The 133,429-nt window shown below is 39.1% G+C and overlaps 2 protein-coding genes across 5 annotated transcripts in view; both read right to left on the bottom strand.

The window, feature by feature from the left end:
• Nucleotides 1-18,233: 18,233 nt before the first annotated feature.
• On the bottom strand, nucleotides 18,234-103,788 carry TPH2 (tryptophan hydroxylase 2). 3 transcript variants are annotated; one of them, XM_027680769.1, is made up of 12 exons: nucleotides 103,652-103,770; nucleotides 100,610-100,762; nucleotides 98,086-98,269; nucleotides 97,881-97,981; nucleotides 94,968-95,035; nucleotides 89,278-89,474; nucleotides 86,876-87,011; nucleotides 81,769-81,895; nucleotides 61,967-62,062; nucleotides 53,838-53,971; nucleotides 53,620-53,749; nucleotides 18,234-18,285 (listed from the first exon to the last, which is right to left on the bottom strand). In XM_027680769.1, exons 1-12 carry the CDS (start codon nucleotides 103,754-103,756, stop codon nucleotides 18,280-18,282), a joined length of 1,437 nt encoding a protein of 478 aa, XP_027536570.1. In that variant the 5' UTR covers nucleotides 103,757-103,770; the 3' UTR covers nucleotides 18,234-18,279. The 3 variants fall into 3 exon arrangements, with proteins under 3 accessions (XP_027536570.1, XP_027536569.1, XP_027536571.1); XM_027680768.1 differs by lacking the exon at nucleotides 18,234-18,285 and having other exon boundaries at nucleotides 52,877-53,749; nucleotides 103,652-103,788; XM_027680770.1 differs by lacking the exons at nucleotides 18,234-18,285; nucleotides 53,620-53,749; nucleotides 53,838-53,971; nucleotides 61,967-62,062 and adding an exon at nucleotides 71,464-72,027.
• A 10,200-nt stretch (nucleotides 103,789-113,988) lies between these two features.
• The window catches only part of TBC1D15 (TBC1 domain family member 15), a 37,030-nt gene continuing 17,589 nt past the window's right edge, over nucleotides 113,989-133,429 (bottom strand). For both annotated transcript variants that reach the window (XM_027679719.1, XM_027679718.1), the window contains exons 6-17: nucleotides 131,736-131,835; nucleotides 130,560-130,757; nucleotides 128,902-129,030; nucleotides 126,994-127,097; nucleotides 126,609-126,703; nucleotides 125,080-125,196; nucleotides 122,245-122,345; nucleotides 121,437-121,536; nucleotides 121,060-121,157; nucleotides 116,762-116,878; nucleotides 116,066-116,152; nucleotides 113,989-115,391 (exon numbers count right to left, since the gene is read on the bottom strand). In XM_027679719.1, the coding sequence (XP_027535520.1) occupies nucleotides 115,185-115,391; nucleotides 116,066-116,152; nucleotides 116,762-116,878; nucleotides 121,060-121,157; nucleotides 121,437-121,536; nucleotides 122,245-122,345; nucleotides 125,080-125,196; nucleotides 126,609-126,703; nucleotides 126,994-127,097; nucleotides 128,902-129,030; nucleotides 130,560-130,757; nucleotides 131,736-131,835 (1,453 nt within the window). In that variant the 3' untranslated portion in view covers nucleotides 113,989-115,184. The remainder of the gene's footprint in view (nucleotides 115,392-116,065; nucleotides 116,153-116,761; nucleotides 116,879-121,059; nucleotides 121,158-121,436; nucleotides 121,537-122,244; nucleotides 122,346-125,079; nucleotides 125,197-126,608; nucleotides 126,704-126,993; nucleotides 127,098-128,901; nucleotides 129,031-130,559; nucleotides 130,758-131,735; nucleotides 131,836-133,429) is intronic.

Below are 133,429 nucleotides of genomic sequence, written 5' to 3'. Positions count from 1 at the left end.
CTCTCCTTGCGTATGAACATGTGGCTTTCCATACCTCCAAAGAGAGGAGGGTTGGCCCTCTGTTTCACATACCTTGGCTGGAGGCTCTATCCACTTTTGTCCTTCTGGTTTTAAGAAAAACAAACATTGAAAGAACTGTGAGATGTAAGACACATGCCATTTGGACTTCCCTCTCCTGCACAGTTCCTCACTAGCTAGCTCCACATTCTGACCTGTTTCTTATGACGTCTTCTGTAGATTCTGAGAATTTATCCTTTTTATAGTAGCCTGAGCATCTATCCAGACCATTTGTATACATAGACATTTGCAAAGTGGGAGTACTTTTACGTATTAGTTTATGGAAATTTCAAGACATATGATACCTTTATCCTTACCTGTTTTCTACTTATCACTAAGTGGTTGCACATACATTATTTTCAATTGCTTAGCAATTACATGAATTAAAAGCTGGTGAACAGTGTTCATCCCTGTTTACCAGCAAAGTTTTCATTAGTCCTCCTCTCACCCAGACAACAATGTTGCTCAGTTTAAAAATATGAAGAGGGAAAAAAACTCATGCTCAGATATCTCAAACATTTATTTTCAGTCTTAAATGTAAATTATAGCTAAACACAATCATTTTCAAATGTGCAAAAAAAGCACAGGGTTTACTCTGTAAGTATGAGGTCTTGACAGTACTCTTTCAGTGATGATATAAACATTGTTCATGTGATACGATAATATATAAAAAATACTTTCCTAGAAGCAAGGTATACCTTTCACCGAAGTATTATGTGTTACTGCTTAAAGTACAGTTTCTAGCCTAAAAAGAAACTATTTACAACTTCTACCATAAAGGCTCCATCTTCACATCTCACATGTTGACAACTGTCAGCTCAAATCTGATGAAGTTCCAAAGAAAAGTTATGTTGTGCTATTGGGCAACCCTGCAAAGTGGATCTTGAAGCAGAAAACTGGCTCCATGCGTCTGATGTCATGCATCATCAGCAACAAGGATGCTGCAACCTGAACTCAAGTAGTTTCCCTTCTGACAAAGCACAAACCAGAGATTTATATGGCTCATGCTTCCATGGTAATGGTGGCTCATCAGTGGTAACAGAAGGAAAAAGCAGCAAGCAGATATAGTAGTCAGGAGTCATCATTTATGACTGAATACATAAGGGGAGGTCAATTATCCCCTTTGTTCAAAGTGGCCTTTCACAGTTGAGGCAAAGCGTTTCAAGACTCACTACAGCATTCAAATACCTCTAAGCCTGCTTATTCAAGTAAGGGTTTCTGCTAGAAAGCCCAGAGCTGCACCGTGGGAGGCAGGACTCTGGAGAATAGGGATGGAGGAAAGGGGCAGGCTAGGGCTACATGCCAGCCAGCAGCTGACAGCCATGGCTGGATGCGTCCAGGTCCTTCCTCCCCCAGTGCTGACTTACAGAGGCTTTCCCAGCTGCAGGTGGCTGCTCCTCTTCTGAGGTCTCAGCAAGTCACTTAGGACTGCTGACATTTTGAATCCAGACCTGCCTCAGGATCTGTGATGTGTTGGCCCTGGCAGAATTGAGTGCCCTGAAAGACACATACTGGTAGCTGCTGAAAATTTTTTAGGATGCTATCATCTCATTTGTTGTGCAAAAAGGCCTACCTCTAAGAGGAGAGAAAACTCCACAGATTTTGGTTTCCTTTGCTGTCACATCTTTTCGGTCAACAAACTGATTTAAATCAAGCATGGATCTGAGCTAAACAAAAGCCCCAACAGTCTGATTCTCATAAATGTTTAATGGCACTTTGTACCACTCTGTCAGCTTAAAAGGGCCTTGTAGACTTAGTAAACTATTTTTGCATTCCCTGTAATGATTCTGATATTACTCCTAAGATATAAAGTAGCATTCATATAAATAAGAGTCAAGACCTGAAATGCAGTCTTTCAAAATTTCTACAGAGAGAAAGAAAAGTACTTAACAACAATCTCATACAAGAAGATAATTCCACAGCTATGCAATTACTTTACTATTTACTATGAAAAAATGCCACCATAGTTGTGGCAGTAATTAGCAAGTCAAAGGAAAATATATTAGCATGAGAAGTCACTAGTATATGCACCTAGTGCAAAGGTTGGCTTGAGTTTGGCTTCATCTTTATTCAGTTTAAAGATTATTGGATTTTTGCCTACATTCATCTGCAAGTAAGAAGCAGTAAACGATGGTGAAAGCTATAAACTTACTCAATCTTTTTGAATAAAAATACTGCATATGATAGGAGAAATCCCTAGTTACAATCCTATTTTGTGCTTCCAACTTTTGAGGCCATGTCCTCTGCACTGGGGGCACAGGGATTTTTTTTTTTTTTGCTAGGAAACTGCAGGAAAAGCTCTCATTATCGTCAGTAAGTCAACAGTATTTTTTGACTCGTAGGAGTCTCACAAAACATTGTCTGTGGCAGACTGACTCTGGCTGGACAACAGGTGCCCACTAAAGCTGCTCTGTCCCTCCCCTACTCAGCTGGACAGGAGAGAGAAAATACAAACAAAGGTTCACAAGTCAACATAAGGACAGGGAGACATCACTCACCACTTACCATCACGGGCAAAACAGTCTTGACTTGGGGAAATTAATTAAATTTATTACCAATCAAATCAGAGCAAGATAATGAGACAATAGAAACAAATCTTAAAGCACCTTCCTCCAACCCCTCCCTTCTTCATAGGCTTAATTTTGTTTCCAATTTTCCCTACCTCCTCCACTCCAGTGGTGGAGTCTCAACCACTCCTTCCTCCTCAGGGGGAGGAGGTCCCCTCACACTCTTCCCCTGCTCCAGTGTGGAGTCGCTCGATGGAAGGACAATCCTGCACAGACTTCAACCAGAGTCCTCTCCACAGGCTGCAACTCTTGACAAATTGCTCCTGTGTGGATCTCTCTCACAGGGTGAAGTCCCTCAGTAACAAACTGCTCCAGCATGAGTCCCTTGCAGGGTCACAACTCCTGCCAGCAAACCTGCTCCAGTGGGCACCTTTCTCCACAGAGCCATGGGTCCTGACACGACCCTGTTCCAGCATGGGCTTATCCCAGTGTTCCAGCCTCCTTCAGGCTTCAGTCTGTTCGAGTGTGGGGACCTCCATGGGCTGCAGAGGGAGAGCCTGCCTCATCACGGTCGTCACCCTGGGAACCTCTGCTCCAGCACTTGGAGCACCTTCTACCCTTCCTTCTCCACTGACCATGATGTCTTCATGGTTGTTGCTCTCACATTTTCTTACTCTCCTCTCTGACTGCTGTTGCACAGGCTTTGTTTCACCGCTCTGAAATCTGTTATCCCAAAGGCATTACCACCATCACTGATGGGCTCAGCCTTGGCCAGCAGTGGATGGGTCTTGGAGTCAGCTGGATTTGGCTCTGTCGTACATGGGGGTAGCTTCTGGCAGCTTCTCACAGAAGCCAACCCTGCAGACCCCCGCAACCAAAACCGTGCCATGCAAACCAAATACAGTGTCAGTCAAGAAATATGTGCTAGAAACTGTGCTGTCAAAAACCCCTTTGCACTATAGGTTTGATTCATGTTCCTTCAGGGATATTGCATGAGATGGGATGTACAAGGAGAGGGACAAAAGAGGAGTGAAAATTTGGGACATATCCCCTTCAGGTCTCCTTTACATTCCCAAAACACAGTAAAAAGGACTTCAGGGAGTATTTACAAGAGCTGCCAATGCTGTTCTCCCTCCATGGTCTCTGCAGACCTAGCAGAGAGGGGAGTAACCCCCATTCTGCCCCACAGACCAGTGCCTGCTCTGACCTGCCCCCTGATGGAGCCCATTTTGCCCACAGACCTTAAGCAGGAGCTGGGGACCATCAGCTTTAGCAGGCTGACGATGACTGACACAATTCCCCCATAAGGTGAAAAAATTCCATGGAATGGAATGAGGAGACCAGAGAATCAGAATGGAGATCCAAATTCCAGTCATGTTCCCAGCCCAAATTAACCATAGCAGCCAATGCACAGATGTAATAATTGAAGAATGGGCTGCATAAATATAAAGATGTGTGATTTTTATATTTGCCATTTTAAAAATCAGTGATAGTTACACAGTGAGGAAAATGCTGCATTTTATGAGTCATCAGCCCCCTTTATGAGTTACATTTTGGACTATATATCACTGTATTGCAAGAAAAAGTATTTCAATATGATTAATTACCTGATGCATGTAAAACATTTTGAATCTGGGGAGCTATTATTATTGTTATTTATTATAAGAGAGATGCAAATCCTCTCTAACTGCTGACTAAAGCCTTATGATTTTTATGGTCCCAACTTTGTCAGAAAGATTTTTATCTTCCTAGAAGCAATGTGGTCCCAAAGATGTTGAGTCTTAAATCAACAGCTGTTACACCTCAAGCAAGTTATGAATTTTCCTTGATTTACAGCAGTTGGGATTTTTTTATTTTTTCTTTTTAGGGATGCGGCAGGGAGAAGTGTGTCCTTTTCCGAAGATGTAACATAAGAACAAGAGTTACTCAGAGGAAAACCACATCCACCCCAGTGAGGCTATTAAATTCATGTTCAGGTACTCAGTAAATAACCTGGTTTTCATCACACAGAGGAGGTAGTGATTCCCACTGAACATGCCAGCAGCTGCTCTGGGAACACGTGCCCTTAACAACGTTTTCTTGTCTAGGTCTAGGTCTAGGCTGCAGGATTCTCTGACAGTTGGATAAATGGGTTTTTTTTGGTTTTGTCTGTTCATAGCTACCTGTTTGTTTGTTTTAAATTCTGGTCCATCATACAGAGAGAGCCGTGCAAATACCAAGGGAGCTTGATTTAAACAACAGAGTCCCTGAAGGGGAAAGGAAGCTCCCTCCCAGCTTCCCCAGAGCTCTGATAATTGTTCCACATGGTAAGAATCCCTAAGGGTAGTTGTCAGTAGCATTTTTATACTCTCTTAACCTGAATCAGACAGCAACACATGTGAAAGCCAAGGACAGACAGAATACCTTGGGCTTGAGTACAAATCGATTCTTCTTTCAGATTCCCCTTCAGGGTGTCATCATGGATGATGTTTACTGGAAACTGAGGCCACTTGTGCAAACAAAAGCTATTGTCTCCAGCAGTGCTATTAAAAAAGCACCTGGAAAAAGCAGAGGATAAAATCTCTTATATTCATCCATTAAGATCACTTAGAGAGGAGTTCTGTGAAACCCTGACTCTCCTGTAGCTGATGGGAGTGTTGCACATTTTCCACATGCATGCATACAGCCTACCCCTGCAACTATGCCCTTTGATCAGGAAAGTTTGAAAACACTGGTTTTTTGCACACCTGCAGCATGGCATTTGCAATACTACAGGCTGGGGCAGAGTGGCTGGAAAGCAGCCCAGCAGAAAAGAACCTGGGCAGTTGAACATGAGCCATCAGGGTGCCCAGGTGGCCAAGAAGGCCAATGGCATCCTGGATTGTATCAGCAATAATGTGGTCAGCAGGACCAGGGCAGTGACAGTGCCCCTTTGTACTCAGCATTGGTGAGGCCACACCTCAAGCCCTGTGTTCGGTTTTGGGCCCCTCACTAAAAGAAGGACATTGAGTTACAGAAACATGTCCAGAAAAGAGCAATAGAGCTGGTGAAGGGGCTGGAGCACAAGTTATATGAGAGGTGGCTGAGGGAGCTGGGGTTGTTTAGCCTGGAGAAAAGGAGGCTCAGGAAAGACCTTATCGCTCTCTTTAACTGTCTGACAGAAGGCTGTAGTGAAGTGGGCATCAGTTTCTGCTCCCAGATAACAGGTAACAGGACAAGTGGAAATAGCCTCAAGTTGCACCAGGTGAGGTTAGGTTGGATATTAGGAAAAATTTCGTGACAGAAAGGGTCGTCAAGCACTGGAACGGGCTCCCCAGGGGAGTGGTTGAATCACCAGCCCTGGGAGGTACTTAAAAGATGTGTAGATGTGGCATTTGAGGATTTGGCAGTTGATGGTGGGACTTGAGGATCTTAAAGGCCTTTTCCAATCTAAATGATGCTATGATTATTTTCAAGGGAAGATATACATAACACATGATACACGAAATTTATTTGAAGTTGTGAGTTGCATATATTCTTTTCTACCAAGCCTGGTTTTTCTGCATAACAAACATTTCTGTTCAGCAGTTCCCTTTAAAGACATAAGTGGAGAACTTCTCCAGGTTATTGCTGAACAGGTTTGCTCTCTGAGAGAGTCACACGTCCCACGAATGCCAGCCAATTCCACTATCTTATCAGTGAAATATGTGTTTTATCGTTTAGGACATCCAGTGTTGGGAGTATGTGTACAGCTTTCCCTTCTTCTGCCTTCCTTCACAACACAAATCCACCAAGAGGTCCAGTTCCCACAAATGGAATCTTCTATACACCCATAGTAACCTCCTATCCCAACCCAAAGCTCGATGAACCATAATAAGTCATCTGTCCACAACCGAGTGCAAGTTACAGTTACCTATTTACGTATTGGCAGGTTATTGCAACAACTGTTTTGGGCCAAACCCTGCCAATCTCTTCATATAGATGACTAACTCAGCAGCACAGCAAACAGTTATAGGGTAAGGCAGGAGAGGTTTTGTTGCTGTTTTTAAATTTTTTAAAAAATTGCTGTTTTTTAAATAAAATTCTATGACTATGTGAAGCAACCAGCCATCCCTCATGGGAGAAAAGAAAGTGGCATTGAGAGATACAGGAGTCACATGTGGATCCTACTTGCTTCTCCCACCCCACAGTACAAATTCCTCACCCACAGGAATCTCCTCTACTGGTTTTTTAATTTGGCCCATAAATAAGACTTCAAAGCATTCATGCAATAAATGTGAACTTCAAAATTGTTTCGCCCTACTTATTTTGCCTGCATACTGTAGCACTGGTATTTCAGGACAGATGTATTTTTAAAAAAAAAAAATTGTATTTTTCTTAATTTTTGTATTTTAATTAAATCCTGCAGTAAATAATTATATATGCACTCCAGGGCTGCCAAATATTTCATGAAAAATCAACCTAAAATAAAGACTTCTATTAAAAATGTTGTCATTTTTCTTAACTGCAGTTTGCCTCTATAGCCATACCGAAAGACATGAATATTTCTCTCCGACAAGTATTTGGCTGAGAGGCTTATATTTTGCTGTAAGTGCTTCCCACTAAACATTGTGACAAAGTTACGTGGATGTTGCATGGCAATTTGATGTTTAAACTGAAATTTAAAAACTGCTTGTACATGCACATCTTTATGATTCACTAGACTGTGCCATGAAAGCCCCTGTATCTCAGTCAGTATTCTGTTGAATCCACAGTTACCTTAAATTTGTAGACATTGCTATCCTTGCGTAAGAATCACTATTTCTGGGCTTTATAGAGATTAACCAGACTTTATTTCCCACTACTGAAAATGCTTCTGTGACATGCTATGCATTGGCAACGGAATAAGATTTTGACAGGTGCAAGAAATTGCCATGTCCCCTCAGATTTCATTGGATTTTTACAAGTAGATGAGCCCCAGAAAACTGCTGGGTACTACTGCACGGGAGGAGTTATTGTGAGCACAATGAAAAAGTGTTAACCAGCAATCTGCATATACTCAGCTGTGAGATCTCCAAGGGAATGGAGCGTCTCCAACAAATCTCCAGGAAGAGAGTGTACAGTTCCCATCCTGCAAACCCAGCTGTGCAGGATGGGGGAAGAAGCAGGGAAGATCTGAGCCACTGCGTCATTTCCTCTCCACCCCATTGCCCCATTCAAGTTTATGGTAGTTAAAGGCATGGGAATGAGTCTGGTAGAATCAAACCTGCCCTCAGAAGCTAAGCTCATTTAACACCATCAGATATTCTGTATTTAACAATGCAGTCATGTGGTGACTGGAGGTTTGCTGTGCCAGATAAGCATGCACAGCTAATTTATCTATGAAAATAGCCAGCCTCACTGAATCCAGCCTTGTCAGAGGTGAACTGAATGAGTCTGTGTACCATCAATGCACATCACTCCTCTTTGCTTGGTGCATACTTTGTACCCCTCAGTATTGACATTCAGGTAGAAGAATACAAGCACGTATTCTTCCATGATAACACCTTCTAAAATTATCTTTAAATTATAAAAATACCTGTGCTGAACATAAACAGCACCTGCACACGACCTGTCATGTGGTCAAAATTTTTATTGGTATCTGCTGTGCTGAAGAGAAATCTTACACCTGAGGAACCAGCTCTTTCCTCAAAAAGTTTGTGGACTCTGAGCTGAGACTTTGGCCCATACCAGGATAACCCTTGCATGTAATTCTTCCTAACTGGTTGCTTCCCATTTAGCCTGGGCTTGCAATTCAATTTCTTGCATTCACAGTCATGAGTCCCAGTAGCCTGCTTAGATCACACCTGCATGAGTAATCCCTCTTACCCTGGTTCCCGCTGACCCCCAGCATCAGCACCAATATCTGCTTTGAGCACCCAGGAACAGAAGAAGGAAAGAAGAGAAGGAAAGAAAGAGTCCTTGTTCTTCCCCTTTTTTTCCTGGACCTTAGCAAGGGTCGGGAGCACAAGGTGTACAAGAGGTGGCTGACAGCTGGGTTTATGGAATCTTAAGAATAGATTAATCTTCTTGCTGTTTTCAGACAGCTAATAGAAGTGTACAGATGGGGCAGAAACAGACTTCTCCCAAAAGACAGGATGAGAGACAGGGACACAAGTTACAACGTAGGAAACTTCAGTTAGAAAGTAGGAGACAAAAATTGCCCCTCAGGGCAGTCAAACATTCAACTAGTCTGATCAGAGAAAATATAGCATCTTCATCAACAGAGATACTCAAAATTTGACTGGACAAGATCCTGAGCAGTGTGATTTCAATGGACTTGTTTCAAGCCAGAGCTTGGACCAGATGACCTCTAGAAGTCCCTTCCTCACTCTGCCCTTCTTCAATTCCAGAATTAGACATGATTTAGCTGCAGCAAACAGGAGTTTCTTACTGACTTTATCTTATTTCAATACAGAAGTAAATGTAACCACTTATTGCACTCTGACCTCAACGGGCACTGAGGTAAGGGGTGATGCTGCATATGTTGGGTAGCTTTAATGATTTATACAAATTTCAAGGCTCAGAGCTGAGCTCTCACTTGGGTTTAATGTCTGATGAGGATGTGCCTCAGCAAGCATACCAAGTTCATGCTCATAAAGGTTTGCATGCATTTGTTCTATATCTATCTATCTATCTATCTATCTGTCAAAAGACTTATGTGATAATTTAATGCTTTATGGCAAGTGTCTGATAGTAAATGAGGCGATCAAAACTCACCAAATATTCTGCTTGGTAGTAAAAGGGCAGAGTTACCAGGGTCTTGTGTGTCATTATCTCCTCCACTAATCCTTTGGGGGTTCTTTTTATCATTTCTCTCTCCATAGCAAAAACACTGTCCTCTTCCTACTATTGATTCTGTTAGATACCATTGCACCATCACAGCACTTGACTATAACAAAATTACAAAAACAACCTTGTTCCCCTGAATGTCATCATGCTAGTGCAGCCTCCTTCTGCAAGAAGGATGACCTTACTTACTATTCTTGTGACCCTAGGGTTAGCAAAGCATGCAGAGACAAGTCATTGTTTCCTTTCAGTGACATACTGCTGAAACAAAACACCAAGCATTTGCTTATCATAGGAAATGTCATAGGAAATGCACCTATCCATGATGAAATAAATATCAATTTACTCAATAAATTATAGAGATTAATGGAAAACCTCAAAAAGAAGTAAGTGGTCCTGGTGAGAAAACAAAAATCTGGAAATCACATTGCTTTATCTGATTCAAATCAATCAGCAACAATTTAAAAACATATGCAAATATCACTTAAATAAATTCATTCTTCTCCACTAAAATCTGTCGGTCACAAGAACAATAAATATCACTGGAGGGTGACATTTTGAATGCTGAGTGCATTTTGTACTAATTGTAGTATTTTATTATGTCATCAAGTGAAGGAAAACTATGTGTTCTCAATAGCTGTGTACACAACAAATGCCTGAGAGAGGGTTGCCATGAGTATTATCTGCCAAGCAAATATCAGTGCCTCAATTATTGTTTCCTTTCAGCAAATATCAAATCAACCCACAAAGAGTGACAGTGGAAGAGCACTGCCACCTTTATAGTTCTGTAATTCTGCCAGGGAATGATTTAGCCAAATACCCATATGGTGTGAATCAACACCATTCCATTGACTTCTGCAGAATTAAACTACTTTAGACCATCCAAAAACATAGCCCATGGAAATCTCCAGCAGGTTTTCCTGTCACACACGAGTGCAGTGGTGTCCACTGTACTCTCAGCATTCCAGCCTCTCTCAGACTTAGCCTAGGTCTTCCTTCATCTGATGCTTTCCAGGCAGTGCCACCACTGATAGGAAACCTCAGCATCCATGTGGAAAAAACCAATATTCTGTTTATAGCCTAACTGCTTGAAGAAGATTGGTATCAGAAACCTAAAAAAAAAACCAAAACCAAACCAAACCAAACTAAAAAAAAACCCAAAACCCCCAAACCCAAAACCAAAACAAACAAGAAATCAAAAACCAAACCAAACAAACAAAAACCCCAACAAACACCCCCAGGAATCAAAAGGTGAATAAAATGATACTGCTATTTGGGAATTTTTAACTACAGATATCATCTCCTAGCTTCTAAACCACACCTACTTATTTTTTGGACAGGACACAGTCTTGCTACTATGTTTCAATTGGTTAAGCTATTAAGACAAAAAAATCATGCTGCTTCCACATTTTCTGCAAGAAATCAGCATTCACTCTTCATTCTTCAGGATGTTTTTCCGGACAGTGTCACAGTTTTTTTCTTCAGAAGTTCTCTTCTCCGAGTAGTTGGGAGCATTTCAGATTTCAGGCACTTGATATTACCTATTTTTTGAGATTCTCTTCCGGAAGTTGATTGCTGTCCATTTATTGGACAAATGGACCAAGAAAGGAATGGCATCCAAGGAAAAAAACTCCATGTCTAAAGTTTTGCAGAGCTAAAAATGCATCATCCACACAGACATACAACTTAATCCTCAGTTTTAAGGACTGCAGTAGCTGGTAGTACCAATGTGGCTTTAAACTGTATCCATTTTCAGAATCTCTTTGACTTTCTTCTGCATGCAATATCTCCTTTCACAAAGTCTTCAGTTTTGATCAAGTTGCATTTATGAAAAGAGAAATGACTCCTGAAACCAGGAACCACTTCTTGAAGTAAATTCCTCTGTCTTTTGTGTACACAGGCTACTGTGGAATATATCAGCCTTAGTAGGATTGATTCCTACTGAAATTCATAGGGGGATATGTAAAGCACTGAGAGGGCTTTATGAATTACTGGTAAATACATTGCCCACAAGATGGCTTTGTGATAGTCTGAGTAAAGAGTTCTTTAACGTGTTAAAAAACCATTGTTGTCTATTTCAGTGGTTTTCTGCCATGTTATAATTAATGACTTTTTGTGCTGATGCATTTTTTCTGTATTCATTAAAATGATATAATCAAGTCATTCAGGTGAAATATTTAATACAGTTTTTTGAAAGGGAATATAGTCTTTAATTTTCATGCTACTGAATAATTACAGAAAAAATCAAATAAGAACTTGTTTACATGAAAAATTAGAACATCTATTTCATTTTAAATTCATGTCCATCCTTAAGCCCAAATAACCCTCAAAAAGGGCTAATTTAGGGATTGAGTAGAACAGTGAGGTTACACAGGTTATGCCTGTGTAACTTGGTTTATATTCAGGACCTAAAATATATTATATTCAGGCCTCCATTTGCATTTTAATGAAATGCTATGACAAGTAGGGGATTTTCTAGGCATATGCTCCCACCCATGTGCAGGGCTGTCCCATCAGCAGTTTGTCAGTCCTACTCTTAACACGTTGTATGTATGTACATGTGTGTGAGTACATACACAACATCTCCTACTGCCTCATCAAACACCTGATGTGCACTTCATGTATCTCTCCGTTGCTAGATATAGGGCTCCATGCTGTGGCAACTAATGAATTTTTTCCTGGTCAAAGGATTGTGGGCTCTGCTTATACAGCAGCAGGTTTTGCACTACACTAATGCCCTACACAGCTTGATGAAAGATTCAGTCACGGTATTTCAAGGTATTTCAAAATTTCATTGAAATCCCTTTGCACATCCTTCCTCCCTTTAATGTATTTAAATTTCTGTCCTGAATGATTCAAGAGCAACCTCTGAATTCAATCATATCCTTTCAATTGTTTCCCAGTATATTTCCAGCCCTGCCTGAATTCAAGTTCAAATAATGGGCCAACAAGAATGTTGTGAAATTCAGCAAGGACAAATGCAATGTGGTTCTCCTGGGAGGAATAAACCCTTTCAACAAGGCAGTCTGGTGAGCAGTTCTGCAGAGGAGGTGTGCCAGTGGGTCAGCCCAGGCCCACTGTGAGCCTTGGCAGCAATGAAGACCAACAGTGCCCTGGGCTGTGTCGGCAGGAGCACAGCCAGCAGACCAAGGAAAGCAATTATTCCCTGTACTCAGCAGCTGTTAGACCACATCTAGAGCACTGCATTCAGTTTGGGCCTCCACAATATGGGAAAGGCATTGACAAACTGGAGCGAGTCCAGTGGAGGGATTCCACAATGATCAGGAACAGAGCATATGCCCTGTGAGGACAGGCTGTGAGGGACCAGGCGGAAATGTCTCTGAGGGGACCACAGAAAAGCCCCCAGCACCTACAGGGAGCTTGTCAAGGAAATGGAGACAGGCTTCTCCCAGCAGAGTGTGTCTGGAGGCTGAGAGACAAAGAACATTAAGTGAAACTATAGAGGTTCAAACTGGACAGAAGAAATGTTTCCCATGAGGACAACCAAGCAGAGGACCCAGGTTGCCCAGAGGAGATGTGCAGCCTCTGTTCCTGGAGGTTTTGAAGCACACGCTCCAAGTACAACCCAGAGCAATCTGTTCTGAACTTTTGAGCATGAGGCTGGGCTAGAAGCCTCCTGAGGCCTCTTCCAGCCCAAATTACCCTGTAATCCTCTATGGTTGGAGAGGAACTAGACTATGCAATATATTCCCTTTGTGACTAGGTCAATTTGAAATGTCACTGATGTCTTTTTACTCCTCACGACATGTATTGTTTCAACTCTTGCAGGTATGTCATAAAGCTTACCTAAGCGAGTCTTTAAAATAAGCTGAAAAAAATTCTTCCTTTTTCTTTTCATTCTGAAAGATATGAAACACGAGCCCAAGATGAAATAATGCTTTGCTAAAAACAGAATAATTTGCAGCTGCATTCAATCAGGTAGTTGAGGAGGAAATAAAGCCCTATTAGGTTATGTTAAGTATAAAGGGCCAAACCAAATCTGGGCTTCACTCTTTAGGGTTTTGATTAAATAACTTGATACCTGAATGGAATATGAAAATACTTTTTATTTTTTCTACCACATAGCTAATGCACTACTGGCCTGGAAAGGGATTAGAAATTGAATGACACAAGGAGAATTGTGCCAGAGCAAGAGTTTGGCTAGGGGGGAACCTCAGAGCATCTCATAAATGCTTTAGCTTAGTCATCTGTCTATGACTAAGTGTCTCTGCCAAACATATAGAGCAGAGAGAACATTGAATTAAGCATGAATGTCTTATCTGTCTGACTTGGATATTTAGACTGAAATTTTCAGATACAGAACTTAGCACAACAGAGTCATTGCTTGTTGATTGGGTTTCTGAATAATTATCTCCAGACAAAAATTTAATTATAAGTTATTGGCAATATTAGCATTCTATGATACTACTACTAATTCTTATCAGCTGATCTTTACCCGTCTTTTACCAGAATCTAGCAAGAACTCTGAGTCTCCACACCATTGAGAAGGCATGGAAACAGAGCTATGTAATCATAGTATAAAACCATTGCTATATTTTCTCAGCAAAACAATCAGTCAGTGTAAGCTATTGGAAGCAGAGATCCTTTCCTGTTAGCTACCATTAGCATTCCTACTACTTTGCAAAATATTAAAACAAATATAAAAGTATCTTAGCCTGAAGTGAGAAAAAACCAATATGTAACAAAAAGCAATCTTCTCAGGTTCTTGACACGTCAAAAATAGTTAACTGCTCAGCAGTCCCAGCCCTAAGTTCTAATGGGATAAATCTAAAACCTCTTTATCAATTAATTAACTTATCCCTGCATCTCAAATTAAGAAATCAAATAAAGATAAACATGTAATTTTCTTTCCTTCCATGCTTCAATTCCCAAAAGTAATGCGTTTTTTTTAAACAGCCTCAAATGATGCAAATTATGCAAAAGGTACAGTACATAAATACAGACAGAAATAAACCTCTGAAATGATGTTCTCTATATGTCTAAAAGAAGAAAAAAGGAAGAAAAAAGTGCAGAGGTGGACAAGAGCAGGTGAATAAGACTCTATCCCTGAAAACTAAGACTGCAAAATTCCCACTGAAGTTATTTCTGCACAGGGAAGGACACAAGTACAGAGGGCACCCTCCAGCGCCTGGTTAATAAAATGTCAAACAGGGCTTCTCCTGCCATTAATTTCTAACAGAAAGATAAAAAGCCACTTATTATCCTCCTCTTCAAAATCCTTATCAACTTGGGACCTCCTCACCCAGAAGGGACTTGAGTCCATATCTGCTGCAACAGTTCAAACCAACAGTTTTTCAAGAATGTTGACAAAAAAGTAGTGAAACTGAGACACTTTTGCTTAAATACGAGGAGAAAAAGTGCTGCTATCAGTGGGCGTTCTGCTGCTCTTCCCACTCAGGTGTGTCTTGGAGCCAATGGGAAGAACAGCAGGGCATGGCAGTCACAGGGATCTCTGTGATGGTGCAGCTCTGCCTGGGCTGTAGCTCTGTGCTTGGGACCTTCAGAAGAGAGACAATGCCGTTAATTTGGTCCTGACCTTGGGACTTTCTCTTTTACATAAATGTGTCTTGTTAATTCCGAATTTCAAGGAAAGAGCTGACAGTCCCCTTCTTTAATCAAATGGGTGCCAGGGACTATCCAAGAGAGAAAAATTTTTGCTGAGGATGGTGGTGCCTTTCTATCACCTTGAATTCAGCACCAGAGCTCCAAACTGATGTTGAAAAAGCAGCTTTGAATGGGTTCCTCTTGGGTAATTCTGAACTGGTTCTTGTGAGCAATTCTGCTTGGTTTTCCACTTCATTGTACTGCTCTTCCTTTACCACTGAGGCACAGTGTATGGGAGAGTTAAGTATTTCACTTTAGGAGCTGGTAACCAGATAGTCAAAAAGTTTGCAGCTTGGCACCTGACTCTTTACCAGTCATGTCCACTACTGGCAAATAATTTATATGCTCCTAGTGAATTCTATACCTAAAATTTGGCACTGGGGAGTTAAAATGCTGTGATTTCATTTTTTTTTTTTCTGAGAAGCCAGGACGGAAGACTGTGGAAAGGAAAGGTACTTGTGAGGGGAAAGCATTTGCTTATTAATAGGTAATCAAACAGAATGGGTTTAAATGTGAAAATCCAGCTGAAGTAAATAAATTCTTAATCTATCTAATTTTGACAAGATGCTGGTAGGTTTTGTAGATTTTTTTCTCTTCATGGAGCCAATTTGGCTTTTCTTCTGCACAACAGAAGCCTCATCAATCAGTGGTTGTTCTTGAGATATGCCCCTATCTCAGGGAGATTCCCTGTTGCTATTTAAGTCATGTTCTTTTCTAACACACAGATGACAAATCTGCAAATGAAACTCTTCTATTTCTCAGTATAAGATAAAGATATAAATAATTAATGTCAGCAGTCACTATATGAAACAGAAATTATTTCAGATTCCTTTAGGAATTCTCTAAGCCTAAGCCTATCAGCCCAGCAAGGTATTTGGATGTCCTAGCTTAAAGCACATGAGCTACCCTAGGATTTCATGTGATTTAGGTAACTTGAGTTCACTTACTGAATCAGGTTGGCACGAAACACTAATCCTTTTCTTGCCTCCCTCTGACATGTATTACTGTGAATGGTAGGTACTCGTTTAATAACTGGGCTCAGAATTGCAATAGTAGTTGTGATTTTCAGAGAAAGCATTAAAAATTATGCTCAGGAACAGTTTTAACTATTGCTGCATTCAAAAAGGTGACATCCAATTATAGGACATATATAGTGTAAAATTCTACGTGTATTACATGTTTGGAAAAGAGATCATATTCTGTAGGTATTCAAATATGAGTCACATTAAAAGCCCTGCTACCCAGTGTGAACTGACTCCCTCAAGTTATCCATAGAGATAGCTTCAATTCATGGCTGAGGTAACTCCTAAGGCCCCACTGTTTTGACAGTTGGCGTAGACCACAGCCCTGCTACCATTTTTCTTTGCCTTTTTTTTTTTGGTAGCAATTATGCCCTAAGACCTCACTCAACTGATACCTACAGAGAGAAGCTGTGATGATGGACACAGGCTGAGTGCTTCTGCAGGCACAGCATGCCTAGGGAACTATGCTGACATCTAAAAGGTGAATGAAGCTGCCACCTGGGAGAGTGCTGCCTCCTCACTGGGCCTGGGTGTCAGACCTCATCCCAACCCTTCTCTTGGGATATTGAGTTTTTTCGCCAGCCCTGATGCCCACTTTCCCTATAGCCCCATGCCATGTCTTCATGTAGCCAGAAGGAAATACCTTCACCACATAACCTAAACACCAAGGCTGGCTGGCAGGTGCCAGCTCTGTGCTGCACTGTATGGCCAGGTCTATGTGGTGTCCTCTTATCCAGCTGGAAACACAACTTATGTAAGGAGAATACATGGCTGAGGTTCAGGGATCTCCCTGTCATGTGGGGAATGACCACCAATCTGCCCACATGATAGAAACACATCCTGGTTTGTGATGACAAGGGGCTAGATTATCCCCTCAGAATACCCTATCCAACCTTATCCAGCTGAAAGATTCCTGCCAGTGATGCATATCCTGATGTATTTTTATGCTGTAGTCAGCTGCTTTCAAGCCACTGTTTACCACATACTTAGTGTATCTTTGTCGACTTGATTCTGCATTTAAAATGCGCATTTTTACCCTAAAATCCTTGTTTAGCCATATGGAGATCATGCACATGCTCAGGTCCTTGCATGAACGAGATCAGGTTACTAAGAGAATGGCATGACCAAGCTCTACAGAAATATATGTCCAAGCCACCCTTTCCAGCCTTCTTTCTCCACCCACTTTTCACAGAAAGGAGGCCGCATATTTGCACCGTAAGTGGATGGGCAGCTCTTCTCTTTTTATCAATGGACCCAGCATATAAACAGAACTCAGCAGAGACCACAAGCTTCACACCATTCCCTTAACAAGTTCAGCCACTTAATGGGAGAGCCACTTAAAGGATCAAGTAAGTGAAGCGAATTTATTAAAGCACAGAAATTTCAATTAATGTTGGTTGGCATCACACAAATTGCTCCCTTTCTGAAATATATGCTAAAAAGTGTCTTCAAAGGAATTATTTGAGTTTCATTAATACATTTCTATGATTATAGCTCCCAGAATTATCTCTCAACCTTCTTTATTTTCATTCACAACAAAAAGAAAACAAACAAACAAACAAAAAGTTATAGAGTTTTTATTTTCCGCAGAGGAATAGAGTTTATATCTCAGAGGTTTTTTTGACAGAATAAGAATCAGGGTAAGCCTAGTAAACAGTACAAAAGAGATATAGTTTTTGTTCATAGAAGGACTGGAACTTCCACTTGCTAAAAAGTGACAATTATATACCACATGAATAAATTGACTCTGGATACACCATGTCATATACATATCCTGGTGAGATAGAAGTAAGTGTTTAATTCTTCATGCACATGAGAATCTTAAAACATTCACTTTTAGCAAAAGAAAATAATCTTGCTTCCAAAGCAGATGAGTTGTGGTAGCCTAAAGTAATCTACAAAGCAGAACATGCCTCGCTATTCAGTCTTTTGTTATTCAATGCATGTGCAGTTTACAATATAGAATCTTAGAATATCTCATATGTACTAAGCACATAAATATTTATTATAGTTTTATAATTGTGCTTTTACTGTGTGGTTCACTGACACGGGGCTTAGAAGCTTTCTCTGTTTTCCATTTTTGCATTTAATAAAATGTACACCAAAGTACAATTCTCAGATCAAATAGTGCCGAATGAACTGAGATGTACAGATACTTACATCTGGCTCTCCCTGCACTACATAAAATTGCCAAAGTGTATTTATAAGACAGAAAAAGAGCATCTTAGAGGACCTACTATGATGTCTTCTAACAACACGGCAGATTTGTTTCAAGTTGAAACCTTCCTTGCTGGCTACTTCTTCTAGAACTGTAAATATAAGCAAACATGTTTAGTAATGACAAATGTTGCCTTCCAAATTCCAATCATATCTGGTTTTAGTTATAGCAATTTCTACCAAAAAAAAAGCCCTCAAACCATTGCAGCTATATAGACACTTATCATTTTTAAGACTTGGAGTAAAGACAGTCACTTGAATTGTGAGAATGTCCATTCCAAGTATATCTTCTGTAGTGATCGTCACTGACTTGTCGTTGAGATCTAATGGCTTTCTACAGTTTCTTTACTGCTGAAAAATAATTTTATTTTTCAGTATTTGACCTGTTACTTTTATAAGATTTTCTTTTAAATTAATGGAATATATTGAGAAAAAGAAGTCTTAGGGACAAAATACACACACTGCATCCAGAAAGCCCTTAAAAACTGAGATATACAAAATCCAGAATCATAGCAAAGGACAGCAACAAAAATTCTCAACTTACTTTGAAAAATTTGTTGACCGTGGTATCTCTTTCCAAGAAATACATCCTCTTGAGAGGGGACTTATGTCAGCAAAGGAACCATTTTCTTTTGGCAAGGTAGTCATATTCTTGACAGCAATGTATCAATGAACTTAACTTCCTCAACCTTCTTTTAACATGTTTTCTACATAGATTAATATTCAGGCACTGGGAAAGCAAAAACCACACATGCAAGCAAAATAAAACAAGGAATTAATTCACTGCTTCCCATGGGCAAGCAGGTAGGTATTCAGCCATCTCCAGGGAGCAGGACCCCATCACACATAATGGTTACTTGGCAAGACAAATGCCATCACTTCAAATGTCCCTTCCTTCCTCCTTCTTCCCCCTATTTTATATACTGAATATGATGTCATATGGTATGGAACATCCCTTTGGTCATTTGAGGTCACGTGTCCTGGCTGTGCCTCCTAGCTTCCCACACACCCCCAACTTCCTTGCCAGCGTGGCAGTACAGAAAAGGCCTTGGCTCTGTGCAAGCCTGCTCAGCAATAACAAACATCTCGGTATTATCATCACAATGTTCAGCACAAATCCAAAACACAGCCCCATACTAGCCACTGTGAAGAAAATTAACTCTGCCCCAGACAAAAACAGCACAGCATGATATACAAAGTGCTACCCCCTCTCCTCTGCATACTGGTGGAGAATAGTGAGTGGGCCAAATAACATGTCGAAGTCAGAACACCATCAAAAAGGCAGGTAGAAGTTTTTCTCTTTCTTAAAAAATTTGTAAACCCAGACAACAACTGTGAATCTCCAGGAGATTATTCATTAAATTAGACTACAGCCATTAGCACAGCTTAAATAGACTTCAAGCAAGTTCAGGGCAAACAATGAATAAAGGGTTGAATACAGATACAGTTCAGCTGCCATCAGATATGAAGAAAGGGAGTCAGCTATGATGCTTCAAACCTGCAGTGTCTCAGCTCTGAGTGGGGAGTGAGACAGCTGGATCTCCTCTTCTCTTGCTGTAGCTGACAATATTTATAATAGTTTGCTATGTTAATTTCCCGCAGGTCCACATGGATTTTATCAGCTTATATATTTTTCCCAAAAACAGTTTTTACTTTATCTGCTTTACTAACATTGTGATTTGCAGCAAGTGGCTTTGTTTCGATCTAGGGATTTCCTGTCTTAACTTTTCATGCTTTCTCAAATATAGATTCAGTTCTACAACTGAATAAACATACAAATAATGCAGCTTGTGGTCTGGTGATTGTATTTTTAAAGAAAACAAGGAATCATTGAAATCATCTTTTACCTTTAGAACTAGTTATTCTTTCAGCTCTGCTCAACCTAAAAAAGAAAACTCTTTTATTTAACACAAATAAAGCATATACAAACAGCATGATCTGTCCATGCTATGTTTTTCACTGACAAGTGTGTACAGAGGGTATTTTTATCCCTTCTTTCTTTCCTTAGTGTTCTTTAGCAATCTTGTTCAAGACTAGCACCAACTTTAGTAATATTCACTATATTAGCAAGTAAATGAGGGTCCCACTCAGCAGTAGAAAATTGATGTCAGTACCATCTGACATGTTTATAGCAGCATTTAATTATTTAATCAATTTAATAACAGAATATTTAAACCAGCATTAAAAAAAATCACTAGGCATAACCATTTCAGCCTATAAATCAGACATTTTGCTCTCTATTTTCATTCTTCAATTACATTCTGTGAACTAATCAGCAACATTTGATGGGAATATAGGATGTAGACAGACTATAACAGGTGGAGCAATCAGCTCTTCACAAGAAATTAATTTGTACAGCCACTATTACTTTCTCATACACACACATTCAGATTTGCACACACAGCCAAGCAAATAGCCCTGAGTATTGCTAATTGTGATTACAGCCAAATGTCATAAAACACATTTCATTATATTCAGGGGAATGATAGCTGTGCTCATTCATTATCTTTTTATTTTCTTTTAAATTATCTTTGTAATCTTCAGATATGCTTTTGCTTCATTTTCTTCTTGATTTTTGAACAAAAAAATTGTTTTGTATCCCAGTATTCATACTGGGTTTATTTGAACTTCATTAAAACTACACTGTTAATTTCTGAATTGAATAAAAAGTATGTCAAAATGTCTAACGATGTTTCTCATGAGACACAATGAACACTTCAGTGCAAAAAGTAATAATAAAATGTTTATAAGAATATTCCATCAAGACTAAATTTCTCCCACCATGTACCCTCATTTCAACCAGCTAAAATCCTTACTTTATTAAAGCAAGCAAATCTGGCCGTGGGAAACTCTCTTAGTCATTAAGATTACCTCTCTGGGTGGTGTGCCATCTTTCTGAAGCCCCCAGGTGCTTCTTTGCACTCACAGCACGTCTGCTGCTTGGCCTCTCCAGTAGGAGTTGGAGCTGGTGACTTGTCCATGGGCTGGACTTTCTCCAGCAAACATCAAAGTCTGGCAGGCATTGGCCTGTAAATGGTGCTTGGGAGGGTTCAGCAGCTCATAAGAAAGCCTCTTCCAAGGCAAACTGTAATTGAACCTCTTTTTCAGAGAGCTGTTAAAATCAGCATACAAAAGATAGCACTGCATACAAGGTATCCTGTGCTGTGTTTGCTGGTCCCAGGGACCCACACTTCTTAACGAGCTGAACTGGGAGTTGAAGGATGATCCGGGTTATTTAAATTTTGGGGATGGCTTCAGGAGCAGAGTGGTTAGTCAAAGCACCTTGTATGGACTAGTTCTTCAGAAGTTCAGCACAAGAAACTGCCAAACAGCCATTTGGAATGGAATTAGACAGGAATGCTTAAACCTCTATCCTGAATAAAAACTAGATTTCTCCTTTGTGCAGCATCATTATGCTGGGGCAGCATTGCAGCAGAACCCTTGAGATTCTCATAGGAAAGAATAGATACAAGATGCATATTTGCAGCCCAGACAAAAGGACTGGCAGCCACATGTGGTTTCTAACTCCCACTGTCTCTTATGCCCCTGATATCCCTTCTCAGCTCACCCACACTGCACATCTCCACTCACACAGGAACTCTCTAACAGGTAGGACTTTCAGACTCCTGGAGAGACAAAATCCTCTCCATTCTATGTTTGAATAGTGTCTGGTCCCCTGCATCACCCAAAAACATCTTGTCTTCAATTTACCATCACTGTACTGAAGTATATCACTGAAAGAGGGAAGCATTTACCTTTTAGTCATCTGACTGGAGAATAAAAAGCCTCATCAGTAATCGCAGTTGTATTTTGTATTTCATTGTATTTTGAACTGAAAGACATCCACTTGCCCAGAGACTCTGGGGCTGCTTTACTGGGGTTTATCTTTCGTTCTTTTGACCTGCCATTAAGAAAAAGAAAATGGGGAAATACTCTATTATTCTCTGGGTAGAAGGAAAAGAGGAATAAAACAGAAGGTGATAGAGAAAAAAAAAGGCTCCTTCCCATCGGTATGTGTCTATCTGAGTTCCCAGTAGAGGAAAGACATGTCACCAAGAAAGTTGTGTCTAGGGGTGCATTCTCTGAAATCTGTGCTTGTGGGTAGTAATAGCTCACATTTAGCAACAAACTTGTTATTGCCGTAGCTCAGCAAGATGCTCTGTCTTCCTCTTGCACAAGCCTCCCATTTTGGCTGACATTACTGACATTTCCGAAGCAATCAGAGCTACAGACAGAGCCTGGCTGGCAGTCAGCTTCAAGAACCACCTTTGTGCTGATTACTGTTGCCCAGAGGGCATTTCTAGCAGGGGTTTTCTCAACATCAAACGTTGCTCTCCCATTATTTGGTGGTCAATAGTTCATTGTTCTCCAAAGCGTAAAGTGAAGCCCATATATCTGCTGTCAGGGGGGAAAAAAATTATGGAATTCTGTTGTAATATCATCCAGATCATATCCATCCTCCTGGCTATGTTATAATACACGCAGGTTATTTGTTAAAAAGTAATCAGTTTTTATAACCACATTTACAACAAGTGTTGGAACACCTACAGCAGAGAATTCAGGCTGCCTGTTTTCATTTTATGAGTGTACAAATGCAAAGAAATACATTTGGAACTTGAATTTACAGCAGCTGAAATAAAGGCCTTTTGTTTTCACTTTCAACCAAGCTCAATAGGGGGTGGAGCACAGTCAAGCTAACTTACTAACTTTTGTATATAATAACTTTACAGAAGTAAAATAAATTTTGTACTTAATTAATAGCAAACAGAATGGCTGCAAGTGATAAATCATCCAGAGCCAGGAATGCAGAGTGAAATCTGATGTGGAGTCTCTGCTTCACACCATTAAGTTTTTGTCACAGCTTTGGGGGTTAGAGGCAGAGCATCAGTCTTAGCCTTAAAATAGGAAATATGTCTCATCCTTCACATTTTTTCAGTTTAGCTTTTATATTTAACTGTAGATTACCCTTCTTATGCAGAGAGCTTATTACGGTTTTCATTTTCTCTTGTTTTCATACCAATATTTTCCCACCAATCTGCAATTTAGAGGCTGTTCAATGACACTAATGTTAATAGCATATATTACACTTCTGTTCCACAACAGTGCATGTTTTTTAAAATCATGAAGTGCCCATTTTGCAGATCCTCTGACAGTCTCATACTTTTATCCCTGCCTCCACTCTGCAGTTATACAGAACCTTGACTTACCCAAAAGCAAACTCAAGAGATCAGAAATATCTAAATTAATTCTATCCAAGGTTTTCTCTCACGATCTCACCACAGTCTTGTCAATGCAAACAAAGAGCTTTCAAAGAGCTAAACAAAAGTGGAAGAGCAGATGTTGAAAAGAGGAATTGTTCCCCATTTATCACTGAGGAACTGTCCAGTGTCAGGATGTCATTGGAGATCACAGCAGGACCGTGAAGGGGATAAAATACAGGCAGCACATCTGCCTTCATAGCTTAACATTCAAGCAAGTTTTAGGTGGGGAGGGCTGCAGTGTTCTCAAGAATAAGGAGATTAAGGTCTTCCCTACTCAACCCAAGTTGAGTATTTTTCCTAAACAAGCCTGTGAAAACACAGAGCTGGCAATCCCACTGTACTTTATACCCCAGAGTGACTGCTTTTGTCAGGCACTCACAAAGCTTTCTGAGAATTTGTAGAAGTCATTTCAGAAAAGATTCTCGTTTCATGGGATTTTTTTAAAATAGCTGTATGGGGCCAATACAAAGGGTCTATCCAGTGCTTGCTACAGACAACATCGAGGACAAATGTTGATCTGTCATGCTAGCAGTAATGGGAGAGCTTTAGTTGTTCTTACTGCTGAGCAGCAAGATCAGGTCTGCTCACACTGAGAAAGTATTCAGAACTTGTTCCAAGGAAAATGGATGTTCATTTTTATTGCTCTTTTTCAGCAGTAGTGGTCACAACTGTTGATTAGGCTTTTTGTTCCTTCACAGAAACTCGAGTTCCCACATAGTTGTGTGTAAAAGGGAGTGGTGGAGAGATCATAGGGGCTGTTGTGGGAAGGAATGCATCAATTTTTCACAGAACTGTTTTTCATTACAAACTTAAAATTCTAAACATTGAAATATTTTGTATCCAAAGCACTAAAATAAAAGGTCCGTTCTTCTTCCCATGCCTTCCATAAAGTCTCTTTTGTCTTATCTTTTCAATATAGGCTACATATACCCCTCCCCTTCCCTCCTGATCAGAATAAGTGCGTCCACAAGAGACATATTTATCCCTTGACAGAGGAGATGGGATACAGTTTTCCTACTGCTGCATCTAGGAAACCTAGATGGCCTTATGTCATTTGTGCATGTCACTACTAACATAGGGGACTTTGGCTAATAGATTCTACTTGTTCTCTCGGACATACGATTTTTTTTCCCTCCTGTGGGGAAAACTAGTGGACTATATCAGTGGTTCAGACTGTGATGTATAACACCGTGGGGAAAGGGATGCAGTGTGCATGGATGGACCAAATATTCTCCAGAGACTTGATCTTACCTCTCATGAATGAAAATAGAAGACCTCAGCTGTGTTAGCACTGACCAGGTCAAACAGGAGAAATGTTATTTGCTTGTTTACTGGTTCAATGGCAGGTTTTTCAAGGTATTGCTTAAAGTATGAACAGCTGCCTACATACATTCACAGCTGGCTTGTCCTCATTTCTCAGTTTTCCTACCTACATGCAGCTGCGAAGAAACAAAATACAGATATTGCTGTAACTTTGCACTAATCTTCCCCATTTCATCCAGGCTGTTTCTCCCGTTTATTTTTTTTTAATTAGTTTTGAGCTTGATGAGGCCCATTAGAGGCAATAATTAAGACAGTCTTATTTTAAGATTATGGCAGACACAGGTAACTGGCAGAATTTTAGTTCTTTTAAAATTAAAGTCAATTCCTTGTACTACTACAGTTGAAAAAATATTTACTACCCCAAATTTTTTCAACCCTCCATCTTTTTTTCTTGTATAACCAGCAAAGACAGAAAAGTGATACACTCTGGTCCACCCACTGCAGCAAGATATAAACACTTGATTGTGTCCTACCGACAGGGCTATTTTAGACTTTAATTATATGAGTTGTCCTTGCTCATTAGCACTGTACTACTGCAGTGCAACAAAAATAAGTGATTCATTGCTGACACATGGCACTTCATGAGCAGTCATTAATTAGCAAAGTAGCACTTGGATATAAATTGGTGAGGAGCATCAGTAAATGGAACTTTAATCAGGATCTCCCTTAACCCTCCTCTTTTTATGTGCCTCCATGGCATCCAGAGACTGAGCTCCAGTGGAAGCACAGCACATCCCCACAGCAGCATCCCCCTGCCAGCATCACCAGTGGCATCACCACCACTCCAGCTGCAGCTGTGTTGACATACACCAGCCAGGGCCAAAAACCTGCTGCAGTGGGGAAGGTGTTTTCTTCTTTAAATCAAGAAAAAAGGAAATTTGTCCCTTGTCAGACACCCTTCAAAAGCCCTTTTCATCATTGAAGTTTGCAGGCTGGGGGAGGTGGGGGGTGGAAGTGAAGTGGGTCTGCCTGCTGCATGCAGTCCTTTGCTCCTCCCAAATCCAAATGAACGCTGGCAAATGTTCATTCAGTACTTGATGTATTTGCAATTTTGACATAAAGGGCATTGAGTACAGTGGACAAGAACAAGCAGAAGGCTTCATCCTCAGGAAGGATATTGAGGTCCTGGAGCAGGTCCAGAGGAGGGCAACTAGGCTGGTGAAGGGACTCAAGCACAAGTCCTATGAGGAGAGGCTGGGGGAGCTGGGGCTGTTCAGCCTGGAGAAGAGGAGGCTCAAGGGAGACCTCATCACTTTCTACAACTACCTGAAAGAAGGTTGTAGCCAGGTGGGGGTTGGTCTCTTTCCCCAGACAACTATCAGCAAGACAAGAGGGCATGGTCTCAAGTTGTGCCAGGGGAGGTTTAGGTTAGATATTAGAAAGAATTTCTTTACAGAGAGGGTGATCAGACATTGGCATGGGCTGCCCAGGGAAGTAGTGGATTCTCCGTCCCTGGAGATTTTTAAAAAGAGACTGGATGTGGCACGTAGTGCCATGGTCTAGTAACCCCAGTGGTAGTGGATCAAGGGTTGGACTTGATGATCTCAGAGGTCCCTTCCAACCCAGCTGATTCTATGATTCTATGATAATCTACTACTCCAGGTTCTTTACAAGGTATGTGTAGCAGGCTGCTCTGCCTAAGTGGGAGTGAAACAGCTCAAACTTTACCCTATTTGCATCAATGGATGGAGAAGGGAGGTCATACTGCTTTTGTTGTTGAAGAGTGCTGAGACCAGCCTAACTCAACAATCCCCAAGTCAAACACTCCAAGAATGTGAAAAAGAATGTTTCCTGACAGAAACTGTCACTGGTGAGGATGTGGAAGAAAAAGTTCCTGATAAAGGAACCAACAAGAGATAGTACTGATAACTTATCTAAAGCTGCTGAGCTGAAGGCTGCTGAGCTGACACAGCTAGGCTAGAAACATATGACTGACAGTCAATCACTTTATACTACAAAAAGCACAGTCCCACTTTTTAATGGCAGGGATTTCTAGCATCCCTGTAAGGACACACCTCAAGGTTACACCTGGAGGCTGAGTGAAAGATATTTGGCCACAGTCATTAGTACAGAGTAACATCAATCTCTACTTACTAATTATTTTGCTAGCTTTGAAATTATTGATTTAAGAAATAGTTCACTGTTAAAATCATGAAGTAATTGTACTTGTAATTGTAAATATCTATACTGTGTAGTAACTGATTGAGATTAAAGTCTTTTAGTCTAATCATTATTATCATCAATTTAAATACTTTATTGGTTTGCCATCCTTAATCCTGCAAGACAAAGTCACACAAAGGCTCAATTACACCTATATAATCCATTAGACATAAACCGTTAACCACGTCTAGGACTAGGATTAGATCCAGCTGCACCTAGACTCCTCTCTGAGAAGGAGTTCAGAAAGCAAGGGGGGTCCTTTCTGCACCTCATGACTCAACAGAAGGGTCTCCCTGGTAATCTTTGTCTGAAGCTTCTAAGCCCACAACAGTATGCAACAGTGCTTTAAAAAGAATAAATAAATAAAGGTGAAAGTATAAAAGCAAGAGCATGAGAAGAGGGATTTCCTCACCATGACATGTAATTTTTGCTAATACAAATGGACTTAGGTTCAATAAATTGCACTACGGTGAGAATCAATGGAATTAATGATTTGTCAATTCTGCAACAAGGTTAGGATAAATCTCTATTCTACTTTTCAGTCCCAAGAAATGGAAAATCAAACTTTTACAACAACAGATCTTTGTGGTCCCCTCAGAGTTAGTAAATGAGGCATTTATCCACATGACATTACAACTCTGGAGAATGTCATTTACTCAAAAGCACTACCCTTTAAAGGGTTTCAGACCACTTTGTAAGTTTGTGCAGTGATTCTGTGTATTGCTCTAGTGTAAGCACCCTTTGTAGGAATTGTATTTAGAAGAGAGATGTAAAACTTGTGCTGGTTTCAGCTTAGGCTGATTATGTATTCAGGATATACTTGTGGATACCTAAGGCTGCCAGCTAGTAAACCAGAAGAGTTTAAAAATCAAATTCTCTTTTGAAAGTTACTGTTATTTTTCTCAGCTGGAACATCAATTTAACATTTTAGGGGAACTGCTTCCTTTTTAAAGTGATGATGTGAAGAGAAATTTCCACTGGTAGGTGACTGAGAACAATTTATTCATCCTGTCATAGCTATGCTAAGTTCTATCATAGATAAAGCGTTATTAGACAGCAGATCGAGGCAACCCTCTTCCTGGAATGGTCCTACTCTTTCTGCAGGAACATATCTGAAATACTCTACCAACTTTACTCATGAAATTATTTTAGAGACAACTTATCACATAGAAAACCTCAGGGAGATTTTTAGAGGACTTGTGAGGAGCAGGCATTCCTTTAGAAAAAAATACAGGTTCCACTAAAACAAAAACAAAACCAGGAGAGAACTCCTAATGTAGGTAGTTTTGGTGATTTGTGCCCCGAGCTGACCTGTACATGTTACAGTGTTATTCTAGACTCACAGGAGAGGGCAGATATTTACAGATGCCACAGCATACTAAGTCTACAGGGAAAGAAAACTGTTTGTTATTTGAGAATTCACACTTGTAATGTGAGGGCTGTAAATATAAGCGGAGGGGTCTAAAGTAGGGGCACTTAAAAAGGATTGACGAAATAAGCACTGGTTCATGGGTTTTGGCAAAGGCAGCCCCAAATGCAGTTTGGAGAATACCCAGTTCAGTCTGACAAGGAGGACCAGGAAAGGTCAGAGGTACGAGGTCCAGCTACATTAGCTACATTATTTCAGATCCATAGCAAAGTTTAGCCATCCCCATGAGATGTGGACCAGCCTGGGAGTCTCAGGGGATCAATAAGCAAATACAAACCCCTTTATCCTCAGGCAACCAGTTAAATTCTTGTTCCAAATGTTGCCATTAGTTGACCCAAGCCTTTCGTTTGCTCTCTAAGCCAGAGTGAGGGTGTTTTGAATTCAGCTTCACAGAGAGCTGCAATGTCACGGCTGCAGATCCTGAATAGCAACTGTGAGACCGAGGCCAATGATTTAACAAACACAAAGACACTTCACCTTTTGTGGTGGATAATGAAGAATAAAGGTGAAGTTCATAGAGTCAGGCATGGATTCAAATTTTGCTTTCTTGCACTGTTACCCTTCTTTTCCAAACTCCCTCACAGTACAATTCCTCTTTCATGGATCAGGAGAACAAACAGACCTGCATTTCCAACTCTCCAGTATTCCTGACAAAAGCCAAAGCTATATAGGAAACACTGGTAAGGAACTGTGCAAGATTTTTATTCAAAACAAACTGACTGAGGAGTGAAATTTAATTGCTACACCTGTGGCAATGATTCATCAAATGGTTGATATTTACTTCTATGTAAGAAAAAAAACTTCATTTTCTTGTGTTATCATCTCTTGAAACTAAATAACATGCAAGAAAAAGATACTTCTTTTTAACCAACATAATGATCAATCCTGTGAAAGCCTTGGGATTGTTTCTATTGCATTTTCACATTAAATGAAAAATGTACTGTCCTTTGATATAGCCTGAGACACATTTAAGATGCCAATAACAGATGTCATTAGTCTCAGCACTAAAATGGACCATGAGTACTATCAGATCGCTAATTATTTAGAAAAACTAATAAACAATATAGAATTTAGTAGACATTAGAATAGATCAATTAAAAATTTGCACTAAAATTTTAGCTAACAACTAAGTTCAAAACTCTGTGTTTCCTGAGAAGGAAATAGAACAGCCTCTGCAAATTAGTAAGAAATACACTACATACTGAGTACATTTTTTTGCACATACATTACGAAGTCTGTTAGTTTATGAATTCATCATTTAAAATAATCCTGAGAATACCTCTAGGAATATTTACACCATTCTGACAAACAAATCAGTTCCAGGCCTTTTAGAGGTGACAACTGACCTACCTAGTTTGTATAGGTTTCTAATACATTATGCTAAATTACATTTGTGTTCTGGTTTATGTTTTACATATTTCTGTGTCACAAGAAACAGAAGACATTTTATAAAATAAAGACGAGAAATTCAGCATCTCAACCTGTAATTGAGGTTAAGCATATATCTCAGTTTAAAACTTATTCTTCTATGAGTATGTAAGGTGTTGCTTTAAGATCATACAGATCTCTATTTGAGACTCAGATGAGATATCATGTGGAAGCCAAGTCCTGTTTGTTGCAGAATTGCCTCTGATTTTGAGACCAGAACACAGGACACAAAACTTAAGTCTTCTCCAATGCTCTTATGATCCTCTGAAAATCACTAATGGTTTCCATAAGTGAATTGAATTATTATGTTGTAAACTAGTCTTCAAATACATGCACACGCTAAACCACAAGCAACCTCATAGTCTGTCCTCATTGGATGCTGGCCTGTTCTGGCAAGGACAGTCTCACATCTAATAATCTACCAGAGAAACTCAGTGCAGCTCCTGTTCCTATTGCAGGCATCACATGTGATCTTAGGAGCTCATTTACTCCACCTCAGCTACAGTTCTCTTTTGTGAGACTGAACAAAATATCCCACACTGACACCTGGAGACCACATTCACTTAAGTGCTGTGTATATTATGAGTGTAAACAAGAAACAGAGAATGGGTAGATTTCAGTATGAGTTTGTATGTGGTCTCAGTTAATGGTGAATCGTCCCTTGGTCTAAAAACCATTACATATTTTAATAAAACATATTAGAAGCATGAGTTTAGGTAAAGTAGAATACACAGAAGATATCAGCTTGGTTTGTTGTTATTTTTTTTTATGGCAAAATTTATGATTTTTGACTAGTGGTGCATTATCACTGCACTAAAGGTCACTGATGTGATGGTATACCTGAACTGCAGCTGTACTTGGCTTATGTTAGGTGATGCCTCTAGCAAGAGGTCTGAATGTTTTCTCAATTTTGGATTTTTTTGCACTTCAGATTTTGTGGTTTTTTCAAGACATGTTCTTGTGCAGCCTTAATTCTTAGGTAAAACTCTGCGCCCTGCTTGTCTGTCTGCAGCAGTTATATCAGAGAAGAGGTTCTAGGGACACAGCTCTCTGTCCACAGTCCTACTGAAGGGACAGAGGGACAGAGTTTCTCAGAAGATCAAATAAAATGACAAGTTGCCCATATGTAAGCATGACACTTAGATAAGTAGGTAAGCCATTGCAGCTCCACTCCTGATGTTTGCTGGTAATAAATAGGCAGATAGACAGGCAGATAGAACAAGTGTGCCTGAACAAACAGGCAGATAGACAAATACATCTGTAAGAGCCACAAACAGCTTTAAATGACAACCCCTTCCTAAAACTTCAAAGACTATCACAAACATCTTTGCTAAAAAAAAATGGGCCAAACTCCTTGTACTCTGTGCCAACATGTCCCCCACCACCACCCCACAGAGGATGAAATTATACATTAGCTCAGCACTTGACATGCCTCAAACACAGTGAACTCTGCAGTTGCTCAGCCCCAGCTCAAGCCAGAAGTCACAGCAGGCAGTGAAGGAGATGGAAATGTGAAACAGGACAAAATTACAACATGAGCAAAAATTGTGCCAAGAGTTCTGCCTCCAAAATGTTCATTGTCCCTGCATCTGAGCATGGTGAGCTTCAAAGAAAAAAGTATGGCTACTATGAAATCACATCAGAGTAAACCCCAAAGAGAGGAAATACGAGACCAAAGCTGATACATTCTAGATATATCTATTTTATTTCTCTGATGGAAAGCTGTATTCCCTGAATGCATAAAGTATTTTCTAACTCTCTTGCAGACAACTGATTTGGATTACACAGAGATCTCACGGGTATATGTATCATTTCTCTTCTTTATTTTTGATGTTTATATCCTTATTTTCATCTGTGATACAGGAACTAATGTTCCAAGAATCCAAAGTTGCCACTAAGGCTCCATATATTTACTGGCCATATCCTAAGAAACTAGCATATATTCCCCCAGTTGCATATTTAAGCGAGATTGAGTACGTATTGATATGCATTGGTCCATTTTGGTTTTTTTCTTGTTTGCCTATTTTTATGACATTTCTTTGTTAAAAGAAAAAAAAAAAGATACTACCAGTAAATCATGTGTTACCATTTACATATACATAGTATAGTTGCAAATACATCTTCCTTTCCCTTCTGGGTTTCAGATTTTATCTTTTTATAACATCTGTACATCCTGAATTCAAGATACAATATGACCTTTATTTTCTTAGTCTGCTGTGACCTTTGGGATAGAACCAATAGTCTTTTTTTTTTTTCATAAAAGCCAATTCAGATGTTAATTGAGCTGGATTCAGCAATTGGCTGACTCATATAAGTGAAGTGAAAATACATAGCTCTCAGTCAGACTCATTTTATGAGTTTACAAAGGAAAAAAATACTGAGAAAGATTATACATCATCTACTACTGAAACCAGAACTGCACTCATGCAAATGAGTACAATTAACAGATTGGATCACAGGTTTAGGAAGAGTCCAGATCTAGATCCACCAGACATGACAGTCTATCTGGAAGCTCTCACCACTGCCCCACAAAAAAACTGACAGATGCTCATCAGAATCATTACAAAATTTTCTGGCTAATCCCTAACAATTTCAAAACAGATGCTAAAGTCCCTACTTTAACTCATGCTGAATTCAACAACCGAGGACACAATAAAACTGGATCAGGTGGGTATTTTAAAGTATAAACCATAAAATGGTATGTCAAAGTGCTGTTTTCCCAATGATAAGAGAATAGGAAAATATAATAGCGGATAAATGGTCTGTGTGGGAAGAAGATACAACACATTGTAGCCAGCTCCCCATTGGTGTCAAAAATAAAGGACATTGAATATAAAGGAGAGGTAGGAGAAAATACATCTTAGAGGATTTAAATGGCACAGTCCAGAGATCATTTCATTAGCAGTTTTGAATAATATGATGTTCTTTTTGCCAAAGTTTATGACCAAAAAAAAGAATCAAAATAATTTATGAAACCATTATTAAAACATTTCACCTTCTGAAAACTGCTTTTCCGGGGTATCTTTTTTTTTATTAGACCATAAATATGTCAATACAATTTCATTGAAGGCATAATGAAAGACATTACCAGCAATGGTGGAAAATGGGTTCATTTGACAATTTGCAAAACAAGAACTGTCAGTATTCCTCTAAATTTTCCTAATGACACTTCAGGCTTTGGACTACTTCCCCAGGGGAAAAAGCAGATAAAATGAATACATGGCTTACGCCCAGCGATGTGAGAACTCTGTTAGATGGCTTTGTGACTGTGTGCTTTCTAGGAACAGGTGTTTGGCACAGCAGAAGGTGACAACCTCTTCTGAACTAAACCAGGTAAAATTTAGGACAAAAAAAGGGGCTCAATATCTGCCTCCTCCCTAGGCGCTGCCCTCCAAGGGGGTAGCACAGCAGCACATTTCCAAAGGCATGAAAAGCTCCTGGGTAGGGTCACTGCATTGGCAGAGGAAAGGGGAGTTGGTGAGGGACAGAGGACCCAAGAGGCCAGAGTGTACCACCAGATCAGCTCCCCAGGGAGGAGAGGTGTTCCCTGCCATGGAGGCAGAGCACCAGGAGCTGGGCCACCAGCTGGGCCACCCAGTGCTGAGTGCTGGCAAGGCTCCCTAGGGGTTTGTTCAGTTTCTCTTACTCTCTCTCTGAGGACCCACTGACAGCCATCAGCACAGACAGGCTATTTGGCACTCTTCATTTCTTACAACACCGTGGCTTGGTAAGGCAAACTGTAATTTTTCCATCTCTGAATCCAGAAACCATAGGGGGCAGCAAAAGCAGTGCAGAGTTGCTAGAAAACATTTTTTAAATTATCTCAGTTGAATCCATTGCATTTCAGGGGTCTTGTTTTGATCAAACTGCTCTTGAATTCTTGACAAACTATCTCCTTTTCTAAATATACTCCTTCTTCCTGCTTCCCCTACATCCCAAGGGGGGACCAGTCTAGGATATTAAATGACATGGACTGAAGCTACAGCGCAGATATAATTTTTCCTACAAGCAGAAAGAAATTAGAGGAAAAGAGAGGAACACCTATTAATTCACAATTCCCTTAGGAGAAATAGCTCCAGCCTCAGCCTCCCTCATATGTACTATTACTCCGAGGGTTGCCTTCATTAAAGAATATTCCCAGTGTAAACAAGTAAGTCTGTATTTCCTCAACATTGAAAAAACACATTTTTGCTTTGGTTTAGTTGAATGCTTCTGCCCTCTTCCTATTTAAGGAAAATCAAGCAAGAAAACGGCAAACAAACACATCATCCTTCTAACACCTTTACACTATGCATTTTAATCTTTCAATCACCAAATATTTGAAACCCGTCACATCATGAAACACCAGAAAAAAAAAATGCCATGCAGAACAAAAATATTTTATCCCTAGAGATACACAGCTCAAGAACAGGTTCATGAAGGAAAATATTTTTACAGCATTTCCTGAAAAATTACACATAATTGGATAGCCTCTACAGTGGAGCTGCCTCTTTTTCTGCTGGCACTGAACAAACTTCTTGCAGCATGGAATTACTTAGTGTCTGGCAGTGGGACTAGCAATAGTCTCTCTCTGTGTCATTATGACTGAGATTGGACATGGCACTCATGTTAACACACCTTGTGTTTGAAGTCCTGCAGACCACAGGCAGGCAGTTTTTGTGTTGGAATTCATTCATGGGAAAGCAGAGTTTGGGATGCTTTAGGGTTTGATTTATGAAAGTTTTCTATTACCACTTACAATGAAATATATAGATTGGAGAAGACTTGACTGTTCTTTTCCCATGACCTTAAAAGTGGACCAATTTTTAAGAGCTTTTCCAGTCACATGGAGGCTGGATATTAAGTGAAATTGGAGAATACACCGAAGTGCGAGCAAAGAGGGTACGTGAGCAATTAGATTGTATGAAATCTTGAGAGGGACTTCAGAATTGTTTGAACAAATATTAGTCAAAAAATACCTAAAATGTGCCAGTCACTGCACCTCAAGTTTTTGCTTAATCCAAGACAGTCCTCTGAGATCAGTAATCCTGACTACTGGCACATCTGGCCCAGACTGGAGATGCTGAAAGACGTGTGGTCCCTCAGCTGGAGCCAGTCTGCTGGTGGCTTCCCCCAGAGTACCTTTTCGTGGCAGACACTGGCAGCTGCTTGGGGAAATTGGCATCGCTGCCCATTCACGCTGGAAGTGGCAGTAAAAGTGACAAGAACACCAATCTCAGCTGAAATGCCCTGTCCTGGGAGCTTGTCACTTGGCACAAATTTCAAAATCAGAAAATTGCTTCTACTCCAAATAACACTATCATCAAACCCAGAGAGGGAGGGAAAGGGAAGTTATTTCATATTATGGAAGTTTCTCTTTTAGGCTGGCGCTTCTCAAGGATAACAAATATCTTTGGTGGTTTGAAAACATGCCCTTTGCTTAGCTCCAAAACTGCCACACCATCTTTCAATTCCACCTTGATACCCTCCCCCAAGGAATCAAGAGTTTTCCAACTCATCTGAATTAATTTGAACACAATGAATTTCAATCAAACAAGGCTTCCAAAAATGTATTTTAAACACTTCTGATTAAAGAATGCAATGAGTAAAAGTGGCTGGGAGGACTGACAGAGATCTACTAGGGAAATTTCTCCTGCAAAGGAAATAAATAGAAGGTTGTTAGATACTTTTGCACTGCATAATCAGTTTGTACTGCTAACATCCCCAGACAGTGATATGTGTACAGAGGATGCTGCAGTTGGGATCATTACTCCTCGTTGGCAACAGCTGCAGCAGCATCTTTCTGACACCAGTTTTCTGCAAGAGACCCAGAGGACAGAACAGCGGCAGATTATAAAATTGCTGTGAGCATAATGTTATTGTCCTCTCCCCAGAGTATGACCTCCACAAGCAAATGCTCCCTCCCCAGGCCCTGAAGTTACAGTTAATAAACTTCAAGTCTCTGTCCTGCCAGTGAGACTGCTCTCCTGGAAACAGGGACTTGGATCCCACCCCAAATCTCAGGACCATCCACAGATTTTACATGAAGCAATCATTGCACAAAACATGGAAATAGCTGGCAGAATGACAAGATGCTGCCTGCAGTGGATCTCCAGCAGTCCTCCCTCTTTTACATGCATCTCCCTCCTGCACTGCAGATTAACAGGGATCCCTCCACTGCTCTGTTCTTATTTCAGTAATAGATTTGAGCCTCCTCCACTCTGGGAAGGTCTCTCCTGCTATTGTACCTTGTTGTGCTGGGCTCCTCCAGGAGCAGAAGGAGGCTTTCACTATGAACCTGTGCATCCTGAGTCCGTAGGAAAGGTATCCATATGCTGTAGCACAGCCTGAGATTTCGAGTCAGGAATTCTTTCTGCAGCAGAGTTGAAGCAAAGCTTTAGAGGCTTTCTGTGGCTCTGCTAAGTGAAAAGTGCAGAATGGGTAGGAGCTGGGTCCAAGTCTTTCACCAACATGAAGCAAAACAAAACCTCCACAAAAGTATTCCTGATCTATGATATCATTTTCCTACATTTGAAAATTACTCCCACTACGTGGCATTTGAACCACGTCTGTCTTCATAACAGAGACTTCCCATCTTCCACATCAATACATTTAATTCTTTAGTATTCTGGTGTCAGCAAGGACATTGTTTAAAACTGCTAAGAAACATGCCAGTAAAACATATGCCCATTAAGTAAATTCTATGAATGCAGTGGCACTAAAAGCTGTGCCATTATGTTAATACTATTGAAAACATGTATCTATATGTATATTAATAGATATATGTATGTGTAAGTAGCTATTTTGATACAGTAAGTGTATGTGTGAAATCCAGCCTACTGCTGTCAGTACCAAAATTCCCTGTGGATCCAAATAGAACTGCATCTTATATCTAATAAACAAATGTATAGGTATTCTAGCTGAGATTTTGAAGACTACTAGGAGGAATTGGCATCCGAATTCCATATGGAATCTCAAAAGTCTTTGCTTTGTGTCTATGTAGTCAACTGCATTAATCAGTAGTCATATACAACTCCAGGTTGCTGTCAAATTATTGTTCACTAACTGCAAATAATTTCATGTGCACATTTGTATGAACTGTATTTATGAACATGTTTTCCAAGAAGCACAGCTGTGAGTGCAAATGTACACATCCTGTCCTGACAATTCAGTCCTTATCTTGGATCTGCTATTTAGTCTCTCAAAATAAAAAAAAGCCCACAACAGCAAACAAACAAACAAAAAGAATTAAAAAGCTTTTCCTCAGACTTCCCCTGGAGCAATATCCAAAATGCACTGTTGGGTTTATTCCTGATGAAATCTTGAAACAAAACAAGAAACCCTCTTAGATGAACTCCCCAGGCCTGAGCAGATCTAGTTTAATTTGCCACAGTCCTTTGTGGAGCTGCTGTTTCTGGGAAAGCAGCAGGTCTTGATCTTGTCCTCTAACAGATGGCCCCAACAATATGACAGTAATAGCATCTGACATGTGTTGTTTCAATAATCTCTCTAACTCTCGGAGAAGTATGCAAGCGTTACATACCGTGTGCTGCTTCAGGTTGCTATTTTTGGCATGTTTCTGCTGGCATATGTTATGATGAAGCATTCACAACATCTTACATTTCCATCATAAAATAAAGGGGAATTAAGAGAGTAGATCCATAAGCCTATCATTTAACCTTGTTCCCAAGGTAACACTTCCTTCGCATAAGGATCAGCTCCACAAAAACCAGAACCCAAACTGCATTTTGAGAGATTAGCTGTATTGCAGAAAGTGGAGTCCTGGGGGTGTAAGAGACACAAGTTGATGGAAATATTTATGGCCCAGCTCTCGAAGTGTTTCACACTGAAACATAATCAGAGTTTTCTACAATATGTATTAAATAGCAGCAATCTACAATCTCAATGGCACCCGGTGATTAGGGAGCTGTGAGGAGGAGTATCAGAGGGGACTGAGTGCCCTGTCAAGATGAAGTTTTCCTGCTAATTACAAGGGTAATGAACACATCCCCTTTCAAGCCCAGAGGACTTTCTTAAGGAACTTGTGATTTTACTCATTGCCAGGTTTAACAAAATAGTATTTCAGGCAGGGAAATGCTTTCAACTGCAAGCAGCAAAACCTAAAGGAGAAATATCACTGATTTTCACTGAGTGCAAGTCATTGAAATGTCTTAGCATCATAAACTACTCTTGATCGCTTTTTTTCACAAATGAGCTGCTGCCAAATAGAGGACAGACGGCAACAAGGAAACCCATCTCAGCTGCTTTCCTCCTCAATTTGCAGCTACACCCCCTACCATTTTTCCCTTAAAAGCTTATCTAGCTCCTCATAAAATTATTTATTGTTAGTGCCATGTGGGCTGTTTATTCAGTTGATGAAGGGCAGGCTCCAACAGCCCTCCCTCGCCTATCCCTTCAGGCCCTTACCTCTCCGTGGCTTCAGTCGACTGCCTTTTCCTCTGTCTTGACTCAGCCCTGCTCAGCTCTCGTATCCCCATCTTCCCCTCACAGTCCTGTGCCTTTTTAACTATCTCTTCTCCAAAGAAATAAGGACTCCTTTTAGTGCCTCTGAAGGGGTTCTTAAGTGGAGAGGTGTGAAAAAGCTACAGCATAGAAAGAGAGGCAGAAAAAAATCGTGGAGTTTGGTTCTTAGCTTTAAAAGAAGAAAGATAACATTTTGCAGCATAGCTTTGAACTTTCCTCTGTCATGCATCCAGAACAAAGGTACCAAAGCTGGAGCACACAAAGCTACAGTATTCCCACCAGAAGTATTAGAGGTATTTCAGAAGTCATAGCCCCTAGAAGTGGCCACTTTTCTAATTCTGGGTATAGATCAGGAAAACAGCTTAGAAAAAAACTAAAAACAGAGTCCCATTCAAGTGACATGTAGAAGAGTGTCTGACCGCAGTATTGAAAACCCTCTGGGGAAAGGTGAGGGAAAACACAGAGAAAGCAGGGAAGGGGAGGTGGAAGAACTTGGGCAGGAAAGGAACCACTGTGATGTAGACATGGCCAAAAGCACACTGCTCTTTGGATATCGGGAGGACAGAAAACTTGAGCCTTCATGGAGCTCCTGGGGTGTCAGTACCAATGCCAATATCTCTGCTCAGGGTGTTCACACTCAGGGTGTTCACAATACGGGTACTCACACGGGCCTCCGTGATGGCTCAGATTACACCAGAAAGAGTGGGACAAAGCAGAAGGACAAGAGGCAAACAGCCCACTTTGCAGGAGGGACAATCTCAGCTGGTTTTGGGGAAGGATTTCTACCTTTGGCAGCAGTGCAAGATGTGAAGGGGCTGCCCTCAGGAGAGGTTGTGATGGGTGAGCTGGTCAGAGCTTCAGCTCCCATTTGTTCTGCTCTCACCAGAGGGGTTACATGCCCAACATGTCACCAACAACTACATGCAGAGGACGGCTGATGCCTTCTTCCTTTCCATGTCATTGCTCTCCTTTCTTATGCTTTTCCTACCCTGCATATCCCAGCATGCCCTTCCAAACTTTCAGATAAAACACTCGGCAATACAACAGGCGGCACTGACATTGAGCGAAACTAAGGAGTGTGAGGCTGGTACTTTGCTGAGATGAATGGGGTGGAAAGGGTCACCCTTTGCTGATAAGCCTGTCTGCAGATTCAGACAGACAACATTAATTAGACTGTGGGAAGGAAGATTCTCTTGGCAAACAAAACGGTTAGAAATTCACTTGTTTTGGTAGAAGCTTAGGTTTGGTACTCTATGATGCAGTCATGTCAGCCAAATAGCTGAGCCTTGGACACATTGCAGTTAAAACAACATCCAGAATTCTTTATTTTTTTAATCAGGGAAAGAGAGGTTTTATGCTAATTCAAATTCCCACTGTACCTCTGGGAGGAATACTGACTCTAAATAGTGATAGTTAAGCTAAAGGAGAAGAAGTAAAACCCAAGTAACTATGTCCTAACACCAGGCTTCATATTGCTCCCTCCAGTTCTTAAGGCACAGAGCCCAACATGGACCATCTCCTGGAAGAGATGGACCATGCACTGGTGGCTGGGATGTCCAGCTGACGAGCAATGCTGGGCTCTCTTCTTATAGGCAGAAAAGCTCTTATGCCTTGGGTCAATTCTGCTTCCAGATGGTTCCTATATTTTGGAGGAGGAGGGAAGAGACTCTCCCTGCCCGAGTTTTAAAACAGAAAGATCACACATTCCTAATTTTGTGAAATTAGTCCTGATTCAAATCAACTTATTCATGACTTTCAGACTTGCTAAGGGAAATGCCTGACTGGAAATCCCATTTGAACTTACACAGTTTTCTAGTCCTAATAATGGCACTTCTGGGTTTTTCCCCAAGATATAGGCACTGGGAAATGCCAGAGTCAAGCCTTTTAGCCCTTAAGGAATTCAAACACCTTTCGAGTGTAAACAGGAAAGGAGGTGGTATTTTTCATGGGTTTTGACTTAGGTATCTACACTTTATCTAAACTACACTTTTACACCCTCTGTTTTGACACTGGTGCCTAAGTTCAGGAAAAGACCTGTGAAAGAAACAGCTATTCTGCCACATTAATTAGCTCCTACATGGACAGAAAATTGACAGCCTGATGTCAATGCTGGTGACATTAAGGCTGACAGTAAGTGCTTCTCCATTCCATAATGAGATTGGTACTTCATTGCCTCAAGAAAGCTGGAGAACAGGCAGGATTAGGCTGGTAAAAGATGAAAAATTTATTGGGAGAATCAATCAAGGAACATTATAAACAACCTTTGAATAGAAGGAGCATTACTTTGGTTTGCAACTGAAAGGCCTGGTTAGCTGCCCAGCCAGCGCCCAACAATCATGTAGTTGCATTAGCTAGCATGGGGTCTCTCAACTCCAGCTGGTCAGGAGCTTGCAAAACTACTGTCCATTACATCTATTATCTCCCAATTATTCTATTTACAAGATGGTCTCCCCAGGGACCCTCCAGGACAAACTGCTGCAGAACCACTGAATGCAGCAGTTGTACTGGGGAGGCTCCTCCTGTAAGCACACACACCTTGGGCACTCAGGAATCTCTACTGGCAAGCTGTTAGTTTTCACTTATAATTACCAAAATGGCTTGGGATCTGCCTGTCTGCAAGACACTTCTCTCCCCAGGTGATCAGACTGTCACAGTGGCACTCAGGGAACACACTCAAGCTGTCGCCTTCCCAATTTAAGAAAGGGCAGGACCTGCTCACAATGATTTTGCTGGAAAGGGCTCTAAGCTTTGAGACACTTTCCTTAGCTTAAACAGAAAGGTAAAATTCCCTGAAATCTCCTGACTTTTACAAGTACCCCATAAAATCTAACAAAGCTTTTTTAATGCTGATAGCAGTGGTAAAAAGGAGGCATGCAATCAGTATGTGTGAGCTGGGCAGATTATTGTTTATCTACATTTTACTACTCAGCATTTAGTCTGTAAATAAACAGGACACCACTGGATTATGCATCCAAATCTCTTTTTGGAGAACTTTAAGGAGGAAGGAAGGAAGGAAGGGAAAACAGGGCACTAACAAAAAATAAATCAAATTAATGGTAAGACTTGCACTGGCAAAGAGATTTTACATTTAAGAGTGGGACATGAGAGCCCTCCACATTTTCATTAACAAAAGAACTCATGACCTACTATTTCCGAACAATCCGCCCACAGCATACAGATCAAACACCCAAACTATCAACGCAGTGAGAACAAAAAATGTAGCTTGAACTTAATTTGGTTCAATTTTTTCCTTTGAAAATCACCACACATCTTAACCTGATATTCGTTTTGCCTGCAACTCCCTACCTGATTTACATTCACATGCCAATATACCTGCTATCAAATTTGCTCATACCATTTCCTTGTAGACCTCAAGAGCTGAGCACAGAAAGTTAATGCTGGGAGTTTAATGCCTTGAGAAGGAGAATTAAAAGCTGTTCTCCTGGCATCAAATTAACCCCAGGTTGTTTGAATATAAACTATATAGCAAGGGGTGAGTCCCTTGATCCTTATCAGATGGGTGAAATATGCCCACATGTATACAGACTGAGATTAGCATGAATTTACATTAAACAATACGCACCTGTGTGGAAGAGTGGGCTGTATGAGGGAATACAAGCACAGACACACTGCCCATAGGCAATTGCTATTCAGTAGGAACAGTCACGTTTGTACTATGTGATCGACGAACACTGACTGTGTTTTGGCAGTAACTTTGGAACAGAACCTTGAAATTAGCTGAAGTCTAGATAAAGAGGTCAAAGAGATTGAGAATATGAACTTACTGACTTTGGATAATAATTTTTCCATCAATAAAATATCCTTGCTATATGTCCTACTTCACCACCTCCAGCAGCTCAGGAGAATGAGGTTCCACCTGTGGCTCTCTGGAAGCTCCTCTAACCCAAGAGGTTTCCAACACCCTCAGTGTGGAGGATGTGACCTGGCACAAAGTGACTCGGCCTTTGGACTTTGGGCTCTAACACACAAAATGCTAAGAAAATTGCTCTGATCTTTGTCCACAGTGGGAGAATCTTCACGAGAATTCTCTGCTGACCTGAAGGGGCTGTCAGACTCTTTAACCAAAGCTGCAGCTCACTCTTAGGAATAAGCCAGTAGCAGCACTATAAATTTAATGAGCTCTAAATTGCTGCTTTCTTCTGCAAAATCGCATTGCTCCATGCAAAACTTTGTTTTAAAGAAAATTTAAGTTTTCTTTCATCCACATGAGAAGGAGGAGAGAAGGATCTCCTGGTGCCACCTCATGCTATGGACTCTCCTTCCCTCTCCTGCCTAACCAGACGGGGAGCATAAAACTAAAATGCCACCATCCTTTGTGCAAGTCACAGTAACAAAATATAGCCTCCTCACACTTTCTACACATGCATCAGCTCTGGGACATCATTCAGGCAAAGATTTTCCCAGCTTTGCCACCAAGATGGTGACTGGCCTCTGAGGACTCCCATGAGGAGAGCCCCCTTCATGCAGAGCGAGGACATGAACCTGTCATCAGTGGTTCCCTAGGGTTAATTACCTCCTTTAACACAGCAGCTGTAAGTTTTTCAGGATTATATAAACAATGCCTCTCTTCTTATCTATTGAAGTTCCAATCTAGCCCCTCATCACTGTACTTTCTGGGCTGTAATTGTAACACTATTAATGGTTATCCCTCCTCTGTGAAGTAAAGTAGTCTTGAGTACACCAGTTAATCAATACTTGAACAAATGAACTGAGCTTTTCCCTGGGCTAGGATAGTAATTGTGAGATGTGATCAGCTGGCAAAGTAATGTTACTAACACTTGCATCTGGCAGAGAAGTGAAATTTTAAATATCTATCAGAAGATTCTCGTTTCACAGAGACAATATTTCTTTAAGTCTAGTTAAGTACTTGTCAGAAGCCATTAGCTTTAGCTAATAGTTATCGTTCTTCTGAGAAATGACAAGCAAGAGTCTAGTGGACCGACTCCTGAGATCCCTTGTTGGCACCATCATCCATCTGTCCATGAGCACTGAGCAGAAGGCATCGCATTTGCAGCGAGGTCACAGGGCATCAAAGGGAAAAGCATCAGAAGGCAGAGGGGAGACAGACCAAAGAAAACAGTAGTTTACTACAAGTCCTGAACACTTTGAGGCATCTGGTAGTCAATATGGGTTAGTTACGTTATGTTTGCTCTGTTTTCTGCATGAGAACCACACATGCAGCTTTGCAGAACCCTGGGCAGCAATTGCGATACAGAAGACCATGATAAAATCTGCTCGGAAAATAATCTGGCCTCTTTTTAATTTACATGTACATACACACACTGAAAAACTGTATTGCCTAATTGAGGAGCCACACAAGATTAATTAGGACAAATGGCAGTAAAATATCAGCTTGCTTGTTTGCTTTAATCTTCTAAAAAGACCAGAATAGGTTAGTTTTTGTTCAAGGTTTTACAGGTCCCAGAACTGTGAAATGTCCAACAGTGAAACACTTATGCAAATGTGTGAAAGTAGATTTACTGACATCTCAACAAAAAACATTTTTCAGGAATCTGCAAGAAAGTCTCTTTCTGCAGTACTAAAGATGAAGCCATCTTCTGAAAAGGAAACACAAGTCATCTTTCACCATGCTGCAGTGCTCCAGTCAACTGAAAATAAGGTTGCAAGAGAGAATCACAGGGAACAAATGCTGCCTACAACAACTTCTGAGGTGAGAGTGCCAGGGAGACTGGAAGTAGAGCAGTCACTCTCTTGAACTTGCTGATGCTGGAAACGGAAGTTTTCTGTTGGTACCAGTTTCTTAACAACAGAGGGAAAACACTTTTTTCCCAGTTTGTGGTTTCATTCCTTTATGCTATGCCCAGTAGAAAGCAGAAACTCAAGAATGTAAGGGAATCCAGAGAAATCTGCTGTAGCTCCTTAGTCACAGCAACAGTTTTGTGCAAATTCTGCCCAGACAGCCCTGGAGCCACCATGATCTTCTTAGCTCAGTTACTGCCAAGGACCACCACAGCATGGTAACTCTCTGGGTAGATTCCTCCTGCTCCTCCAGATACGTGACTTATTTCAGAGCTAACAAAATGGCAGATTTCACTTGAATTCAGACCACTGCCAAGGTTTGCCTAGAACTTGCTACAGTCAGAAAGATATGGAGTGAGAGCCATCCAACTGAATGGAGGTACCTAGTAATAACACATTTGCAGGAACTACCCAGGACTAACTTCACAGAAAAAAGCACTCACAGGTTATGTTTCTTTCCATCCTGTAGTAAACACTTCGTAAAATTAACTTGTTCCTGTTGTCCTATAATCCAAAGAGAATGCTGCATTTCTCTGTTTTACAGGGAGCAAAGTAATTGTACCAATGCAAATTCCAGCACCACATTAATTGTACCACTGTCAGCACTGCTGGCTTGCCCAGCTAATCCAGGCCCAGTGCACTGCTTCCAGAAAGGGCAGCAGTACAATCACCCAGAGACTCAGCGCACATTTAACCCAGCACCTCTATCCCAGTGTCATTGAGGGAGGCAGCCCTGGAACTGAGGATTCTCCCCTTGTGCTTGGACAGAGGTACTTATACCTTAGGACTTGTAAGGAATTTTTAAGGATTTATAAGAATGTTTTTAATAAATATTCTTTTCCTTAATAGACTAAGATTAGATAGCTCTTCTGCTACTGATAATCCCCTACGAAAGTCATGTAGGACCTTCTATCCTTTTTCCATTATATCTATAGGAAAAAAGCACATACTTTCCCCCTGCTCTGCAAAGTTCCCTCTTGGGTCTCCAGGAACAATGTGCAAAATGGTGCTATGAAATGCATGCTCTTCAGGTGCTCTGAAGCCACAGGTGGATGCTGTTCCCAACAAGGGCAGGTCACCTCTGCTGCCCACCCTATCTCCTCAGCCAGATCCCAGATTTCAGTGCCCACATTGACAACTGCTGCTGCTGCTGCTGCCGCCATCAATTTAAGTGGCTCTCGGACTAACAGCATTTTAGCATCAACTTTATACTTGTATTTTATGGTAAGCAAAAGGATTCTGAGGTTCTTCCATGAAGTGACAGTCTCGTCACCATTTAGCAGAAGGGGCTGCAACAGGTAATAGATGCAACTGACCTCTATTTTTTTTCCATTTTACCTCTGCAATTAGAAATAGGACTCCTAAATCCTCAACTGTACAGCTTGTTACACTTATTAATAACTTTCATATCCATCTTTATAGCCATAACCTTCCTCCACTGAACCCACTGATTCTCACTGGTTTTTAAAAGCTCTATGGAATTTATAATTTGGGACAGGGATTTCCCTTTTACAATATATTTGTCTAGAATCTCTTTCCAAATAACCCTGATAAACACTAATATATCAAAAATAATCAAACTTAACAAGCAACTAATTACACTTCTCTGGGGGGCTGTTCCATTCAAACACACTGTTCCCACGAGCAAGAGATATGTGCAGTCAGGGCTGGCTCACAAACATTCCCAGTTTAAAAACTGAAACTCCTCATAGTCCAAATGATTTCTGTTCTCAACAAAACTGGGATTAAAGGCAGAAAAATATCCTCCTGTCTTTTAAAGCATCTTAGCCCATTTACCAAATGCCTCTGGGAGAAGCATCCCTTTTTCACTAGAGTTTTATGTGACCAATTCAGCTGTAACAGTTCTGGCTACTTTACTATTGACAATTTGACAAGTGGACTCAAATGAGAAGTTTTTTGTGATTTCCTTTCACAAACCTGTATGGGGGAAACATTAAACAGAAATTGAAAACCGACTTCCATTAGCATTTTTCTTTTGGACCTATTTTCCCTGGGAATTTAACTTTATTTTTAGAGGAATGTTCCAATAGACTGCAGGAAAGATAACACCTGCTTCATTTCCCTTCCCTCCAGCCTTAAACATGCAGGATTTATACAGTTATTTTTATTCTTTCCTGATACCACAGCCTTGCCTGTTTATAAAATGTAAGAGGTAGATAGATAATTGTACTATTTCACTAGGAAACAGGGAGGTGAACATGAAACTGAGCTCAGAATTGGAAACTCTGTCAGAGTGTTGGTGAATCACTGTATGAAATAAATTGTTCACTTTCTGTTCAGTCCATTAGCTACAAGGACGGAAGAATTGCTCTTACAATGCATAATGCTGCAATTTCCTATATTCACTTAGCACTTCCCCTCTCCCTTCTGCAAATCAGAAGCATTACATTTGAGGTTTAATTTGCTCCCTCTACCCACGTTTTCATTCCCAATTCTGACAAACCAAGCTATTCCTCAGTGAAAACGCACCAGCTTTTACACAGCATTCATGCATACAGTGCTCTTCCTCCCCTTTGGAAATTAGGTAATGGCAGGAAAATAGAGGATATATAGAGGCCCCTATGCCTATCCATCTGCAAACAGATGATCTTTTGTTTCTCCTGAGCTTTTTGAGAGATGGTGTAACAAAACTGAATTCACAAGACCCCCCATGTCATGTGTGTGCCAGATTTTGTGCTGACACTGTGATGAGAAAATCCATACTTGCCTACAGGTACCACACAGTTGCCCATCCCCTTTCCTTGTAACTCTGGGGGAGCCACTGACATTTTTAACAGTCTCAAGAGTTAGGCTTGCTAAACAAGCTATTTAAAGTAATTTTTCCCTGAAATGGGGCAAGGAAGATTGTATTGACACCGAGACCCCTGACTGTCCTGGAGGGCTTCACTCCGGCAATGAGGCTGGGCTTAGCACCTCAGACAGACTTGTATACTATACACTGTACTCAGTGCAGACCTGCACAAGGCTGCCCACCTCTGCACAGCAAAAGTTCCGCAGTGGGAAGGAAGCATGGAGGGATGGTGCTCATGGGCCTCTATTTTGCCTTTTTTTTTTTTTAAAGCAGAAGCCAGGTTTGAGAAGAAAAGATTTGAAAAAGGAGATCTATGAAATAAAATTCTTGGCACTTCTCAGCTTCTCTTTACTACTTTTCCTGCACGTATGACAGCATGTGTTAACTGATCCCACTACACAGACACCCACAGACAAAGCCTGAGGAGTTGCTCCTCAAGTCACAGGAAGACAAACAGTGGCTATTTGAGACCACAGGAGCAGCTTGGGGTGGGAGCTCTTCTCTGGGACTCAGGTGGCTTTGTAACTTCTGCCTGTCAATTAGTATGGACCAAGAGTCTTCTCTTGGATGCATGAACTGTGCTGACCAGCACTGGAAGGGAGCAATGAATGAGATCTCAGACAAGAGCAGACCATGTTGCCTCCCCATCTTCTGCACACTGCATTTTTATTCTGGAGTTAACATTTTCTTTTAAAAAATACCTGCAAATGAAATAAGGAACAGGCTTTGCATGCCTGACTTATTACTCTAGCTCTGCTCCAGCAGACATGGATCTATTTCAGAAAACAGTGGCTGGGTTGAGACCTGCAGGTAAAATTTAGCCTTTCTATTTCAAGCTACTTCTAATTGAACTGACTGGTGCTGGCACCAGAACGCCTCTTAGAACATGTGCTGGCTTTGCCGCAGTTGAGATTTTGACTCCCTGGTTCCCATTTGATGAGAGACCCTTGCTTTTTCATAACTCTACGGGCAAGTGATCTATCAGGGGTGATCAATAAAAGGGAACTCAGATTGATCTTCCTGACAAATTCTGCTAGAGTGGCAAAACCACTATGTGTATAACCTTAAACTCATTTACCATTATCTGGCCTTATTCACATCTCTGAGGTTTGCAATTCACTGCAACAAGGGGTGGTGAGGGAGGGTAGCATTAGGGGTACCCACCAATTGTCAAGCCCTGGGAAATGGCAGCATCACATAATCAGCATTACTCTACTTTCACATTAAGTATCAAGACTGGGTTTTAGTGACAACTAGAAAAGCTCCAGGCAGAAACTGCTAAGAGCATCAACCATTCCATAATTAACATCTCTTTACTACCATTATGAAAAAATAAAATAGTACCATATTCCAAAAGTTCCAAAAGGAAATAAAAGTGATTTTACTTCTGTCTTGTTGGTCTCAAATCACCCACTTTTTCTCCTGTGGGAGAGGAGGGCTGTTTGGCTCTAGAGTGCTTCATTGCTGCTCTGTTATAAGGATTGTATTCATGCTGGAACTCTCTCAGAAGCCAGCGATGTAGGCATACTTGGGTTGTGTTTCAGGTCATGTGCCAGTTTCACACAGACTGAAATCCTGTTGCTTCACAAACCCAACTCCTTACCTCCAAACGTGGACCGTGGCAGTGGCAGCTTCTTCTCCATTATTTTTCCTGGACATTTGAGATTTCTGACTACATTAAAAAAAAATGTCCACCAGAATATCCATCACCCACTTGCATTTCAAAGTATGTGACTATGTAAACATTTCACACTTATTCCACCTGAATAGTCCACTCCGGGTCCAATTCCAAGAAGATGCCGACATTTATTTTTAGTCTTACCCTACCTCAGCTGTTGGCAAAGAAATATGAATTCTTACTCTAAGACGTTGGAGGGCCTCTTTAAACTAAAGAATAGACATCACTGAATCCTGATGGTTTTGTGTTTAGTTACCTTTTCTCTAGGACCAGATGCAAAATGAAATAAAAGAGGTTTCATAGAGCATTTCAACTGAGAACAATGTTTACTCTTCAAGCTCAGTTAACTTAAAGAAAATTGCCAATAAGGATGCCAAGGACACCTCTACATCCTTCACTACGTTACTAGAGGGACTCATTTCTAATAAATATGTCCTAGTATAACCAGAACTTTTCTCTTCATGCCCTGTCCTAAACATACTTTGAAACCCATTAGAGGAATTGGTCATTGTTGTCCAACTCTTCACTGAGAAGATGTGAAACATCTCCAGAGTTGAAGCGATCGATACCACAGAGCATAGTCATTATATAACAACAGCAGAATTACTCCCTTCACAAATTATTTGGAAATATGATCATAGTTCCTACTGAGATAGAAGGGAAGCTCTCATATTTCTAAAAAGCAACACACTGACAGATGAAACAAGAAGAGAAGTTTCCACGTTGGCAAAGCTGATTCCCTGAAAGGAAGAGCATTGCATCAATCCTTACCTGGCCCTTAATGTGACACCAGGCTGGACAGCAGGTGCAGTCCCCAAATTCCCTGGGAACTTGGACCTAAACCAAAGTTCCCTTCTGGACTACACCAGTGGGTTTCTTTTCCTTGGAAATCAGGGGAATTAGGGAGAACAGGCTGCTCTGTGCCCAGATTTCACCAAGACACAAGGCTTATATCTGGCTGGAGCACTCAAGTTTAGCAGCTTGGAAGAGCTCCAGGTTCTCTGAATTGTCCAAGGAAGCACAGTCTTCCTGACAGCCCAAATGCAGGCACAGATAGGATGAAATACACATTTCTGTTTTGTTTATGAAGTTGAACAGATTTAAACCTTGTTTGTAAAAACCACAAATGCTGATTGCATCTCAGTCTTCTGACTCTGGGCAGCTGTAACTAGCAGGTAAATCACATAGAGAGCTCTCTCAAATGGCTGATGAACTTAAAATAGAACACCATAGTCAGTCTTTAAGGCTACACTCTGACCATGCATTCTACTCATTCTCTAAGAGAAGATGGAAAGATGAAGAACCACCCTTTAGGGTTGGTCAAAGACTGAAGGAGGAGGCAGAAGTGCAGGTGACATATAAGCGCTCTACAGTGGTGGCTGTTGACCATTACTGCTCTTATGAGCCATCTGAAGCCTTTTCCAGGTTGTTGCTCTAAGGGACTTCAAGATGTCATATTCTCTCTCCTCTGGCCTCAAGATGAGACTGACTGTGCCAGCATCTTTCCTGAGAGACAGCAGGCTAACCTTGTTCACTTAAAAAATTATGGAGGCTCTGCTGTCTCCCCAGGCAATCTATCCCTCACGTTTCACTGTTACATAACTTAATGTTCCTTTCCTGCAACTTAAGTCCATTAGTTCTTGAGGCTGGAGAACAGCCTGTCCCTTCCATTTTGCAGCTATTTCTATGTGTTTGAAAAAGGTTATCCACTCAGCCTCCTCTACTCCAAACTAGGCAATCACAGCTTCCCAGTTCATCACACAGAAGCCAGGCTGCTGCTGGTTAGCGATAGCTTTCAGTAACTGCTGACTGGGCTGGATTTGCATCAGCAGCCTGTAGGTGAAAGCCTTCAGCAGCTTTAGCTCTCTGAGCCAGCCTGTCCATTCAAAGACATGAAACTTTTTTCTGTAATCCAATACAGTGCATCAGTAAATACACGTTACAGTACAGTAAATTTCCGGAATTTTCTCCATCACATTAGGATATCATAAGAAGAAGAAAGGAAAAGACACCCTATTTCACAAAACTGCATTTTAGGGCCAAACTTAAAACAGGATTCCCAACAGGTCTTGAAGAGTAGAGAGGGAAAATGCAATATATTGTGTTAATACCTTCCCCATTCCACCCCCTCTATCAAGCAAATTAAATGAAATGCATGAACCATGTCTCAGTTGGCAAATGAAACCTGGTATTTGTATTTGCTGCTGCCATGTCTCAGAGTGTTGTTTTTCATTTTAGACTTTGCACAGTAGTAAACACTGCAATGCTTTACATTCATTAAGCTTGGGCCCATTTAGTCTGTGCAGGCAAAGCAAGTGCATATATCTCAGACCCATAAAGCATCAGTGCAGAATTACACAGGAAATAAATGAGACTAAGCCAGAAGTCCAATTTCCAGAGTCCAGCTCACTAAAGCTAAACAAGCGCCTTAGATAAATATGGCCTATTCTAAATGAAATGTTAGTGTAATTTGATAACTGTCAATAATTCCCTCATTATGCCTAAATGAGCTTGTCATCCAAGGAGATTGCTGTATGGCTGATCTTAATTTGCTAATAAAAACTGCAGAGAAGAATTTCAGCTAAACTGGAACTATTTGATTCATAAAAGTGCAACAATGCACTTTTTAAAGCATTCCTTCCCAGCCCTGGCTCCTGACTGGCTGAAGCCCAAAACCAGTTTGCTCTGCAGCCTGTAAGAAGGCTGCTTTGCTATGTAAGAACAATGAGTGATTGTCTCTCTAAATCACTGTTATTCCTTATCCCATTATAGTTAATTTATTTTTAATCATGTTGTATAAAAGAAATAAAATCATTGGATTAAGCATATATCTAGAAGCGGGAGCCCATTATCCTTTGACAACGTTCTGTTTCATTGACATTATATCTTCACTGTAGACAGTTTCCTTGCCATCATTAGTCCTAAAATGACTATTGGATTTCAAGGGTTTCTCCCTAATCCATAATAAGATTTACTTGCTAACAGCACAAAACAAAACAAAGATATGCTTCTATTATTTTACTGCTGTTGAATACTTACGTTAAGCTATTAAGAAAATTCAAGTACAAATCCAGATATTATAAGCATTTAAAGTTTTCCTGCATAATTCTGATTCAAGGGAAAGCCTCAGCAACTTTGAAGCTTTGGATCTTTGTGGCTTTATTTTACTTAAGCAAGCAACAATACTTTGTCAGTTCTTGAATCAAAAAAGGTCTACTATTTCTTGCACAGTGATTTTTTCAGACCAGTTAAAGCAAATCTCAGTACAGTTCATTTTCTCCAGAAATGGCTACAAGTGGTTCATCAGATTTCACATGAAGAAAGAGGCGCAAACTTTCCTGCTAAGGTTGCCAGCAATTCCTCTGTGCTAAGTGCTAGCGAACAGTCAGCACTAATGTTGGGAGGTTAAAAACTCCTTTGGCATGCTGATCCCCATGGGATAATTCAACAGTTCTCCATTTGTACAAATGGCAGTCACAGTTAAATCTAAAACTAGATTTTTCCACACCCTATTAACAGCAGCATTAGAATGCAGCAGGGACCATCCAGAGAAAAGAGCCTTTTCTGTTATCTCATAGTTATCTTTGAGGACGTGGCAGATTTCCCTGTGAAAATTATCCTTATAGACTGCCTCTTATTTAAGGATATGCTGGCACTACCAAGTGGTGCTCTTTTTATGCTGAAATTGCCAGAAACACTTAGGAGTTTTTGCATGACTCTTTCATCTGGGAGAGCAGCTTCAATAGATACCTATTTTCCATATATGTAGACAAGCTGTGACACTTTCACCCATATTGACATAATCCACATAAGCCATGTGGTTTCCATTAAGAAGGGTCCATATAATATAGTCAATTCTCCATTATCTTGGCTAATAGGAGAATAGAATAACCCAGATGAAGGAAAGACATGCATAATTATTGCTTCCAGATAAGAGCTGGCTCAAATATTTCTGCACTGTGCTCCCCAGACAGAGCTTGTACATCTGTCAGAGCTTGACAACTTAGAGTTTATTAACTCAGGCATTACCTGCATCCATCCAATACAAGCAAGGCAGCTTGGGTGTCTCCATGATTTAATCACTCCACAAGTATTCTACTAACTGAAAATCATTTTGGCTATAATTAAATAACAACTTCCATATTCATCGTTTTATATGTTCTGATACTAATACGGCGTAGACCCAGTCATGCATGGACAAGTCAAGGTTGAATGGGGAATAATGAGGAAAAGTAAATTATGCATGAAATGCAAGAGGAGTACATTCAAAACGCAAGGGAATGCACAAGGTACATAGTGATGTATAGAAGGGCTTGTGGAATTACCTTATTCCCAGATAGCACTCGCAGAGGAAGCATGCTCAGGACTGTCACAGGTAGCAAGTATGAATCAGAACTATCTTTCTACGTGAATTGTCAGAGGTTTCTTTTTTATTGTGTTGCAATTACTCAGCCACACCGAACTTTTGTCAGTTGAGAGTTCTCATAATGTGTAATCTCCGAGACCTTCTAGTACCAATACATAGCCTTCCTGATCTCAGCACAAATTGTATTGTTCAGTCACAAGAGACACTCAGTTCTGTTACAGATATATGGACAAAACAGTGTCTTTACCACTATAGAAAGAAATACAGATTCTCTTACAAAGAAAATGAAAGCATCACAAATAATTTTTTCTGGATTCTTATGGCAAGAAAGGGATTATAAAGAAATAGACTTAATGAAATCAACATCATCATTTCTTAAACATTGAAGTGAATCATCTTATGGAAACAAAATCATTGCCAGTCAAATTTTTAATGGTATACTTGTACATGGCATTGTGTTGAGGAATTGATGATTATATTCTGCCACATTCCATGTTGCATTTACAAATTAGCATTGCCTTGGTTTGTCTGCACATTACATCTAGACAGAGGTACACAACAATGCAAGACACAGGCCGAGCTGTAGAGGGAAAACTGATGGGTAAGAGAAGTTAGCCATCTCATGTGACGTAACTGGCTACAGAAAGAGCAACTGACAGCAAATCACAGTGCCAGACATATCAAATCCCTAAATATCTGTTCATTTTGCTTAAAGCATCACATACAGTGTTCAGATCGCTGCGGAGGTCCTGCACAACATTTTCTATACTCCTAGTATCCTTCAGAATCTCAATGCTTTGCGTATATGGATTGAAATACACAGAGAAGGGACGAGTAATTGATTTGGCGAAGTCCCTGAAAGAAAAAAGAAAATTAACATAACTTTTTTTTGAACTGCTAAAGAAGAGAAATTTGGATTTTTGAGTCAGGGGAAATAATTTACCTCATCTTTTCTTTGGCTTCTTCAAAACTTTCTGAAACAAAGTAAGCCTCCTGGAAAGTAGTGATAAGGCATTCTTGCAAACAGGTTGTCTTTGGATCGAATGCTTTCACATTGGCCTTGTCAGAGAGAGCATGCTGCAAAATATACCACAGAATCTGGTAAACTGTGTTTTGATACTGCTGTGTGTCTACATACAACTGCTCATATATACAGCTTTTATATCACTGTGCTGTATGTTTCCCACGAGCTGGTAGCCCCTCTTGTTTTATGTACAATGTTTTTTTCAGTTTGAATAGTGAACATGGTGAATTTGCTACTTAAAAGAGCTCTTTCTATGGAAAAAAATTTTTCCCCTAATAATGAAATTATTAGAGGAGATTAGAAATGCACCTGCCATGAAGATATACAGACGTAAATGTTCAGCTAGAAACAGGAAAGTCATCAAATAACCATTCTTGAAACATTATCTGTACAACTGCAAATATGTATGTCCCCAATATGTCATTTAACTGGCAGAATTCATCACTGTCTTGGTGGGTGAATTGAGTCTCAACAAACAGTTCATACAATCTGTGCTTTACATTTTCAGGACAGCATCATATACTATTTTCCTGACAGTGAAAGTGAAACTATTTATCTCAAAACCCATTACATAATGCCAGTGTATTGCATAGCAATGAAATGCATTGCCCTTCTGCCACATACACCTGAGCAATAATGCTCCATATAGTACTGCAAAGAAAAAATAGCTAAACAGACACAGGTAAGTACAGGGCAGACACTGGGCAGATGAGGCATCAAATGCTGCTACCCAGAATATAGATTTCTGATTAGCCTTTCTCTTTAAATGACTTGCACAGGCCACTAGAAAGGACACGAAGATTTCAAAACTGGAAATTAGGTACTGAGACATTTTCCAACACAATCTTTTCTAGCTCCCCTTTTGACTTGAATACTTGTGTTAGCTTTTGGACCTACCTTATCTTCTAGAGCATACATATTTTCATTCTCAGTGCTCTGTTACAGCAGTGCAAGGTAAGGAAGGAGAGCATATTTAGGTCACCTTTCAACCTTCTTTAGTCCCCTTATATCTATACACAGTGAAGATGTGCATGAAAAGCATAAAGAAATGATATTGAGGAAGCAGATCCCTGAGGTCCAAAGGTGTCTCTGATTTCTTTACTTTCTATCTGCATGGACAGTCTTTACAGTAGAGTAAGGTATTAACCTTAGGGTATTCACCACAACTTTTATCCATGCTCTTGCTTATGCTCATTCCTAAATCCCTGTGAAAGGCACTGAAAATATCACATCAGCTCTCAACCTGTAGTCTCCAAATAACAGGACAGAAAACTGGAACAAGAGCCTCTTCCTCCCACCTCCTCCCTCTCCAAAAATAAATACATGAAAAATTAATGCATGGAATCATGAAATGTCAGACAATTACCTTTCTTTAGTACATGTATCTTTTCCTTCTCACAAGGTTTGCTGTTTTTAGCCGGCCACCAGTTGAACAGGTTTGAAAACAAATATTAAAAATGGTCTGTCAACCAGCATCCTCTTCTAAATGGATTGCAGAATCAGGCTCACCTTATTAGGCTACTGCCTATATCCCTGTTGTCACTTTTTCTTTGCAGAGCCACCATACAAGTGAATGCTTGTAAATTTAGGCACTTACCTCCTTCTATCAAAATGAATTTGCTTTTCTTCACTGAAAATTATAATAGATTCCCTGGGAGGTTAACTATAGATTAAAAAAATCTCAAGGTGTCTTTGTACTTCCAGGTGAGACTTGATGCCTCAAATGTCTAAAGCACAAAGTTTTAAAACTCTGAGAGGACGGAGTGAAGCCCTATGCCTGGAATCAAGATTATGATACAGGCCATGATTTCTTAGGAACTGAATCAGTAGGTGACCACTTCTGGCTTATGGATTCTTTTCTGTACTGTGAAAGCTTCAACAGAAAGGTTGACAGTGTTATTTTCTCTACTTACTAATGGCCTCTGCCGGGTCAGGCCTAGTCCTTGGGACTGAAGCCATCAGAGACGAGAAGGGATTCAGCCTGTGGTTCCTACATCATGAACAACTCCTCTAGTCACTGAACCCTGATTTTATAAAAGGAGAGAGTTTAAAGAGGAGGAAAAGCTGATTGGTTATCACAGGGGATGTCCTCTGAGAAAGCCTTTCTAGCTATTCTCCTCAGATTAACTATATGAAATGACTCATACATTCTGGATTCCAGTTTAGTTTACACAGGAGCAGAGCTGTTGCTTCACAAAGCAATTCTGCAGAGACTGGGATTTGAGGACACCAGAGAATGTGCAACCTGGAAACAGAGGGTAAAGAATTCAGACGTGCCTTCAAAGTTAGGTGACAACTGATCAATTATTCTTAGGATTGCAGTTTTGGAATGAAGTGCCTAAATTCCAATGAATTCCCACCTGAGTCACCTGTCTCCCTTCTAGGACATAGTCTTCGGCTCTTGGATCAATTAGGCATTGTCATGGCTACCAAAGCAACGTTTCCATCTTTGTAAGTCTGAATGGTGCTTTCAAATTCCACAATCTGGCATCTGCAACATCTGCTATTGAGTTGATATGCTGACACCAGCAATGCCAGACTTCAGCAACTGAACTGAGCCTGCAGACAAACCTTCAGAGGGATCATAAACTGTTTAGTGTGAACTAGAAGGGTCAGGACACTGACTCAAAGCTGACTAGAGCATTTTTCAGAAACATTACAGTGTTCTAAAATGTTGGTCCTTGGCACTCTCAACATTATGAAGCACATAATCTCAACAAAAAAACTTGGTCTGGTGAGTCCAAAAAGCTTTCAAGTTCACGCTATTCACTTATGGTTTGGTTGGACATTCAGTTCTTCAGTGAATTCAAATGAGAAAGTAGATTTCTCCATCAGAAACTTCTTTTGTTATCCCCCTCCAATGAGATGTCAGGGCTAATACTCATAAGGAAAATAGGTTTTGGTAAAATAGAGCATCTTACCATCTTGTGGATCTGTAATAACTGTCCCTAATGGCCCATTCATATGAATCATATAACTGCTTATGCCAATAAAACTACTGGTGATTCTCCTTCAGTTCGAGAAATTAGAATTTGGAGTGAAACTTCCAAATTGATCATCACTGATTCTCAGGAAAAGCAGCAGTATCAGACAACTGGACAGCTTCAGAATTAGACAATTACTCATTACAGGTCTCTTGGGTCTACGTTGTCTGATGCATTGTACAGAAGATGGAAGATATAGCACAAGATCTAAAGAAGACTTACATGTTTCCGCAGTGGCAGCCAGTCAGAAATACCGGGGCATGTCAGATGGCACCAGGCATTTACACACTGCACAACAGTGAATCATTTCTTAAGTGACCACTATCACTGACACATGAAAAAAGAGTTTGGTCTTGTAATTTCTCTTGAGTATAAAAATTGGAGTGTAATAATACAACCCAGAGCTTTTCAGATTTGAGAAAAAATAAACAAAACAAACCCCAACAAGTAAAATTTTCAGCCAGCAAGGGGAAAACTTGAGTTGTGTGTGTACCAGTACTGATTTTATCGCCTTGTTATTCCTGGTAGAGTACATATAGTCTTGGAAAACCCTGCTCTTAAATGTTTTCCTGCTTATCTACAACCTAAGTTGCAAATCTGACAGTGTCCTGATATTACCAGAAATTTTTTTTCAGTGGTATAATTTTATATATTGTCTAGACAAATAAGGAAAAGACTTTCTAAAGAGTACTAAAATGAGCATCTGGGATCCAGGAGTTGTTTTCTTCATCCTCTTCAGAAAACAGAGCCAAAATTTGCATTTGAATCTTTTTGGTGTTAAAGGCTAATGCTGGCTCTTCTTAAAATAAATGATCATTAAAACAAAATAATACAACTGGATATTGTATTTGACCTTAAAAATTTATACAGAAAGATTTGAAGACTACCTTTCCGTCTAATATAGAAGCATACAACAGGGATATATGACTTGATCTACAGCCAACTGAAATGGATAGGAGGCTCCTTTAATGAAAGAGTTCAAGAGAGCATCATACAAAGTAAATGGATTAAAATTTCCAAAGACATTTGAACTGCCTTTTAGAAATAGTTTTAATAATTGAAATGTACATTATTTCCACCTTATCTCTAAGCCCCAAATACATACTGTGTAATAGTGTTAGCTAGAGTTAACCTGACTATATTAAGCAGAACATTTTATAACTACTTACTGTATTATTCGTTTCCCCCAGGCTTCATTTTTAATCTTCTCTTTCTCCTTATTTTGTTGTGCTTTCCAATTTTTTTTTACTTGATGCTTCCCTAGTATGCACATCATGAGAGGCACTTTTCAGTATCTGAAATTCTAAGTCTAAATACTGAGTGGGGAAAAAAATTTGAAGGGAATCCTATATTGATAGGTTGGTGCCCACATTTCTCTAGCTTTTACAGTTATTTGTTACTAAAACTGTTGACCAGATTTGCAGAGTGAAGTAGTGTAATATAGAAACAGAGAAGTCTGAACAAGCCATTTACTGCACTGAAAAGACCAAATACTGCTGGCCGTTTACACCCTGCAAACAGTGTGGCTCAATAATTTCTAGAAATTAAAATTGACCACCATGTTATTTCCTGTGAATACCACTGCATTGAAAAGAGAGCTGATGGGGAGAGCAGTTGGAGAAAGCCTTTTCTTCTTGCTCACAAAAGCATATTAATAACAAATGCCTCTGCAATCTCGAATGCACCCTCAGTAAATTTGGAGACAAGACCAAGCTGGCATGACTATTGTTCTGCTGGAGGACAGGAAGGCTCTGCAGAGGGATCTGGATAGGATGAATTGATGGGCCAAGGCCAATCGTTGAGGTTCAAAAAGGCCAAGTGTCAGGTCCTGCACTCGGGTCACAACAATCCCATGCAGAGCTACAGGCTTGGGGAAGAGTAACTGGAAAGTCGCCCAGCAGAAAAAGACCTGGGGGTGCTGGTTAACAGCAGCTGAATATGAGCCAGCAGCGTGCCCTGGTGGCCAAGAAGCCCAATGGCATCCTGGATTGTATCAGCAATAGCCAGCAGGACCAGGGCAGTGATTGTCCCCCTGCACTCAGTACTGAGGCCACACCTCGAGTTCTGTGTTCAGTTTTGGGCCCCTCACTACAAAAAGGACATTATGGCACTGGAGCGGGCCCAGAGAAGGACAGCGCTGAGGTAGCTGGAGTTGTTTAGCCTGGAGAAGAGGAGGCTCAGGGGAGACCTTATCACTATCTCCAAGTACCTGACAGGAGGTTGTACTGAGGCGAGGGTCAGTCTCTTCTCCTGAGTAGCAAGTGACAGGATAATTGGAAATGGCCTCAAGTTGCACAAGGTGAGGTTTAGACTGGATATTAGGAAAAACTTCTTCACTGAAATGGTTGCCAAATAATGGAATATGCTGCCCGGGAAAGTGCTTGAGTCACCAATCCTGGAGGTATTTAAAAGATGTGTGGATACGGCAACTTGAGGACACAGCTTGTCCAGTACTTGACAGTGCTGGGTTGACAGTTGGATTCAAGGATCTTAAAGGCCTTTTTCAATCTAAACTATTCTATGACTCTATAAAGTCAAGGTATAAAGATTCAACCTTGAAACAAGATCTGCCTTCCTAGTGACAAGGATACTTAAGTATTTCAACTTCTTCACAGAAGTGACTGTGGGCCCACAATCACCCTGTCTTAAGAACAGCAGTAATTATTTCTGAAATATTTTCACTCTGACACCTATGAGAAGTACGTGTGTTGCACACACAAGGGTGAGACTTCCTGGCCGTGCAATCTGACTCTCCTATTCATCCCCACTCACCACTGAAATAGCTGGTATTGTCATCATTTTCAGAACAATTGCTGCCATCCATTAGGATTTTGGTTTTAATCAGGATATTGATATAATCAGGATCTCCAGAACAGTCTATTAGTATGATTTTTCAGAAACCTTCAGATCAAAGAAGACATTTTCCCTCCCAATAGGTGCTAAGAGAAAAGGCTGGTAAGGGAGGTTGCTTTCCCACGAAACAGCAGAGACTGGCAATGGCTTGATGCAAGGCTGTGCACCGAAGTCACAGGTGCCCAGACATTCTCCTACCTAAGCACCTGCCTGATGTATCTTGTTGACAAGAAGCACATTCATGCCAGGCTTGTGGTCTAGAAACAGCTTCTCCCATGGTCACTTTAGCAGAAAACTTAGTTGTTTTTTGCATTTTTCCTTACCTTTTACCTTCTTTTCTACTCTGGTGCACAGTCCCACAAAGGCTTTCTGGACATTTTTCATCTTATCAGGCCCTTCATGGAGACTATGTCTACTTGTGGTATGGTGCTGTTCTGTTCCCACAATACACAAATTTTCAGTAACCAAAATGTCTCATTTAAGTCTCTAAGCATATGCACAATCTGGTGAAATTTAATATCTTATGATACACAAGAGATCAAACCAAATGGTCTAATAGTCCCTTCAGGCATCATATCTACAAGATATATATGTAGTGTAATGGAAAAGTATATAATATTACCGATTTATGGCAAAATTACTATGATATATATATGGCCATACCTTTGAAGAAGACCAATATAGTCGATTAATGGGCAAATTATTTAATTTATACTGCTGCTTTTCAAAAGGATTATTCTTTGCACTTAAACTCTGAGATTATTGCTGAGCAAAGAATACAGATCTGGGATCACAAATGTGTGACACCAAAATATGCACACTTGACAAGAATAATGCATTTGTTTATAAAAGTGATGGTAGAAGACATTATGTTCTTGACTATCCATTTCCTCATTTTTATGCCCTTAGATTTTGTAAATTACATGATAGGTATTTTCAGGGTCATCACCTAGCGACCGTATCTCTTAGTTTAAATAAAAGGCCTGATTCTGTGCAAAATACTGCACAGAGTTTGGGGCTCAGCACTGAATGTTGCTGGGCCAGATGAAAACAAGCGGGACATGTTCATCTCTTTGCATTTAACCATCTTTCCGCTGTGAGTATAGAATATTGCCAGGCAGACAAAGAATGCTTCTTTGGCTGAAGTATGTACAGAACGCAGAGCACCTCTAATACAACCAAGGAAAAAATACTGGAAAAGGTAATTTTCTTCAACCTTTTTCCTACTACTGAAAGAATAGCAGTTTGACTAATGAGCTTCACCAGAAATATTCTGTTACAGGTGAAATAAACAGCAAAAAGAGACTGAGGTATTTCTATTAAACTGCCAGATAGTTCACTGAAAGCCAGCCCAGAAGGCTGGGAAGATGTTTTAACACAAATAAACAATCGATATATTGCAAAAAAGTTTGAAATACTATTCCATACATGCTTTTGAAAAACAAATATTTACCTGCAAAGCCACCAAGAGGTCATTTGGGTCCCTGAAGATAGTACTCTTTCCTCTCTTTACCCTTCCCTCCCATCTTGCCAACAGAGAGATGTACTAAGTCCCAAAATACTACATTTGTGACAAAATACCTTTTGTTTATTTCCTGTGTTTTGTAGGCATAAAAAGAGGCAATAAGTGATCTGCTACAACTAATCACACCATGCAAGGTTAAACACTTTCACCTTTAAAAGAATAGGGCTCTATGTATTGTCTAATAGGCAAGTCTACCATGAGTTTATACACATTCCTTAATTGTAAATATGAATAATCTACTGAATCAGGACCTTAATGAATGTTGGTTTTTTCATATCAATAATGAATCCGTTCAAATACACTGGATTACTTACAATACAATCATGTCTGATTTCTAACACTTTATTGTGGGTGTTAAAAACATATGCTTCTCATCCAAACAAAGCTTTTAGAGGCCCAAGGCAACCTTACCTGTTAGAAACCATAAGCCTCCTTTTACAAGAAATGAAAATTCAAACAGAAATAAGTTTTGTAGTTTATAGTTGTTTTGGTACTTTGGGACTTACAAGTCTGTTCATGCTTCAAGTGCCAGCTGATACTTCTAACAAAGCTTTCAGGTCAATACCACATTTTAAATATCAGCTTTTTATCTTGAGACTTTTAACTGTTATTTGAGAGTCAATATATTTATATCCGACTATTATTTTGTTAAGATTAAAGGTTGATTCTGCTTTAATGGTACATACCTTTAATTCTCCAATAGAAGACAGAAGTCCTGCCCCATAAGCACGCAGTTGTCCTTCTTGCTTGCAAAGGCCAAATTCAATCGTAAAAAAATAGCACTGTAAAATATACAGATATTCAGATACATATAGTGTAGTTGCAAATGGGCACTTAAGCAATGACAATCAGTACCATATTCATTCACTTGCCCCACTTCTTCAGAATTACCTGTCTTGAATATAAACTCAGATACAGTACATTATTACTGCCAAGTGATTTAAATGTCATGTTCTGCAGTAAGGGAGCTTTGAACAAAAATGTGAGATTCTGCTCTTTGTCTGGGCAACCAAGCAGTTCCCAGGAATGGCCAGTTAGGAACAGACAAGCAAGATCATTTAGGTATCAAATGCATTGATAGGAATCTGCAGAGATTTTTGAAACCTTTTGAAACAAACAAGATGCCTTAAAATAAAATTCTGCAAGGTAGTCAGTCCGACTGTCTAGGAACCTCTCAAGATCTCTGGGATCTAGTTCAGTTTTACACTCAAGCTGATACCGCTTTAAAGTCTGCAACATAATGAATTTACTTAAACGCGTGTGCGTAAGAGCCTTCTTGAGTTCAGGCCTTAGTCTTCACTAGATTTTACTCTGTAATAAATGTCTGTCATAAATGAAGAACTAATATGGCATTTGAATTCCTAAATTACAGAAAGAAAATTATAGTCAGTCAAATGAGTTTACTTGACCAATCCATTACAGTTGTTTTTTAGGTCTGCATTCAATCAGGTAACATATCTGAGCTGTAAAATTGATGAGAAACTGTGAAAGAGATATGCTAAATGAAAATAACATTGTGGTATTTAACTATGCTGTAGCCACCCAACAAAGTTAAATGTTAGGAAGACCTTAAAAAGCACAGATAGCCCACTGTCCACTAAATGCAGAAGACGACAGTCTCTTCTGCTCCTATGGTACTGAGTTTTAGTTTGTTTTTTTATGAGACATCAAGATTGCTTTTTGCTATTAGATCAAACAGTTGAGATCAAGATAGTAACTATTTCTACATATAAAGATTTTAGGAAGCTGATTCTAACTTACATGAAAATATTGCACATATATACACACATATCTGTATATACGTGAGTTTTTTACTTTATCTGACAATTTCAGGTTTTGTGTAAAGAGACATCACTGAACCTAGCAGATTTAATTGTCTTTGCAAAAAATATGAATTTAAGATAAGAACCAACCCAGTATTTTGTACTAAATCTTAAATTTTTCAAATAACTTAAGAATGGATCCTAACACAGTGATCTTTTCCCATACAGTTCCTCCTTAATACTCCACTCTTCCAGTATTTAGCATACTAAATGTAAAAGAGTAGAAATTAACACCTCTTTTAAGTTCAACAAATGTTTAGAAATTCAGAAATTATTAATTGCTTTGCCTCATCAAAGTTTCTGCAGAGCTAGTGATTCATGCAGTATGGCACTGTGCAGAAGGGTGTAATAAAGAACGAATAAAAACATGAGCCCTGTGTCTGATCCAAACCTGCTAAGTCAGCTGAGAAGAAGAATCAGTCGCAGAAATTTCAAATGTTTTAAGTCAGATTCCATCACAGCAGTCAAAGGCACAGATATCCACAAGGGGAGGTGAAAACACATCATCATCAAAGAGAACCAAAAAAAAATCAAATTTCCAGCTCTGGCTTTGCTATTGACTCAGCTAAGTCAAGTTGGCATAAAATTTTTCAGTACATGCAATGAGCTAATGTCCCCACTTAGAAGAAAACAACTCGTTTCCAAAAATGTCATCTCTGGGACAAACCACTAGGTACACAAAATGAGAAAGGTATTGCTGTAGGAGCAATGAGTGAAGCTGAGAGACCTACCACCAAGAGTACAAACGCCGCTTTCCTGGCCTAAATATTTCACCAGAAAAACCTTCAGGAGGCAACAGTCCTTGTTCTCTACATGCTGACACTGTCAGCAATGAACTACTCAGCTTTACACTTAAATCCCATCTTTGAATTTGCCCCCTCCTTCCCAACTCCTTTAAAGGAAACCATCAGGTAGTAGGCCATATGCTGTAAACATGAACATTCTGACAGATACACAGCAGGATTTGGCTCCCAATAAAACACAGTGATCGTGCTCATTTTCATTCTTAAAAGCAACAGCGGCTAAAAAGAGGGAGTCTGGTGTTTGTCTGTTAAAGACCTGTAAGAGCAGCCATGACTTTGTCCCCATATGTGGGACACCTTTCCTGTCGACCTTTCTCAGGCTGAGGAAGACCAAATCAATGTCATGCTGGTCCCTGGAGAATGTCCAGTGCCCACTTAGCAATCTATAGGGCCAGAGGAGCAAGTGAAGGGAAACATTCTCCACTTCCCTGAGGATGTGCGCTCCAGGGAATGAAAGAGGCAGAAGGCAGAGAGCTAACACAGGCACAGGAGAGAGCAACCCCTGCTGTCCAGGGTGAATAGGTATCCTGTTCACAAGACAGAGAGACCTAAATTCCACTTCCTCCTTGAGCTTCTTTTACTTTAGTTCAAAATTATTATAATTGTTACTATTATAAAAGGGAGTTATATTTATGAGCCAACACTTGCTGATGAGAGCCAACCTTTATTATTTACAAGACTTGTACTCTCAGTATAACCAACCCAAATAACACACATACAAAATGGCAATACATCTGCCTACTACTAACTTGTGGTATCCAACTATAGCATTGAGAAAAGCCCTTCAAATGAAAAGCTGATTTTTTTACAAATTTGCCATATGGAGCAATTACAATTTTGTATTTAAGAGAGTTCTGCTTAGCCAAGAAAACGCGATAGTTCACCCAATGCTGCCATCTTCAGATCATCAGTAAGTGATACATGATTCCCTCCCACCTTCCCACTCACAGACATGCAGAGATGGCTCAGTGCATCAACAGTTTGCAGGCTCAGTAAGCTGTGCTCTCAAGTCTACAACATCAAGGCATACTGACAAGGAGGTTAAATATTACCTGTATAGAGCCACTTTTCATAGACCAGACACAGAGATACCCACTAGATGCCTCTCTTTGTATGGTAAACCAAAATTGTGGTATTCTATATTTACACACAGGATAACCATTCTGGAGTGGGACTGACTGAACAAAGAAATGGCTGTGGAGATAAATACATTTTTTAAAGCCTCACCTGAAGACAAAAACTGAGTATTACACTGTTGTTACAAATAGGCTGATGAATGCAAGCACAAATGGGGGCATCCAGGCTCTCCTGCTCTGATTTCAAATCTTGGACCCGTCTCTGGCATACTTCCTATACTGTGGCTCCAGACATTTGGCTCCTCTACAAACTACAGCAATATCCTGTCATCTGCCTTTACATTCAGTTCTACCTCATCTTTGGGGTGAAGTGTGGGTTTGCTACAACCTACAGAGAGGCTCTCGAAGTTTCTGTAGTTTTTGAAGAGCCTTACACTGAAGTGCTGCTCTGTTAGCCAAATCAGCAAAATGAGATGAAGAATCAAAGTGCCAAATGAAGGATTAGAAACAATTTTTATGCCGAGTGACATCAATGTAATGATCAAGACTGCGCCAGGAGCACAAGACAGTGTTCAGTATGATCTTAATTTATTTCTCTTATTTATCAAAAATATATGAAAGATACTTTACAGTCGTACTCATAAAACATTGTCTACATGAGTTTAAAAATTGTTAATCAGATGAATGGAAGAAAATCCTATTAAGGACTATAAAATACTAATACAGCAGATTTCTTCCTTCAGAGTCCTTGAAACAAAAGTCAATGGCAACCAAAGCAGTACATCTGGAAAATATCACCGTATGGCTTTAGACATACACTGTCCTCCAGATGTCTGCAATTTGCCTGTGTCAGAGACAAGATATTGGGGTAGCTGGTCTGGCAAAGTATATGTGTGATTTTAAGAGTCAGATCAGTTGTCCTGCTATTGACAGGAAAGATACAGGGAAGATCAACCCCTGGCAAACTCCAAAGCTGGTTTCCAGGGTAAATACAATGTCTGTTCTTCACAATCAGGTACTGCCCTGCATTATAAACTGGACTACCAAAAGAAAAAGAAAAAAATCAGTGACAGCTATGACAGCTAACAGAAAAAATCGTTATTCGAGGGTGCTTAGAAATTTTCAAAGGCAGGAAAAAAGGTCTGATAAGCTCAACTCTTCTCACCTGTCTGATTTCTAAGGCTTTGAAAATCACTTCTCACATCACATCATTTTGCATTTGAGAATCTCCCTCTTGGGACCTGTGCAAAGAGCTTGTGTATGGTATTGGATGCTAGTGTCAGAGAGTCAGTAGTTCAAAATCTGACTTGTCCATAAAAAGGCCTTTCAAGCCTTTCCACTTTGCTTAATTTTCTTACGGTACAGCTTAGAGACCGATACTTGTGTTCACTTGGCAATTTTCAGCATGATGTATAGCATGAGATTTTATCTGTTCTCTTAAAGTACCTTATAAAAATGTTGTCAGGATGAGTCCTGAGAACACCAGCCATGTCAAGCACTGATTTGTTTGTGCTCCCTGTCATGAGGGGGGAAGAATGAGAGATTGAGTAATTGCATGACTGCAACCCTGGCACGTGGGCAGGAAGAGTCACCACTACAGGAACTGCCAGTGACAAGGGGCTACAACCCCAAGCTGACATGTAGTAGCACAATCAAGTTATACATATAGAAAATTCGTTGCCATGAAGACAATACAATTACTAATGTATGTAAGTACTTGCAATACTAGTGCCAAATAAATATCCTTAAGAAAACATCTTTACATTGTTTCTACTGGATTTAAGATTTCAAAGGATATTTGAATAGACCACTCAATTCAAATGCATGCAATACGTTCACAATATGCAAAGATTAATTCCTTTTTCTTTAGGAGTCCTTTGATATTTTAGCTCTAAAAACATTCACATAGAGATAAAAATCTCTCATATAGTTGTAATTATCTCATAAGTAAATAGTTATATATAGCTGAAAGACTTTTTCTAACTCCCATTATTAGAAATTAATCCTAAAGATTAATGAAATAAAGGTGTTTTCTTTCCCCCCCGTAAAAGTTGCTCAAATTGCAACCAACTGTTGACTCAGAAATATTTGTGACTCTCATCTGTGCTTTCTTTCTTCATTCAGAGCTAGTGCAAATAAATTTTTGAATAGTTGCTTATTTTTCAAAGACATCAATAGTCTCCAAAAAAAACCAGTTGGCATTTCACATTTGACTGAATTATTCAAAATTCACAGTCTGTTGAGTAGTATCAGGAGTGCTCCACTACAAGAAACAGATAGATGTAACACAGGTAACCCAGGCAACTAGCCAATACAGTACAGTGTTAGAGTCCGGACATCAAGCAATACTGGCTATTTGACAGCTATTCATGCAGGAACATTACTGAGTAGAAATGCAGGGAGATTTTTGAACAACAAATAAATCTCATGGTGAGCTTGTGAATAGATCAAAAGCAGAAAAGAAGTAAAATTCAATAGCTAAGTCTCATTATAGACAATTCACCTACCTCCAACAAAGGCAGTGACCCTATTCACAGCCAACAGCATTTCTAAATAAGAAAACAAAGTTTAATTTTTTAGAGTTACCTTCTTAAACTATTTTGTTTAGTCTGCCACTTTGAAATGCATTTAGGCTCGGCAAAATGAGGTTTCCTTTGGGGATTTCAAAGTGAATATATTTAACAATATTATCCTTTTTCCCTCATCTGACAGCTTTGCATTCAGACCTTTCACTAAGGGTGAATGCTTGGAACAATCTCTTTATAAACAGACATTTGGGTAGATGTGGTGCCGCTCATTAGAGCACTGGGGTATAGATACACACCAGCCTTCCCATTTCTGTTGACAGCCACAGCACACAGCATCACCACATGCAAATTCCTCTAATGCAGAGGCTTGACATGCTCAGAGAAAGCACGGCCTACAGTGAGCACAAGGGGGCTCAAGCCCTTCTGAATACTTTGAAATTATGTTTCTTTATTCAGGAGTTACTGGAGAAAAACTCATAATGGTAAACCAAATAAAATTATCATCATGGGTTTGTAAGGAAGCAAAAGTGTACCTCAAGCAACACAATGCTACAACAGTATCAGTAAGGAGGTAACACTATACCTCCAACACTGGGGAGCCCAGACAAGACAAGACAAGGCAATGTCTATGGCAGCTGCCAACCTTGCAGGTGCAATACAACTTCTGGAATAAGATCCGGAGGACAGCCCTACTAACCATATTGTGTCTCCTGAGAGAATGTCTTTCTGTTGTTCATTCTCACATGAAGGAGGTCCTCTTGCTACTCTGAAGAGCAAGCAGAGAGAGTGGAGGATGAAGCATTTTTGGGATTTTTCTGCTGTTCCAAAAAGTTACGTCCCACACAGTTGAAGCCACTGGATATCCCACTCCATGTCTAAATTACTTAAAAATAATCTGAATTTAGATTTGCTCTGCACAAAGATGATGTCTGTCCAGCCTTCTCATTTTATCTCAGTTGAAAACTTTGGAAACCTTTGGAGGTGCAGAATCAGGAACTTCAACACTTAACACAGAAAGTCTTTCTGTATAAAAGGCTGTGTTTCCTGGCAAGGCAGCAAATTCCCTTCCACCAAAGCTAGCTGTCACAGAGGTGGTGCAAAAAACGAATGCCCCAAAAAGCACACTTGCCTCAACTTGCTCAACATGGCCAGAGAAAGAACTTCTAGCTTTTCCAACATAACTAATAGTGCTGAAGCTTAATATGCAGCTAAGGAGACAAGACCACTTAAACTGTAAACTGGTGCTTAGGTCATTTGTTAAACATAAGGCCTAATGCTTTGCTAAACATGAAGCCCTAATGCTTTGCCCTTCCTATTTCCCCTTCTCTATCTCATTTGACTCTTATCTTGAACAACTTCCAAAACCTAGGGGTTTAAGGTTTATTAATTTCATGTGGAGTTATGAAGAAAAAATGATGTGCAATAATAACCCATTCCACTTTATTTTACTACATATAACGTGAATTCACATTCAGCGCTCCCTACATTTTAGCTAAGTGAGTATTTGCTCATTTCTTTTTCAAGCTGTTGCTTCAAATTTCAGCCGTGCAGAGATTTCACACAGGTATTGCAACAGGGACAGTGAGGTCTTTTGACATGATAGCTGGGACTCCAAGAGATGGGGTCCTCTGAAAGTCAAACTACAAAAGAAAAAAAAAAAAGCTGAGCAAACACATGTCACTGCTGTCCAATCATAGTCTTCAGTCTGCGCTGCTTATATGACACACTTGGTTTGTTACAATCCTTCACAATTCACAGGCTGCAAGCAGGCATTGTCTTTACAGCCTTGCCATTCCTGTTTTCCAGATCTTTGTCCTGCTACTCTTACAAGTGAGGAATTGGCATAAACACAACCTATCAAAGCAAGAACAGTCCTGATTTTATAGGCTACAGGGACAAGGGCTGGCACCCCATAAGTGTTCTCCTCAGCCTTGTAACTTATGCTACAGCTTGGAGAGTATGACTTCTCCAGCATGGGCCAGGAACTTGAACACTGAGGTGTGGACATGCAGGCATGACCAAAACGAGAGCAAAATTTGAAACAAACATACAAGAGATCATTTGTCTGTCCTTTGCCTGACAGCATGCTCATTTTATGGGTCACTGACCCTAGGACTGTTGCCCCAAACTGAATTGCATTGCTTAGAAAAACACCCAGAGAACAGACATGAACAAACTCACTTTTCTTCCTACAGCATCCAGAGCCAGAATCTCTACAGAAGCCTAGCCCAGTTGTCAGGATCCATTTAGCAGTTACCTGTAGACTTCAGCACTGGTCCAACATCGTTTGTCCTTCTCTGAAAAGACCAACTTCCACTCCCCAGCAAGCATGCTAAGAAGGACACTCAGAAGAGAAGGCATAAAGCTGCAACACTCCATGAAATACCAAGAAAACATCTTCAGACTGAGGAGGTAGAGTTCATTCTTTTGAACAAGCTGCAATGCCAGAAGGAAACTGCTTATGGGGAAAACTGGCAATGCCACAAGGAAACTGAGTAAAGGGAAAACTGACACAGGATTCTCTTCCACTTATCCTGGGACAAGCTTTTGATAAATCCACAGCTTATCAAGAAGCAAAGGTGCAGCAACTAATCACAGTACAGGCAATCCTCATTTTATAAGCATGGAGTTTACTGAATCACTGCCCTATGCCAGTCCACTGTCAGAACTGATTACTGCAAGATGCAAGGCCTCTTTAGTAACTACCCTTGGTCAGCCCAGAGAAAGACCCCAGTGTCCTCCTTTACTGGAATTCCCATGGGGAAGGCACCAGGCTCATGTGGTGCTTCCCACAATGCCATTCCCTGGAGCAGGTTGTGTCTCCTCTAACTGACAGGCGAGTTACTGTAGATGACACTTGCACTGCAGGGAGTGATGCAGGAGAGCCACTGAGCCTCCCACAACATTTTAGCCAAGGAGGACTATGAGGTTCTTGTACACACGATCGGCTCTTAAAGTCCTATTGTACCTACTAATGAGGGAAAGTCCTATCTTCAGAAAGGGGAGAAGCCTCCTGGGGCTGAAAGGATCTCAGAACTTTTGCAAGCCCTGAACCTGTGCAGGCAAAAAACACATTGAAGAGACAAGAACAACTGGCCAGTGAAGTTTCAGAATTCTTATTTCAAGGAAAAAAATTGCACTATTTCTTCACATCATATCAATTTCAAATTTATATCTGAAGAGAAAAAGAGGGTAGGACTTCATTCCAAAATTACCAGCATCCACACTTATTTTCTAAATATTTTAAAAGAAAATTAAGTTCTTGCATCTATTTACTGAAAACTGATTTAGTAGCTAAATGTTTTCAAACATCACAGTTTCTAACAGCAACACTGCATTTAAACTCAATGTTCTTTTAATCACATAAATGCCAAGGGACTCCCAAAAGCTTTTGTGACTCTTAATGCATTAGCTCAACCTGCTTTGCAAAAAAGAAGCAAAAAGAGATAGTAGGCATAAGTACAAAAGTGTAAGTTCTATTCATGTCAAGCTGACAGATAGATCAAAGAAGAAAAGTAGCTCTGGGAATTTTAAATATCTATTAATTTTGCTACTAAAAATATATCCAAATTGAACATGTTTTTCACAGCCCCAAACAAAATCTTTGTCAAGTGCAGTTGAGCATCTCCTTGCAGCACCCTGATTTTCAGCAGTGAGGACATGTAAAATGAATATATCATAACCACAGAACAGTCAACTGAGTCACCACTGAGTTACTTGCCAAAAGTGTGTAAATTCAAAGCGACACACATGAATGTGTATTCAGCAATACATGGAAAAAAGTTATACTGAGCAAGTACCTGTGAGCAGAGAGATCACAGTTCTTCACTGTACCGAAGTCAAAGGAATTTCCAGTGGCTGTGGTCCAGGAGTAACTTACCAAATGTGAAGATCACTCTGAAATGGTCACTAGTGATCAGCTCCCACCGATATGCAAGAATTCTGTGCTTGTACAGGTCCTAAATTCATTCCAGATGTATAGTATGGATCTGTACATAAGCTAATATGCTTACTGAAAGTCAAAAAATTAATCCTACAAAGGTGTTTACATTTTAGAAATGTAAAATGTCTTGTTAAACTATAATCTTATCCACTTTTATGTAGTCAAACTATATAATTATTACAATTACAGCTTACTGATTCAAGGGAGGGAAGAAAAATCTTCAGGAAAAAAAGAGTAATATGTTTTATGGGGGGAAAAATTATAATATGTGAGTGCCCATTCTTTTCAGCATGTCTTGAAAAAGCTCTGAGCTCAAACTGCTTTATCTAGCACTATGAGCAGACGCCATCTTTATGAATGCCATAGTGATGATCTATAGAAAGTTCTCTGTAAGTTACAGAATATATAAAACTTACAGTTAACAACTGAAACAAGGTTACCCAGTCTAAACTCATGCTTTGCCTGATGCAAAAGCAACCTAACAAACAGAATGAGGAAGTGGAGGGGTTGTTCAAAGTGTGCCTGAAAGGGCGCCATGTTGATGTTCTGTTGACCTTGACAACTTCAGCAACATCTGGAATCAAACCAAAACAACCAAAATTAACAGTCACAAGGAGGCTGTAACCTTCTCTGTAACCTTTTCTTTGGCTTCAACAATGCTCTCAGGCTTAGAGTATTTGCTTTAACTTTCCAAAATCATCAATAAATCAAACAAAAACCTTTACACAATAACTTCATAAGGCCTACTATGTCTAAGGAGTAGCTAACAATTTGTTGCATGCTGTACCACACAAAGCTGGACAAAGTTCGAGTTTGGACAAAGAAAGAGACACAACTGCAAAATCATGTGTCCTCCAGAGTTAATTCTTTTTCCACCAAAATCCATACTCCTAAATAACCAGTTTGGGCAAGCAAATGATAAACATTAATTTTACAGCAACAAATTCTCTTTTGTTTGCCTGTGTACAGCTCTATTAGCTTTTAGGAAACAGTACACATAGAAATGAGGTTAGTATTTTGCCCATGGACCTAAACTCACTGAAAGAAATGGCAAAGCCCCCCCGGCGTTCTGTAGCATCAGCATTGGACCTATAAATATATAATTAAGATATACTTACAAAATTATTATGGTAGATCATCCAAAAACATCTCAATTAAAAATTTATGGGACCATATTCCATCCAGCACTTTGATGCCATTTGATAGAAAGATGATGACAGGCACAAGAACCACTTCCAAAGTTGCAGCATTAGCCCTAGGCATACTTAGCTGTTTATGGATACCAGCCATATTTTGTCTTACTTCCATACTTTAATCTCTGCATACAAAGAAAATAGCCAAGAACATGCTGGATGAAAGAATTAGACTGAACGCATGAGTCAAGTCCAGTCCTTGAACCAATATTTAAACAATTTAGGTGGTTTGCGTGGTTGCGAACATTGTTAGGATTTTTTCAGCTCTCTACAGATATGTATTTGAAGACTCTTTCCATAAGGTAGTATTTGGGTTGTGCATAGTAGCTAAATGTATGAATGTCCCCTTTTGGAAGCAAAATTATTTACTGAAATATTCCAGACAATAAAAAGAATAGTGCATGGTTTGAGGACTTTAGTGAGGCTGCATCTGGAGTACTGTGTCCAATTCTGGGCTCCTCTGTACAAGGGAGACACAGCTCTTGGACAGGGTCCAGTGAAAGGCTACAAAGATGATTAAGAGACTGGAGCATCTCTCTAATGAGGACAGGCTGAGAGAGTTAGGTCTGTTCAGCCTCAAGAAGAGACAAATGAGAGGGGACCTCATCAACACCTCTAAGAATCTGCAGGGAGGGTGTCAAGAGGATGGACCTATTGCTCTGCTTGGTGGTGCCAGGCAATAGGACAAGAGGCAGTGGGCAGAAACCGATGACAAGAAGTTCTATCTGAATATGAGGAAGAATTTCTTTACTGCATGGGTGACCACACACTGAAACAGATTGCCCAGAGAGGTTGTGGAGTTTCCCTCATCAGAGATATTCCAGAACCATCCTGACACAATCCTGTGCAATGTGCACTGGGATCATCCTGCTTGAACAGGGAGGCTGGACCGGATGACCCACTGTGAGTCCTTTCAGCCTTACCCATTCTGTGACTCTGTGATTACACATAACTGGTTTGAGTTTTGCCTGAATGCAGAATCTCCTGGGTTTCTTCTCCTGATGTGGTCACCGACCACCAAAAGAAGGGTGGGGGGTGCAGGATGGCAGCCATGGTTGCACCGCACAGTGCAGCAGAACGCACAGATCCCTGAGCACAGGGAACCTGGAGCCAGTCCGCCCCAATACCACTGTAGGTCCCAGTCAGCTAAGCAGGTACCTGCATTCAGGGAGCTGCTCCCAAGAGAACCCTACCTGCAGTCACCAAAGCTATTTTTGCACAGAACTCCTCAGCTGCTATGGCTCCATGGAAGGCATGGGTAAAGCTAACTCCTCCACCTGCACACCCACAGCACAGACATTCCCTCGGTCATAAGCAAGACCTAGAAATGGCTGAAATGCGCCATCACATGCTGAACTCCTTCACTTCCCCATCTACCTGTGTGCTGCTGCCAGAGGACGTCCATGTCTTGTACAAATGACTCAAATAACGTGTCAGTATGAATGATACCAACACAGAGCCCAGGATTACCTCTTTCCTTCTACATACAGGTGCAGTTAGGAACAGCAGTAGCAATATATTCTAAACCTTTACTCTATTGCTTTTCCCCCCCATTATTTAAATCTTTATTCGTGTAACTTATGAGCACTTTGTTTATAGTTGTTACCTGAAATGTTTGTCCTATTGTTGTTCACTGGAAGCTTATGCTGAGTACTTTCTTTTGTCCCAGTTACATATGTTGTATAAAAGACACCTTATGCCTTTTTGCTCATACATTATCTACTCTAGGTCAAAAGCAAAACCAAATACGCAAAAAACCCTATCAAAATTCATAGACTCCTTTCACCTATTCCTCAACATATCTCAACTGGATCCCACACCAAATCAGCAGATGTTTGCCACTTGCATGCACTCCTAAATTCCACAATTTTTTTCAAAGCTGTTTTTCAGGCTCACTTTCGTTACTGTTGTAGCAGAGCAAACATTCAGAGTGTGAGCTACTGAACTACCAGCAAAGATTACTATTGCAGAATCTGCAATTTCTTAATGAAAATGAAGTTGCTTCCGAAAATAAACAAACGTAATTAGTAAGCCAGTGCTGTGTGAAATTTGCACCATTCTCTTGTTAACCTATATGTCCAAATGTATTACTTGTGTGCATGCAAATTTACATTCGCAGTTCAGTAACCTCACAGATTATGATCTAACCACTTTTGGAAACAAAATGCTACAAGAAGTAAAAGCAAATCCAGTGTCTGGCTGCAATTTGTTATTTTAATAGAGCCTTTTTCTTTAGCGTTTCTAAGTGCTTAGGGCTTGATCTTCATAAATCACATCCTGTATAAAAGGAGCTATATTATTTCTACAGCAAAATTTCTAATTTCTTCCCTGATCCAAATTAAGTCAAATTAGTTCTCTCTTGCATTGAGCTCCCTCATTACAGGGCTGGGCCCAAGCATACAAACTTACAAGCACATTATAGAACAACACTATTTCTAGTTACTTGTGAGCACAAAATTTTGTCTCCTAGGGCAACCTGAGATCCTTTCAAGAAGCAGGTTACTGACCTGACCAACTGGGCACCCTCACAGCAACAGGTGAATCCTCCTTCACCTCCTTAACTTTGAGTGACACAGTACAAAGCACAATAATATGTTTATTTTTCATATTAATACATCCTGCGTTGACCTATCCTTTGTACTTTCTGCTGATCAGAAACTGAAGGGACTCATATCCTTGAATAGCAATGGATCCACTGAATCCTACTTCTCTCCTGCATGCAGCCTATTTCTCCCATCTCTAAACAACAAACCATGTCAGCTCTACAATATCAGGTTCACTTTTCCTACCGTACCAAAAGTTCCCACTTCTACAGCAAGCACATTCAAAACTGGCTTAAGTCCACAGTATTACTCTCAACCAAAACTCAGATTAGGGTTCAAACTGCTCATTTACCCTGCTCCACAGACTGGTGACTGAGATATCCTCCCTCTTTTCCAGTTTTAGCTGGAAAGGTGAAAAGGGTTCAGGGAAGGAATGACATCTCAATAGCATGAGGAATAACTAAACAAACTGTTGGTTTTCAATCCAGAAAAGGTGAGAACTAAGCAAGAAAATGTGTTCTGTAAAGTCATGATGGCATACAGAAAGCCTACAGGGATGATTTGATCGTTCTCTCCTCAAATACAAAAAAACCTAGCAGGAATCAGGTTAAAAACAACAAAAGGAGATAGTTCACCAGGCAGTGAATAGTTGAACCACAGAGCTCGTTGCCAAAGTTACCACAGGTACTAAAAATCTACATGTCTTCAAATATAAAGAGCTGTTTCTGGACATCAATCCTTTCAGATTGATTACATACATAAAAACCATATTTGGTTCCCAAGTTTCTGAATGGTCATAAGCTTGGAAAAACTTTGAAAATAATCAGAGATGGTCATCCTGTTCTTACATCTCCCCTAAGTATGACTTGGGTACTAGGCACCAGCCATGGGCCTGACCAGCACAGTAAATCTTACAGATTTCAAACCTGGAAACAGACTCTGGAAACAGAAGAAAGGCCTCAGCAGACTATCACAATTCCTGCAGAAAACACTGTGCATTTGTTCCCATTCTAGCAACAAAACTCTTCAAATTCTCCTTGTAGTAACTTCTCTGGAGTGCTAGCTTATTTTTATGTAATACACAGCCACCTGGTTTTGAGCTACAAAGCTGGTTAGATATTTCTGCTAAGATTGTTTTCTCTTCTGCCACAAATCCCTGATGTGATGACCGTGAAAATGCACTGCAGGAGAACACCGCAGTATTCTAAAATATTAAATATTTATCCCTGGAACCTACAAATTTGTTTTTCCCCCTTTAGTCCTGTTCTGTGATATATGTACTATCTTTTCTGCCCATCTGCTTGATTATGCATACTGTAGGAAGGACTTCACATCAGTGCTTCAGCTACTTTAAAAAAAGTATTGCTGAAAGAAACCCTTAAAAATGGACACCATTACTTTTTATTAATTCTGTTGTAACATTTTGCAGAGCAAATCCACAAATTTCGGAATGGTTTTAGAGCAACAGTCAGTGAGCCCAGCAAAGCCTCACCAATCAAAGGAAAATAATCCATCAGTAAGTAATCTTTCTCTCCTGATTCAAACACACCTGTGTGACTTTATAATGGCTAAGAGAGCCACAAAGTTTCATCAGGTTCCTCTTCTGCTTCTTCTGTAAGTTTCAGGTTTTCGACTTGGGCAATTTCCAAATACATCTGCATATGGGTACTTTTGCTTGGTGGAAGTCAGGAACAGAAACATAGTCCAGGCCATCTACTCATGAACAATACAGATCATAGTATTTCGAGTCTCAAGCTGAGTAGCAGGACAATGTCTGGCTATAGTAATCCATCATACCTGATTGCAGCTTTATAGTTCTAGTTTTTATCCTGGGAATTGATTCATCTTCCCTAAGGGACACACAGCCAAAATCAGAGTAATTTCATATGTCTCCTGTAAGCCCATCAAAATTTACTCAAGCAGTTTTTAAGTCATATTCACTCCCAGCTCTTCGTGCTGCAGCTCCTTTATTCACTAACTACAGGTGTAGCTGGAAGTAACTCTTTTGCAAGAAACTCAATTATGTCACCCCTGGTACTCACTCTTGGGATCTGTCACACATACATGGCATGCTACTGGAATACAGAAAAAAAACTAAGCAGAGATTTGAATGTTAAACTTCAATATGCTCAGTGACTGCCATAGCTCTTGAGCTGTAATACCAGGTTTCAGTTGGCCAATACCTAAGTATTTTTATATGTCAGAAAAGCTTCAGCAGGGGAACTGGTCACAGACCTACAACGGTGGTTAGTTCTCTATCTATCATTTTGCAACTATAAATGAGAAACACACAAGTAGTTTTGATTTGTCATACATACAGCTGGAATGATCAAAATCTCACCTACTTTCATACTTTTCTTCTCAGCTCCATTTGCTCATCCGTGGAGGAAGACAGTAATCCAGTTCACAAGCTGTACTTATGGCCTAGCACTACCAGTTAGCCCCTCTGGGAAATCTAATCTTATGTTTGTGAAGATGAGAGACTGCAACAGTCAGTCCTGTCTAGTGAGACCACGAATGCTGTATCTTCCCAAAGTTGCCAAATGCAACTCAGTCTTTATCCGCAATGCTCCTGTTTCTTCCATTCTGGTTATCTCCTCAACAAACATAACAGAGAATTATCCTGAATTATGTGCCAGTTGTTCAGCATGGGAAAAGGACTAGAATGAAGCAAACAAGACCAGATAACATAGATCCTGAGGGAAGACAGGGAAGTAAACTCACAGGAATTACCACCACCCAGAGAGACAGCTCTGAATGTTGGTTTTATCCCACCATATAATTTTAAAATATTTTGTTTCTGATACATACACAGCTTTAGAAGTGAACAAGTCAACTTTAGAAATGAACCATTGGCCTCAGTCACCATGCAGGCCAGATAAAACATTTAGATCCAAAAAAAGCCTGAAATGCATTTAAAAGATCTCATCTCAAATTCAGAAGCAACTGTTGTGGTTTTCCACATAAAGGATAATAAGTACAAGACTAATTTCTTGATTTCTACTGTCCCACGCTGTTAAAATACAAGAACTAATATTAACAAGAGAGATGAAAAAGTGACAGTTTTACAGTTTAAAGAACTTAATGTTTAAATATAACTTCCAGTGAGAAATAATTTGGAAAAAACTTGCTGCAACTAATTAGGCCCTAATGACCAAATTCTTGGGTGGAAAGATTTGGTGATAAACTGCACACAAAGATACTCTCCTATCCTCTTTTCTGAAACACCACCAGTTACTGTGAATTTTACATATACAAACACATCCTATTCATATAGCATCTTGAAGAGGCAACCTGAGCTGTGCTGAAACAACTTAGCAGGAGTCAGGTATCATTTCTGCCATTAGCAAGAGAGGCAGGTTCCTGCTTATCAACTTGCAGCTTTACAAAGACAGCTGCTCTCTGGCTCCCAAGTCCACAAATTACAAGGTAACACTGAAATGTAAACCAAGATGTACTTTTTGTACAATTTTCCTGACAAAACCTTATGTTATGTGCTGTTAAATGTGTTGTAAATTATATACTATATAAATTAGTTGAAACACCTCATGTCAAGTCCTCTCTACAGCTTATGGATTGATAGGTAAGCAGAAAAGACAGCCTTTTTTATTTTTGTACTATGTGAAAACAGAAAGACCAGGCATGCTTGAAAAAGCAGCTCAAAAGTGGTTTTAGAAAATCAAAGAGAGCAGCATGAGTAATGAGGATGATAATAATTAGCACCCAGACATGCACAGCAAAATTGTGTTCCTCAAACAGTAACTGCATTATACCACACTACAAGCAAAAAAGTGGATTGTGCAAATATTTTGTTCTGTTTCAGTAACATATCTCTCAGTCACTTTTTCCTTTGTGTTCTTCCTCTTTCTTACTGTCCTAAAACATAGTAAAGGAAATGGAATCTCTCAATAAACCTCTACAAAGACAGCCTTTTGGCTCTTTCAATATTCCACTCTCATGACAAAGCAAAAGCAATTCCCTTCTCCTTTTCCCCATCTACCGGACTCCAAGAAGATGAAGTAACTTGCATACTTTCTTTTCAGCCCTAGTCCCCTGCAGTCATCCTTCTCCCTCCAGCCGGCCAGCACCAGGGCCTCTGCAATGCTCTCCCATTTAATTCTTGCTGCACAGACATAACCAATTGCAATCTACCAAACACTTCTAGTGTGCCCAAGGCACCAGACTCCAGCTTGTTCTACATCTAATGTGTCAACCCTGTGGGGACAAAAACATCAGACATTTCCTTTGCAGCTCAGGACTGATGGGGACAAAGAGCAGATCTATCAAAGCTGATACACAGTGTCTTTTTGAGACCAGAATAGAACAAAAGATTATGAAATCACCTATAATAATTCTTCTCTTTCTGGTCTGAATTCCTAAGAGGTGTTTTCCTGTCTTCCTAAAGCCATTGTCCTCCCTGTAATGGCTCAGCTGTTAATGTCACTGTCTTTTGAAACAGGTCACCCTAATGGCAAGCTTGCTTTAGGCATATTGATTCAAGCTCATTAATATGCATGCTCTCTCTCCATTCATTTGTTTCTCTATTTACTTTGAAGTCGCTTTGTTGGAACCTGCACTGCTTCTCTGTGTTAAGACTCTTGGCTGGCATTTCTCAGCTTGCTGCATCTCTGCTTTTTATCCAGAACGGAAACGGGACCGAATGTTGCAAAAGCTACTAAATGGTACCTCAAGTGACATTTGGTGCCCAGCTGAATGAATTTCTTGGCCTCTTCACCCTCACCACTGAGAGATACTTTTTCTACTTGCTCTCAAGTTGGCTGTTTACATTGCACATTTTAGGGCAAGTAAAATCTCTGCATTTGTTAAGCATCTGTCCCAGGAGAGTACAGTCCCTCACTGTGCTTCTACAAAAAATAACACCACCTGGGTTACCTGAAGTCTCTTTCTAGATGTTTCTTCCACTTGAAAGAGCTATTTCCAGCATGAGAGGAGAAATCAACTTTGACTCAGATATAAAATTCTCAGTGTGATAAGGGAAAGTGATTCAGCTGTCTTCTTTTATTTTTGGCTTTGTGATTCAGGAGCATTGTTCAGATGACACAGTCAGTCATAACTGGAGACTTCTGTGAGGGGGAGGAGTAAAAGCATTTATATAATATTAAGAGGTCACTTTATATTAATATCTCTACCCAAACAGATCAGTATCAACTTTGTCCTCAGCAATAGGCCTATGTCATCCAAGGTTATTTTGGGGTAAAATATTTGGACAAGCCATTTTCCTCGAAGTACCTACAGGAATGGTCAGTTAGGTAGTTTCTCTTGAGACTGCATGTCATGTCAACATAGGTCTGCTTACTACTAAGTCCTTTCCTAGCAAACGTGGAAATAGCCACACAATCTTCATGATTCCCTCCTACAAACACCACTTTCTTCTCCATAGCCATCTATTAGAAACAACCTGAGGTATGTGAGAGGAGATGGCCATGAGCAAGACACTGAGCCTATCTAACTAAGGAGTGAAGCCAGTTTGAATAACTAAATTTAGTGGCCTTTTCTGGAGGGCTGCAGGATTCAAATCAAATAGGTACAAACACTTGTGCTTCTTGTAGAGAAAAGCAGTAGTAAGCGAGATAAGGTTTAAAGTAAACAATTCTTCTGCTTGATCTCACAGAATTTTTCAGGAGATAAAATATTTACATATGGAGCTGGTTTTTAATCCAATATAGTTCATTAAATTATTTTCAGCATTAGTTTTAACAGGATCCACAAAAGGAAGCATATAGTAAATTAACACAACCAAACAGAGCGAGTGGTATAGAGCAGGAGTCGCTAACCTATGTCACAATGCAAAGGGCTGCATATAAGTTACTGGAATATGGCAAGACAGCAGGGCTGACAGGTGGTCAGGAGCTGAGAGTCCTGACAGTTTGACAGGGTCCCTCACACAAGGGCCAAAAAGGCTCCAGATACAATAGCATTTAACAGCTTTAACATACAACCTCTTCCAGTTCACACTGTCAACTGGCTTGTGCCTCACTTGATGTAATACAGAATCCATCTCCCAGCTGCTGGCTGAGGTACTTGATCTTGGTCTAGATCTACTGCTGCACAGCCTTGGCTTATTAACTACATATTGTCCAACAGGAGCAGTAGCAAGCATGCAATGTCATCTGAAAATCCATCACACACTGCACTACAATGAAGAGCTGCAAAACACAACAGTGAGTACAGAAATACCAGTGCTATGAGCCAAAGTGGCCGCCTGTGGAGGAACAAACAGTGTAGAGATAAAAGCACACACCAAAATGTTCCAGGTTAATTTTTTTTTCCAGGTTACCCTCTCTACTTATTTTCAGCACCTTAAAGTATACAAAATCCATCTCGGATAGCCCTGAAAATTCCTGGTTATTGCACTTAAAAAGTAAAACTCAATACCTAGTGTGACCAGCTTTTGTCTTATTAGAAACAATGGAAAAACACCTAAAGCTCTATGATTGTCATGTCATAGTCACCTGGAACCTGAAAATGTAGTCAGCTCTAATAAGACAATGCTCATCACTCCATCAACCAAAGAGGAGGACAGATGAGAGAGCATGCCACAAAAAGATTTTGACTCACCGTGGCTAATTTCTGAACATCTTCATCAGATGCTCCCAGTGAAGCAAGTCCTATCTCTTGTGAAAACTGTGCAAACTTGGGATCAGCAAGTAGAGGTACATGTCCCAAGAGTTCATGGCACGTATCCCTAAGGAAATGGAAATGAAAAGAATGTCATTACAGAAATTAATACCATAATAAATCCATAATTAATTTAACATAAGCCATTTTACATGGGTCTGACCCCTACTTTAAAAGTCTTAAACTGAAACACAGTTTTTAGTGTAGTAGTTCTTCTACTAGTAGTGAATGGTTTCTGCATGTATGTAGAAACATACACATTTGCTTCTGTTAAATAAGTTATATGTCATTTAACCCTACCTGTTCTGTGATTTTCTCATCATTTCCACATTGAGTGGGAGAGCCTGAGCACTACTGTCTTCCAGACTTAGTGACATGAAGACTGAACTGCCCAAAGGCAAGAAAGCCAGGTGTTTCATAAGTATAGTTTTCAGCATTTCTTTCCATATGAATCAAGTTCAAAATCCAACATATTTCCTCTTCCTCTTCTCCATTCCCCTTTCCATACCTGGGTAGAGCTCCACACCAAACATTTTGCCACTTGGCCCTAGAAATTTGGAGCAATATTTACAGAGGTTTCTGTGTGCTTAGTTTCTCATTTAGTCATGAGATCCTATTGCCATTACTGTGTACTTTTGTTATGCAGTCCATTTCTCAGCAAACAGATTTAAGAAAAAGCAGGAAACCCAAATCATTTCAGAAAGAACAGCTGTTCATATCTGTATGTGCATTATTAGTCATGACAAAGTGCAGACATAAGTGTACAAAAAACTCCTAACAAAAGTGCACATGCATCATCTACAAAAGCTCTCAAACAATTCTGAAAGTTTTGGTGCATTTGTTCACAGGAAATAATGGACTTGATAGTAAAGTTCACTTTAAAAATCCAATCTGACATTTCCTTTGCTTTTGTCTCTTCAAAGACATTTCTCTTTTTTTTTTATCCTGAGTTGTAAACAAACATTTTAAAGGCAAGGGGAAAACATCATGTTTTCTGCCTTCTATCCAAAATCATCCAATTTGTGTTTTATAAACTATTTTTGTTTGAAAAGTCACAGAACCTGACACTTCAGTTAAATCACGAACAGAAAAACAACCTCTATATAATTTAAAATCTTCTTACTCAGTAACTTCACCAAAAAGTCTGCACCAACTATGTGTAAGTAGAGAGTAGTAGACATAGTTTCTGAATATGCAAATGAAGATTAAAATTTTTGGTATTCCTAGTCTGCCTCACCAAAAGCTTATCAAATATAGTTCCAGTGCCGGAGGGTCGCATACAAGCTTCCTTATCAGTCCAAATGGCCTCACTGACAGATGCGTAGCATCATTTGCTCATGTTATAGTTGCACTTTTTGGTGAGACAAGCATCTGCCTGAAGTTGTGTGTGACAAGTTTGAGCCAACTTCATACATGAGTAATTCATTCAATGAGATCCATGGCTTAGATAGGAATCCCTTTCTCACTGGACCTCAGACTTGAAAAATTGGTTAGCTCCACTGGTATCCATTTCTTTGTTCCCAAGGTGGTTTGCATCACCTGAGCAGATAATCATTAAAGGTTAATGATCCTTTTTTAATTAATTCAGTTCCAGTCACAACAATTTCTTCTATCATCTCCTGCAAGACTTAGCTTACTAACAATACAAAAGACCACTGGAAAATGTAGTTTGAAGTCTGACAGATACTCCCCAAGAATTCTCAGTATCAAGTGAACCTCAGTTCACTGGAGGAACATGACTTCTCCAACCATCATCTTTCATCACAGAAATGGGCCAAAAAGCCCATTCTCTGGAAGCCCAGAGCTCCAACTCCAATTCTTGCCTTCACTGAAGAATCGACAGTAATTGCTGAGCACCCGTGCTACACTGCATCAGTCCAGATATATTTAGCTTTGTATCAGTAGTTCAAACAACAAAAGCAAAGACGATCCAGTGGGACTGGCTTCAAATTCCTGGCTTCAGGTAAGCATGCTTGTCTGCAGGCAGGCTTCTGCAGCAGCAACACTGCTATTGATACCTGAGCGAGTGTCTACATCTCTGTTTTCCCGTGCTGAAGCCGCAGCTCCCAGAAACAAATAAGCAAAGATGTGTTATTCCCAGTTTTGCCCTGGGACACGTGGTCTTTGTTGCATCCACCTTTGCGGACAAAATGAGAACAGACAAAGCCTAATCCCATTAATTTGTCTCTCTTGGCAAGAGGAAGAGAATGAGGAGGCAGAAGATATTTCTCTCGTGCCTTTAGCTCATATATTCTTCCATTAAAACTGGGCAAAGTGGTATTTTGCTTGTGTAGTTATAAGGAGGGGAGCTTGAAGCAAAAAGAGCAGGAACAAAAAAAAACAAACCCAGAAAATCTTTCAGACAGAAACATGAACCAGCATTTGGGATTGTCATTGGAGACTCTTAGACTTCCTGCCAGTCTGGCCCTTTATAGATAGTCTAAACAATATAATTCTTTGTCTAACTACCAAAGCTTGATTCTTTTGTTTTGTTTTATTCAGAAAATAATTAAGTTCCTTTAATTTATTCACACACATTGCTCAGAGAAAATAAGACTTTTGTAAAGCACTTTTTACAGCAAAAGATTTTTCTTGGAGTAAATTAGCTGAGCAGAGGAAATCTACATAGCCTTGTCAATGTAGTAGAAACATAATGAAAATCAGGAAGGAATGTTTTAAAATGCATACAGTAGTGATATAGATCAAACCAAATGAACTCTCCAATTTGTATCTACAGTTTAAGTGTTAAATCTGATGGAAAGCCCGCTGAAGTCAAAGGGAGTCTTTTCACCAGGTTTATATCATGGAAATGCAATATTCACCAGCCAGGGATCTGTAGCAAACCTCATTATGACCCCATATATCAACCAGCAGATCTCAGGGCATTGCAGCTACTGCAGAAGATGAAGAGCTGTCCCCACTCAAATCAATTTAGTTTTGCCATTGATTTAAAAAAACAGCCAGGATTTCACTCTACATTTCTGGTAACACTTACTATGTGCTCTATGCTATCAAAAAACCCTAAACATTTTAAAAGGGATTTTCAAATTTTTCCTATGGAGTTCCTGATACTTAGTCTACATTACTTAACTAATGTGAACAAGTAAGTCTGGAAGAAGAGAGTATAACATTATTAGAAAATGACAGCTTAATTCCTCTGTTAGTCATATTTAGCGTGTTAAGACCATAACCTGGATTTTTAAGTTCCGTCCAAATAAGGAATAAAAATCTTCATTCTAACTGAACTATTGTTCAGAATGTTAGAATGTGACTTTCTAGACATCTAGACCATAAAGGTTACAAAAAAAAGCAGCTGCCATTACTACTAGGGATCAGCTATGATCCACTGCATAATTCTGAATGTAAGCAGCATCCTGAAAACTACAGGGCTCTCAAATGCACAAATCAATGAACCAGAGAACATCAGCAAAAGCACAGACACGCTTAATTGTTTCTTGGAAAATATTTCTTCCCTTCATTCTGTTGGAGTTATGTACCTAAATCTCCTATCAGTAGATGAAAACATTCCTCTAGTTTGTACTAAGTTAATAAATGTCATCATTCTTTTGCTGAACATTGGTACATGCTGCAGTCTGAAACTGGTTTCCCACGGGAGAAGAAATCATTGGTGCAAAACCTGGTAATTCCTAAGTATCTTTTTTTTTTTTGAAATATCTACAGATATTTTTAGATGGACTGGAAGAGGTTCAGCAGCACATATCCAAGCCCTTCTTTCAGGATTTTATGTTGTAGCAATTTGGCTACAAATTTAAGAAATTAGAGTTTAATTACAAAGGTTATAGAAGTGAATTAATTCCTTCAGGGATCACCACCTCCTCCCCAAAAGAAACATGTATACGAAACTAGCCTCAGAGCATTTCAGCAAATACTTTGCCCAGTTCAGATGCTGACGAAAAAGGTAGATAAGTGTCTAACAGCACCACCTGGTGACTCCTGCCAGAATAATACTAGCACATTTTTAGATACAGCTTAATATGCAGTTCCATGAAACCTTTTATATACAAAAATATTACTCCATGGTTTTGGCTGTCGATTCATGAAATCCAAGTTAGGCATGAGTCCAAATATTTACAGAATTGGAGCTGAATACATATGTATAAATCCTTTGCGTAAATTTGGGCAAAAATCAAGTACACTCAAGTAGTCCAAGCTGATTAAACCACAGCTACAATTTCATGCTAATTGCCTGATGACTGATTCACTGCAAAAATGTCAGTCCTGTGGTTACAAGATCAGCAGATGCCTTTGGTAAAACTACCTCCATATTATCTAACTGACATGTATTGTTCTCTAATTAGTGCACAGAACACACAAGACAAGAACTACAGTCACCTTGATCTTCTTTCCCACTTTCCATCAAAAGATCCTATGCCAAAAGATTTCACACAAACTCGCAATACTCTGTTTTGGAAAAGCTGCAATGCTGTCCCATGAAAGTTGTAATTAAAACGTTTCTTATTTCTATCATGTTCCCTGTAACAGGTTTCATATCTAATATTCTCTCTTGGTGAGAGACTAGTGCCTCATGACTTGCTTGCATTGTGTTATAGGAGAGAAACGAAGTTCAGCTGTGAAGCCTGGCCCAAAAAGAGAAAAATGGGAACACGGAAGTCCAAATTATAATTCTAAAAGCAATTCGTTTTTTCAAGAGATTCAGGGCTTTTTTTCACAACTTCTTTCTAGTTGTCCAACAGAAAATAAAATTTTATACATTTTTCTCAAAATTTCCAGTTGAAAATTCTATTTTCCACTGAAATATAATCCAAATAGGATTTCTGATGCACCACAATATAACCCAGTTATTCAAGATCATTGTAAAAAGTCACCAAAAAAGTCTTTGAATTAAATTCTGGCTCATCAACATGAAGTATTTTGTCATCAAATCCTTCATCAATGCCATCATGGTGTAAGTAGATTTTCACATTTGTAGGAAGGTTCCTCTTTTCGATCTTGGCAAATTCAGTTGGGTCTTTTAAGAATCTAGTGAGCATATTTTTTCAGTACCAAAGAAAATGCAGCAACTTACGGTTCCGGTGTGTAGAGAGGATCTGAGCCATGTCGTATGTACTGAGTACAGTGAAAAACTCTATATGCTAAGCCAGCTAAAAAATCCCGAGGAGACAGGTATCCAGCAACTGGTCTCACTGTGAAGCCAGACCTTTCTGAAGTGAAGGAGATAATAAAAGACCACATTATACATATATCACTATATCAGTTTCTGGTGACAGATCTGTTGTCAATTATTATACCAGAAGCATGACATGAAGAATCTTGGCTGAAGATCACCGCATATCATTTTCAATTATTATGTACAAGAAGCATTTTGCACTGCTAGCATATGTATAATGAAAACAGCTTGAGGTATTTCAAAGTTGGTTTGAATACCTTTGTCTGGAAAAAAATGCTAAGGTGCCATAAGTGATGTTCTTAATATTTTTATATCTAGTACCAAACGGGAGAGAAGTTTCCATATCAGAAGATAACTTCTGTAAAATATGTTAAAAACTAACAGAACAGAATAGGATTATAACAAATCTGTCATTACTTTTACAGATAAAATATTGCTTGTGACAATAAAATACTGATTTTTATAGTTGAGGTCCTCATTTAAACATTTAATAGTGTTCCTTTGTCAGATTAGTCACAGAGGAGAACAGCTTCAGATTCAGTGACTTTAAAAAGCACGTTTCTCTAAAAAATTAATTCTTCACTCTTTCAAAGTTTTTACAGGAGAATGTTTCAAGTTTTTCTGCAACAGATACTACTACTGCTATATGTAGTCTGAAAACATACTTCTGAAAGAAGTGTGAGATCTTGAATTTCTAGCTAGGGAGAAAGAATTCAGCATCATTCCTTAGAGACCATAATACAATATATGACAGACCCAGAAGGACACAGTCAAATTCAAAGAATGATGAATCAGCTATTAGTAAATGCAGGTGTTCACAAAAAAGATTTATGGATGAAGCACGGACTGAGGAAAGTTAGCCTGTCATTACAAATTTCATTATTTCTTTTAGCTAAGGATTTTCCATATATGTTTGAGACAAAATGCTCTGCTAATTATTCTCTTAACAGTACATAATTTTTTTTTCAAACACCCGTCTCTATAATATTTTAGTTCCTGAGCAAGAGGATTAAGGAACAAATATATGTATCTGAGGGGACCTTTGAGAAGAAATTAAAATCTTAAATTAACTCTTTGGTGGATTTTTCTCTAGAGCTAGACCCAACAGGTTTGTGTCTGCCACATCTTCCATATGGGATACATTTCCACTACAAATGAAAAACAAGACTATTTTCAAACTTAAATATGTCATATACTGATCCTTTAAAAAATAAAATGAAAGAGAAGTATCAGATCATCTAAAGTGATATATTTTTTTCAACATACAAATATAACAACTAGCTTCATGAGGTCTTGAGCACTCAGGAAAGCTTCATATTCATCAGGCTGTAAAACAATGTGCCAAACCTGCTTTCCTCTTTAAATTCAGTTATCTTTGCATGTGATTCCCTCTTTTACTTGCCTGGATATTTGGGGGATGCCCACTGCACTTATGAGAACTCCCAACCTGTGGCAATGAGAGAACACAGCTAACTCAGCTCTTTCTTTTCATTATACTGAAAGGCTTTTCTCCCTGTACAAGATAATCACAGAATCATAGAATCAGCCAGGTTGGAAAAGACCTCCGAGATCATCAAGTCCAACCCTTGATCCAACACCGCTGTGGTTACTAGACCATGGCACTGATGCCACATCCAGTCTCAGCTTAAAAACCTCCAGGGACGGAGAATCCACCACTTCCCTGAGCAGCCCATTCCAACATCTGTTACCCTCTCCGTAAAGAGTTTCTTCCTAATATCTAACCTAAATCTCCCCTGGCACAACTTAAGACCATGTCCTCTTGTCTTACTAACAGCTGCCTGGAAGAAGAGACCAACCCCCACCTAGCTACAACCTCCTTTCAGGCAATTGTAGAGAGTGATGAGGTCTCCCCTGAGCCTCCTCTTCTCCAGGATGAACCACCCCAGCTCCCTCAGCCTCTCCTCACAGGATTTGTGTTCAAGTCCTTTCACCAGCCTTGTTGCTCTTCTCTGGACCTGCTCCAGCACCTCGACATCCTTCCTGAACTGAGGGGCCCAGAACTGGACACAGTACTCCAGGTGTGGCCTCACATCATGCTTTACATGTTCAGCTGTTTAACTTCTCTCAATTTCATACATGCAATACCTACATAAAACTGTCTTGACTCAAAAAACTCCCTGCTATGGAGAACATCAAAACCAGAATGATATTTCAGGCTAAACCAAAGACCACTGACAATGCTGAGAATCTTTTCATTTAATATGCTTTGTATTCCATACTAAGAAAAAAGAATGTTTTCATTGAACTATATCTATTGATAAACCAAATATGAATCTTACCTTTAAGAAAAATAGAAACATCTTCCAACTGAGGAACATTATCCTCTCTGTATCCACAGTACTTGGTCAGCAGAGGAAAGTTTTTTAAATATTCACGACAGGCATGGGTGGGATAGAGTTTACTGAGTTCCCTAAATACCACCCCCCATGTTTTAACTTCTTCAGCTGTGTACTCCACTCTAGGAATGGGCTGACCACTGTAAAAAAAAAATAAAATACAAAATACATCTGAATACAACTAGGTTCTAGACAGATTATGGATAGTAACATTTCTGCAAAAAGTATTATTTAAATAAAGGCAAACAGAGACTATTAAAACTATTTAAACTATTTTAAATTGACAACTAGATGCTTTTTTCTCAAAATTATTTCTCGATATTATGATGTACATATTCTACCATTTTCTTAGGAACTGTATTTCTTTTTAAACAATCACATTGTTTCTTAATCTTTGCACATATCATAGTAGAAAGATGCATTTCTTATATGCCATATTCCTATACCATGCTAGTATTTCTCCACTTATTGCTAATGATGCCTTCGCAAGTGGACAGCTGAAGATCCCAATTCAGTCTAATGTGTAGTTTCAGTAAGACAGCAGACTGCATGCTCTATACATTCTTTAAAATACACAATATTCACACTGCATCATTACCTAGCATTTTGTGAAGTGAAGATTAGGCAATTACATAGATGCTTAGAAATGTATAGATCCAATTTAAAAATACATATTCATTGTTTAGACTGTTGCTTACATGTGAAGATATGTTTGGAACCCCAAATTCATGCAGGACTACATCATCAGAAAGCTCACCTCAGAGCCAGTTTCACCTGCCTAGCTGAAATTAAGTCTGTAAATACATCTCTCCTTTTTTTTTTAATTCTGCACTGTTCCTCTGCCCTCTCCCATTTACAAAGATGTACAGAAATTGCAAAGCAGGAGCCTTCCAGGGTACCTGCTAAACTGTTTCTGACATTCAAGATTTGCCTTGAGTAGTTACAGCTAATTCAAAACTGACTGATAGTGTGAACAGTGCGAAGACTTCCTTCCAACTTGCACTGCCTTGTACTTAGCTGTAAGGAATTTTCCATGTCATGGTCATGGGGCATCATGTCATGTCATTAATTCCCCCTAGAAATGTTATAATCTTTCTCTGGATTTAATATTCACAATCTATAATATGTAATCTCTGCCATCTGCCTTCTCCTCAGGTATCTTCTTTTGCCGCACTGTAATGATGATGTACAGACTGGTAAAGGGATTCATATGATCCTCCTCCCTTTCATCAGTTCTTATGTCCCATCCCCATGCCAGAGTTGGACAGGTGGGCACTTCCAGCCCAGTACTGCAGCTTCCGCAGTATCCCAGACAGCAGATGAACAGGTATACTGGGCACGGGGAACCCCACTGCAGCAGAAGAACTGCAGTGCTGGGATTTTGCTAGAGGTTGTTGCCCAGTTCATAATCCTGTCTCCACTGTACAAGGTAACAAGGAACGAGCCCTCATGTCACATTTGATTGCTGCTATGCAGTCCCTTCATGCACACGAGAGGATCACCTGCCCTACCATCGTTGTGGTTGTCCCCTCATCTTTACTGAAAACTTACCATTTAATCCCCCTGCCTTTTGCTATATCAAAGGATTTTGATCCATGGCAGTTATCTGTCAGTCAAAGGCTACTTTGTATGAGGTACTTGTACTTGTTAAGGTCTCACCGAATACCCAACACATTCACTAGTATCCTGTCAGCCACTCTTGCAGGCACGCCAAGAATTGCAACACATTTAGTGAAGTATTTCTCATCCACAGAAGCTGCAGTGGGAGTCAGTCCTACAGGTCTAGTATCTGTCTTCCCCCTTAACACTTCATCAGCCTTAAACTGCCTGCCAGCTCATGGAAAGCATAGCACAACTATTCTAAATTGTACTGTACACAACAGGCCCAAGCAGGTTGCTACTCCATCCACTTGGTGTGCCAGAATACCCAGCCTCATCCCTTTTCCTTAGGCCTGACCTCTACGATGGATACTGCGGTATGGGTCAGCACTGGCCCATCAAGAAGTAAGATACACATGCACCAGTGGAAAAACTCATGTTTCTATTGTCACTAGAAAGGTATAAACACAATCAAGGATCTGAAGCTTGTCCACTGCTCACTAAAAGGTTTATAACTCAGTTATTGTTTCAATTAATTCATTAGTACTAAAGTAAGGTTCACTGAACATTAATTCCTTAACAGGATTTATGCATAGGAGAGCCGATCTTACTTCCAGCTTATTATGATACTGCTTTCTTTATCAAGAGAATCAAGGCAGCCAGACTTGAGGGAGGATCTACACCTTTTTCCTTCAGCCCTGCAAACCTCATTTTTCTTACCTTCATATTTCAAAAAGCAGGACCCATCTTGCACTCAAACATTTCAATAAATCACAGAAAAAGCCAGCCTGCATAGCCAGCTTCCTTGTGGCTAAGATGACTCTACAAGCTAACCTAACCTGAATTTTTATTTCTCCTTATTAAAATAGGGTCTTTCCATTTTGCCATGGACATGAGCTATCAACTCATATTATAAATTCCATCTTAAACATTGTATGTTTCCTCCACATTTAATTTTCTCAACACTTTTCTAATCCCTAATCAGTCTCAAAGGACTAATTAGGAAGATTAATGCATTTTCACTATCTTTAGGATAGAAGCTAAGTGAAGGAGGGAGAAATATGGTTTTTTATGGTTTTTTTGGTCCATTTATTTCATACAGCTGATCTTCACTCCTGTGCTCTATTAACATGTCTTCCCCTTTAACACCCAACTCCAGCAAATATCTGCTCCTCCAAGCTCACTTCTTAGTGTTTTTCTCTTTCTCTCTCCATTACAGATGCCACTTTATGTTCAAAGAAAGTAGAGCATCTACCACTATAGAGCAGTCAAAATTCATAAAGGAAATACTGATCTGGGCTTTTCAACTTAACAACTTTTTATGGAGCCAATTCCTTGCAGTCAAATCTCTTTCTTATTTTTTTTAAGGAAACAAGTGTGGTTAGGGGTTTTTTTACGCTGGAAAACGAAAGGTAGAAACACATCAAGCTTCAGTAAGTGATTAGGAAGGTCAGTTACCTGGAAGACACTGGCAGGTGTTTATCCCCAAGGAAAGCAGCCCTTATAACACAGCTGGTCATTTTGCATAAATAAGTAAAAAGACACTAGACCACAGAGGTGAGTGTGATGAGACTGCAGTGTAGCGTCAAGACACCTATAACTCTGAGCTCCACAGCAGGGGTAGCAGAAACAGCTCAGCTGTAGCAGCACAGAGTCCTCCCTGAGCTGATTTGCCTTTCCTCAGTATGGCTTAGGTTGTGCTGCAGCAGAATGCCAAGCATGTCTCCATGGGCCGTCTCTACACATATACCCAGACACATCCTGACTGTACATACCAGCACATATGGCACATCCCTGGGGTTAAGGATAACTACTGCAGGAGACCTGAACTATGAATGAGATTTTGACATGTTAGATAACTGCCCTAAGCACTGGTCTGCTAGTTGTTGTGGTTCTGGCTAAGAATATTTGAAGCCTCCTGTTTTCTCTCTGCTCGCAATAATAGGACAAGTTTGAAATTTTTTAAAGGTTTGGAAAGAGCAGTGGAATAAAGGAGTACATCTGAGCAACTCTGCTGAAGTACAAGATCTGGCCCCCAAATAATCTCTAGTTATTTTATTTTTGTAATGTGCCTGTAAAATGGTTCTTAAGCCTCCAAAATCCAAAGAAGGAAAAGATTTCTCCTTTCTTTTATCTGTTGTTTTGGGGTTTTTTTCTGGGAATATGTAGGATTACTTCATGTGATTTTGTGAAACAATGTTTCTCACTAGTTTCAGGGTGAAAAAAACCTCACATTTTGAAGCAGAAGACCAACTACACCTTAGTACGCCAGCTGCATGACCTTTCCAGCATTAAGCTGAGAGGAAGAAGGGAGGAAGATATTTCCAGCAAGTGAGCAGGTGTGAAATGCATGGCACTACCGCTACTTTCATGGGTAAATGGAGAACTATCCAACTTACTGAAAGAGCCTAGGAGCACACACAGCCTGCCCTCATCCACAGGTATCCACTTGACATTTCTCACTGCACTAAATGCTAGCACTAACTTCACTGCAAGCATTAGACTGAAAAAAACCTAATAAATCAATCAGCTGAAAACAAATATACAAACAAAAAACTGTCTCAATTTACATTTGAAAGCTGGCTAAACTCAGGACTTACCTGGGCAGCCTAGAGAGCTTCTCTACCAAGCAACACTCTGTCCCAGCAGGCTCAGTGTGCTGGGTGGATATCATGAGCACCCAGCTAAACAAATGCCACTGTGGGCAGAAAGGGGAACGAACACTAGCACCTACACATTTGTAAGATTGGTAATAGCTTAATGACAGGAATGGGACAAAAGTAAAGGAAAATTATAATCAGAATTATACGGTCACAAAGCAGAGTTAATACTTCTGTCCCCCCAACCTTCTGCAGGCCCTATACTAGCCTTATAATGAAAAACCTTCCAAAATCCAGTTTTCAATGCTTCCTGACAGGATGTGCCTTCTATAAAGGGAGAAAAAAATTGTGCTTTTCATCTTCTTTAAACAACGTAGGTAGAAATCTCAAAGGAGAAAAATGAAAAACTTGAAGAAGTGTGGTAAAATGAGAAAGATCATGAAATTAGTATGTTCTTTCCCTTGAGAATGAGTGCTTAAGCCTGTTGCAAATAAAACCTAGAGTAGGATTAGAATTAGTTGAATGCTTCTGTGACAAGAAAATTGCAACACAGTAGGTGTTTGTAGGTAGAACAGAAAGTTTCTTAACTTCCAGGGACTGTAGAAATTGAAAATACTGACTTCAAATGGGAAAAAAATCAAAATGAAAAAACACATGCAGTGCATTTGTGCACAGGCACCAGCTCCACTGCAGAGAAATGCACTGACTAAATTCTAAGAAATTTGGAGCTGTGTAGGCAAAATTGATAAATGGCACTTTGCAGCATCCAGTATCATCATAGAATTATTAAGGTTGGAAAAGACCTCCGCAATCATCAAGTTAAACTGGTCCTGCTGGCCACACTATTTCTGATACAGGCCAGGATGCCACTGGCCTTCTTGGCCACCTGGTACACTGCTGACTCGTTCAGATGCTGTTGAACAGCACCCCCAGGTCCTTTTCCACCAGGCATCTTTCCAGTCGCTCTTCCCCCAGCCTGTAGCTCTGCATGGGGTTGTTGCAACTCAACCTGGCACTTGGCCTTGTTGAACTTCACACAACTGGTCTCAGCCCAGTACAGTACATGCATCAAAAAAAGAAATAATAATTTTGGTTTTTAGTGAGCTCTTCCAACTACATTGGGATGCTAGATATGTGTACTCAAAAGTGTGTCAGCGCGACACGCAAACATTTGTAAAATATTTTCTTAAGTCTAAGCATCTGTGAATAAAATGCTGAAGAGAAAGTGCTTGCCTTTCAAATGTTTTACTTGCCTGTATCTGTATCAAAAATGTAACAGGATTCAAGCATCAGGTTTGTAATTTATAGCCCACACTAAACTAGTCCAAGTTTAAAAGATGACTTTGTCTACCGTTAAACTTTATTCTACAGAATTAAATAGAGCATGAATTCTAATTAGTCAGCAGCACAGGGAAGAATTATGCCAGTACTTACTATTTATAGCTCATGGCAAGATCCACAAAGTACTTTCTTCTCTGTCGATAGACATTGTCTTTAAATCCCTTAAGCAAGGAAGAAGAGAGTCATTTACAATAAGGACATTAAATTAGCTATGAGAATTATAAAATAAATCATTACAGTGTTTATTTAGTACTTAGTTGCATTGTATTTTGATTAACATGGTCTACTAGAGTGCAACAGAAAACAAGGATTTCTTCATTTTTTTCTTCACCGAAGTCCCACAGGAGACCATTCAAGACAGTTTTGTGCATAGGTACAGTCATTCATCCAAGATGTTGATACAGGAAACTTTTTCTTGTCATTTCATCTCATTCAAGTTTTCCTTGATCTGAATGGAGATCTACATGCAGGCACATAGCAGAAGAATTTACTTATCCTTAATACATCTTTCTTCACTAGAATCAAGCATCTAGAGATCATAAGCAACTCATTTGGAAGATTCTTATTTCAGCAGTTGCCATCCTAACCAACACATTAGAGACTGAACCATCAACATCCAGCACTAAATAGGTATATTGCTTCAGTTTGAGTTACAAAGGAAGGGCTCTACCTCATGGGCTACAGTAAGCTCATACCTTTTCTATATTAAGTGCAAAAGAGTTGTATAGCACATACACACTGGCCACTTACAGCTCTTTGTGCTATTCAAAATTAGAACATGATCTCTTCTACACATATAAAATATGCAGACACTTCAGGTTTTGCATTAAAAGAGTTAACTTTTTTCAAGGTAGAACTGTCAATCTTTTGAAGATAAAAAGGATAAAGACTTATCTAAGTTCCCCAGTTAGTGGTCCATAAAGTGCATTTAAGTTTTCCCTTATTCAAAGCTGAAAATTAAAATGTCTTTTTTCCTTATTGCTAACATACACAAATGCAAATCACTGAACAGAATGAAAAGATAACATGGCTAGATTTGAAATATTTGTATGAGGTTTCATAAAACTCAGAAGACATTTTACTGCCCCATAACCAAAGCTGTGCTGCTGGGGGAGAGTAAGTGAGGATTTCAGAGGACTGCAGAAAACCTTCCTACACAAAGAAGCTTGTTTGCTGTAATCTGGGGGAGTCTCCTTGTCTCCTTAATACCTTTTGACATAAATGATGAGTTACTCAGGTGAAGACCATTCAAGACCTGGAAAGTCATGGAAGACAGCACAGGGGACTTAAATGCCTGTCAAGTGTAGTGAAACTGAGACTGAAATCATTAGCCAGTATGGAGTGGGTTAGGGCTATGCTGCTGAAGCAGTACTATCCTTACAGGTTCTGTAATAGGATAATTCTCTTTCGTCCTCTGGCACCTACACGGCATCGCTAAGGAAAAGAGCAGATATTTGGAATGGCTTTTTAAAAGCCAGTCACAGATTTACAGGTTTTTACCCCATTTCTAACACCTAGCATGCTGTATGGTGTGTAAATTATGTTTGTAAGAGTTCCCCCAAGGGTAAAATATATATTCATATAATGCAAATGTCTTTTTTTCATTTTCTGTAAAACTGAAGGCAAATTTTCGGCAGAGTGCTACAGTATTTAATGAAGGTACCAGCTCAAAACATAAACAGTATCAATAGTCTGTCACAATCATAAACTCAAAGTTGGAATGAGCTGTCACTACAATCTCTGTTTGAACCAAATTATGGTTAATGGATGAAGATAATCAACAGGCTTTTCCTTTCTGAGAAAATGTGAAGCAAATCCTAGTTTGTCATCAAGAAGCACATGGCAGAAACCAGGATCCTCGAACATGCTCCCTGACTGTGGGCCCACAATGTGGGAAGGGCTCACACATAGCAGAAGTAGCTGTGAATGAAGCAAGATGATAATTATTATTGTGTTTGATACATGGGCGAGTGACACCAGACAGGGAAATGGAGCTGCCAGGAGACATTGTGATGGTGTCCTCCTGGTATGTGTGCAAAGGTGTGAGAATCTGTGCCCAAACTCCCACCAGACCACAGAATGTGTGCAACAAAAAACAAAGGAGACTATCACCTACAGCTGCAGTTTAATCTGACTGTACTACAAAACAGTCTTATGGTCAGATATCTTAGTTTGCTGCCTACTTCCTTTCAGCTGAAACTTTCCTACAATACTAGTTTAATCCAGCCTATTTTAGGAATTAATACAACTAGCTACCACCAGTATCTTTCAGTCAAGTCGTCCAGAGGCAGAAACTGGGATTTATAAAAAGGAAAAATATTTTAACACAAATGCTTTCAATCATCTGCCATCTAAAGACTCAGAGGCTAAGCATTTATGGAAATTAGCTGAAAGACATAAAACAATAACAAAACCATTTTTCTGTCTTTTGCACTGAGCATTTGGCAACACTGCAAACACAGCTTGTGTGAAACGCAGGCTCATCGCCTGCCACCAAAGTCAGGAAATAATGTGAGATACCTTCTCACTTGCTGCATTCATCAGAAGCAGGAACATATTGCTCTGTTTTATTTTGTAGTTACCTCTTGAGTGACAAATTATTCCTTCATAATTCTTTCCTTCATATTTCCTTCATTATTCCTTCATAATTCTTTCTTCTCTGACACCTATTGACAATATCAGTTCTTACCTAAGAGCTACTCATGGCATAACTGAAGGTCGCATTGATCTAAACTCTTTAAAGTTTGAAACCTTTCTATCAACTAGTTAATTTTAAAAAAAAACAAGCATTACAAAAGGGGACATACTTGTTAAACAAAGAATAAGTTCTCTGGAGGACCTCCATCTTGTGTATCCTTCTACAGAAAAGGAAAATTAATTTACTGAAACTACTGAAGAGAGAGTAGTCCCCACGTTCTGAAGACAATCAGCAGTCAACAGACTTTTTATCTGACTGGCAAATAACCTGAGCAAATTATCTACGGGACAATTTTGTGTTACACTTACAGGGTGATCTGCATCCAGCTCAGATCCATACATCAAAACTCTCTGGGAGCATTTGTCCAATTCAGATATCTTCCTGGGGAACCAAGGGACACAGTCGAGATCTGTAGAAGAATGCAAGTTAAACATACTGGAGTGTAAGATTATGGAGATACCTGTGCAAAACGTTTGTCAGTGTCTAAACCAAGTGATACGAAAACAGTCTTGCCTTCTTCATCAGTCCAGATGTTTTCTGGTGGATTGAGAGATACGATATTAGTCTGAAACTTGAGCAACTGGATTAGTTCATTAAATTCTTTCTTACTGCAGTCACAGTCCACAAAAATTTCCACCTCCGAATTCCTTCTCTTTGATTTTCGTGATTCAATATGAACCATACTCACATGTTTTTCCTGTGGAAGGATGAAATAACACATGAAATACAGACATACCAGCAGAAGGGCAATATTGATAGCACATTCTTCAGGAAAGTTTTTCCAGTTATTAAAAGACCTTTTTATTGAAAGTAGTCCCTTTTTGTATTTATAGAATTAGTTAGTGACACATAATAAATACTGATAAAAAAAAATCTGTACGGAAAGTAAAAATAAAATTATTATAGTTAATGAAGAAAGCAAACCAATGATTTCATTTTATCTACCAAGACAGTCTCTTACAGAGGACAATATAACATAATTTTTTTAACAATGCAATTTTATATTATTACTTTTATATTGCTATATTACATTCTAATGCAATTTTATTGGGCAATGTGCATAAATAATGTTAATTTAAATAGACTTGAGCGTGCTTCTTTAAATAGATGCTATTAAACATGTATTACTTTAGTCTCTCTTATAAACATGCGAGGAAGAAAATATTTTTGTGAGAATGTGTATCAGTCCTCACCTATCTATTGTGCAGCAATTATTGATAGCAATAAGCATTAACAGTAATAAAATCGTATTAAAATTAAAATGTAATTCAATTTATTTTCTATTACAACATCCCCATCGAACACAAATCATGCATCAAACATGTGAGTGTAACTACTTCTAGCATGAAAACTTTCCTCTAGGGTATCTCTCAACCACAACTACTGGTCTGCCAAGGGTGTAATACAATGACAGATTACCGTAATGTGCTATGGCTGTCCTGATCTAGTGCTGTGACAGCCTTGCTTCTAAACAGAAGGTTGGATTAGATGACTGCTTTCAAACAATACTTCTATTGACTCTGATTTTTTCCTTTTTTTTGGCCAGACAGAAACTATCTGTTACTTTTCACAACTATCCTTTCACTTACTGAGTGAAGCCAATAAAACATTTTTTGATATCCAAATGGGACAAACTTTGTTCTTGTACTTCCACTTGCCTGCTGTATTTTGCATAAATGGTTAATACAATTTTACATAAATTTACATAAATACCATTTCAGGTGAAGGTCTCTTCTGGTACAGCCAACTAACGGTCTCTGCTTTTACACCTCTGGCTGTACATACATAATTCTTTCACTGGCATACTCCATAATGTATGTATACAGTGTAGCTAACCCACTCACATAACAAATTCACTCTGATCTACCCTAGGGAGAACAAAACCCCACACTTCCCCCTGCAATACTCAAATTGTTGTGACTACATGAATGGGGGTGATATCTCTGCTACATCTTCCAACCACATTTTGAGAGACCAGAGTGACTTATACACCTATTCCCAAGAAGGGGTAGTTGATGTGCAAATCCAAAATTTCAGATATAAACTCACACAAGCAATTAAACCAGACCTGCAGTCAGACACTTAACCCTTGGGGAGAAACTGCATTGAAAACATGACTCCTTCTGAAACTTCTATTCATTCCCTTAGGCTTCCCCTCTTCCTATGAAACACCCTGCTTCCTGGCAGCCTCCCTCCTGTGGGTCTAACTCACCCCTTTTCCCAGGCTGGGGAATGTAAGTATCTAATCTACATCAGCCTTGGGAATCTGCTCCCAGAGACAGCAACTCTGAGTGAGGACTGGCAACATCCAGTGCCCCTACACTTACATCCCTCTGATGGTTTGGCTTTAGAGGCAGGCTCCAGGCCACCTCCTAACTTTCTCTTCACTACACTGCACAGATTGAACAACCTAAGATTTTTATCATACTGCTTTGCTTTAACTATGCTCAGACGTACTTCCAAGCCCTCTTCCATTCATTAAGGTGGCAAGCAGACTACATGCAGTACTAGCAAGCAGTCTGACTGAAAAGTACCAACTGCATTGGGATCTATGGGGAAACAATACTTCACAATTTACCTTCCAGTTAGACACATACGTCCCCTACCCTGCAAGTACTTAAAGGTCTCTTTAACTTCGTGTCCAAACACTGTCCTGCAACAAGGCTGCCGCCGCCACCACCACCTGATTGTGTGTAATTTAGGTTTCAAAGTGCTCTCTGCAAGTGCCTCCTTTCATTGTGGCCTGCACAGACTGCAAATCTAATTCCCAGCATTGAGAGTCACACATTGGAAACCTAAAGTGAATGGTGTAAACATCAGCATCACTGTTAAAACTTCATTCCAGAAAACCCTTCAAGAGCCCAAAACGCTTTGTTGAATGGTCCATAAAATTTTAAGTTACTTTCATTCAGTTCTGCAGAGTGAGTGTAACTGCACTCTATTCCTTCTGCCACAGTCCATTAAATTTATACCAACAAAGAGCCTGACCTCAGTAGCCTTCATCAGTTCAGTCAGTGTAGAGATTTGTAAGCTTTACCTGGAAGAGTCGGAGAGCTTTCACCAATCCACCAACTTCATTCTTCAGGGAAAACACCACAGCTGTCTTTCCACCTTCAGAAACAGATTCACTTTTCCCATTTCCCTTATTCCCTTTCTTTTCCTCATTTTTCCCAGAACTTGATCTGTTTAGCTACAAATGGATAAAGAACATGATCATTTCAGATGAAATTGGGCATTTCCCGCAAAGAGAAATTTTTGTTAGAAAATAACTGAATGGAACTCATCCAGACTTTACTTATTCAAAAGGGAGTGTGTTTACTTAAAATCAGAATCACAGATCAAAGGCAGCTGCTAGAGCCGATTGTGTAAGAGGCCACTCCATTAAAAAAAAAGCTTAAGGAAAAGCATATAAATAGGATACAAATACGATGGTATTACTAGGGCAATACTATCAATAGTAATAAATATGAAGCAAATGAAGACACTCTACTGGAAAAGCCAGCAGCTCTGTTATTCTAACCTGACTATTGCTGCAAAATTGCAGGGATGCTATTCTAACCTGTACCAGTCAATTTACGAAGATTTGCATTGGTCTGTACATTTGTATTAACCATTAAATTTAAAACATAAACTTTACGGTTCTATTGCAGTACAATTAATGCTGTCATGTAACTTTTCCTGAGAAAACAAAACCTCTGTTCATTATACAAACAAGGCGGAAATACAAGCTCAGATTGCACCACAGAATATCAAGCTGGACGGGACCTCAAGGATCATCTGGTCCAACCTTTAACATGCAAAAGCACCGTCTAGACAAGAAGCCCCCAGCACCCCACCCAGCTGAATCTTAAAATTGTCCAATGTGGGGGATCCACCACTCCCCTGGGAAGATTATTTCAATAGCTGACTGTTCTCATTGTGAAAAACTGTACATCCCATAAAAGAGGAGTCAGCTGAGGAACTAAAAAAAAAATACAGAAAATTACACCATCCTTGGTGACTCCTACATTCTTCTCACAATTTGGGAGTCAAAGACTGCTTTAAGCCAAATTTCAGCCAGCATTTTCAAAAAAAAATGCAATTTTATCAGCTTAGATCTTGTTGAGATGCCAGTAGTACAGCTTTTATAGACAATTTTTATAAGATTGACCATGATTTTCAAAAAAACAGCCTGCATTTTCCAATACCCTGTCACAACTTCAGGAGTTGTGACTCCTGAAGAAATTAAATCTCCAGTGAGATGCTGCTTTTTCATAATCCATAATACAGTCACTAAAAATACAAAGATAGAAATTTAAAATCATATACAACTATTTCACATGGATTGAACTTTTACTAATTTATAAAGCAGCTTACAGAAAATAACCTGAAAATGAAGCTTTTCAAACAGATCTTAGAACACCCTTTAAATGGCACAGGTTAAACCAGCCACATTTAAACTAGTTACGGGACATGCTAAGAAGCCTCCGTGGTCTTTTCTCACTATTTATTAAACTACATGGAAACAAACTGGAAAAGCAATTAAGTTTGCAGAATGATATATGAGTGGTTTCACACATGTTTATTTTTTAGCAGCTGATATGATTCTGATCAGTAGGAGATTTTGCCCAGGGATAGTTATGGGGAAGGTCACTTTCAACTTCAGTAACATTTGGGATTTGGCTAAGTCCTTTTCATATACATCAGGCACACAACACCCACATGAAGTGACAAAGGTGCCATTTTTATAGCATCTGTGTTTTTTCCATGTGTGCTGCCTTCTAGAAGCTACATACAGATGATCATGGAGTCAACTGAGTGTCTGAGAATCTCAATATCATCAATTCCTCTGGAAAACAAGGGTGCTTGGCACCTTCCAAGACTGTCACAGGTTCCCTAATACTCTGATGAAATCATTAACTAAAGTGATGACAAAACCCTCTCGAGCATTTGAAACCTATAACACCTATTTGTTATGAGCCCAGTAGAAGAGGCTGAACTCAAATCTTATTAGCCCTGCTAATCAGTACATTTCATAATTAAATAACAAGTAAAAGATCAACTTTCCTGATGAAAATTAATTATCTGGGGCAAGAGCAAGTACTCAGGAAAAAAAGTCATCTATAGCGGAACTCAGTGAAGAAAGTAACTCAAATATAAAGACAGTAAAACAGATTTATTCCATTTAATTCAATACTTCCAATAGAAGTAAAGCATGTACAACTAGCAATATTCCACATTTCAATATAAAGACAATATGCCAGTTCACAACTGGTAGAAAGTGGTGCATTCTGTTGGTTCTACTCAGTTGATCCAAATCTTCATATGTTGCAAAATTTTATAGGAGGCAAAATCCTCATAATTCTAAATATTTCACATATTCAGATCAGGTTGCCTTATTAGCCCCTATTAACATTCTTTATTCTTATTTAGGCATACAGAAATTTATCCCATGCTTGAAATGACCCAAGCACCTGTTGCACCCATACCATCACCTTACAGAGAACTATTTCCACCTCCTGACAGGGTTTTCAGCAGTCTCTGCACGATGCTCCCAGTTGTCCCTGCACCCCTGCCAGCAGGCAGAGAGGCTGGGAACACAGCAGCAAAGCCATCGGCACCAATGCAGTGTGAGTGCAGGCGACTTCTGTTTTACCAAAAACGCTTTATATATCGTCCTGTGAGGCTTACGAGTGCCTTGAAAAGGCAGATTCTGCTGATGCAAATAGCCCGCAGGATTCACCAGAGACTTTCAAAATCCAAGCATTTAAAACCCTCTGAATGGGACCCCGCTGCTTTTCTGTTGTTCCAGTAGCAATATGGTTCCTTTCTGTAGTAAGGCTTGTATTACTAATGAAACTTTTTCTGTTATTTACAGACACTTTTAAGGCAGCGTTTTGAACGAGGCAAAGTTAATTTCACCGGGCCCTGCAACTGCTGAAAAACTACTGACTTGACCGCGAAAAGAAGCGGACGGGGGACGCACGGCGCCCGGCACCGGGTCCCGGAGGGGCCAGCAGACCCGACCTCGACCCACTCGGCGGCTCCCCCCCGTCCCCGCCAGGGTCGGAGCTGCCCCGCTCCCAGCCCCGCCACTTACGGTGAGGCTGCCGGCGGCGGGGCGCTCCTCCGGCAGCGCCGAGTCCAGCGAGAAGCCCCTCCGCGCCCAGTACTTACTGGAGAACATCATCATGGCGGGCTGCATGGGGCCGGCGGGCGGGAGGGGGGCAGCGCCGCGCTCTGCCCGCCTCGCCCGCGGCCGCTCCTTTTATACGCCCCCGCCGCGGCTGATGGAAACATGATTAGGGGACACCCGTCTCCGGGTGACGAGAGCCGCCGGCAGGCGGACGCCCACGGTCCCCGCTCACCTCCGCCGCCGGGACGGGACGGGACAGCACAGCGCAGCGCGGGAAGCGAAGCCGCCCCGGGCGCTGCCCGACCCCGACGCCGGCGGGAGCCCCCGGGGGAAGCTGTGCCCACAGCAGCCGCGGAGGTCCCGCTGCGGAGCGGCTGCCCCCGCCCGCCCCCCAGTCTGCCCTGGGGCGGTCCCTTCCTTTCCCTTCACACCGATGCCCGGCGCGGCTGCAGCGCTCCGAGCCCAGCCCGAGCAGCGGCGCCGGCCCGCCCTGTGCCCCGGCGCGGGCAGGGTGGGCAGCGGGGCAGCGCCGCGCAGAGCTTACAGCACGGGGGCGCTGGGACAGGGCCCAGCTGGGCAGAGCACTGCGGGAGCTGAGCTTCTGCACAGGGAAGTTGTGCAGAGATAGTGATGTGAGAAATTCTTCGATGCAGAAATTCATCTCTCTCCATTTTATAGAGTAACGCTTTGAAAGATATATTAAGGGATAGAAATTAGATCTTGTAAGGAGGACTTAACGTGCCTTATATATCGACGGTAGGTTAAGTCTAACTGCAAGGAGTACTTCCCCCGAAAAAGAGCACTTCACTGGAGAAAGCTGTTTAACCAAGGCAGCAATGGCTGTGGTTTATGCCTGAGCTGTGCAAGGGCCAGATGCTGATCATGAGACTCTCTTCTAACCACATCAGTAAAACAATTAATTACTTGTGAAGGTAAAACAATCCCTGAAGGTCTTTTATATGTATGACAACTTCACTTGTCTCTAAAATACTCGTGTATTGCGGTAAAGATTTATTTATTGGGGTTAAGAATTTGTTTACTCCTTAATTTCAGATTAGTACAGGCTCAGAAATTTTAAGTGAGCAGAAGGCAACTATTGAAACAAGAACTTGACTGAAGTGTTAAAGGTACTCAGTCTCTCAAAACTACTTGTGAAATTTAGGATTTTTAATTTCTCTTACATTCTGAGGTCAAATGCTCATTTTGTGACCTGCCACTGTCACTTGCTCTCCCACTTCCTTCTCACTTCTACCATTTTCCAAAACTTCTCCACTACATCCTTTGGATAAACCTTACAGCATGTAGCACTGAACAGCACATCTGGATTGGGAGCACTATGCCAGTTTCCTTCAAATACATACAGTTTTCTCTGTTCCAATGCTCCAGGTGGGGGAAATTGTCACCACTTCCCCTTGAAAAGCACCATCCGTGACTCACCCGGCAGCCTGCCCAAAGAGGGGCAGCCCAGCTGAATGCAACAGCTGGCTTCACATGGCCCTGAATTGGTATGCACAGATTGAGCAGGAAAAGTTGAAATCAGATTGACGGAAGGTGGGACACTGAGCAGGGAGCTGCACAAGGCAAGTAGCAGGAAGTGTCACTGACAGTACGAAGCTTCATGTCACATCTAACTCAGCCTTCCTTCACAACCTCAAAGCCCTTACTTTTGCAAGACAGCACCTTAGAACTAGAATTTACATATCAGCATCAGTAGGGAATCTGTGTTGTTCTTCTGCAAAGCCAAGACAGAAGCACAACAGAAGATTTGAGACTCTTTCTCCCATGGAGTAGCATTGAATCTTATATTTTATCATAACAAAGAAAAACCAGCAAAAGTTTCCAGACTAAACTGACTGCTGTCAGTCAGATGCCCCCCTTCGAAAAACAGATGGTCATGCTTGATGTTCAGGACCAGGCCAGGTCCACAGATGCCTCAGAACTCCTGGGAGACCTGACGTAAACCCTTTTACACTCACCTTTCCAGAGTTTCCAAAGTGTAGCATGCAATAAGGATCCTTTCATCTGGTTGATGCTAAGTTTGTAATAATATTTGGTTCCTCTAACCAAATGATTTGCCTTTAGTGCAAATCAATAATTTTTGTTATGCTAGCCCACAAAGTTTTACTTAATTTTCTCAGTCAGAGAAAAGCATGTCTTCATGTATTATTAGCTCCGTGTCGTATCCTAAGTTATTGAGATACGTTCCCTGTCCTGTTTTTTCATTACTTTTGATGATAGGAAAGCAAGTTGGAGTGTTTGGATTTTGATATTCCTACCTGCTATGCATGAGATACATAGACACTGTTCCAGCAGTTGAACAATTTATGAGAATAAGATTGCTTAGCACTCTTCAAATGCTCCAGTGACAAAACTGTGCACTACTGAGCTGACTTTTCACCTACTGGCATGACAGAGCATGATTTTATCTACTCTTAGATGCTGGCTCTGCAGCTGGGACGTCACACAACTCAATGACCCTACTACTCGGTAGCCTTGCTACTATCTGTGCAGTAACCGGAGCACAGCAAAGGTTTTCTGTCTCTCTCAACCTCTTCAGGATGACTCACGAATGCAAAACAAACAAAGGTACATTGTGTCAGCAGGTGCTATGTAACAGGCAGGGAAGACTCAAGTGCTTCAACTATTTTAACCATGCTGTCTGCCCATGTATCCCATAGGGAGATTGCCTCTCCCTGGAGAAGTATTTGCAAGTATTTTATAGGTGGATTTTTCCATATCAGTACCACATCAAAGAACATTTATGGACTGAGTTTATTTCTTCTTTGTTCTAGCTGCTGTACAATAGAGCTGGTATATGGCTCTGGGAATACTGCTAGACTACAGATTTTGTTTAGAGCTCAACTCCTTTTTCTATAGTTAACAGTGCTGTATATGTAAAATGAACACTTAAAATCACAAGACACTTAAAATGCAAAAAATTAGAAGTGTATTGAAGCAATTCAAAAATATGTGTTCTAGAACATATGTCAGGGTGGCACACAGCAATGTTTTGTCACCTTGGGAAATAGAGCTAATGTTGGTAATAAGAAAGAGATAAGCTTACTTTTATTACTAAAAGGCACTTTATTTGCCTATAATCAGAATTCAGAAACTGCAAGGTCCTCTTTACTTTACACACATATTTTCCTATCCTCTCACAAACAGTAGAGTCACTGTTGCCTGAAATCCTTAGCTATGCACTTTTTAAGCTTAAAAAATTGCTGAATTCTGAAGTGAAAATTTAAATCTAAAGCAAACCTATGAGATGTTTTCAATGTTTGAGTCATTTCCCCCTGCTGGAGATACTGGTGGCCCGTTTCAGCATAGTTTTCCTTAAAACCATTTGTAGCATTTACTGTAGTTTAACAGGAGGATTAAATTTGCAGTGCAGAGCAGCTAGTATTGACCAGGAAACTATCTGAATTAACCTCTGGCTCTCCCAAATCACCACCCAGTCTTTGTCCAGAGGCACTACAGCAGGAAGGAGAACTCTAAAGTCATCATGTGGCAGGACAGAGAAAGAAACAAAGCCATGAAAAGATATCAAAAAAACCGTAAAGAAAGATGGACTCCACAAGGATCTTAAGTGAAAACAACAATATTATTCAATGTAAGGTCAAAAAAGCAAGGTGGAGAACAGATGGGCTTATTGTTAATGTAAGAGATGCTAACACAAGCAGAAAATAGAAGTCTCAATACCTAATCAAATCATAACTTAGTTGGCAAAACGACAACTTTGTGAAACAATTGACAAGTGGACTAGCCAAAGGAACTTTTTCAATAAGGAGAGAAAGTTATACAATCTGCTCCTGTTTATCAAACATACCCACACCAACTCCAAAGTCTATTTCTCTGAGTGATGTACGTCTGGTGAAAAATCTGTAATAAGAACGTACACTTAATTTTTAAGTCATGAAGATATGGGAAGCACAGGTTTTCAACCCAGCAAAAGCATCCCAAGCTCTAGTAGCATTAAGGGGATTTTAATCAATTAACAACTATTGGGAAAGGATATATACCAAATGATAGACTGGCTAGGAAGACCTGGAAATACAGATGATATAATGAACATAAAGTGGATTCACAATCTTTTGATAAAGAAAGGTTCTGAGAAGGAAGCAAAAACTGACAATTTCAGAAAAAAAGAACTTCAATAAATTCAGTTATTACAAGTCCCAAGGAAATGAAACCTAGAGCAGAAAGACAGTTCTTTCCTTGCTTCAGGAAAAAAAGTAGTTTCATCAGGAAACTATTTCATTATAGAGGAGTTGTGGTCTTCCACTACACTTTTACTAGTAGTATCGAAAGTCACTAGTTTGTCATTACCTTCAGTTCAAAAGAGGTACTTACAGGAGATGAAAACTAGGACCAAGCTAGCAAATGCAGGCAGCACAACACATATACAAATTTTGTAGTACAAAATTCAGAGTAATTAGTACAGGACATCAAAAGCAACTATTTTAAAAATATAAATACAGCAGCAGTCAGAAGAACTGAACTATCAGACAACTACTGAACACAAGTAAAGGACAAAACAGAAAATAAACTTGAAATTAATTAAGTATTTAATGCACTCTTTTTACATCATTCTTTGCTAAAGAATCATCTGTGACCAGCTGTCTATCCTAATTAATAGCAATGGCAGAGAGGTAAGCTCTTTTCTTTTAACAAGGTGAAGCAATGTAGAAGAATACTTGGGATAAGTCTGACCATAGTAAATGACAGCACAGTAACCACACTTCCAGAGTAGGCTCACTCAACCTCTGCCATCAATAACTATTTTAAGAACTCAGGGGATGGACAAGTGACAAAAGACTGGGAAAAGGCTAAAATAATGTCACTTTTTAAGAAGATAATGGGGAGAAAGAAGGGATGAAGAATTATGGACCAGTCTAATTTCATTTGTTTGAGAAAACAGAAGTACCAAAATTATTTGTAAAGATCCAGAAGATAACAGATGATTAAACAGTCAAGACAGATTTGCTGGGAACAAATTGAGTCAAGCAAATCTCATTTCCTCCTATGACAGTCCTGTGGACCAAGGCAAAACAATACACATCATTCATCTTGATGGTAGGGAAGCATTTGGCATGGTCTGTCATAACATTCTCACAAGAGATAGAAGGAAACTAGGTACAGATGAAACAAATAGATTGTACAATTTTGCAGCTCCTTTATCTTGTTCACCATACGCTGCACGAATTAACCATAACAGCATAAAAGGTGTAGCAGCCCAGGGCAGAGTCCATAGAACCAGGACTGCCACTTTTCGTCACAGTAGTTGTACTGTTTTGCAGCTTGAGGAATTATCAAGTCCTTGAACCCAAATACTTGTGCCTTAAGGATTTTCTTGGTGTCTTGCATGACTTACTCTAACAGTAAAACCAGAAGAGTGTGTGGAAGCTCTCCAAGACCAATGCCCAAAGGCAGCATGCACTCATGTGACTTAAAAGTCATCTGGACCAACTCATAAACCCAAGAGTGTTTTGGAAAAGTTTCTGGTCTTGCATCTCATTGATGCAAACAGAAGTTATGGCAAGCAAAACAGAACATCTGAATACCAGTTGCTTACATGTAATGCAACTATTTTTTGCACCAGGTCTAGATGGGCACATAAAATGCATCATCTTCAATACAGGAAGGATTTTTTTCCTACTATGATCTCAGACATCATCAAGAATGGCTGTCATCACACCAAACTGGGTCAGTCTGGGATGAAGTTCACTTTCTGCATAGTAGGACATATGGCAATGTGCTTTGGGGTTTGTGCCTAGATCAGTGTTGATAAAACCAGGCTTTTGGCTGTTGCTGAAGAGTCTGCACAGCATTGAGGCTTCTCTTGCTGCTTCCCCAGGGGGTGGGCATGAGGCTGAGAACAAACACAGCCAGGACAGCTGACCTAAACTGACCAAAGGGATACTCCATACTTGTGAGAACAAGCTGAGTCAAGCTGCACCTGCATTCAGTTAATTAGAATCAAAAAGGAGTCTTTCGACCTTGACAGGTGTTTTAACAAAGAGAGTGCCGTGTTCTCAAACTGGAAAACTATGTAATGGTCTGCACAAGAGCATGCATGGTTTTTTCCTGTGGCTGAAAACAGTCACAACATGATACCAGTGTGAATGTGTGGAATCAAAACACCAGTTTAGCAAGATCCTGGGAATTCTAGTTAACTGAATGACACTACCACGTGCTGTTTACCAAAGAACTCTAATAAAAGGGAAACGCAGAGAGAGATCTGCGGAGAATCCTGAAAACTGAATGGTGTGTGTGCAGCCTGATTTTTTCATCACCCATACCGTACCATGTGCCATTGTGCTCAGCCATAAATGCTCACAGAAGGGAGGAGGAAGAAGCAGGGACATTCATGGTCATGGTGTTTATCTTTCCAAAGAACCTGTGGTGAGGTCTTGCTTTCCAGGAAGTGCCTGGACACCTGCCTGCCGATGGCAGTAGTGGATGAAATCCTTTGTGCTTTGCTTCTGGGACCAGCATTTCTTTTCCTGTTAAACTGTCATTGCCTCAATCCATGAACCTTCCTACCTTCCTGCTATTTTCTCCCCATCCCATGGGAGAGGGGAATGGGCAAGGGGCTGGGTGGGTGCTTGGCTGCTGGCCAGCATCAACTACAGCATACCAAGAGGAAACTGCCTTTTGCTGGACTGCCAGAGCCTGGGCAGCAGTTTAAACTCTAAACAATGGGGCTCTGCAGTTAGTTGGTTTATAACAAGATACATCTGTAGAAACAGTCTAAGAACTAATGTTAAGGTAGGGTATACATGAGCCTGTATAATCAAAAATATATACTATAATCGAATTCTTTCAAAACAAAACCCATCTAGAAGACTTCATTTATTTGAATTACATAGACAGTTTGAAATATATATTTGATTCAACTGTGAAATTCATTTTGGATGAGGCAAAAAAGTGACATCCTACAATATATTTTTTGTTTGCCATTCATCAGAAAATTCAATATGTGCCAAATATATTCTCATTTAACATGAAAAAATAGCACACATTCTCTAAAAAATGTGTAAGAATAAAATCCTCACTTGAACAAGAAATAAATTCAAGCATAATTTATACAAGGCCTGCACTGCAATAATATCATTTAATTGAATAGCACATTTTCAAGTCCCACTAAACATGAAGCACAACTCATCTTTTAAAACCATAAAAAAAAATCTGAAAGCATCTTTAAATCAAAAACAGTATCACACATATATGAAATCTGCCTGTTAAGTGCTCAGTTATGTATCTGTGTCTTATCACCTTATCAGTGCTCATATTACATCAACTATTGAGCAAGACATAGGTATGTAATTGCACATAGAGGACCAAGGGTTAGGATTTTCTGCATTAATCCCAGCCACCACAGGGCAGCTCATGGAATTTTTCTTTTAAGAACAAGCACTGATCTCTCTGCCATGCTTCTGTCATACAAAGATGGCATGAGCCACTAACCAAATGTTCAGAAAACAGTCAATAGATCTGAAAAATATATTTTAAGGTATTTTGACAGGCAAACATAGAATTATTGTTACTAACCACTCTTCTGCAGCCCACAGACCAAAATTCAGTTTTAATACAGCCCACTTAATTACTTTTTTCGAATCCTGTAATGCAGATGCATTTTTAAAGTATCACTAACGTCTTCAGCACTGTCATTTCTGTTGTCCAGCAGGGAACGGTTTGAGAAAAACATAGCTTCTACGTACAGAAATTCAATACCATACTTGGTAAGGCTTCATGTGCACCACAGTAGGATGCACAAATCATGCTAGCAATACCAAAACTAGCTCACAATTCAAATTCTGAATGATAAATCGTTCCTCATAAAATCTTTTTTTCAAGTTAGGCAAGTGTCTTGGAACAGAAAATTATCCAGAGAAGCGAGGAAAAAGTGCCTCACCTATTTTGAACTAAAACATTACTTCAAAAACTGGAAGCTAGAAGAATACTTTTTATGGGTTTCTGAAAAGTTTCATCAACGGAGTTTTAATTTGGTGCTTAAGAATATATTTGAAAGTAACGAGGAATCTGGTTCCTCGTTGTTTTGGCTAAAGGGGGCCAAAGAATTTTTTCAATTAATATGTGAGGAAAAACTGGAGAGAATTATTTATGAGGCAGCATCAGCATCTTAAAATTGTCCACTAGAATAATTCAAAGATTTTAGGAAAAATCTTGTTAGCAACAAAATTGGGCTTTGTTGAACATCAACACCTTAACTGTAATTAATCTACAGATCAAAACAAACACATTGCTAATACAAAAAACATCACAGTATCTCTACATCTGATTCTGAAAGCAATCAGGACCCATTGTGACATATATATATATATATATATATAACATATATAGTCTTAAATTCCTTAGGAAGATTACCCACAACAACCAATACAAAACCTCCACACCCAACATGGGTTTGAAGGCCACTGGCTCTGACATTCAATGTGTGCAAACACAGTCACTGTAGGTGAACAGGACTGGCACTACTCAACGTAACTGAAGTCCTAAGCGATTACTGTGGGCAACTTAGAATCACCTTTTTATAGTTTTCAACCTCCCAGTATCAAAACCATTCCATAAACATTAATATTAGTCCAAACTTGCAAAAACCTCCACCTATTCACCTTTTTTTAAGCTATCATCTTGCCCACAAACAGAAGAAAACATCAAGAATGTATTTTCAAAACAAATAAAATTGTCCAAACAGACAAAAGAAAAAGGTCTGTCTTAAAAAGAACTTACATAAATGTTATTTTCCCCTTAGAACAGATAACACTGGAAAACTGCTGTGACTGAAAAGTATTAAATTTTAAATACTTGCCCCCAAAAGATAATTATCTTGAAGTCAAGCATTAAAACGCAAAACAGGTTTGCAGGAACTATACAAGTATTGCCTCTTTTATAGTCTGACAACTGTAACAAAAACTGTGTTCAGAATTGGTTCATATTTATTAATTGTAAGCAATCTAGGTCATTCACATACAAAAGAAATTTGCACATCCTGAACCTTCAACCCATGGCATTTCAGCCATCATGATCCTCATTAAGGCCTCACAGCATTTGTAGTCTCCACTTAGACTAAATCCATCCCTAACAATCAGGAATAATTTCGTGGACAATGAGGTTCCTTTTGCAACTCTTGGCAAGGCTGCTTGTCAGCAGGAAGAAAACTACAGATAAGGAATGCTGCAAGGGGCATTGAATCTTATTGCTGGGAAGCAGAACAAGCCTACCTACCCAAGCCTTTCACAGCAGCTGCTGCTCACTCTTAATTCAGGAGCAACCTTCTCATCTTCACATCAGAGTGCTTAATACAAAGGGAAAAGATCAATAATTATACCCCAAAAAGAAAGGCAACTTTTACTTTAAGGGCTGGTAGTCTTTCTTAGCAGCCATAGCTGTAATTCTAACAAATGACAGAGTTCCACTTGAATAAGCTTTTCCTAAACATTTGAATATTCATGTTCAGTCAATTATGGTTTTCTTCAAGATCTTAGTGTCTTGCATATAGTTTTTTATAGCTGTATATCCTGAATAAGAAAGAACCATGCATAATTAGCTGACAGGCTTGCCCACTGCATTTCTGTTGTAGACATTTCCCTCCTCCTTCCATAGTTTCGTTTAACATAATTTTTGATAAAAACATTTTGCAAGTACACTTCAAAGTGAACTAGGTGCTCCAAAAAATAAACTTGTTTGCTGTATTTGAACCAGTGTTGAATATCTAAGTTCTAATGCCTTTCTGTATTCTATGCCATATTAAATTTAACTGCCAAGAAGTACAATGCTTACCAGTGAACAAAGGCATCACGCTTCACAGTAATTTCCTGAACAGGAAATGAAAGGCTACAGATAACGCTGAGCTGTGAATCCCTGACTTTCACTGCATAAGATTCAAGTTCTTATTAACTGATGAGAGATAGCACATTGACAATATTAAAACCAAAATCTATACCAATTCAGCTGTCCAGTTTGTTCACAACTGGTGAGAGAAGTTTAATCGGCTCCCAAATTATTGTAACAAATTGATTTATCTATTAAAGCCTTTTTGTATTACTTATATTTGCTTAAGATGGCACAAATAACATTTGTAAAAGTAAACTGCTCCAGAAGAAAAGAAAGCTCCGCCATATCCCACACATCAACAGCCTAGAGAGGAAAGGTGTGTTCCACTCTGTAATATACTCCCACTGCCTTTCATTACTAACAAAATATATAATATCCATGGACTAACCATTAGCTCCCCCCTCCATCTCATGTTCTTATATCAACAACCAGACAACTAGATGTTTTTCTCTAAATATGATTTAATTAAAAACACTAAATCAGCTTTGACTTTTATTTTATATATGTACAATAGTTACCAAATAATGAATACACTTAATCAATTACGTTAAATTTCACATAACATCAAAGGACATCAGCGTGGCATGGAATAAGCTCAATGCCTTTTGCAGATACAAAAAAAAGCATTAATGTTAATTGTAATTATTATTTTGGTTTGTGGTTTGTTGGTTGTTTTTTTTATAACCTGCTTATTAATTCTCCAAATAATGTTGCCATACAAAACAGTGTAAGTATTTAATTGATCAGTTAATATATTAGCAAATATGAACATTTGTAAAGTTTGCAAGAAATCAATTGCAAAATTACCTCAAGTGTAGAACTAAATGTATTCACATGAAAGTTACCTGCAGTTAGAAAAATTTTGAAAGAGAGCCCAGGTTGGAGCTGTGCATTAATTTGGTCAAACTGATTCATATGAATGAACAGTCAAGTTTATTCCGATATTGAAAATATTACTATCCTTTTTATTATTCACAAACATTTGTGTATATAGTGTGTGTATGTGTGTAAATATATATAGGTATATATAAAGTGAAGATATGTTAATGTAAAAATATACTGTTCATCCGCTCCCAATTACACAAAATTCGGTATTTGGACATTAAACTGCGTAAGTATGAATGTCCATTTCAAATCTACATTCAACCAGCAACAAATACTTAGAAGTATTTTTGTAAACATTTGAGATAGGGAAAATCCATTTACAAAACAATCTTCCTTTAGCACATCAGCATCTCTTCAGCTTGAAAATTTTGTACAGCAGCTTCAGCTGGCATATTGTGAATCTGCTCAAATCAAAGAGCTCACACTGTCTTAGATCAATAAGTGTGAAAGCTCAGCAAATGCAGAATTTTCAAATCCATTCTTAATCACCATCCATTTCCAGTTTTCCAACAAAAACAAAATGCACTTGGCTACAAAAATATTAAGGAATGTTATTGAAAACAAAAGGCTATCTTGGTAGAAGAAACTACAAAAATAGTTGAGTCATGTTGTAAAGCTTTAATGCAAGAGCATTACAGTACAGATTTTCTTTACAACCTTAAAGCTTAATCAACACCAAATTTAAATATCCATCTCTCAAGTGCTTGAAAAAATGTGCTCAGTAAAAGTCTTTCTTCAACGTAACCAACTGAAGTTACGCAGGTGTCAGGCTCTGCGTCTCAGACATCTGCTGAGTGCTGTCTTGTGTTCCATTGGCAGCAATTACAGGTGTTGAGATACTCTGATATAACGACGTTGGACAACTCAACTCAGCTCCGCTTTCATCCTCTCCAGTATCTGAATCTGGTGTTACAGAACTGCTTTCTATACCCAGAATCTCACTAACTGCTTGAGGCAATTCCTGGAAAGGAGGAGGCAGGAGAAAATATTAAAAATCACTGTAATAAAATGAAAAAAAGTTAATAACAGCAAGGTCCCCCTCTGTCCGTCCTGCACCCCCAGTAACTAATCATTCATCTCAATTTAGCTGTACTGAAAGCTACTCTCTCAGCATTACTTGCATTAGTTATCATCTTCTGTAGCTGCTTTTCAAAAAGATAGCAAAGGGAACAGGCTCAAGAATCAATTCCCACTTAACAGTATTATCTTCATTACAAAAATAAAAGTCTAATCAATTATTATAATTACACTTCATGTTATTGAAATTAGTTTTATCAGGTTACCCATTAGTTTCTGCCTAATAAGTCTGGTATGCCTAATAAGTCAGCAATGCACCTTTGAACTTGTTTTCTTGAGCACACTGAACATCAAATTTCTTGCAATGAGGTTATCTAGTGAGAGTTGAGAAATCACAACCAAAATGCACAATCCAGCTTTCCACCAGTGAACAGTATTAGTCTATAAAATCAATCACTCTTGCTTACAGACTTTCAGAATATAGGTGCTGCATAGCTACAGAACATCCTTTATTTAGGCATTTAGTTATTTCACAAGTCATACATGAACACTTACAGCTAACTACATACTTTTACTGTCTATAAATATTCACAGTAGATATATTCAAAATATCTTTACCTTGCAATTCATCATCTGCATGGAAATTGCTTCTGCTTTGCAGAGTATATATTCCACATCAATTTTCATTGACAGTTCATTGATATGCTAAAAATTCATTCACAAAGGATAGTGAGATAAATGGTAAGTATGCTTTACTGCAAAATACACTGCATATAAGTATCACCTTATAAGCCTGCCCTTAAGCTATGAAATGCTAGACATAGTGTATTTGCTTTAAGAAATGACTACTCAAAGATATAGTCTGCAATGGCTGGCTTTCACCAGTATCCAAGATCTGCAAGAGGAATCCATGGTACTTCTAAATGTGACAAACTATCTAGGCCTCCTATGTACTTCCCCCAGCTCACACTTTCAGAGATAAATTAGATGACAGAAGACAAAGTTAAGATTAAACATACTAAGCAGTAGTCTGAGGGGAAGAACCATTTTCCATCTGATAATGATCTCATCACTAAACAGACATCCAATAAACCATTTCGAAAGCATGGACGATAGACAATCAGTTGACATTCAACCTCTTAGAAAATAGTATGCATCTTTTCCTCCCCCAATATAAACCACAATCATATTGCATTAACTGCAAAATGTTAATTAATATTTAATATCCAAAACACAGCCCCATACTAGCCACTAGTAAGACAATTAACGCTACCCCAGCCAAAACCAGCACAATAACGCATAAGAATTCAATACCTTTAATATGTCATTAAAGTCATAATGCTTGTCCATTATTTGCTGTTTTTCAGATTCTAGGATAGCACAACAAAGGAGAAGATGAAAATTTTGACAAGGCAATTCTGTCCACATGACCTGTTAAAATAAACAAAACACATTTGAAATGCTTATACTTCTCCTGTGAAGAGAAAAGCAGTTCTTAGCAAATAAATAAGTCCTCAAGCCGAGTTGCTTAACTAACAATAAACTGTTTTTGAAAGTCATTAAGCATTTGTACAATTATTTGGGATTTTTGTTTTGGTCCATTAGTGATAACTGCAAGTCTGAGTCACCAAATGCTTATCTGGTTCTTTAAGACTTCTGTGTCTACCACGTTGTCCATTATAATGCTATTAAGCTGCTTGAGCTTGTGGTCTCGTGAATGTGTGTTCTGCCTCAGCTCATGTGAAACAGAAGTAATTAAAACTAAAAAATTATTAGTGTCTTCAATAAGTGTGAATTGGTAGCAGTGTGTCATGCTCAGCAATACCTTCAGAATGTTCCTATGGGTTATAAACAAGGTGATAAAAGTTGTTCCCAATCCTTCCACTAGAAGATCCTAAAGACATGTACATGCAGGTATTGGGGGTGAGTGGGTGTTACTTTCTGACTGCAGACACACTAGCTTTTGGTCCCGTGAAGGACACAATTAACCATTCTCAAGTTCACTGGGACTAAAATGTGCAACCTCAGTACTAATACCCTATTTTAGCAAGTTCAGGAAAATCTTTTTAAAAGAGTACTTGAAGAGAATGTGTGTGGTGGGCAGAAAGCTGGAAAATAGTTTTGACAATAAAACCAGAAAGAACAAAAATCTGTTTGCACAAATTGCTCTGACAAACAGATGCAGGATTTAAGACAATGGATTTAGTCTCAAAAAAGGCAGATAAGAAAGTAGACTCATGAGGATTCAGTTTTACTTAATTAGTAAAAATCTTTTTTCATCATTATTGATGGAGTACAGCCTTAAAACTGAGCAAGAGCTTACTTCTACTTGAACTTTTATCACTAGTACATGTAGCCTGTAAACAGAACTGCATAAATATGAAAGATATCCAAACCAGGTTCACCCAAAATAAGGTGCAATTAATCTTGAATGTTTTAATTAAGATTCAGTTCCTTCAGTCCAGAATTAAATTTTCCATCTTTTTCAGACATCCAATATTCTCTTAAAGCATTCTCACTCCAGCAAAAAGACTGGAATGCAAATAGGTTGATTAACAATAACAATTGAACAAAAATGCCTATAGTCTACCAACCTCAGCCTGTCTACACACTATTGTGTTGGGGTTTTTTAACTTCTACTTCATAAGGAAATACTGACAGCTGTACATTGATTTGGTTCAACATGAAATTGCTGCCAAAAAAAAAAATCCATACTTTTTGCTACCATTTTTGATAAACCTTTTGAAGTCTGGTGTGGAGCATGCACTTAAGTATATGAATACGTAACAGCAGCATTACAGAGTGCTGAAAGAATGGAAGAAAAGCAGCATTTAAATTATAAATATAAAATAATATCAAAATATACCACTTAAGAGTGATAACTCTTTTCTTATTATTTCTTTCTGATAAAGCTGTACAAGTAATTATGCATTTGCTCTAGAGCTACCTCAGCATCCATGAATATTTGTAATCAATACTAGCATGTATGCAAAGTAACTCACCACCAGGTCATTCTGACTTTATACTATGTGAGCAGTACTAGAATAACGCTGGAGGTAGGTGTGAGCTAGCTGAGTCATTTTGTTACAGAATTTTTCTTTTGGGATTCTTCTTTTTCCACCCAGCCTTCCTGCACCATCCCAAGAATGAAGCAACCCACTGTGCAACGTAAAGATTTAAGAGCTGGCTGGAATTACCAGGTGATATTGCCTGCCCCTCCAGTGTCAAGGAAGGACTGAACTGCTCTCAATCTTGGGACATCTAAGCAGCAGGTCAGTATGCTGTCTATCTGGGCTGAGTTTGAGAGACAATGCTAAAATGTAAACCCACCCACGGACACAGCAGTTTAACCCACCTTCATATTTCTGTAAGAAGGCATTGCACATAACATTGTAAATAACTGCAATCATGTGACATGTCACAGCTTATCCACACAAGGTAGAATGCCACCTCTCTATCACGTGCAACTCTGTCACAGAGCAATGGTACAACCACTCACATTTCCTACCACAATCTGATTATGGCTCTTGCTCATCAAGTGGGAGAGCTTGGATTTAGCCTCTACTCCAGCTGATGAGGACTGGTATCTCCCATCTCCAGGGTGAATGTCTAAGAACCAGTCTAGTGAAGAATCTTTTTCATTCATTTTTGAGATAAAACGCTGGAAGTCATGAAGCCAGTGAGAACAGGGAAAAACTGTCCAATGTGAACATACGAGTCAGAGGACAGAAACGGAGATCCACAAGAACACCCTGAAATTACCAGATCAGACGGAAAAAGCCCCAGAAGTTCTGGAACCTCAGATGGTACCTCTCCTTCCCATTCTACCCTCCACAAGTGAGTATGTCACAGGATAATATCGCCTTTAAATGGATTCTCTCAATACACATGCTATTACAAAAGAGTACATGAGTTTTGTTCAGACTGAGATACGAAAAAAAGCAGTTAATTTCTCCCTACTGATTACAATGCGAAAATGTCTCGTGCCTATAGCTTGCATATGTCCCACTTATACATATCCCTGATACCAGTGAAGCTGCATGGCTATGCACAGGAAAAAAACAACCCACTGTAAGCTGTACTTCAACTGTGATAAAGGTGACACTAGCTTTTACATAAAAACATCAACATAATGTCTTAATTAGTTTGCTTTAAAAAGGAAAACAAGATATTCCCTTTCCCATTCTATATCTCCTAGCAAAGAAATTTAACACTTGTAGTAAACATGATGTGCAGGAAGGAACCTACAAGACTATCATATCAATAGGTTTCCATCATCTTCCTAAGAGAGGAAAAAAACGCTTGAGAGAGAAATATAGTGTGTTTCTTTTCTCTATGCACACAAATACACACAATAAAACAGAGGTGATAAAAACAAACCAGCCTAGGACTATAAGTTGTAAAAATACTGTCATCATCAACTTAAAAAGAAAAATTACTGTTTAAAAAAATACTGAGAAGATAACATAATACCGGGGGTAAGAGATGAGTAAATTTCCCCACCGAATCATTATCCTTTATACCTTGGCATAAGAGAATTCTTTTGGTACATATTGGTTTCCTTATTTATGAATGTTATTCGTAAACTTTTCCATCATCTGGTTAAAATACCACCTCAATACTCTATGATAGTAAATTCCACCAACTGATGACAAAAACCTAAAAAAATATTTACTTTAGACAGTTTTAAATACTGGTCCTCCTCTTTATGTGACTCCTTTTTCATTAGTGGAAAAAGTGAATAAAAACATCAACATTATTTTTCATTATATTACAAACTTTATGCATCTGAGCCCTTCTTTTCATTACCCTTCTGTTCCCCAACACGTGTGATGTTATGTCCTAGAAAATACTCCTTCCACTCATCTGAACATTTATTCTCTTGTTTTGAGTTTTCAGTGGATGCAGTGCCCTTGCTAAATGCATCTTAGACAATAAACCTGTACTACTGACAAGACTTCTCAATTTTCTTGGAACAAAGACTTGAAAAGTGTTCAACAAAAATATTAGTTCATCTTAATTATTCCATCCTATCCCAATATTGCCTAAATCAAAAAGGATCTCAGTAACCTGGATTTATTGGAACTTCAACATTTTCATGTTTTACATCATGTTTTTGGGCATCATAAGGCCTTATCATCAAGATTACCTAGATCTTCTGACATCATCCTCCTTATGGTTTTGGCTAACACAAATTACCCTGACAATGCTTTACTCCACTTAATCTAATAAAGTCCTACCAATACCAAGGAATTAATCAAACACATATACACAAATGCTCTTTCTTCTAGCATGAACTGTTTTCCATTAATAGTGAACTGGTACTCTCCAACTTACACTCATGAGTCTGATGTGAAGGATCCTGTCCAAATCTTTTTGAAAAAGCCAATTTATCCCCACCAGCTCCAATAAGTGTTTTTTTTATTATCTTCCCAAGTTGTTCTTTTGGCTAAAAAGTCATAAAATATGCTCATTTGTCCTCAGATCATTGCACTAAATATTTGATTTTTTTTTTAAATCTAACAGAGTATTAAACACTTCACAGTATGATCCACACTTTTGTTCTAAAGTCCAAAAACTGCTGGAGTTTGTGTGATGAAATATCTCCTTACCTCCCAGAGTCGAAGAATATCTTGAAAGCTAAATTCCCTTTTGAATCTGATGAGAAGCCACCGGAAGCAAAAATAAAGGTAGCCTGAGTCTTGAGATTCTAGGAATAAGAGTGTTATATTTCATAAACACCAAATTTGGTTAAGACAACAGGTGAAAAAAAAATAAACAAAAACCCCTCCCACTCTACAGGTATACATTCATACCACTTATTTTAAAGATGGTAGCCCCTTTTCAAAATCAAAGATATTTGCTGGAGGATGGCATATTTTTAAAATTGACCCTGTTTTTCAATAGGCATGGAGCTATTAATTGTGCCATCAATGCACACAGAATGCAGTAAGCTGTTTCAGTTATTGTGCATGAATAATACACCTACCTAAGTAACTGCAAAATCCACTGTCTAGCAAACGAAGCAAAGTACTCAGTTGAATTAGTTGTGTCTTCATACCCTGCATCTGTTCTTCAAAATTCTGATGCTGTATGGAATAAAATATTAGCACTGTCATTTTTATTAACTCTATGATAATTTTGAGATTTGCAGCTATTTTTAAATTTTAAAAAAGTTTTGTTATTGCAACAATGATTCTCATCCTTTCGGTATTTAACATATGGATATTTAACCATACTTCTATCTAATGAAATGTCTGCCTTTTACTGAGAAGTTTAACTAAAGCAATGAACTCTATTTCTTTGCTAGCACTTTTGTATGTAATAAATGTTAGTTTAAATCAGTCCAAGCTCTGTACTTCCAAGCAGCATAACTGCACTCAAACCAAAAAGACAACTTGTTTTTTTACAGTCACATTGTTTTGCCACATGCACATATAAGCTTCAGTTTGTGGAAAGTCTAAATTGCATTTAATAAATACCAAAAGGCAGGTATGACAGGGAACAATTATCCTGAACTAAATCCTGCTTAAGACTTCCAATAAATACAACTTTGTCTGTGATGGCTTTGAGTTACTTCAGAATTCTTAAGGAGACAAGTTTGTCTGTATTGCACAGCAATAGTATTGCAAACCCACTGCAATCTGTAACAATCAGAAAAAGTATGTTGACTCCAAACATAAAAATGACTGCTTTAAAAGAATTCAAAAAACCCAATGCAATTTATAAAATACAATTAACTCCAAATGCTATCTGTAGCTTATCTGTTTATGTGGACTAAAAAAGCCTTATTTTACCATTTGATCCATATATGATACGAAGCACCAAAAGGCATCTACTTCATTCTCCATAACATACAAGACAGGTGACAGCAAGTCGCTCATCCCCTGCACATAACCTTGATGGAGAAAAAGGAGGAGGAAAAAGCAGATAGGAATTTAAAATCAGGAGTTAAATAGTAATTTTTCAAGCGTGATGAATGACTGCTAAGCATTCCAAGTTTGTACAGATACTGTAATTCTACAATTCAACAATGATTTTGTAATCCAGAAGATCTAATAAGATTTATTAGCTATTTCTGCCAATCTAAAGAGAACATGAAGCAAACACATTGTTCTAGTAGTAGTTAAAATATGTACAAACTGAGCTGACATCACAATAGATTTTTAGCAAACGAGTTCGCATTTAGAGCTCAGGAACATATATCGATATTTTTAAGAAGATTAAATATATACCTTTCACCATCACAAATACAAACTTGTATATCGTTTCCTTTCTATCTGTAATTGGTTGCCTTCAAGACATTTAAAACTTTCTACTGTCTTCCCACTCCTCCACCCACCCCCAACTGAAGATTTTCATCTCAAATTAATTTAAAGAGATGTTGAGTTTCAATTCCAGGAATACATAGTGCAACAGCTTTTATGAAGAAAATTTCACACTTTACACCTTTTCTTTTTTTCTGGCACTGAATATGCTTTAAGGATTCCTTTATTTAGGGAAGTAGGGACTGTTCTGCTTGGATGGTACTTTACACCCAAGCCTAAGACTATTTGTGTAACCAAGTAGACAACAACAAAGAATACTACGTATCAAAGCGAGGAAGGGAATTAATGGCAAAGTATTGCTTGCAAGAAGCACAAAATATATCTAGACCTGATTCAAGGAGTGCTTTTACGTTTCTGTGCCTAGAAGTGGCCAATCAAGTTCATACCCCCTAAAAAGCACTTGCATGCCTTATAAGAAAAGCTTCTACTTAACAGAAGGAAATGCCCAATAAAGCATATAATTTTTGCAAACAGCTGTAACATTTTAGTAGTATATAAAAGTTCACGATTTTATAGCTTTGTAGTGCTTCTTCCAGCTTTCTTGTTTTGAATTAACAGTCCAATTAAGACCAGAAGACAATGATTTTTACAGATCATTTTTCCCCTTCTTCATGACTCTTCCAATTACCTTATCACTGATGCTAGTGTCAGCTTATCTACTGCCTTACTGCTGACCTCCCTAAGTAAGAGAAGATAATTAATGTGTATGCCTATCATCAGTGGTTGGTTCAACGTGACATTTCTCAGTTGGCTGACTCCATTTCTTAATGATGTAATTGTAACTGAATAACTGAAAAGAGGATTAGAGTTAATGACTGAAAATATGGAGCAGGTGTGAGAAGAACAAGTGTGAGAATAGAACAAGTAACATCAAAAAGATAAATAATTGAAAGGTCAAAATTTCAAAAAGTTTTATTCCCCATACATTTAATACTATGGCCAACTAAAAATAAATTCAAAGAAAATTCTGTTCAAGACAGTTGAAAAGTCTCTTACATAATAAAAACAGTTTAATTAATGCAGACTTAAGGAATTTATTCAGAAAAATATTGTATCAACAGCTGTTCTGTCCCCTTCCCTCTCTGGCACAGTTTGTGGCATTATATAGATCTCTCTACAGCTGCTGTCGAAAGATTAAGTGCAGTACTGCACCAGCACTTGAGTAGCTTAGAAGCCTTGGACAGTTACTATGTCAAATTTACTATATTTCCATTATTATTATTCTTGCTTGTTTATAAAACAAAATACTTATCCACATTTAAGCTGTCTAAACAATGTTTTTAATAGAGTGGGTGGTGAATTTGCTTTTATTTCACTTAAAATGTCACTGTGCATTAATGCAGGTTGAAATGTGGAAAGATGGGGAACAGAGAGACATGTTTAAACCATCTCAATCAGTTTTGGTTTTCTCCTTTTTCCAGCCAAAGATCAAGAACTCTAAAGACTTTCAGAAAGGACAAAAGCTAACAAGAACTAAAGCTCTGCAGCATGTTTACTAGCAGTTAAAGATTTATTCCTACTTTCTGTCTTCAAAATCTGGCACAAAGTGGGCTTTTTGAACACCAAAACTTTTCTGAGACAGAATACCAAAAAAACCTCCCAAGTATACAACAGCAAAATGTCATGCCATGAGTGGAGGGGGAAACAGCTAGAAGTATGTTTTCCCTCCCTCCCAAGACAGTTAACAAAAAGCCAAGACTTAGGTATCACATTAACACTGTGATTAAAGCAAGATGTTATATGCTCTTCCCTCTGCAACAGATGCATGCACTAAAGCGTAATTTTTGACAGATTGCTAAGTGCAATCCTCAAGAACCAGCTTTTAAAATATTCACAATGACACCATGTTTACAAACAGCTGGTTCAGCATGCTGAGCTTTAATTACAGCAGTGGCAGCTTGTTTATAATTTTTACTGATATATCAGTCTTAAAAATGAATATAACACTCAAGCTCCGAAGACCCTAACCCATTTAAAACTCTGAAAAAAGAAATAAGGAAAAAAAAAACAACCAAAACCAACAAAACCAACAAAAAACCCCCACAACTAGGTCTATCCTGAAGACAAACTGCCACTTAATTTCCAGTCCCACCTCAGCTGATGAATTCAGATGTCTGCAATAAGCATCAAATGGAAGAGAGGAAGAAAAGCTGAACAAAGTCATCTACATTATTAAATACAACTCTTGGCATTTACAAAAAACATTGTAATCAATACAAGTCCAATTTTATTAAGGACTTAACATAAGCAAAGTTGCCCATCAGAAACCAAAAAGGCTTTTACATTCAGATGGACACAACTTACCTAAGTCAAAGTCATACATGCAATAGGTCATCAAAATATCGTGAAGTAAAATCAGTCCTGGATTATCTTCACCTTCGTAGAATTTATTTGTTCGATCTGTCCTGTTGACATCTTTTTCTAAGAAAACAGTCCAGATTTAAAAACATTTTCAAAACCAGTTCTACAAAGCCAGTACCAAATAAATTCAGAATGTTTAAGCTGCTGATTTCTTCCTCACAGTGTTGCAAAGCTTTGAAGTGTTTGAGACAACTGCATAATTGAAAGTCATTGCAAAATAAAGAATATTTTAAAAGAAAGAAAATCCTTCCTATCTGCAATAAAAGGATTTGCTTATAAACATATTTTAAAGCTTTCTGCCTTTATTTTTGTTAATACATTTTATGGCAAAATTCCTGATTATAATTCAGCAAAAATGTTTTACATTTATGAGGATTAAGAAAAATTTTATGTGAGCTAGCTATACAATGCCAATTATGAATACTTAATGCGATGCAGCATAAGCCATAGTTGGAAAACTACCACATGATCAGCTTGAAGACACTGTGATAGTTCATGACAGTATGTTAACAAATCCTGTTTAACAAGTTCCTATAACTTACAGCGAGATGAAACTGCTCTTTCATCAGGCAGTTTTGATGCCTCAAACATACCAAGCACACAGTATAGTCTTTAATAATCTGAAATTCAAAACTGATGTCATGAAATCAGCAAAATTTTGAATGCACTTTGATAAAAGGAGTATTTTGTAGTTTTGGATCTATTTTACAATATAAGCCTAATATTATCACCTACATTTCAAATACTTAAAAAGTAAAAAAATTGCTTCAACAGAAACAAGCAACTGGCCTTTTTTCAACTCCGAATATTACTTTTTTCTGTTATAACTCTCTAAAAACATAGTTTACTAACCTACCAAGACTCTGACCCTTTCAGCTTGCCTGTTGAATAACTGTCTGAAATAAATTTAGTCTACATCTCAGAATAACACAAAAATCTTGTCCTGCCTCCTGAAGTAACTATTTAGTAATCCTAAAGATTGGTGCCCAGATATCACTAGCAAAGAGGATACAAACTGCTATTAGTCAGCATAATTTCATGAAATTTTTAAAAGTAGATATAAAACCCTGCAAGTCAGAACACACATACACAAACCCCTGTAAGAAATTATAAAATATGGACAGACACATTTTCACTGTCTTATTGGATGTCATTATTTTAACAACATTTCTGGTAAAAACAAATCATGGCATAACAGAAAATGAAGAGCCTTTTGTTATCAAATAAAGGAAGTTTAAAAATCCAGCCATTTTGTAACACTAATGTGTAAAGCTCTGAATTACTCTAGTTAAAAAAGATTTAGTGTTAAGTATATAACAAAGTTTGGAAACCTCTGGAAAGAGAAACGTGATAGTTTTTAGTGTTTCTACATACAGGTTCCGCAAAAGGGTACATTTTTTCAACTTCATAGTTGAAGTGTGTAGAAGTGTGTGAATTTGTCCAGTTAGGTATATTTCTAAATCTAAATTTACCTATAAGACTTCGGTAATCTCTTAATCTTGAATTTCTCTTTTCCTGTTCCTCACTGACAGATTTCCACTGCAGTTTCATCCTGAAATATTCATCCCTGAAGAAGAAAGATAATTTTGAAATCAAAACATTCTCAATTATTACATTTCTTTTATTTTTTTAATTTAAGCATTCATTCCATTTGTTCTTTGACATAAATGGTTATATAATCACCCTGGTTATATAATATTTTTACTTTAATATAACAATAATTCTTAAGGAAGTCTCACATGCTTCTTGCATTCTGTAATTTTAGCAGCTTCTTTCAACATTCCAAAAAGCTTTTTATCTTAAGAAAAGATGCAGCTTTTACATTTATTTTGTAACAAAAAAAATCACTGTACTCACGTTTTCCTTTTCTGCAGATTTGCTCTCTCTTCTTTAGAGCTATTCCAAGGAAAATACCCCAAAAGAAATTTCCATGCCTCCTTTCTTAAAGTATGGCAGAGACCCTAGGGGAAAATGGATATGAAATATCAACAAAATACTATTTTCATATTGTGAGGAAAAGTTCCTAAAGCTATACAACACTTCTCAAAGTAACAACTTCATAGAATTTTTATATGTTGGTTTCTTCTTACAGTGTAGCCAAATCTCATGTGCTAACTAGGTATCACATCTGGAGAAAATGGACAGAAGAGAGTATGATTAAGCAAAAACTGTAGAAGCACTGGATTCATACTCAGATAAAAAAGCAACCTTAGAAAATAATTTTCTCCCTATATTTTTGCTTTGCTGCTAGGAATAAAAAACTTACAGGCATCAGAGACTTTAGAAAGAAAAAAAATACCTTTAAAATGTGTGTATTTAATTATCATGCTGCTTAACTGCCAAATTTCTGGTCTTGCCACAAACTGATCATGAGCACTAGGCTTCCATATATTTATTTTTTTAAATAAATATTTTCACCTAACAAGACATGGCCAACCTTCAGACCAGTCTTCCATTTAAAGCTACCAGTGTCCACTCAAGAACAGTGTTTGTCAGGAATCTCTCCAAGTAATGCTCAACATTTGTAGATGACAAAGCTGTAGATGTACTGGCTAATCACAGCCCGCTCTCATCAAAGGAGTTTCTTTAAACTCCTGTAGTACAGTCGTAAGAATGAGGTACTTTTGCTATGAGAGTCCCCAGTTTACCAGATCAAGGCCGGCTTGATTCCTCACTATATTTCTTCATTTAGCAATCATCCCCTACAAAAGTAAGTAGCAACTAGAACTTTTCCAGTAACAGGCCAACAGTTTAAGAGATGCATTTTAACTTCTTTCAATTTTTTTTTCTTTAGTCAGGATGTGCACTTAATGTACTGGAAGTTATTGCGATCTTAAGTCACAAATAAAATAGAGCACTCACTCCTCTGGCAAGGGGAGAGATAATAGGAAAACGGGCTACAGGAAGAACATATTTGTAGTAATTCTCATGATTGTGAAAGGGCCTTAACTGGGCACCTCGGGCACATGAATATTAAGAAACAGTCACAGAAACCAAAAAGGGCCTCCTTTTCACTCTACCCTCTTTACAGTACATTACTTAATATATATAGGTCTTTTAAAAACCTGTAATATCAACATTATCATTCTCTACTTCTGTTCAAACAGACCGCATGCTTGCAAATATGCATCAATACACACATAATGAATGCACTAAGGCAGCTGGATTCCCACCAAAAAATAGAAATATTAAAGTAACATTAGGTAGAAAAGCCACAGGACATAACTACAGTTTTTAAAATTTCCATCACTGAGACTAAATTCAGATTCATATTGCAAAACCCTCAGTTCAATTAAAAATATCAGCAAAAGTGTTTAGGACTGCTCTGACGAGGGTCAAATCCAGGCACACTCTCGGGCAAAAAGAGAAGTTTTTGCTGGAGAAGGATAAGAAAAAAAAAAAATTTAAAAGAAAAGAATAAACCCAATATCCTAGCACTAAAGCACTGGTCTTTTCCTGAAAGCCACTTTGCTTTCTTTTCTTTATCACTTAAGCCTCTGTGTTTTCAACTCATTCACTTCAGCTAGCCACCACAAGATCCCTCTCCTCGTAGTGCACTTTGTATGTCTGCAAGACTGCTGAGGTATACGTTAGCATAAAACCATGCTTTATGAAGTCTCTAATAGTACTGACCGGGTCATGCTCAAAGTCCTGCATAAAGCATTACAAGTATAATGAAAACAGCATAACCATGGTTTGGGAAGGAAAGTAAAAGGAGCCAGAATCATAACATAGGTCTTTCTGAAATTTAGAAAAACAAGTTACCCCTTTGAATATCGATCGCTTTATGTAGTCCACATCTAAAATTCTTCCTTCAGAATCCATATTCTTAGCCCACTCTTCAGCTGACACAGGCTCTCTTCTACTAACTTCAGGCTGTTTTCCTAGATCGATCTGAAACACAAACAAACACATTATATGAATCCCAACAACGTGTTTCAGTAGTTTCAAACAACTGCACAAAACTGCCCAAATAGTTCTAAGCTTGCCAATTTCTTATATTCAGTGCAACAACATTTTCAAATGCACATACCTCAGTAGGAACTCTGAGGATCTAAGGCTGTGTCCACTTGAGCAGGAGTGTGGACCAACACAAGCAGATCTTTAGAGTAAGACACTCTGTACTGAAGACCTGGCTATACATGTTAATATTTCAGATTTTGGAGGATGTATGTGTGTTTTAAATAACCTTCTAGCTAGCTTCCCATAAACTAAAAACCTCTATGCAACCGGAAATGTATTAGGTCTGTGCAACTCAGCAAACAAGGACAATAGAGAACTTCACTTCAAAATCACATTCCTGATACACACTAGTGCATCTTGAGAGAACTGAAAAACGACTTGTGCTCAGAGATGCTATCCCCACACAGACCGCACAGTGTGATTGAGATCCATTTCAGTACACTTAAAGGCCTCTTGAGAAACCGCAAGACTGTATGTACTTTCAGAACTTCTAACACCCATCCAAAGTTTCAGTTTGTGGTTAGTATCTCTCAGATCCCAAATTGCATGTTTAAGCACAGCAGAATTCAGCACACAGTAATTCCTTACTTCCTACAAATATTTTTATGACAGCAAGCCCCAAACGAATTTGTGTTTCAACTCTTCAGAAGTCCAAGGCATTTGTCAGATTAAGACATATAGGTCAGTGTTATTTTCCGTATGTAACATTCCTTATACTTTTTCTCATGGATAAATTAACTGATTAAGTGCTAGGCAGCAACTTCCTAGAATTACATAGTTCAAATAGCTACTGCTAACATATTAACACTACCTTGAACTCAAGGAAAAACAAAGCATAAAACAGATAATGCTTTGGAAATATGTAAGCCACTTAAATAGTAATCACAAGCACTTAAAAATAAACCTTTTCCACCTATCTGTAAAAGACACCAACAGGAGCCCACAGTGATTCATGATCCAATTATAAGTTCATTCCAGCTTTGGTTCAAATCATATATAAATCTGTAATTTATACACCCTAGACATTAATCATCCAATTAAATACTTTGTTTTAATCTTAGCCCTCTTAAAAGAAACTGAAATGTTAAAAGTGATTAGGCAAAAAAGTTAGTTATTAATCCGCATTCCCCAATCTTATTTAACCTAAGCTCTGGCATCAGAGTAAACATAAAACATAAAATCGGATACTTTTTAAGGGAGTGACTCTAAGATAACTATAGTCACCATTTCCTTAGTTACAAACCTCTTTTCAAAGCAAAACTTGGACTTGCACGAATAAAAATGACGTATTCAGAAGTAACTGATGATGATCCTAACTCTTGTGAATAAATGGTAATGCAGCATGTACCACAATTGCATAAACAGTATAACTCTTCATAACATGCTTCAAGTCCTACCATTCCTTTAAAGGAGTGCATAAAAACAATCAATGCCTCTGTATCATGCATTTATACACTTACTCGGGTAATGACTTCAAATCCTGGTTCTTCCTGCTGATTTATCTTCAGCCCTGGAATAGTATCATGGATAAGGTCTGCCATCTCTGATGGTGGTCGCCTTTGATTTGATGGGTCACTTAAGCGGAAACTGTCAAAAACATAGTTTGTGACTTTGGAAAATCTTCCCATTGTTACGGTGTATGGATCTCTCTTCAATTTCTGTGTTGTAACAAAAAAAACAAGCAAAACACAAAAAGCCTCAGACTATTTGTAATTCTTGTACTCAAAGCAAAGCATCAGGGAAAGTCCCATAGGTCTCAAAGTTACTGAAGTTTCATGTATCAGTAGTAACACAGAGCAGTTATCACATGATTAAAAAAATATATCTTAAGTATGAAGACTGGATACCAGTGCTATTGGTAAGCCTGAGCTCTGTTATAGGACTGGATCAGATCTCCTGTTTACTTTCCAGTGATTAATGGCACAAAACATCCTTATGCCCAGTCACCCTACCTTCATAGAAAAAACACTCTGAGCCATCATGTACTCTGCTAGGAATCTCACATAAAATTTGATCTGACAACTAAATCCAGAAACTAATGTAATTCACTCATGAAGATTTTCTTTAACTAAATAGGTCAGTGGGTCAAAACTCTGGCCTCATTGAAGTCACAGAAAGTTTTGTTGCTGACTTTCAGCAGTTTTAGCATTAAAAAAAAGCCTTTTTTTAGGCAATATTGTCATCTTTGCTGCTGTATTTCCAGCATCCTTTCAAAAGTGTCAGAAAATATCAATGAAAAAATATTTAGTCAAAGAAAACTTTAAAAATTATAATTAATATGTTTTGGTAACAACTAAAATTTTTCCTTTTTCCTCTAAAATTTTCTCTACCCCAGTGTACAGAATCACAGAGAACATGAATAGGTTTGAAATAGTGCCACAGGGAAATAAGAAGTTATTAGATCATAGAAAACAACTTATTTATAAGTGTACTTTCTATAGCAGGCATTTGGTTTAGGATACAGTCAATGCTTCTACAATGGCATTATTATTGGTAATAATTAATAATAATGCCATAAATAGCATTGTTACTTCAATAATGGCATTAAATCATTATTCAGAGAATATTTCTGTGACATGGTAGGGTGGATTTTTTTAATGCATCTTCAGAATAAAAAATTGCAAGATAATACATACTTGTAATAAACCATATGACGGTTCATCAAGGAGATTTTCAAAAGACTGAGACAGTGACTTCTGAGTCTTCACAAGAAGAACCCGTTCATGATCTGGAGATCTGCAATAAAATTAAAAAAGGTTGTCTGGGCACTACCTTTATTTTCTGAATATATTTTTAGAACATTTACTGGTTTTTGAAGTCACATTTCAGGCTTTGTGGAAAAAAAAAAAAAAAGCAGATTTCATGCAAGATCACTCTTAGTCCTTAGCACAGGTTAACAAGCTAACGCTACACAGAACAGGACTTTAATTTTTCAAAAGATTAGTCTTTGCCATATTCATTATGAATTGTACTTTTTTGTTCTTTTAAAAATGAAGCTTTTAAAAGCTTTTGAGAAATTACTCTGGAAGATAACTCCATTTACCTGTAAGTGACAGAAGTTTTCTTCAATGATAGTTTTCTATTTTTGACAATGGACAAAGAGAAGATGTGACACGGGAAATATAGTGAGACACAGTCAGCCTCAACACAATATATGCTGAAATTCTTTTAACATAACAGAGGAAGTGAAAAGAGCCTATGTCACCCTATACAGTTTAGGAATTCTTTCTACTAGTTAGTAAATCTTACATTAAGGAATTACATTACATCAAGGAATACAAACTGGTTTTCAATGTATGGAAACACATCTATGCATTTCTAACCAAAAGTATTACAACAGACACTGACAGAATAATTCTAAGATTCATACTGATAGGAGCTTAAAAAACACCAGAGCCACTGTATTGTGAAACAGAACCATCTCAGTACAAATGTATTTCTGTGTAGACTCCAAAAGCTAAAGGAACACAAACCTAATTTGGCCTAACTCACTGTTTTGCTCACTCTCGTTCAATACAACATTTGCTTCTCGACAGGCTTGCACAGGCAGATGAAAACAACAACAAAGACAGTGGAACCATGCTGCTCCTAGTATTTAATCTGTTCTTTTGCTCTCACACCCTCTCCCAGTGCAATATCCTATTTTGTCTCCTTCTTCAGCACAGGCACCCCATCACTTCCTCAACTAGCTCCTCAATCACGAATTTACTGCTCAATAGGTGACAGAAGACAGAACAGCTCAGAAAGCAGGCTGACATTCAAGCCTTGGAGTTGGAAGTCAGACAGGAGAAAGCCAAGCACTTTGCCATCTGCCTGTAATCCATCACACAGACTCACATTTATAAAATACCTTTCTATTGCTCTCTCCCAAAGTTTAAATCCACTACTTCTAGTCTTTGAAAGAAAAATTACTTTTCTTTTTATTAGCACCTGCATCATCTACCATGTTATTGAAGTCAAAGATAAGAACTTTAATAAGCCTTATCTCTCTCCTGTTCCAACAGGACAGGACACTGTTAACACTGACGGATATGAAATGCAACAAGAGATCTCATTTTGAGACAGCCAGACACCATAGTCATAGTTCTGAGGCAGCAACGGTTAATGAAGCTGAACTGGCTTTTGCTAAAAAGCAGCACAGGGGCAAGGACAAGTCACATATTATATTTGCCTTAACTAAAAGAATGAAAACTTTGGACCGTATCTCCTTTTTGATTAAACGCTCTTTCTGGACAGTCAGGTGGGCATCGACAGATACTTAGGTAATGCTCAAAAATTTGTGAGCTAGACACTTTCTTAAACTTACTCATAATCCTGTGAGTTAGAAAAT

The sequence above is a fragment of the Neopelma chrysocephalum genome, unplaced genomic scaffold, assembly GCF_003984885.1.
Source record: "Neopelma chrysocephalum unplaced genomic scaffold, ASM398488v2 Primary Assembly neopelma1_59, whole genome shotgun sequence".
NCBI classification, from domain to species: domain Eukaryota; kingdom Metazoa; phylum Chordata; class Aves; order Passeriformes; family Pipridae; genus Neopelma; species Neopelma chrysocephalum.
Note: the sequence above shows the minus strand (reverse complement) of the source record. Positions and strands in the feature narration are given on the sequence as shown.

What these genes read in the sequence shown, in the direction of transcription:
- TPH2 (XM_027680768.1), bottom strand. Translation starts at nt 103,756, where the DNA reads ATGCAGCCCGCCATGATGATGTTCTCCAGTAAGTACTGGGCGCGGAGG. An exon ending in AGCTGGATGCAGATCACCCT is followed by an intron (nt 95,036 to 97,880) that starts GTAAGTGTAACA and finishes TCCTTGCTTAAG; the next exon opens with GGATTTAAAGACAATGTCTA. An exon ending in CCTCTCTACACACCGGAACC is followed by an intron (nt 81,896 to 86,875) that starts GTAAGTTGCTGC and finishes CCATTTCCTTAG; the next exon opens with GGATACGTGCCATGAACTCT.